The sequence below is a fragment of the Limanda limanda genome, chromosome 8 (genome assembly GCF_963576545.1).
Source record: "Limanda limanda chromosome 8, fLimLim1.1, whole genome shotgun sequence".
In the NCBI taxonomy this organism is placed as follows: Eukaryota; Metazoa; Chordata; class Actinopteri; order Pleuronectiformes; family Pleuronectidae; genus Limanda; species Limanda limanda.
The window spans coordinates 2,262,923-2,376,657 of NC_083643.1; the positions used below are offsets into that span (position 1 = coordinate 2,262,923).

The 113,735-nt window shown below is 44.0% G+C and overlaps 7 protein-coding genes and 1 pseudogene across 11 annotated transcripts in view; 3 read left to right on the plus strand and 5 right to left on the minus strand.

Annotated features, from left to right (window-relative positions):
• Nucleotides 1-4,792, minus strand: part of ndrg4 (NDRG family member 4) — a 27,291-nt gene extending 22,499 nt beyond the window's left edge. For all 3 annotated transcript variants that reach the window (XM_061076437.1, XM_061076439.1, XM_061076438.1), the window contains exon 1: nucleotides 4,716-4,792. In XM_061076437.1, coding sequence (XP_060932420.1) covers nucleotides 4,716-4,792 — 77 coding nt within the window. The remainder of the gene's footprint in view (nucleotides 1-4,715) is intronic.
• Nucleotides 4,793-16,604: 11,812 nt separating this feature from the next.
• Nucleotides 16,605-21,827, minus strand: gins3 (GINS complex subunit 3). Its single transcript, XM_061077061.1, has 3 exons — nucleotides 21,602-21,827; nucleotides 19,692-19,925; nucleotides 16,605-17,245 (listed from the first exon to the last, which is right to left on the minus strand). Exons 1-3 carry the CDS (start codon nucleotides 21,770-21,772, stop codon nucleotides 17,015-17,017), a joined length of 636 nt encoding a protein of 211 aa, XP_060933044.1. The 5' UTR covers nucleotides 21,773-21,827; the 3' UTR covers nucleotides 16,605-17,014.
• Nucleotides 21,828-27,976: 6,149 nt separating this feature from the next.
• Nucleotides 27,977-60,485, minus strand: znrf1 (zinc and ring finger 1). Its single transcript, XM_061077389.1, has 4 exons — nucleotides 60,086-60,485; nucleotides 36,373-36,468; nucleotides 28,854-28,959; nucleotides 27,977-28,034 (listed from the first exon to the last, which is right to left on the minus strand). Exons 1-4 carry the CDS (start codon nucleotides 60,483-60,485, stop codon nucleotides 27,977-27,979), a joined length of 660 nt encoding a protein of 219 aa, XP_060933372.1.
• Nucleotides 60,486-63,313: 2,828 nt separating this feature from the next.
• Nucleotides 63,314-64,384, plus strand: LOC133008659 (uncharacterized protein DDB_G0271670-like; the record flags this gene model as incomplete). The annotated part of the gene is made up of 1 exon (XM_061075914.1): nucleotides 63,314-64,384. A coding segment is annotated over one exon (1,071 nt), but the record flags the coding sequence as incomplete, so codon positions are not given.
• Nucleotides 64,385-69,134: 4,750 nt separating this feature from the next.
• ldhd (lactate dehydrogenase D) lies at nucleotides 69,135-81,709 on the minus strand. Its single transcript, XM_061076140.1, has 11 exons — nucleotides 81,610-81,709; nucleotides 77,490-77,602; nucleotides 77,078-77,219; nucleotides 76,845-76,986; nucleotides 75,097-75,256; nucleotides 74,772-74,971; nucleotides 74,129-74,257; nucleotides 73,552-73,679; nucleotides 72,322-72,412; nucleotides 72,079-72,190; nucleotides 69,135-70,718 (listed from the first exon to the last, which is right to left on the minus strand). Exons 1-11 carry the CDS (start codon nucleotides 81,697-81,699, stop codon nucleotides 70,538-70,540), a joined length of 1,488 nt encoding a protein of 495 aa, XP_060932123.1. The 5' UTR covers nucleotides 81,700-81,709; the 3' UTR covers nucleotides 69,135-70,537.
• Nucleotides 81,710-82,155: 446 nt separating this feature from the next.
• fam169b (family with sequence similarity 169 member B) lies at nucleotides 82,156-89,774 on the plus strand. Of its 3 annotated transcripts, none has more exons than XM_061076693.1 (8): nucleotides 82,172-82,201; nucleotides 82,340-82,386; nucleotides 83,887-84,033; nucleotides 84,204-84,306; nucleotides 84,952-85,037; nucleotides 85,519-85,681; nucleotides 87,121-87,303; nucleotides 89,455-89,774. In XM_061076693.1, the coding sequence occupies exons 3-8, from the start codon at nucleotides 83,908-83,910 to the stop codon at nucleotides 89,595-89,597; spliced, it is 804 nt and encodes a 267-aa protein (XP_060932676.1). In that variant the 5' UTR covers nucleotides 82,172-82,201; nucleotides 82,340-82,386; nucleotides 83,887-83,907; the 3' UTR covers nucleotides 89,598-89,774. The 3 variants fall into 3 exon arrangements, with proteins under 3 accessions (XP_060932678.1, XP_060932676.1, XP_060932677.1); XM_061076694.1 differs by having other exon boundaries at nucleotides 82,176-82,201; nucleotides 82,337-82,386; XM_061076695.1 differs by lacking the exon at nucleotides 82,340-82,386 and having other exon boundaries at nucleotides 82,156-82,283.
• Nucleotides 89,775-90,843: 1,069 nt separating this feature from the next.
• On the plus strand, nucleotides 90,844-95,185 carry arpin (actin related protein 2/3 complex inhibitor). The gene is made up of 6 exons (XM_061076672.1): nucleotides 90,844-90,993; nucleotides 92,065-92,140; nucleotides 92,439-92,571; nucleotides 94,080-94,286; nucleotides 94,408-94,568; nucleotides 94,861-95,185. Exons 1-6 carry the CDS (start codon nucleotides 90,902-90,904, stop codon nucleotides 94,867-94,869), a joined length of 678 nt encoding a protein of 225 aa, XP_060932655.1. The 5' UTR covers nucleotides 90,844-90,901; the 3' UTR covers nucleotides 94,870-95,185.
• Nucleotides 95,186-96,470: 1,285 nt separating this feature from the next.
• Nucleotides 96,471-112,066, minus strand: LOC133009411 (aminopeptidase Ey-like; annotated as a pseudogene).
• Nucleotides 112,067-113,735: the final 1,669 nt, after the last annotated feature.

Consider the following 113,735-nt stretch of genomic DNA (forward strand, 5'->3'; position numbering starts at 1 on the left):
ATGTAAAGATTATATTCTACACGTTTTGCTTCTAACGTCCAAACATGGTGGATCCTTCCTGCTCGGCTGCCGACGCCCATCAGCCAATGAGCTGCCGGCCTGAGGTCATGTGGTCATCACAGTGGACACGACCTCAAAGCTTCTCTTCATCCCTCAACCAACTGTGGCCCGGCAGCTGAAGAGTCAGTGGGTGAGGAGTTATTTACAGGTCTGTTCTCTCCATCTCCTCTTTAACCAGAGAACCCCCCCCTCTCCCCCTCTTCCCCTCTCTCCCCCTCTCTCTCCCTCTCTCACCCTCTCTCCCCTCTTCGGGTGTTGTTTGTCTCGTTCGGGGGGGGGGGGGAAACCCTCTTTTCGCAGCAGTTTGTTGAGGAGAACAAAACGGACCTGTCCTCTTTTTAGTTCCGCTCCCTCCTTCGCTCCTTTTTTAAGTCTGCCTAGACAGCGTTGCTATGACAACCAGTCTCAGTCCCGTCGGGTCTGGCTCACCTTCTCCTTCCCTGCTTTATATATATATATATATATATTTATATATATATGTTTTCCCACCATCTTATAAGACTCTGAATTAAACATCTTTTCTCTCACGTTGTTTTCCTCTTTCTGCTTTGTTCTTCACGTTGGGTTTATTCCTGATGAGATGTGTGAAGATGTTTTTTTCTACATCATCGTTACAGTTAGTGATGGAAGAAGAAGCGCTGCTGCTCTCCTGCTTTAAAAGACATGTGATCTCACAGTCGCACCCCAGTAACCTGTTCTCTTTTTCTCCTCCAGTTCACGTTGGGTTGTTTTGTTCTGTCGCTGATTAATACTGTTTTCGTCTCTGCAGGACAAAGTAAAGGTGGGAGAGTCTGAATCAAAAAGGACCAGAGATCTCATTCAGCATCGTGTCAGATGAGAACCTATCAGTAGTTTGTCTTCTCCATTATCCGAGCGACTCATCTGACGAGTACGAGGTCATCATGACCGACAGGAGCCGGGTTTTAGCTCTTTAAGAGAACACAGGGACATCGGAGCGAAACTTCCTGTCAGAGCAGAAATCAATTACAGAGCCACGTGGATGATCTAATGTACGTCCACCGGATCGATACTTGGAAAGTGGGACGGCTCAGAGAGACGACAGGACGACCGAGGGTCAGAGACAGAGAGAGAGAACTGCGAACGAGAAACTGGACGAGAAACGAATCGTAGAAAACACGTCAACAAGCTGAAACACTGGATTTACTTCTTCCTCATGTTTCTATAGTTTAAAGTGTAAAATTTTACTGAGTGAAATATCTTAACACCTTAAAATGTCTGATTTCTTTAATATCAATATGAGATGTTATGTAAATGTTTTTACTTATAAGTCACTAATTAATGTATTTAAATAAAATGAAAGAAAAGGTCAGTTGACTTTTTTTATAATTAAATCAAACAGATTTTATTTTACAACAATAACCTGTCTCACTGTTTAAGTTGAGAAACACCTGAACACACATAAATTAAATATATTTTTTGTTGAACTCGTACTGTACTTAACAATAAAAGATATTCTATTCTATTCTATTCTGGACTTAAATAAAATAGCTACCGTGTCTCTTCTGTCTGTGTCAGGTCAACGTGAACCAAACACACATGAAGCTGTTACATCGCTGACAAGAAAACCAGATTCTCTCCAAACAGACAAACGAGCAGAGAGAGAAGCAGCGTGAAAAACCATTAGAGCTGGAAACATGAAGCTGAAGAGGACATGATGCTCGTGGACAAAGTGAATGCTCCTCATTCACGTCTGTGTCCAACAATCGAGCTGATGACTAAGAATCTGAAACCTCTTTCAGGAGGAGATTCTGTGAAGGAGTCTGTTTGTTTGTGGCTCAAACGTTTAAAGATCTGTTTCTCGTCTCCACACCTGAGTCACGAGTGTCGTTGAGAGAAGTGCAAGTTGTAATCTTTGTTTCATGTTAAGAGCAGGAACCACGGTGTGAATAATTTAGTTTACAGAAGATTAGAATATGAGTTCTGGAGCTTCATGTTATGATATCCTGCAGGAAACATGGGTTTGTTTTGGCTGTGGAGCGCAGATCAAAGTGTGTCTGGGTTTATGAATTCAAAATTTAAGATGTTATATCATCACATTCGTTGAACAAATAAAATCGTGTGACCAACAAACAGGGAATTTAATCACATGAGCTCATAGAACTGTAAATATACGTTTAAATTCCCTGGTTTTCAGTGAATCACCTGCGAACATGTGACATTAACCACGGATCCAAACGCCGCAGGTCGGGACTTGTGTTTATTTGGCACGAGCTGAATGGCGCGGTGGGATTCTCCGGCAGTCGAAACTGAAGAGGAGAAAATATTTGTAACCAAGCGTCCAGTGTGGTGGTCGTGTTTGTGAGGATCTCCCACCGAGCGGCCGGGCCGACGCCAGCGAAGGCAGACGGAGCGACAGTGTGTGGCGAGCAGAGGGGGGGGGGGTTGTTCGCTGGACTCCTTCCTGCCCCGGCCGGAGAACCAGATGTCGAGGGACCGAGCCCAGTGGAGCTCACATGATGGGATGAATGGTTCACTGAAGAGACTCGGGGCTTAAAAACAGTGTCCAGTGAAAACAGGGACTGGAGGTGGAGAGAGTTCAGTGGATCAGAAAAAGGAAAAACTATTGGCTACAACCTTTAATAGAATAGAACAGAAATTAGCCTTATACATTTTCATTATTATCATATTATAATGCAAATGTTATTTTGCAAACTTCTTAATTTATAACGTAAAAAACACAATTTTTTCCCATCAGGTATTTCTGATATGGAGAATTAAGTCGACTCCTCTTCATTAAGCGACTGTGTCGGTTTGACCGTTAATATCTTTGGATTTGTTTACATGAATTTAGACATATTTTCTTAAACGTTCGACTTTAATCTTGAAATTTAAAATTTGCTTTCAACATTTATACTTTTTTCTTGATTTGCAAAAAGTTTAGTTTAGATTTAGTTTGATTTTATTCTTAATTTATTTTCTGGAAATGCATTCTATTATTCCTTTTTTCATGTCTGGCCCAATGCTCATTGGTAGAATAGAATCATGTGACCAAACTGAATGAGGGCGACTGCATCATCGTTTCCAAACGACTCCATTTGTGTTCGTCCGCACAACAACACAGACCCAGAGTTTCCACACTTCTCTGTTTTAGGTTCCTGAGAACGTTCTCGTGTGGATGGAGCCCGACTCTTAGGGTCTGACCTGCTGCATAGAAACTAGATTATTGATATTGTCTCTGCAAAATGGAGAAAAAACGAGCAAGTCGTGCAGAATCATGATGATAATGAAGGCGAACAATCAGAATAAATGGAGAAATAACAGCATAAAGAAATGCAACAAAGGTGCAGGGAATGAAACAACATTGATTCTAAAACCCAGTTTTTGGGGTTAGGATGAATTCACCTAGATTACGTGTAGGATTTATAGTTTTTTTAGTTTTCATATTCATGTTTCCTGGAACGTTTCAGCAGGTTTTGCATCGTTTCCCGTTTCAGTCGCTGCTCAGTTTCCTGCGGCTGCTCTTATCGCTCAGGACGCCGAGCTGAGCGGAATTTGAGGAGGTGATATGGAAATTCACCACACGTGTTATTTTTAGCTCCATGGATCATGAAGGCAGGCGTCTATTTTCGTTCTGGACAAATGAGCCAATAATTAAAGCACATTGTCTCTGTTTCAGAACGAATCTCCGTCCAGAAACATTTTAAATCTCTGCTGCTGAGCCGAGCGAGAAGTGGATTCAGTGTTTCTGTCTTCAATCTGCTGCCAAGCTTTTCAACACACACACGGTGAGATTGAGACAGGAAGGTAGAAGGTGTCTTCCAAGCACAGAGGGAGGAAGGAGGAGGAGCTTGTTCCAGTGGGCGGCGTCACCCTGAGGTTACAATCAGAAGATTTGATGAACCTGGGTTCACGTCCAGAAGAGACTTCAAAAGTCAATAAGATCTCAAACTCAGTTCTAAAATTGACCAGAAGACAAAGAAGAGAAGAGACGATGGAAAAGTTTTAAACTTAACGAGGACTCTTTACCAAACCTTTACTGTACGGCTCAATGTTTTCAAGCTGAAGATCCATTGGAGTCAAAATAACATCCACAAACCAAACAGCATAATACCTCAGCATGTATCTCAGATGATCGTCTGATGGTCCTGAGCTGGTGGATGAAGAGCTGCAGGTTTTTCCTCCTCTGCATCTGACAAGTGTCACAAGTTCCTGAACATGCACATGTGATGGGATGGAAATGGTTACGCCTGATTTCTTGTTGTGGTGGAAACTAACTGATCCTTCAGCGACTGGGTCACGTTTGATCTGAAGAGCGATCAGCCCCCCCGGCAGCGTGTGTCACCTGGAGCAGGTCGTCTGGTTTTCTGAGGGAAATTATCAGTTTCAAGCTCTGGCTCCACTCCCAGTTTAATTCCCAGTATCTCTTCCAGTATCTGTTGTGGTTTTTAAAATGATTATTTTCTCACATGACAGATGGACGACGCCTTTCCCGAGCATATTTAACAGTCATTAAATATGATGGATTGTCTTTGCAGTTGTGGGTGTGAGCCCGCTGCTGCAGGATGAGCATGGGACACACTGGACGGACTGGAGTGACAGAATGGAACGGATGGACGGGAAGATGCCATAGACACACCCACACAGGAGAGACCTGGCGTGGCACGGTGGGTGGGGGGGCGGGTGATCCTACGTACATGGTCTGCAGGAGGCTCTGTGGAACCGTGCAGCCAGCCGCCTTGGGAGGGAAGTTCCAAAACAATCCAGGCCCCATCTAGCAGCAGGTATAGAAATACAAGAGACAAGATCCACTGTACTGGTGCATTGCAGATGCAAAGGCAGAAACAACATTCACAGAATCACAGGAGGAGACTTCATGCAATAAAAGAGCACAGGAGGTTACATAAGGCAGGAGTCACAGATTCATAAGATCCTGCTGTGGAAATTAATAATTATATCGTATTTGTCGACATAAAAGAACCAGTGTCTCGTCCCTGCAGGACCTAGAAGAGTCAGGATGAGGTCATCAAAGCTGCATAACTTGTTTTCAGCCTCTAGCAGCGACTCTGACACCACCGGCTGGGATTCACACAAAATAAAACTCAGTTCCCAACGGACACGAGGAACTTTACTAATCAGAGCTCAGCTCCAACAGAGAGGTCCGGCCCAGGGAGCGAGCATCAGCATGCAGGACGAGTAACGACGACAACAACACTGCTCCTCGCCCGCGGTGCCAACCTCCTTTCTGTGGCCGCTGAGAGGCCAGGGGGGGGAGAGGGGGGGTCGGGGGGGTGAGGGAGATTTGTGGGACGCCCGAGGAGAACGGAGAGTCGTTCCAGAGCAGAGAGCGAGAAACACAGCGAGTCTGTGTGAACCAGAAAGCCTGACGATAATTATTATAATGAACTTTATTCATATAAAAGCTGATAGAAAAGATCAGGATCATTTTCCCGTTGAGGAAACTCACAACTTGGTATTTGTGCAATACCTCGGCCGTCTGTATGATTAAGAATTTACGATCATGTCATTGGTCCTAGAAGCTTCAGGTGTTTTATTAATCTACTCAGTAAAACATGGATTGTGTTGATTTACATGAATATGAACCATGCGCCTGTTTCTTTTACGCATTTCCTCTCGTGGGGAATTTAAACTTTCTCTCCAAAGTGAACATAGCGGAGTCATCAGAAACATGAACACTTGAACAAACATCAAAGTGATAAAACCTACATAAAATAACTTATTTTGACGTTTAAGCTTGGTCCATGTCCCATCTGCTAACATGGAGGAGGCATATACTGCAGCCAGCCACCAGGGGGGGCATTTGAGCTGTCATGTCGTCCATCTTTATTCACAGTCTTTGGTGCAAAGATTGTGTGACAATGTGTTTTATAAAAGTCTAAACTAATCGACCCCATCGTTTCCCGTCTGGCTCCTCCTCTTCTCTCCTCCACACGAGCTAAACTGATTTTCTAATTGAATTGTAAATAACAGAGAAGCTTGTTTAATCCTAACGAGCTTAACGAATCACGTCCTAATTAAACATCTTCGTCAGCTCACATCTGTTTGAAGAGCTCGGTGCAGCAGCTACTCCTGTAACCTCAGCACAGCCCACAAGTTACAGCCGTACGATGATTATTTAGGATTCATCTGATTTCACTCGGTGCTTCTCACAGCGGCTCGTGTGACTCGAGTGAATTCGCTCTTTGTGAATCTATTTATAAACCTGGTGCTGAGAATGTGAGCCGCTCCCAGAGGAAAGGCTGGCTCGGCTTCAGTGGCTGATTCATGCCCGCGACAGGGGAATGAAAAATATAAAAGCCAATATAAATTTAAAAGCTTTAAAACACAATGTGGAAAACGCAACGATACGATAAGAGCAGAGGAGCCTATAGATTATACGTTACATAACAGGAACACACACAATGGGATCTGCATCGACTGGGTTGTTATTGGAAAGTTGTTTTTACATGAGACACAAAAATCTGTTCGATGCTCATATTTCGACTGATGTTCTGGTTCTAGTTGAAGAGTTGAAGCTGCTGAAATTGTGATTTTTGTTGTAATTTAAATGAACAACATTTGATACAGATTATAGAAGATTTCACACAACATCACACAACCAACTTGACCTTAGAGCAATTAAAATAAAATATCTAACGCTCTGTCAACACCAGTGAGAACCTGTCAGGTCACACTAACGTTATCATGTGTTGTTTCTCTGGCTTCACACAAAAAATACCTGAATATTCTGACAACCCTAAATTAAAAAAGTAATTATTAATCTTAAAGGGACTTGAAGGGATTTAACCCGAAACCATGACTAGAAGATACGACTCCAGATACTACAACAGAGTGTTAGGGTCATTTAAAAAAAATATTTATTGTTCAGATTTCAATTAAGTCTTAATACGGTTACTTAATAACCGCAATATTACAACTTTTTGTTGGTAGAATTTCTCCAAATCGCAGAATTGTCTCCTTCGAGTCGACCTCACACTCCTGCAAAAGGAGTTCAACATCTTTCATCGCCCTCTTGGGTCTTTTCTCCTAAATCTAGAATCCAAACAGCATCGTTTCCTCTGTCGCTCGCTCGTCTATTTCCGTCTTCCAGGTGTGATCAGCAGAATTCAGCGCTCGCAGGTCGAAGGCGCCACGGACACGAACCTGCACCAAACTCAATCAAGCTTTATGACTTCCACCCCCGGAGGAGTCATCGTCCACTCACTCCTCTCTGCAGCGACACCACTTTACACCCAGAGCTGTGGTGCTGACCGACTTCAACACATCGAACCAAACTTTATTAATACAATAAAAGATAAATACGCTGCCTTGCAGGCAGGATCTGGTGTAATCTCCTTCCTGTGTGAGTCAGCAGGATTACACAAAAACTACACAACTGGTTCTATTGAAACGTGGGATTTGGGCCGAGGAAGAAACTCGTTAACATTTGGAGCAGATTCAATTAAGGGGGCGGATCCAGGAATGTCTTTTCTCTTTCTTTAACACTGTGAGAGATGAAGCGTTTTTTCAAAATTTTGGGGAATTTTTCAAAAAATATGCATATAGTTGATGTCAGGGGCGGGGCCGGGGGGGGACCAGGGGGGCACAGGCCCCAGCTGGAATCTGATTGGCTCCTATTTCTGAAAAATAAATGAGTCACTAACTAAAAACAAATATGATAATTTGTTGTTTTTTTATTAGCTTTTTTGAAGTACACAATGTTCAATTCTGTAACACTATAATATGTGTATACATTGTATTTGTATATTGTATTTTATATGTGATATTGTATTATTACCTTTACTTAGTGCGTGTTTCCCTCTGATACAGTAAATTTCCTCATAATGGGACAAATACAGGATTCTCTCATTCTCTTATATCTTTTCTTAACACTTTTTTAAAACATATTCACTGATTTGGGGCTTTGCACAAATCTAAGAGCTCCAGTAAACATTAGAGAATTAAATAAATCTGCACCAGCATCAGGACTCGTTCATGGAATGTAAAATATAATCTGCCCCCTTATGGCCCCTGAATTATCCTGGATCGGCCACTGAGTCGTATGAAGAGAGATAATATCTGTAAACACATTAAATTATTAAACATTTCTGTGTCCACTGTTTATGCAGCGGATCTAAATACATGGTGACGACGAGGAGGACATCAGGCTGGACGTGGTTATGTGCTGAGTGACCTACTTTCTTTTGGGGTTTAATAAATTGAACCTGTCGAGAGGGGATGGGAGGTGTGTGTGTGTGTGTGTGTGTGTGTGTGTGTGTGTGTGTGTGTGTGTGTGTGTGTGTGTGTGTGTGTGTGTGTGTGTGTGTGTGGTGGAGGGTGGGTGGGGTGCTAAGTAAAGTACACAAAGAGTACAACAGCCTCAGCAGCAGAATTCCGACACGGTGCCAAAACAATCCTCTTGATTTGAACCTCCTCCTCCACCTCCTGTCCTCCTCCAGCACCAAACAGCTCCGGCTGCTGAGAAGCTTCTCTCTCTCTCTCTCTCTCTCTCTCTCTCCACAACAGATAAAGTTTAAAATATTAAGATCGAGACAGTTTTAGCTTCGATTCTGGTCCAAAAAACCCCCTGAAGGACAGTTTCATACACATTCTCAGACAGAAGCAGCTCAAAGACATGAGAAGGATGGAGCGTTGCTGTACCTGTGGAGTGGTTGAGCTGCTCCGGTCACTTCAGTCTGCTCGGATGTGTCCCTGTGTGCGTCCCTCAGGATGATCAGGTCTGGACGAGGGCACAAAGCTCAGTTTGTGTGTCCGTCTGTGGGTGCACCAGACAAAATGAGAGAGAGAGAGAGAGAGAGAGAGGCACAGACTTCATCTCTCTCTCTCCCCCTCCATCTCTCCCTCCCCTTCCTGATGATAAACAGAGAGCACGTGGCCTCACCAGTGATGCAGCACAGAGAGGAAGAGGGGGGGAGACAAGGGGTGACGAGGAGAGGAGGAGGAGGAGAGGAGGAAGAGGAGGAGGGGAGGAAGAAAGGTGGAGAGAAGACAGGAGAGGAGGCAGCGAGAGGAAAGAGGAGAAGAAAGCGTTGGAGATGAGTCTGGTGGAGAGACGGATGTGTGTGTGTGTTTGTGTGTGTGTGTGTGTGTGTGTGTGTGTGTGTGTGTGTGTGTGTGTTTTGAAACCAGGACACTGCAGCTGTGTGTTGTCGCCCACCAGTTTCAGAATTACTCATGCTTTTTTAAAAACCCTCTGTGGCAACACGGCAAAACAAATATGAAAGAAAATCTTCTCCTCTGAACATCAGAGCCGGAACACAAGATGACATCACATCAGCTCGCAGACACACACACACATACACACACAAACACACACACACACACACACAGACGTTTTTTTGTGGATTAAGATTCTGTCAGGACGGATTTGTCCATGTTTAGAAACGTCTGACTCATCCCTGTATCTCTTGTAAATCACTGGTTTCAGGAATCCATGATAAATCTCATCGTTAGACAGAACTCAGTGTTGATTTCAGAAGCAGAGATTTGTTTAGATCTTGAAACGTGTCCACTTGTTTGTGACATTAGTTCCCTGAACCAGATGTTTGGTTGACCGTGTGAATGTGGGTGTGGTTTATTCCCCAGATGTGTCGTGTGCTCGTCATCTCATCAGGTGCTGATGCTGGTTCCAGTTCAGCTAGAGGCAGTGATGAATGATTTCAACCAGTAAACCCTTTAAAAAAAGATTGTTACATTACTGAAGTTCAGACAGAGAATTCCTTTATATCAACCGAACTTCCATCTTGTGTAGGGGGCGCTCACGAGTCAGGACAGAATGAATGGGGCGTCATTCACTTACACTTTATTAATGTTGTCAATATAATGGGTAGAAATATCTTTGTGATATCAGATCTGCACCTGTGAACAAAATCTCTCTCCCTATAAGAAAATGCAGGAACATTAGTATTTTAAATTTTAATTTCGATATATAAGCATTACAATATCAATCCTATATTATACACTGCACAAATATATATCAATAAGTGGACAGGATCTGAGTAGGGTCATTTGCTGACAACTTCTTTGTGTGCTTTTAATAAATGGACTTTTAAAGGTATTACATTTTGCATGTAAATGTTTTTCAAAGCATCTTTTCTAACATTTGGACCAGAACTCTTTACTTCCCTTCCATGTCTTTTCTCTCATGGACAGTTCGACCTACTTCTCCCACCGCAGTCCGGCCGATAGAAGCTTCCCACGGAGGAGCTGCTGCACAACTCGTCTTGATCGAGTCGAATCTATTTACAAAACGATAGATGTTACGGAAACAACACCGGAAATGTTTCCAGGGGAACCAGACGAGTGACGAACCTGCTGTTGTAAAGTCATTGAAGTCTGCTTCTCTTCAGTGGTGATGGAACTTCAATTTGCATGTGTTGAGCTCAATAACTTGTTTTCTTAATTTGCAGTGCGTTGAAAAGATAAATTCCAAAACCTGAAATTAGTTCTTTACCCTTGTGTGTGGTAGCATCAATAGAACTGAGTTCACTTCTCCCCTCGTGGTCCCGACTCAGGGTCGGACTCCAGCCTCCATGACCCAGTGATCCGCCCTCGAGTGAGGCCAGAGACTGGCGCTGGTCTGCAGCTCCACAGCCTCAATCTCTGCAATCTCAGCTCACGTCCATCAACAGTCACGTATCCTCCGAAATCACCTGGGGCAAGAAAACTAAACAAGACCCAACTAGTTCCCTGCAAACACCAGACGGCAATGTCAGCTGAACGCATGAATTAAAGAGTAAGGGTGTATATTTAGAGTAAAGGCTTCGTACTGTGAAGGATGAGTGTTGAAACGTGACAAGTCTGAAGGAAGCGAGAGATGAGATCCCTCCAAAAACACCCGGACGGCCGGAGGCAGCTTCTCGGTGACATGTTTGTGTCGTGTGGAATCTTCTGAGATGAGTTGACTTGTCACGAAGCTTTAGGATCAAACTCTTAAAGGACCAGGCTGCAGGTTCTAGGCAGGAGGTGAATTCTCTTATTAGATCTGGACCTTCTGTCATCGGCTCCTTTAACCACACGACCAACATGAGCAGCTTCTCCTCTTCAGTCATCTCAGTTACTAAATGTGACGGTTATATAACGTGAAGACAGCAGCACATTAGCAGAACTGTGGTTATTCCTAAAGAGAAGGTCAACTTTGTGTGTATTGAGTTGGAACATCAATACTATTGTTGTTAAAGCAACAACTTTCTTACATTTATATATTTTTAAAGAGGGCGCTGTTGCTCCGTAAAAGTTACATAGTGTTGTTTTAAAGGAACGTGAAATTCTTAATGGTCACTTTTGCTCAAGTCAACACAAATCTTTACTGTGTCAGTAGCTGGATTCATTAAAACTGTATGTAATCTCCAATATACATGAAAAAAACACTTTTACTTTGAGACAAACAATTAACAACCTGTCCCTTTATATGTTGTTGTGTAAAAATCTCTCTAATCCTCGACACCATCAGCAAAAAGAATAGTTTACATTGTTTTCCTCACACTTACGTCAAAGCACTGATTGCTTCAAAATGTCACATTCAAATCCACCTGTGGAATTTGGACAAACAGAACATGAATCGCATCTTAATGAACTTGTGTAAAACTGAATTGTTTAACCTTTGCTGAAACCTCCGTGTCCCACTCAGGCTCACCCGGGGCACCACAGGGGGGAGGGGCTTCCAGTAACTCATGTAAACTGTTCCCAGCAAAGCTCCGTTTAAACTGTTGCATTTCCTCTCAGCTGCTTGTGAGATGTCACCTGAACAACTTCCTCTCTTGTTATCGAAATCTGAATGTTGTGGAGTAAAAGTAAATATACTTACCGAAAGGTAAAAGGTACTGACACTAGATCTAATTTAAAAAATACCTGAAAAAGATCACTTAAGGACAGTAAAAGTACTTCCCACCTCTATAGACCTGAAATACGTGTTTTACTACTGATACGGAGAAAAACTGAAAATAAGGTTTATAAATTACAAGTTTAAACATTAGAAATATTGAGTTCTCAGGGATTTAAAGAATTGTCAGGAACTTTGATTTCTATAAATCGCACATGATGTGTTTCTTTCCCATTATAGATATCTCCTCCAATCTAAACCCTGCCCACCCGCCCCGCCCACCCCATGTAGATGTGATCATGCCCCAGAAGAGAAAGAGGAGAACGAGGAGCAGGAAGAGGACGAGTGTCGTGAAAGAAGAGCAGAATAAGGAAGAGAAAGAAAGAAAAAGCAGAGAGGACGGCAGCAGCCACGTCCCAGCGCTGAGGTGTGAGGATTATCTGTATCTGAAGCCACGCCCCTGCTATGCTCTCCAAATCAGTATTATCTCTCCCCCCCTTCCACCCCCCTCCCCAAGCCCCCCCTCCGCGTTGGCACAAGAGTACCATGTTGTTGGGGGGGGGGGGGGTCCGATGAGCATTATGTGAAGCAGGTGGCAGCAGCCGGGGGGAGAAAATAGGCAGCTAGCTATTTGGTGAAGGGTGAGTTGTGTGTCGGACTATGCAGCAGTGACACAAGTGTTTGGATCAGATTGTGGGGTTGTTGTGGTCATGGCTATTCTTCTGTGTTGAAATACATATGACTGATTATGACCAGATGTGTTGTCCATGATCCCTAAAGCTGGGACAATTAATAACTGATACGTTATGAATGCGACAGCGGGCAAAGAGATCCGCACATTGTCCTGAGATTATATGAGAGGACGCAAATGTCCGAGTCAGTTGTTCTGGAAACTTTGTGGAGCTTTGCCTGTCGGCCGAATGGTGAAACATCCGGATGAGCCCATTGGAGAAATTCACAGCGAGAGAGTTGACGCGTCGAAACTGGAAGATAAGAAATATGTCAGGAGGAAAAAGAGGAGTTAGAAGACGAAGACGTAAAGATGGAAAAACAAGGAGATCTGTTTTTATCTCACTGGAACCAACGCTTCCTGTTTCCTGTCCATGCTGATATGGATCTATAGAGTCAGTGTGAACCCCAAGGCTTAGTGCTGGGTCCTCCTCTCTTTGCAATATATTTATATATGTATATATTTTTGTTGTTTTATATTTATATATTTTTTATTGTACTTTCCACTCCAGCAGCACAAGAAAACTTCCCTACTGGACACTGACACAATCACATCATTGCATCCCATTCCTGTATCTGTAAATATGTTCTCTGTATGTGATTTATGTATTAATGTCAGTGAGGTGTTTAAGTGTTTAAGCTCCTGGATGATCTAAATTTTCCTCGGGATTAATAAAGTATCCATCTATCTATCTATCTATCTATCTATCTATCTATCTATCTATCTATCTATCTATCTATCTATCTATCTATCTATCTATCTATCTATCTATCTATCTATCTATCTATCTATCTATCTATACTTCGCTTGATGTGATTATTTGCTCGTCTGGATTCTTATATCACTTTAATGCAACAAAAACAAACATATGACGCCAGTTTCAGTGCAGATTTCTGCTTCTGTCAGACACACACATCACGGAACGCCACCTTCAACTGACCCTTTAACATCCCGATCAATCATCCTCTTCATCACAGTATCTCCTTTGTCTCCCCCCCAAACCCCCCCCCCGTGTGTGATCCATCCATCGCCCAAAAGCCCTCACTCCCCTTCCAACATTCCCATTCTGAGATTAAGCCATAAATTTTCTCTCGTTAATGTGGAGTCAGTTTCCTGCGTCTGGTTTCCTCTGTTGACGGCCACAAACACAGTAAATCATTGTATTTAGAAGTTGACATCATCGAAAGTTCCCATGATGCAACGCAAAGACAGTTTACAGTGTCGGGCTCTGTCTGTCTCCAGACCCGAGCTGAGCTGTCCAGAACAGACTTTTTGAGAGGAAACTTTTTTTCTTATAACTTGTGTTTTCACTCTTCCTTTGTTAGTTTCACATAATACACTGAATGGATTTGCACAAAACTTTCAGGAAATTACTTAATCATTCTTACACATTGTGAGCTAATGTTTCTCTGGGAATAATTCATGGATCCTGATGAAAACAATCAGGCATATTCACAGGACTGATATCTATGTGTGTGTGAAATGTGTTGCTGTTCCTTGAGGACTGGATTCCATTCTCCACGGTGGTTGTTTCCTGTCACTTGTCCTCAGAAAACACAGAAGAGCTCTGATCTCACAGATCATTGCTTTTTGCAGTGAAAACCACTAATTTTAAATCAACAGTGCATTAATGAAATTCACAGAAAGCAACAATATCAATAACAATGCAGCGGTGTACTTTAAAGGGACTCTTACCTTTGTTGCATTTGAGAATTACAGCACATTCAAATCATCCCGCCTTCCTCCAATGCCCCACCCCCTCGTTCCCATCCGCGGTGTTTTTTTGAAGAAACTTTATTTACAAGCAGACTTACAACCTACTGCCTCCGCGCACGCACGTGAGTTTTTGTTTACCAAAGCAATGGATTCGGTAAGTTATATACATTTACATTCACATATGATGACGCGGCCCGAATGCACCACAAGAAGCAGACGGAAAACCTGCATGTCCATGCAGCAAACAGACAGGTCTGTCGGCCAATAAGGTCCTTCGGTCCGAAGAATTGTATTGGTTGAAGTTTTCACTAAATATTATGAGAGTGAAATAATTGTTTGTTTTTACTCCTGGTGGGTCTGTCTTGCATTTTAGAGTGTCATTACCTTATTAATACCAATTTAACCTTATCCACAAAAAGTGTAAAAATGCAACAAAGGTAAGAGTCCCTTTAATACATTAGCAATGAGGAGCCTAATTACTTAACAAGCTCAACTACTTCGAGGTTAATTGGTGAACTGATGGTTCTGCTCAGAATAGAAGTTCTGTCTCCACAGGGAAAATGATAGAATAAATAATAGAAAAATATCATTTAAATGTCCTTACAATCCAGATACTTACATGTAGAAAGTGAGACACAGAGAGAGAGAGAGAGGGAGACAGAGGAAGCCTTCGGCCCCCGTGTACACAAACGCTTTCCCAACAAATACCAAATGTCAGTGGCCCTTAAAGGAGACAAAAGCCAGAGGCAGCATTAGTGTCTTGTGTGTCAGCCCCCCCCCCCCCCCCTCCGTCTGCCCTTTGCTGGAGCTGGAAGCAGCCACTGTTCACCAGGAGCTGCAGACAGGTGTAATGAAAGAGCTGTAATGTATCTGCCTGTGGAGCCAGGTAACCACACAGTCATGTTTCAGATCCAGACACAAACAATTCACACCGTTCAGATTCCTCACGGAGCATCAGTCCTCTGGATGGGACTGATTGTGTGTGTGTGTGTGTGTGTCCCCGGGGAAATAATAATAACAACAACTTCATATAAAACAGTTACACAAGAGTCAAAAGGTGAAAACAAAGTTGTGAAATCCAACTGATTTAATTTCACAAATATCACCAGGTTGCAAAAAATGCCAGGATTTACAAGAGGAGGCTAAAAACAGCTAAACATCTAGATCATGGACATAGAAGACTTATGGCATTTTATTTATTTTAACCTTCTAGGACAGATTGTGTCTCCTGTGTGAGATTGACCAACAGAATGATTGACAGCTGACAGCGCTAAGAATGAAATGTAAACGTGACAAAACAGAGAAGGGAGGAGTTTTAGGCTTTGTTTACATTCTGGTCCCTGACAGTTGGTCACAAGCACTTTCCGTGGATTTATTCTGGATACGAGTCTCACAAGCTGCCGCACAACCCACATGTGGTCGCACAACAGGACATCAACACAAGGTGGTGGGGGGGGGGACAGGTCCAACAGTCTTAACGACATCGAGCCTGAAGATTCAAGAGACAGAAAATCTTCATAGCAGTAAAACAAATGTTGGAACTCTTTGTGTGGTTCTCCCTTTTAGAACAATCCCATATCAGGATCAATAGTTTCAGCCCCCCCCCCCCGAGGCAACATCGATATCTTCATCAGCAGTGACCCGTCCCCCCCACTGTGCATCGTCTGACCCACATTTAACACTTCAGCAAGCAGCTGGGCCACCTCACATGTGTCTAAACACGCCTTTACTAACTAATCCATGTTGTGTTGTTTGGCTGTAAACACAACAACAGCAAACACGCTTTTCCTGACTTGTTGTGTTGTTGTCTGCATTTAGCCTCAGTTCATCTGTGACAATGTGCTGTTATCAAGTCAACAACATTTCTAGGAAACGGAAACAAAATGGATGTCAACATGTTTCTGTGTTATCACAAATCGCAAATTCAGACTCTGGAAAACCAAGATAACTGCGATAAGCTGCGTCACCACCAGGATACACAACCTGGAATTCAGCTGGATTTATAGGAAAATGAGGGATACATTAATAAAAACAAATACATTTGCTTCAATATAAATTCCTATGAAATGAAATGAAGAGTTGAGTCGTCAACTAAATGTTCTATTTCTGTCTAATTAAAAATACCATCTGGAAACTTTCACACGTTGGCTCTTGAGAATCACGTCAGGAAGCTGGTGATATCAGCAGCTAAAGGCCAAACACAATCTCACACACACAGTACACTTACAGTACACCCCCCACCCCGTGACACTCAAAGGATTAACACTATAGATAACGGATAGACAGATAATTGGCATCTAAACATTTGGTGTTTGTTGAATAAAAAGTCCACTCTGAAGGGTTTTTGATTTTGAACATTTTAAGAATAAAGAGTCTTGAAGAAGTAGGTTCTGTACAGTTGGTAACTTGTAACATGGAAGTCAACTCACACAAGGTCAGAGTGCATTTAGGATCCTGGTTAATGAAACACTCCACTTCATCATAACATGAACTTACCCGTTAGTTAACACTCATCAGTGGAAGCAAAGTGACAACACAAGTAGGAAACACACTTATAATATGTCCATCTTGTAATCCTTGGGCAAAGAAATCTCACAGTATCCTGTTGCTGTCGTGCTCCAAAGTACTGACTGAAGTACTGACTGAAGTACTGACTGTAGTACTGACGAGAGTTTGACATCTTTCCACTGCAGGTCGGGGGTCAGAGGTCAGTGTTGTCCGTCGGCCATCTTCCTCTTGCGGTAGTTGAGGACCAGGCTGGAGGCGGTGAGCTGCCCGGCCTGACCCTTCTCCCAGCTCTGGAAGCCGTTGAGGCCGCTCTGCCCGGACCTGAACAGACCTTTCTCCAGAGAGTCCAGTCGCTCCACCAGGGCGGACGTGTCCTCGTTGTAGGCGTTCTGGGACGAGTCCATGGTCCGCCGGAACCGGCCGATGAACGTCTGCGAGGAAAGACAATATAAAGAGATTCACACACACACATCGTAACAAGAGAAACTGATGAGGTTTTCAAAAGATATTGAGCGGTTTTCAGAAATGTAAACTGAAGCTCTCGACTCTCGTTGTCTTCCCAAAATGTGAAACTCCTCTTTTTCATCCTGAATCGTCCGTTACGTGTTGGAATCACTCGCTGGGAATTCACTGGACATTAGTGGTGAGGGGAAAAATCGATTCTGTTCAGTATCGCGATATTTTGCGCCAGCGATACTATCGATACTGTAGCACAAAGTATTGCAATATTTTTTTTTTTTTTTTTTAATACTTTATTTACAATTATATATGTAAAGGCCCCTCCCTTGGCTGGCAAAGCATGACAAGGAGAGTTTCAGAGTTTAAAAGATACCTAGTGTGTATGAGGAAAGGATGTTCTCCACTGCAGGAGATATAGTAACGTTCCAGAGGAACTTTAACATCTGAGCATGTTGACCAACTCCTTTTTCTGAACAAATGCCAATATTCCCAAATGAATTTAACATTTTGGGTCATGACCTTGCAGCCAACTGGACTGGACTCTAGTAGTACACAATTTTTTTATTTTTCTCAATTTGATTGAAGCTCTAGGTTACTCTTATTTATATGATTATTCTCAGGTTTATGTTACTCTATTATGTCTGCTTGATGTTACTGTATTGTATTTAAATAATTGTAAGTTATGTGCTGGGAGCTCAGTGTTCATGTGAGAGGTCTCCTATTCAGAAAATAATTACAAAGGTCCTGTGTCCTGAATGTTCAAGGACTAAGTTTTTGCACTTTAGTTAATGTGTAGAATGTTGTTCACAGTATTTAATGTGACATTTGAAGTGAGGTGAGCAGTCTTATTTTCCTCATTTTTGTAATGCCTTTGAATAATATGGGGGACATGAATCGCAATATATCGCAGAATCGAATCGCAATACTTGCAGCATCGCAATATATCACAGAATCGCAATACTACTGAATCGTGGCCCAAGTATCGCAATACTATTGAATTGTCACATTTTTTGCCAATTCCCACCCCTACTGGAGATGTTCCTGCTGCTTTCTCACGTGGGCTCACTCAGATAGTTTTGGGACATCTAACAAAGAGGGCTGCAGGAAAAGGTTTTTTTTAAGTCCACTGAAACAGATGCTGACATTTGTGTTGTCACATACACTCATTTCAGTGAAGGTATGAAAGCAGCTTCAGCAAAATGCTGAGTTTCACTTCATTCCAACGTAAAATCTATGAAGCTGCAATCAACTGATATTCCTAGTTTCCACCTTGATGAGTAACTGTCTCGAGTCTCAACAGTTTGTCGTCATTACGAGAAGTTTTCAGTCACTCTTTAATTTTTTTTTGAGGAAATGGAGATTATATTTGAAACAATGGATTTTCTAAAGAAGCCATATGCAAATCTTGGGATGTTTGTAGCTATGATGCGACTCAGTCTGCCTGGTAACAGCTGCACCACACAACATGTGTGCTCACATGTTTCCTGATCTGATTACGCCCCCTAGCTGTGATGTATGAAATAACTATGTCTACGTCTGATTATTCCATACTTTTGGTTTGGATTATCTATTGCAGAGTATTCAGGATTTAACAAAGATGGAGCTTCCTCTGTGGTTCCCTGAGGGTCTCTTCTCCTCTATGAATGATCAGCTCTCTTTTATATTCTCCTTGCACTGTGTACCCTGTACAACACTCCGCTCCATATACACTTACTTCACATCATATGTGATATGTGTTAATATAAACCATATTGATATTTTATATCATTTTATACAATAATATTGTCTTTTGCACACTCTGTCTACATATTCTTACACTCATAGTATATTATATTATCTATTGTATAGTCAAATACTTATATTTATACCTCTATTATATATCATATATTATATCATACTCTCTGTATATTCTTTGTATATATAAGTCTATATACACATATTTATACATGTGTACATGTTATAATTATTATATTTACTATTATTATTATATATACTGTTGCTGCCATTATTACTATATACTGCTATTATATTGGTATAATTACTATCATATATAAATATATATTATGTTATATTATATACTATATATACTGTACTATTTTTATATACTGTTTAACAATAACATTACCATCATATCATCAGTACTATTACCATCATCTTGCCACTGCACCTTATCTACCTATTTATCTTGTGTTTCTGTTTTTATTCTTTCTACCTCAATATTTTTTATTTCATTCTATTGTATTGTATTTTATTGTATTCAAATATACCGGCTGCTATGACGACTTAATTTCCCTTCGGGGATGTATAAAGTACTCTATCTATCTATCTATCTATCTATCTATCTATCTATCTATCTATCTATCTATCTATCTATCTATCTATCTATCTATATGAATTATTGATGTGCAGAATCTTCACCTGCAGCAGCGTCTGTGCAATATCTGGGTTCTCTGGGCTTTCAAAGTGCAGCATCTGGGACCCCAGGCTGTAGTAGTAGGGCCCCCTCTTGTGCAGGTCCACCACGTTGGGGTCTGCGTTGAACACGGTCCTCCAGCCCTCTCGGTAGACCTTCGGCAGCTCCACGGACAGAACCCTCCTCTTCTTCTCATACAGACCCTTGGACAACCACAGAGGAAGCTCCATCTTTGTTCCCTGAGAGGAAGGACATCAGGTTTTAAAAGGTGAGACAATCAATTCCACACATGCTGACCATCTCAGATTTGCTTTCTACTTTGTGTTAAATTATATTTGAACTAGAAAAACACTTCAGCTCACATCTTCTTTCTTTCTGAGATATGTAACCTTAAAAAAAAAAGCAGTCACTCACAACAACCGAGTCTAGAAATGATAAAGTTTACTGGTTGTTTCTTTCTAACTCTTCTTGCCAAACACTTGATGTTTTCAGATCGTTTCACATTATTAAATGTCTTGAACTTTTAAATGAGTTGGCCTACAGCTGCATACTCAAGTTATTGCTTGCTGAATATTCAAGTCAAGAATTCCATTCATGCTTTGGAGCTGGACAGATTTCTGAGGCATTAAAAATGAACAAAAAGAGATTTCAAACACATCTATATGACAAATTCTACCATAAAAACAATCAATTACCAATTAATTGATGGGTGATTGAAATACGACGGTGGTTCCTTAAACCAAACTATTTTTTAAACATGATTGTTATGGATCTGGTTGTTTTCTTCAATAGTTATGACTTTTACTAATTTTACAGTTATATTTATGTAGTCATGTGCTTCTACATGTGAAGACACGTGTGTAACTGTCCTGTGTTTTACACTATTACGTACAGTTTATTCAATTCAATAACAATACTTGAGTTTCTAAACTGTGACAGATTGGGACAAGTGTATTCTGTAAATAGATAGATAGATAAATGGATGGATAGATTACTTTATTCATCCCCAAAGGGAAATTAAGTCGTCATAGCAGCCGGTATATTTGAATACAATAAAATACAATAAAATAGAATAAAAAATATTGAGGTAGAAAGAATAAAAACAGAAACACAAGATAAATAGGTAGATAAGGTGCAGTGGCAAGATGATGGTAATAGTACTGATGATATGATGGTAATGTTATTGTTAGACAGCATATAAAAATAGTACAGTATATGTAGTATATAACAGAATATATATTTATATATGATAGTAATTATACCAATATAATAGCAGTATATAGTAATAATGGCAGCAACAGTATATATAATAATAATAGTAAATATAATAATAATATGTACACATGTATAAATATGTGTGTATATATAGACTTATATATACAAAGAATATACAGAGAGTATGATATAATATGATATATAGTAGAGGTATAAATATAAGTATTTGACTAAACAATAGATAACATAATATACTATGAGTGTAAGAATATGTAGACCGAGTGTGCAAAAGACAATATTATTGTATAAAATGATATATAATATCAATATGATTTATATGAACACATATCACATATGATGTGAAGTAAGTGTATATGGAGCGGAGTGTTGTACAGTTTAGTTACCGAACAGAAATCTGCTGCATTTATTTGTATGTTTAATGTCTTTTACTGGCACGAGTATTTATTGGTTGATTATAAATAATATAAAGTGAGAAGTGTTTATTCTTTAATATTGTTTGTATCAAGACTTTCCTCAGTTAGACACCTTTACCAAAGCGAGGAGGGAAACAGAGATATCTGAAGTTTCTTCACACATTAAAAACACAGCTCAGTTAGACACCTGCGTTTCTTCAACATTTAACCCGGGTTAGGAACATTTAACCCGGGTTAGGAACATTTAACCCGGGTTATCTCTCTACCTCCGCGATGTCCTGCGTGTCGCTGGACTTCTCCAGGAAGCCGAGCCGGGGGAAGGTGCACTCGATCCGGACCGGAAGTCTCTCGCTGGACAGCAGGATGTCGTCCAGGGACAAGAAGTTCTCCTCCATGCCGACCCCGGCCTGGACCGGGAAGTACGGCTGAGCGTCCATCTGTGTGCGAGGGGGACAAGTGGAGCCACCGGACTCGAACCTGGAGCTGCCTCTGTTGTGTTCGTCTCACTTCCGGTTTGAGGCTTTGGCGCCAGGACCTGCGGACCAATCAGAGCGCCGCTAAGAGGTCTAGGCCAGAGCAAACGATTCATGGACCAATCAGCGCGCTGCTGGGAGGTCTAGTGTAGAGCAATCGATCCAAAGTGATTGACCTGAGAATAAACAGATCTTTACGTGTAGACAGACCTTCACACCAAGGCCTGTCCTGGAGACAAACACCATGTTAGCTGATTTAGTGGAGGAGCTGAAGAAGACTGGACTCCAAGCTGCTCCTGCTGATCACTGCTCTGCTGGACCTGAAGATGTGGCCTGTGATGTCTGCACTGGGAGAAAACTGAAAGCTCTCAAGTCCTGTTTGAATTGTTTGGCCTCTTATTGTGAAAAACACCTCCAGCATCATCTTCAGTCAGCTGCATTGAAGAAGCACAAGCTGGTGGAGCCCTCGGAGAAGCTCCAGGAGAACATCTGCTCTCGTCACGACGAGGTGATGAAGATGTTCTGCCTCACTGATCAGCAGTGTATCTGTTATCTCTGCTCTGTGGAGGAACATAAAGACCACGACACAGTTTCAGCTGCAGCAGAAAGGACTGAGAGGCAGAGAGAGCTCGGGTTGAGGAGACAAACAATCCAGAAGAGAGTCCAGGACACAGAGAAAGACGTGAAGCTGCTTCACCCGGAGGAGGAGGCCATCAATGGCTCTGCTGATAAAGCAGTGGAGGACAGTGAGGAGATCTTCACTGAGATGATCCGTCTGCTGGAGAAAAGAAGCTCTGATGTGGAGCAGCAGATCAGATCCCAGCAGGAAACTGAAGTGAGTCGAGTCAGAGAGCTTCAGGAGAGACTGGAGCAGGAGATCACTGAGCTGCAGAGGAAAGACCATGAACTGAAGCAGCTCTCAGACACAGAGGATCACAACCAGTTTCTACACAACTACCCCTCACTGTCACCACTCAGTGCATCTACACACTCATCCAGCATCAGGTTCCGTCCTCTGAGGGACTTTGAGGACCTGATAGCAGCTGTGTCACAGGTCAGACGTCGACTACAGGACATTCTGAGTGAGACACAGATTTTACAGATTGTGTCTCAAGTGGATGTTTTACTGCGACAACCAGAGCCAGAGACCAGAGCTGACTTCTTAAAATATTCACAGGAAATCACACTGGATCCAAACACAGCAAACAGACATCTGTTATTATCTGAGGGAAACAGAAAAGTAACATGTATGAGTGAAGTTCAGTCTTATTCTGATCACCCAGACAGATTCACTGTTTGGTCTCAGGTCCTGAGTAGAGAGAGTCTGACTGGACGTTGTTACTGGGAGGTGGAGGTGAAGGTGGGGGGGGGAGGAACAGTTCGTGTAGCAGTCACATACAAGAATATCAGCAGAGACGGACTCTCAGATAAATGTAGATTTGGATTCAATGAGAAATCTTGGTTATTAGTTTGTTATGGATACAGTTATTACTTTTATTACAACAGCATCAAGACTCCAGTGTCAGGTCCTCGGCCCTCCAGAGTAGGAGTGTACCTGGATCACAGAGCAGGTGTTCTGTCCTTCTACAGCGTCTCTGACACCATGACTCTCCTCCACAGAGTCCAGACCACATTCACTCAGCCTCTCTATGCTGGAGTTAGGGTTGGTGATGATGAATCCACAGCTGAGTTGTGTAAAGTTGTGTAAGTTGTGCTCGCTATATTTATTTCTGCTTCATATTGTAAGTAGTGATTGGTTATTAAAATACTTTAAAATACTTTCATTTGGTTGTTTTTTGTTATCTAGAAAAATTAAAACACATGCCGCATTAGGGAAATATAATAAACCAATAAATGTGATAGTGAACTTACTTTACTACAGTAGTTTTAAATATACTCAAAATAAATTAAGATTTCCCCCCTGATATACAAAGTCTGGTGCAATTACGAATTTAGCCTCTAGAGGTCAGAATATTACCATTTAATTTCTGAAGTCCCCTGTTTGAAAGAATGTTGAGCAGAGATGATAATAATAATATGATAATACTACTAGTTATACAAATAGTTATATTAATAATGGTAATAATATTAATAATAATATGTGTGGGTCATGATACACTCATCAGTACATGGATCCTTGTGGAGCGTCCCTGGAAACACTGGCCATAAGGAACAGGGAAGATCTGAGCACTAAAGGATTGTAACACTGTATTTGAAGTGGTGCCCAGAGGTATCAGAACCACATTATGATCAGAAATGCTTTAATATCAACTGTAACGAGGAATGAAACACAAGTGGGATTGAAAACTTTCTGCAGAAACCGGTTTCATACCACATTCAAACGCCATCGGACATCGTCACATGACCGGCTGCTCAAGATGCTTCTGTTAACGGTTGTTTTAAGATGCTAAACGCAGCAGATGATTGATCACATCATACACTAACTGATTTGTTGGCGTATTAATTTAAAGTGCATTAATTCCTTTCTGGCCACATGAGGGCAATGGAACAACTCATCCTACTCGGTCTGTGGTCAATACGAATCCTTTATGAGACGTTATATGACGTTATACTGAAAAAATGCTGATATTCACCACTGTTTGCTCTAAAATTTGTCTTGTAATAAATTAAGTCATTCCTGAATTTACTTTAAAATTTACATTTTCAAACAAGGTTAAGAACGAATTTCATTAAGAAATTTAACCTGCAAGTTGCTTTAAGGGATTTAAAGTGTTCTGACTTCTATCTAAAATATAAACCATGACTGGTGCAGGCGAAGGACAGAGCAGCACATATTGTGTGAACGGTGAATTCATCAGTGCACTGAAGAGGCTCATCTGAAACTCAATCCATTCAGTTGTGTTAAATGTCAAATGTTGTGGTTGAACCACATTTAAAGTTCACTTCAGCGCGATGTTCTCTGGGGATAAGAGGCGATGACTTCACCACCAGTCACCGCTAAGAGCAAAGTATTACCACACATGTTTGAATAAACGATAGATATTGATTGTTCGCCCCCTTTTCTCTGGATTGTGATGTTTGATGCCCGGCTCTCGTTCTGTTGTGTGATGCATGTGTCACAAAATCAAAGTTCAATATAGAGTCTGTCATCTAGCACAATTTATTCCACCATTTGTTTACAGTAGCTTTTTGTAAATGCAGTTTGTTTGTATGATTTGGTTTGTAGTAGTCTTCATTGATCAGCTCTGGCATTCTGAAGAGTGAGTAACACCCCACACGACTGTAATATTAAACAAATATTGTTAAATATGAACAAATGAATAAATAAGCCCCGTTCAGTGGGACTGCAACGTCCTCCTTCAGGTCTGAGTGGCTCACGTATCCAGTCGCAGTAACCAGACCTACTCTAGCAGAAACACGATGTGGGGACCGACAGTAGCATGAATGTCACGCTCACACACACATGCACAAACAGTCATATGCACGGAATCACACACACACACACACACACACACACACACACTCTCACACTCAAGGCTCTCACTAGAAAATGACGAGTCATGATCACATGAAAAAATCTGGCAGACTTAAAAAAGAAAGAACCAAGAGGTTACATGTATAATTTACAATATGTCACGTCGCGTCTCTGCAGCTGTAAACATCAGCAAAGTAAAGGGAGGGCTGCCAGTCGCACACACAGGGAACATGGACACTACACTGTAAACATTTCAATACATAGACACACACACACACACACACACACACGGCACTGTCCCAGTCGGCCCTCTACACTGACCTTTCATGCTTTCACACACACACTCACACACACACACTCATACACTCAGTCACTGGGCTTCAGCAAAAGCTATTTTGTCACCGTTCCAAATTCTCTCAAACACACACACACACACACACACACACACACACACACACACACACACACACACACACACACACACACACACACACACACACACACACACACACACCACATAGTGTACATACACATACGGGATGAAGACTGACACCGGAGCATCCCAAACGTACATGTTACACAACAGGAGCGTAAACAACATTGCTGGCCCCGCCCCCCCTCCCCAAGTCCTTCAACCGACATCCCACACTGTGTGTTATGTCCTTGTCACCCTCCCCCCCCCCCCCCCCCCCCTGTCTGCCCTGGTGTGCACAAACCAGAGCAGAACGGTTTCATGTCATTTCTATGAGTCAAAACAAAGGAAAGGGAAGAAGCAGCACACCGGAGCCGAGTCTGTTTCATGAGGACGTCCCCAAGTCCGAGTCCTGGAGTGAAATGAGAGGCCCACAGAATATTGTACAAGACTTGTTTGTCAGAGTTCTCAATCCTCCATGTGGCGCTGCCTTCCAACCTTCTCCTCCTCCTCTCCTTCTCCTCCTTCTCCTCCTCTCCTCCTTCTCCTCCTCCCCTGCTCTGCTTCCTCTCCCCTCCCCAGTTAAGGCCATGGGAGGGTTGGACACAGATGATCTGGATCCAGGTTCCAGATGGAAGGCCGGCTGCTGGGAACCTGTGAGGACCTGAGCACCTCAGAGAGTCCATGGCTGAGTGGAGTGGAGTGGGGGGGGTGGTTAAGGCCTGATGAAGCCCTTCGAGGGACTCGTCTCGTTTGTCTGGACGTGGGGAGGAGGGGAGGGGGGAACGGATGTAAGATGGTGGGCTCGGGAGGGGCTGCCCTTTAATGTACAATGGTGTGATAGTCACATTTTTTTTTTTTTTGGTTCACGAGGAAATAATTGATCTTGGTTAGGACGATGGATTCTGTCAGTGTGTCATTGTTTTCATTGGATTTGGTTGCGTCTGTGTCCGAGGGTCCGAGGGTCCGAGGGTCCAAGTGTCCACGGCTCGACCACGAGATGTTCTGGAGACAGAGAGGAGGACCGTGGGGTGGGTGGGGGGGGCAGACAGACAGAGAGACAGTGAGACATCTGAATTCAATCTAGCACGGTCATCAGCATTGAACAGCATTAAGAGTGTGTGCGTTCTCACATTGAACAGCATTCAGAGTGTGTGCGTTCTGAGAGTGTGTGCGTTCTCACATTGAACAGCATTCAGAGTGTGTGCGTTCTGAGAGTGTGTGCGTTCTCAGATTGAACAGCATTCAGAGTGTGTGCGTTCTGAGAGTTTGTGCGTTCTCACCTAGGACAGTATTCAGAGTGTGTGCGTTCTCAGAGTGTGTGCGTTCTCACCTAGGACAGCATTCAGAGTATGTGCGTTCTCAGAGTGTGTGCGTTCTCACCTAGGACAGTATTTAGAGTGTGTGCGTTCAGAGAGTGGGTGCGTTCTGAGAGTGTGTGCGTTCTCACCTAGGACAGCATTCAGAGTATGTGCGTTCTCAGAGTGTGTGCGTTCTCACCTAGGACAGTATTTAGAGTGTGTGCGTTCTGAGAGTGTGTGCGTTCTGAGAGTGTGTACGTTCTCACCTAGGACAGTATTCAGAGTGTGTGTGTTCTGAGAGTGTGTGCGTTCCCACATTGAACCGCATTCAGAGTGTGTGCGTTCTGAGATTGTGTACGTTCTCACCTAGGACAGTATTCAGAGTGTGTGTGTTCTGAGAGTGTGTGCGTTCTCACATTGAACAGCATTCAGAGTGTATGCGTTCTGGGAGTGTGTGTGTTCTCACATTGAACAGCTTTCAGAGTGTGTGCATTCTGAGAGTGTGTGGGTTCTGAGAGTGCGTGCGTTCTCACATTGAACAGCATTCAGAGTGTATGCGTTCTGGGAGTGTGTGTGTTCTCACATTGAACAGCTTTCAGAGTGTGTGCATTCTGAGAGTGTGTGCGTTCTGGGAGTGTGTGCGTTCTGGGAGTGTGTGCATTCTCACCTTGCACATTGTTCAGAGTGTGTGCGTTCTGAGAGTGTGTGCGTTCTCAGAGTGTGTGCGTTCTCAGAGTGTGTGCGTTCTGAGAGTGTGTCCATTCTGAGAGTGTGTGCGTTCTCAGAGTGTGTGCGTTCTCACCTTGGACAGTATTCAGAGTGTGTGCGTTCTCACCTTGGACAGTATTCAGAGTGTGTGCGTTCTCAGAGTGTGTGCGTTCTCAGAGTGTGTGCGTTCTGAGAGTGTGTCCATTCTGAGAGTGTGTGCGTTCTCAGAGTGTGTGCGTTCTCACCTTGGACAGTATTCAGAGTGTGTGCGTTCTCACCTTGGACAGTATTCAGAGTGGCCCGGTGCTCAGTCAGTCAGACGGATGTTCGGGGCAGGACCGATTGATCTCAAACCACGAGTCTATACAGCTACAGACACACAAACACACACACACACACATGTTTATTTTCTATAACCACACATCTTTACAAAACAGCTGCAATTACAGAACAATCGCAGAGGAACAATCGACATTAGCGTAATGTTTAAGGAGCCAAGAAATATAAGATTAAACATAATCAATAAAGTAAATATCAACTGAATGGTCCTGCAGTCGTAAATAGATTCAGAGTCGTTCAGAGGTTTGTTGAATAACATGTTGGACGGGTTCCACATGCAGAACTCCCACAGAAACAGAACATACACAATGTGCGTTTTTTGTAACATGCTGAATAAAGAGAGCCAGGACAATGTTACATCGTATATGAATTATTATAAGTTTCCCTTCTTATATACGGTAGATGAAGACAGTTTATTTGAATTTAAGCAGTAAAGCACAACGTAGAGACAGATATATCAGAGTTTATGTTTGATATGAAAACCTTTGTCAGATCCAGTCAGTGCTGAGGCCTGAACACAATCGATTCTGACCACGTTCTGCTGTTGTGTGTCAAATACAACATGTTCTGCTGTTGTGTGTTAAATACAACATGTTCATATCGTCCTGTTCTTTCTTTGTTGAGCTCTAATGCTGCGATTATTATCCTAACACATGATGTGACAGTGATGCATCGTTACAACAGAACCTTTAATATCCACTGAGTCAATGTGTATGAAACCAAAGAAATCTTATCTCATCTTATTCAGTAAGTGGATTTAATTAGAGGAAGTGCGAGATTATAAAACAGGCAGGGCGTCAAAGTGTGTGTGTGTGTGTGTGTGTGTATCTGTGTGTGTGTGTGTGTCACCTCTTGTGGTAGATGCAGAGGCACGGCAGTCTGGCTATGGTGTCCCCTTGCTGCAGCTCCTCTAGACAGATCACACACTCACCAGCATCCCTCGACAACACGTCATCTGAGGTGGCAGACACACACACACACACAAACACACAAACAACAAAGCACATATTAGTATGGACAATGGCAGGTTGGTGCATTACACACTGTAGATCAGTGATACCTGAACTTTTCAGCTCCTGACCCTGAAAATAACGCTGCCAGAAACTTAACACAATTCTTAAGCCACACGTACAATGTACTGATTTAATAATGGATGTCAAAAAAGAACTGCTCAGTGAATTCAAGGACACAAAACTGTTTTTGGTGCAGTTACTAAATCCCATTAAGCTCCATTGAGTTATTGTGAGTAGTCACTGAAGTGATGGGTCCTTTGGTTTGTGTGTGCGCCCCTGATGTAGAAGTTGTAATACATGATCAGACCTGTGTCGTCTCCGCTTTATTCTTAAAAAACATGTAACTTCTGAATCAGCAATAAAAAAGAAGTGTATTTGTGTGCTTGGATTTATTGGTGATCGTGCTGAGGCAGCAGTCACAGCGGAGTTTTCCTTTCTCAGTCTTTTCTGCAACTTAACAACTGTTTATTTCAACCATTAAAATGTTCAGTGGCTCGACTCGGCCCATTTGTCAGCGAGTGCTGCAGAGCGTATTAAATCCAAAGTCAACATCTGTTCCAAGTTTTAATAATCAAGTGAAGACTCTCGTAAAAATGTTTAAAAAATGAGGTCATCGGAGTAAAGTCCTCACGTCAGAGAGAGGGAAACTCATCTTCTAACCAACCTCCATCCACTTCCACTGCAATTCACAGCTGTAGGATTTTATTCTTACTTTAAAACGTCTTTTGTGAACCAGCGTGTGACCTGAAATCCAGTTGGCAGAAGCTGAAACGAGGTCAATGCAGAATATAAGTTGAAACATAATGTGCTTCACTGAATGTTTAACAAGAACTGCACTCAGAGAGCCGCTGGATGCACTCCTCAATATTCCAACATCACTATGTGCTGCACTCTAAAATGTTTAAGTATCACAAGTTAAAGGTATAAAATGGACAAAATTAAGACATAATGTATTTGTTCTTATTCTATTTATATTTTCAATACTGCATTGTTTTGAATAATTATTAATACAACCTTTATCTGAAGTAAAGATGATTCTAGTGTATAAATATGAGCTTTAAATGTGTTATGCATTAGAAAAAACGTCGGTGTCATGCAGTGACCTTGACCTTTAACCCCTTACAATGCAAATTCTATTAAAACCGTCCGAGTTATTGCTGCGACAACGGCTCAGACCTGCAGGTGTCGTCAACAGGATGAAATATGTATTTGAAAATGAAGCAAATTAACAATCAGGTTTCCATGGAGTCCAGACTGTTCAAGATCCAGGACCAGGACCAGATCCAGGACCAGGATCCTGGATCTGCTCTTCGATTCAGATCTGCACCAGAATTCAGTGGATTCTTCCCTGAGCCTCAACTTCCACCCAGTGTATTGGTTGTTTGCTTTAATCCTGGTTACAAACAAACCAACAGTCCCATTAAAGCTGCACCACACCTCCAGTCCTCTAAGTGACTCGACGTGAGGCCGGTGATTCCCAACATGAGGATCTGAGATGGAAGATGAGTGACTCTGCTCAGGTCTCTGAATCATGAGCTCTCTTCTCACCTGGCCCCGTGTCCCTTGTGACTTTCAGGCGTCTCTCTCGACTGCCGACTTGCCAACAGACATTTGGCATCGGGCTCCTTCTCATCGGTTATGAGCTGGAAGTGTCGCTGTGTGCGTCTCTGAATCACAACACTTTCTCTCTTTGTGTCCTGGAGTGACCCGAGGACTCGAGGACACAAAGATGCACAAAATGCCTCATTCTTCGATTTTCTGTCTCTAATTCCAGCCTCCTGACTTCTGTGTGTGTGTGTGTCTCAGCCAGCCCCCCCCCGCCCCCCCTCCTTCCTTGTGTGCAGGTCTATATTTAGCAGGGGGGGCATTAAAATATCATCATGCAAAGTCAAAGCCCAGAAAAGATCCAGTGGTCAGATCATGTGCTGCTACCTGCACCCGTCCCACAGTGCGTGCACACAGGACAGGAAAGTACACACAAGCTCAGACACACAAACAGCACTTTGGGGATTCTGTGTTTTCATTTGATTTGCCACATTTTGATTTATGCACGAAATTAAAGCTGCAATCTGTAACTTGTGCTCATTCAGGGCTGCAGAGTCCGGAGACTTTCAGCCTCTTCAACCTCACTGAACTGAACATGCTGGTTTGAGTTTTTAACCTTAAAGATGCAAGTTTAGTTTAAATATGCTTCATAACACATCTTGATGTAGAGAGGTTCTGCAAAATGTGATTTAAATGACCAGCAGGGGGCGACTCCACTGGTAGTTTCTATAGAAGTCTATGAGAATCTATCAGTCAACTTTTTCCAAAGGAGTTTATGTCTCAATCTCTAGTTTCAAGGCTTCTTCAAAACAGCTGATGTTCATTAAGTAAATTATGAGTAAAATAGACCATAAAGCACCAGATGTATTGGTGGGGGAGCTCTCAGTCAGGCTCCCCCCCCTGCTCCTCCAAATATGGTTTAAAAAAAAGAAGATGGTGCTGAAGCAGTTGTCAAACTGAGGCTTCATCCGACTCCGAGACAGTTCACACAGAGGATTTCTACAACCTGGATATTGAGGCTTTAAGAATTGATATGATGATAAAATATTACCAGTAGGTTTGGTGCAATGTGGACATGTGACGTACGAACACTGGGAAGTGACGTCATCGATCATAACGACTCTGTATCTGTATTTTCTGTTTATTTTCATGTACGCTGAGAAAACGACTCGTATAGTTGTTATTGTCTTTAAACCTTTTCAGTGACAAGTATAAAGTTCTTTGTTTGTTTGAGCTTTTCTCACAAAAACTGCAACTGACGACACCACAAGTTTTTCGGAGTCTCTCGTTGGCAAAAGTCTTCAGACCCGACTCTGTCTCTCCTTTGTCGTTGCCCCTTTGACAACAATTACAATCTTCTGGTATAAGTCTCACTGAGCTGTGCACATCAGGCCCATCCTCTTCCTCCCTGTCAGATAGGATGAGGAGCATCTGTGAATCTTCAAGTCTCCACAGATGTTCTAGAAGGTTTAAGTCTGGACTCTGGCTGTGGGGTCACTGGAGGACGCTCCAGCATCGTCTTCACGTCGGCTCGGTGCTGAGCTGGAAGCTGAACCACTGCCCCAGTTTCAGGCGATCACGTGGACTCTGCAGCAGATGACCTCTCCGTACTTAGCTGCATTCATTCATTACCTCGACTCGCTGCAGGGACGCCCTCCGCCAGCAGGTGGCGTCGCAGCAGGATCGTCAGAGCAGCCTGAGCTGGAATCCCACAAAGTCACTGCAGTCCTTTAAGTGTCTGATTACATTTTGTGCAGCTATTGTGTGTTAAACGCCGGGCGATGTGTCGATGTGCACCAGTCACTCGGCCCCAGGTGATCGACAATAGACGCATCCTGGGGAACGAGATAAGCTGCAGCCCGGCCTGGTTTGTGGGTCGCAAAAAAAAAAGAGAATCAGAGCAGAGAGAAGGAGGGAGAGGGAGAGGGAGAGGGAGAGGGAGAGGGAGAGGGAGAGGGAGAGGGAGAGGGAGAGGGAGAGGGAGAGGGAGAAGCTCCGGAGATTACACGGCGGGAACAGAGGCAGTCGGACATGCGGACCCCCGGAGGAACGAGGGACATGAAGGGAGGATGAAAGAGGAGTAATTTGCTGGAAATAAAGAGTGACAAGACAGACAGAGCAGGAGGGGGAGAGAGAGGCAAGAGGAATTATGGGAGTCGTTCTCCTTTCACCCTCTCTCTCCTCTCATCCATTATCAGCCATCGGGCCACTCCATCACTCGGGATCCCATCGTCCTGACGACAGCTTCACTCTCATCTCTCCGTCCGTCTTTCAATCTTCCTTCCACTCAGCATTCAGCTGCAGGCTTCAAAACTTACATTATTGTTTGAATGCATTGGCCTTGGTGGCCGAGAGGACAGAGGACAACCCCCCCGACCCTCTTTAGTGTGGTAACATTATCATAATCATCAGAAACACAACGCTACTGTCCCGAGTGCACACACAAACACACACACACATCCGCACAAACACAGACTACAAGGTGACCTTCAGGCTCCGGATCAGACGCACATGTCCCCGGTTGTGAGTGGAACTCGTAGCTGTCACTCATCGGGCTGCTGGGGGCAGTGAACAGACACGGCTGCTGTCAATCATGTGTTTCCACACAACACCGGGAGCGGCTGCACAGGCCATAATTAAAACATGCTGAAGGCAATGAATGGCAGCCCGGGAGGTGGAGAGTGTGTCTGCAGCAGGCAAACATCAGTGTGGACACAGGGGAACAATGAGAACACACACGTCAGCGACAACTCGCGATAACTACGCCACTAGACGAGCAATAGAAGGAAGGTTTTCACTCCACAGAGCTTAGACCAATGTTCTGAAACGCTCTGTGGGATACAGAGCCATGAAGTCATGGAACCTACTACCAACAGAAATTATAAACGTGTCACGTAAATGTATGTTCAAAAAGCAAATCATGAAACACTTGGGTACAGCATACTTGTGACTAGTGGTGGGGGATAAAATCGATTCTGTTCAGTATCGCGATATTTTGCGGCCGCGATTATATCGATACTGTAGCACAAAGTATTGCAATATTTTGAATATTTATTTACAATTATATATGTAACACCCCCTGGCTGGGAAAGCATGACGAGGAGAGTTTCAGAGTTTAAAAGATACTTAGTGTGTATGTGGAAAGGATGTTCTCCACTGCAGGAGATATAGTAACGGCCCAGAGGAGCTTTAACATCTGAGCATGTCGACCAACTCCTTTTTCTGAACAAAAATGCCAATATTCCCGTCTTGACCTTGCAGGTCTCAATTTGATTGAAGCTCTAGGTTACTCTTATTTATATGATTGAGCTCAGTGTTCATGTGAGAGGTCTCCTATTCAGAAAATAATTACAAAGGTCCTGTGTCCTGAATGTTCAAGGACAAAGTTTTTGCACTTCAGTTAATGTGTAGAAGACAATGTTGTTCACAGAATTAAATGTGACATTTGAAGTGAGTTGAGCAGTCTTATTTTCCTCATTTTTTGTAATGCCTTTGAATAATATGGGGGACATGAATCGCAATAAATCGCAGAATCGAATCGCAATACTTGCAGTATCGCAATATATCGCAGAATCGCAATACTATTGAATCGTGGCCCAAATATCGCAATACTATTGAATCACATTTTTGCCAATTCCCACCCTAGTTGTGACACTAGATGGTGATGTACTGTACATAAATGTGTAGTATTCTATTACATGGTTTGCAGTTTTCGCTTCTATGGAATTGGATATATCAGTGTTTTATATCATGACAAAGGTAAAATTGCATATTAACCACTAAGTACATTTTTGATATCTGTAATATAAAATTGTATGATCATTATTTTAATGTATTTTAACTTTTGATATTTGTAATTTAACGTATGTTTTAAATGTTTGATATTGGTATGTATGTCTTAAAAGCTCTGTCTTAGGGTAGAGCTAATGGAGATCCTTCTAAATAAACAAATAAACAAACTCGCAGCATCACCACACGTCCCGTCTGAGGCTCGACTGAACCGACAATAAAACCAGATGTAAATCGTACAAATTAAAGATAATATTAATATTATGAGGATTTCCTGACCTTCAGTTTGGTGATAAATGCAAAGCTCCACCCACAGTAAAGTCCTCATGATAATCTCACCCACTATAATTTGTGTCTCATTAACACAAAACCTTTTGCTCATAGGTTTTGTGACAAAGGCCTGTTGGATATTTTTTTTAGTAGATATTTTCTACAAGCCTGCCGATTCTGTAGGGGGCAATAAAGTCAACAATACATCAAATACCAGAGAAGAAGATCGCCAGCTCCTTATTTAGGCGGTTTACGGCCTTTAAGATGCTGTGGCTTCACTTGGAGGAGCTGTCATGTCGTCCATCTTTATTTAAAGTCATTGGCACAAACACAAGAAAAACAATGTGTTTGTTGCATATGATTCATTCACATCACAGCAAATAGTGCTCAACTGACCTGTAGGTGGCAGTAATGCAAGAAAAAGAGAACGCAAGTTTAAACTAACAGCACTTTAAGTTTGGAAAATATCAGGTTCAATTAATTCCTTCAAAAGGACAAAAACATAATCAGACTCTGCAGATGATGGGATTCAGTTCTCATGTGGGAGCAGAAGAACGACTTTAGCGTCCGACCTGAACCAGGAAATCCTGCGTCTGACTGTGTTTGGCAGCAGCTCCGTATCACAGACATTTCACTGATTGGATGAGCTTAGAGAGAGAGACACACTCGCCCAATGTAGATCCATTTTCTCCCGGTAAACCTGTTCTGGCTGCAAGTATGAGTTCAGGTGTTTGGCCTCAGTTGGTGTCTGTAGGAGCTTCACTGGACCTCCAGATGGACTGAGGTCCACAGGGAACAACACGGAGAGTCTGAAGCTTCATCTGATCCGTGAGTTCTGGTTGCGGAGTCTCCCTGTACTTGACTCTGATTGGTTTGTAGACGGCGTCTGACGTGGGCGTGTTTTCGAACCACACCCTCTTCCAACCTCGATGACATCATGAGGGGTCTGAGCACCAAACAGACTCTGATTTGGGCAAGATACTGAACCCCAAACTGCCCCTGGTGTGTGCAGTGTGTGTGTGTGTGTGTGTTTGTGTGTGTGAGAGAAAGTACCGCACATAGATACACTCTCTGAATGTGGGTGTAAATGGCTTTTTAGAGCTTTGAGTTGCTCATCAAGACTAGAAATTAAGGAACATTTAAAATTCAGTTTGATCTGGACCCAGAACTCTTTTGGTCGGACTCAGTTTTGGTCCATTGCTCTAGAACGTGGTCCGAGGAACCTTTCAAGTGAAAGTCTTTCCCTCCAGATGTAAAACAATGGATCCCAGCTCCTCGGACCTCTGCTCCAGTGGACGAGCTTCGACTCATGTGACACAGTCGAGACCTTCAGGACATGAATGTTATTTAGAATTTAAACCTCTTTCCTTCATGAACCAGGAGAATTCGTACTTCTGAGTCTGTTTTTAACCCTCAGACTTGACCTGCAGCTTCCTGCCTCACACGGAACCTCTAACATCTCATGAAACAACAGAAACGATGTTGGTTGTTACACCACCTGTTGATCGAGGTTGTGTTAACTCGTCACTCTCATTCATATTCATCATGTTTTGGGAGGAGCAGCTCAGCGCCACCGGCTCCTCATGAATATTCATCAGCACAGCAGCAGAAACAGGAGACTTGGCACAACAGGCTGGAGAGACCAATAAATATGACCAGAGCCAAAATCAATTCAGTATTTACAGCCTGGGTTTTCCTTCCAAAGACCAGGATCTGTCACATAAAGAAAAGGACCGGAGAGGAGTTCTTACCGTTATAGGAGAGGCGGGGCTTGCTTAGACACATGATGAAGTGAACTTCCATTTCATTGGATGCCACAGACTTGGAGCAGACAGGACACTTGAACCCTGGGAAGGAAACAAGAAAACACACAAAGTGATATAAAGACGAGTGTGAAAGAAACAGGAATCGACTCAAATCATCATCTGGGAAAGTTTCTGTGATGAGCCTCTCTCCATCCATCCATTCCTTCATCCATCCCTCTATCCATCCCTCCATCCATCCATCCATCCCTCTATCCATCCATCCATCCCTCCATCCCTCCATCCCTCCATCCCTCCCTCCAACCCTCTATCCATCCATCCATCCATCCCTCCATCCATCCCTCCAACCCTCTATCCATCCATCCATCCATCCCTCCATCCATCCATCCATCCCTCTATCCATCCCTCCCTTCATCCATCCCTCCATCTATCCATCCATCCATCCATCCCTCTATCCATCCATCCATCCCTCCATCCATCCCTCCAACCCTCTATCCATCCCTCCATCCATCCCTCCATCCATCCATCCATTCCTCCCTCCATCCATCCATCCATCCCTCCCTCCATCCATCCCTCCATCCCACCCTCCATCCCTCCATCCATGCCTCCAACCCTCCATCCATCCATCCCTCTATCCCTCCATCCATCCCTCTATCCATCCCTCTATCCATCCATCCATCCATCCCTCCATCCATCCATCCCTCTATCCATCCATCCGTCCATCCCTCCATCCATCCATCCCTCCATCCATCCATCCATCCATCCATCCATCCATCCATCCATCCATCCATCCATCCATCCATCCATCCATCCATCCATCCATCCATCCATCCATCCATTCTTCCATCCATCCCTCCATTCCTCCATCCCTCTATCCATCCCTCCATCCCTCTATCCATCCCTCTATCCATCCCTCTATCCATCCATCCCTCCATCCATCTCTCCCTCCATCCCTCCATCCCTCCATCCCTCTATCCATCTATCCATCCATCCATCCATCCCTCCATCTATCCATCCATCCATCCCTCCATCCCTCCATCCCTCTATCATCCATCCCTCCATCCATCTATCCCTCCCTCCATTCCTCCATCTATCCATCCATCCATCCATCCCTCCATCTATCCATCCATCATCCCTCCATCCATCCCTCCATCCATCTATCCCTCCCTCCATCCCTCCATCCATCCCTCCATCCCTCTATCCATCCCTCCATCCATCCATCCATCCATCCCTCTATCCATCCCTCCATCCATCCATGCCTCCCTCCATCCATCCATCCCTCCATCTATCCATCCCTCCATCCTCCATCCATCCATCCCTCCATCCATCCCTCCATCCATCCATCGCTCTACCTCTCCCTCCATCCATCCATCCATCCATCCATCCATCCATCCATCCATCCATCCATCCATCCATCCATCCATCCATCCATCCATCCATCCATCCATCCATCCATCCCTCCATTCCTCCCTCCATTCATCCCTCCATCTATCAATCCATCCATCCATCCCTCCATCCATCCATCCCTCCATCCATCCATCCATCCATCCATCCATCCATCCATCCCTCCATCCCTCCATCCCTGCGTCTGCATCATCGGTTGAAATGTTTAAGTTTTATCAAACAAGAGAAACAAAGCCACAGAATTGTGTTGCAGTTCATTCACAGTGATGAAGAGCGTTTGAATTCACGTGAGTTCTCTGTGACCCTGGTCCTCATCACTCACTCCACTAAAGTCCCTTCAGTGGAACCGGCCTCACAAACAGGAACACGTTTATTCAGACGTGCTCACAGAAAAGAGAAAGGTCAAAAGTGCCTCAGATCAGATGATGCTCATCCCCCCCCCCACGTCTCCTACCCAGATCAGTGTTTTAAAGGCTGAGCTACTTCATGTTCTGGATGTTTTACATTTCATTGACTTTAAAAGCAGGTCCGCTCTGACCTCAACAGATCCATTACACTCTAAATAAAAAGAAAACCTGTGTGTGATGTGGTTTGAGGCATCAAATCATGTTACACACCCCCCCCCCCTCTCGATTTCCCAGTATCCTGAGAAAGTTCCCGGAGCGTTAAGAAGTGTAACTGCTGCATTTCACACCAGCTGAAGATCGGCTGCCGAGGATCTGAGAGGAAGAAACAACGTCCACACAATAAAGAAAACGCTTCAACCGAGGAAGTAGTTTGAAATGGAAATCAGTGCACGTGTGTGTGCGTGTGTATGGGCTTGTAGATCCTTATGTTGTGTATTCAGTGGATTTGACGCGTGCATTCGTACAGTAATTACACTTTAACTCTGCTTCAGAACGGATGGAAAACACACATCCATATATTCAAAGGTCAGATTCGATTTTTCAAGTGGTTAAGTGGTCCGTCACGGCCGAGTGAAAACTCTCTGCGTGTGTTTCCACGGACGCTTTCCTCTCCGACTCCAGTGGAGACGTGAGCTGCTGATGACTCTGCTCCAGCTCCTCATCAGAAACGACTGTGAAGACGCAAACTTTAGAGAAATCCTGTTTTTATAAAGTTGTAACAAAGATTCACGTGGAAGACGGAAGATGTCAACATATTACATCAACAAAGCTTTTGACTTCTGTTTGTGCTGAACGCCGAGATTTAATTTAATTTACCTTTTTATAAGTTAATTTAATTCATGGACCAAACAAAACAATTTAAATGCAAACACAAAATCTAAAATCTTGAATAAAAAGGAGCAGAAGGAAGTAATATTATATAATTCTTTCACAAGACATTAACACTGCAAACAATTTAATAAAATTTAATTATTCAGAGATCAAAAAGGGCCAGTGTGTGTGTGTGTGTGTGTGTGTGTGTGTGTGTGTGTGAGTGAAGCCAACACATCTTGATGACTTCTTTCATCGCAGTAACTTCTCAGACAGACATTAAAGATATTTGCTCATTAACTAGACGCCTGTGGTTTGTTTCAGACCCTTGGTCCCTGCAGGTTTCACCACTCGTGACCTCTCTCTCTCTGTCTGTTGTTGTGTGTTCGCTGCGGTTGTGTCGCTCATCGCCTCATGTGCTGTTTGTGTGCACTCGATTAGACCGGATCGGTTTAACACATAACAGATAATCAGATCAACCGCTGGGTCGCATGAGGCCGGTTCGACCGCTGCTCCACTCAGAGAAGCTCCACTCGTCACAGATGTGATGGAGCAGGAGCTCGAGTTTACACAACTTACTTTGAGTTCCTGTCACACAAATCAAGATATGGCACAAACAGGGAAAAACATCAAACTCAAATAAGCCTCAGCTTTTCATATCTCGATCCACTGACGGCTTCATACAAACATCTTCTACCTGATGTGAAAATAATCCATGATTGATATAATAGACAGTAGTTGTCAGTAATTCTTAATTGAGGCTTGGAACTTCAAAGTTTAGCCATTAACTTTATTATAAATAACCATGATTTAAAAAAAAAAAAAAAAATGTATTCTGCAAAATTAAAGTTGTCATACTTGCAAACATAAATGCAGATAGTTACATGTCTATGAAATATATCTGTGGTGGTTAATTAATTTAAATGCACTTTAACTCATGACTGTGACACTGCAGCGATTTAGTTTCCCTCAAATTGCACGAAGCAGATTGCAGTGATGAATCTTACAGCTCCAATAATACAACACAACTATTACTGGATACGATGGAAACCATTGTATCAGACCTGATGAACATGTCATAACAATACAAATAATAATAGTTATAATAATAATAATAAAGACGTCATGTTTCAAGCACTTTAAAATGTGTTTGGCTGTAAACATGATCATCTGTCATGTTGCAATTTAACACAACACACACACACACACACACAGACACACACAGACCCCCTCCCCTCTGTGCACGTGGCAGCTGACCCACTTTTCCCTCGGCTGCTATTTACAGATGCTCCATAGGGACGAGCAGAGAGATGAAGGAAATGAGAGAGAAAGACGAGCACGAGGAAGGTGAGACAGTTCAGGCATTCGAGGAGAAACCAGAGTTTGTGATACACGGTCCAGCACGGAGATGTGTGTGTGTGTGTGTGTGTGTGTGTGTATGTGTGTGTGTGTGTGTGTGTGTGTGTGTCTGTGCGCGCGTTTGGCTTCAGCTTAGCCGAGCACCACAAATCCTTGAGGACATTTCATATTCCGGGAGCGCAGGAGGTCACATAGGGACAAAAGTAAATCATAGAACAAGATCTAGATGAATTATATTGCTGCCTGTATACGTGAGAGTGTGTATCTGGATGTATGTGTGTGTGTGTGTGTGTATTTGTGACAGTTGTTCCTGTGCACTACACCCTTGAGGTTGTGCTTTATGTCGAATTGGCACATTTCTCTCAAATCATTCTCTGGCCTGTCCCGGCCGTGGAGTGCAGGTGAGGTCAGTGAACGCCACGCAGCACTTTTCACTCTGGGACACTTTGGACCAGAAGACACCGATGAAGCTGCAATAACGTGTCAGCAGCATGGACATGTGTCTTCCCTTCTCCAAGTGAGTTGGACCTAATCTCACTAAGCACTAGGGGTGGGAATTGGCAAAAATGTGACGATTCAACAGTATTGCGTTATTTGGGCCACGATTCAATAGTATTGCGATTCTGCGATATATTGCGATACTGCAAGTATTGCGATTCGATTCTGCAATATATTGCGATTCATGTCCCCCATGTTATTCAAAGGCATTACAAAAAATGAGGAAAATCAGACTGCTCAACTCACTTCAAATGTCACATTTAATTCTGTGAACAACATTGTCTTCTACACATTAACTGAAGTGCAAAAACTTTGTCCTTGAACATTCAGGACACAGGACCTTTGTAATTATTTTCTGAATAGGAGACCTCTCACATGAACGCTGAGCTCCCAGCACATAACTTACAATTATTTAAATACAATACAGTAACATAAAGCAGACATACTAGAGTAACATAAACCTGAGAATAATCATATAAATAAGAGTAACCTAGAGCTTCAATCAAATTGAGAAAAATAAACAAATGTACTACTAGAGTCTAGTCCAGTTGGCTGCAAGGTCATGACACAAAATGTTAAATTCATTTGGGAATATTGGCATTTTTGTTCAGAAAAAGGAGTTGGTCAACATGCTCAGATGTTAAAGTTCCTCTGGAACGTTACTATATCTCCTGCAGTGGAGAACATCCTTTCCACAGACACACTAGGTATCTTTTAAACTCTGAAACTCTCCTCGTCATGCTTTGCCAGCCAGGGGCTCTTACTATATGATTAAATATTGCAAAAAATTGTAAATATTTTTTTTTTTTTAAAGTAAAAAAAATATTGCAATACTTTCTGCTCCTGTATCGATTTAATCGCGTACGCAAAATATCGCGATACTGAACAGAATCGATATTTTCCCCCACCATTACTAAGCAGAGTCGAAATGTTCTCTGGTATTTAATGGATCGCTGACGTGTAACACTCCAGCGTCCTGCAGCCCGACGATCAAACTCCCATCACGTCGACACACATGTAGCCCGAGCAGCAGCAGAGGCCTCAGTGTTTTGTCTGCGTCTAGACAAAATGCATCCAGGCACTCAGAAGGTCACCCGAGTTTTGGCAGCACTCAAACACTCCAAAGCTAAAAATACACGTCAGGTCGTGTTTACGCGTGTTCACCGGGAGGAAAACACGAGGATGTGTGGACAGCTGCAACAAGAGCAACTCTCCTCTGTCACATGTAGAAGAAGAACGTCTGAGACCTGGTTTCCTCCGACCAGTCATAACACAAGAGTTTATTAATGAGATAAACGCATCAGCTGACATCACACACACAAGCTGCTGCACACGATGATCTGTCGCTAAATATTCACAACCAGTAACTGTCATGTCAAATGTGTTATTACTGCAGAGCTGCAACTCATCTGGGAGACGCTGACATTTTGAAATTGCAATAAAGACTTGAAATAAGTGAAAATGTTGGTGAAGTTCACTTGGTTTTGTTGTGAACTGTATATATTAATCATATATTCATAAAAGAAAAAAGTTAAGAAAAAGGCAAATTTATGCATCGAACCCATTTGGTGACAGAGAAACTGCCTTCAGGTATGAGGGGGGGGGATTCATCCACATTATTTATGCATTTAAAATTTTCAAAATGCACGACTTAAAAAGCGCAGCTCATTTCATTGTGTTTGTCTTTTGTCGTGGATGCAGCTGCCAGAACTAAAGTGAGTGTTGTGTTATCCTGTTGTCGGTCAAACCTCTGTGATGTGTTAATCAGGGGAAACATCAGCGAATCAAAGTTTCACAGGAAAGCCAGCGAGCTGCTGGGCTGCAATAATTAACATTCAGTGAGTGTGTGTGTGTGTGTGTGTGTGTGTGTGTGTGTGTGTGTGTGTGTGTGTGTGTGTGTCTCAAATGCTAAATCAGTCGTCAGGGTTACCAAATGATGTTTTCTGTCAGGAGGACGACCACGTGGGCAGCGGCCACTTCTGATTGGTCACATTTTAATGAAGATTACTTTACAAACACTGTAGAAAAACAATTGTGATGTGTTTTAAATGAGAGGATTTGCATGAAATACCTCCAACAATATGCAGATATTCATGTGTCACCAATAGACGACTATTTCCAGCTTTGGCCGAAACAAATGTCAGTAAGAAAAGTATATTCTTTCCTGCATGTGATTTTTCTTTTTGTTAGTGTACGCCCTCATTTGAATGTTTTGGTTCTGAAGTCACTGAAGGAGATGAGCATGAATCACAGAATTTAAGGTAGAAACAAATATAACATTTACTTTGGCAGATCACCGTGATATATATTTGCTCTTGGATTTTTCCAGCAGCAGATTGGATTGTTGAAAATGTCTCTGTCAGTCGGCGGCTGTCAGGAGATTGGAAACTCTGGTGAATATCAACAGGAGGAAATCTGGTCCCTTCAATCACCACTGAGATGGAAAATACTCAGAAAGAACTCTGGTGTGGCAGGAGTAATAATAAACACACAGCTGTAGTTCCAATTTACAATAATCCAATTTTTTTTTAAATTGATGTCAAAATCCTGACATATTTTGGAGTAGTGGCCAAGTACAGGCTGCTTATACAGTTAAATATACTATCATAGCCTTAAATGTATTTATGTTTCACTAAATTGGGATTAAAATGAAAGAAAAATAAATATAATATAATAATGAAAGAGTTGTGCTGATCAGAGAGGCTTCAAAAGGTAAAGAGAGGCCCTGATAATAAACTAATGCTAATGAAGAATATCTGTTAGCTTGTTGTTGTTTGCTTAAAGAATATCATAACGTTCGTGGAAACTTATACAAGAAACGCTGAGTCATTCTCCTGTTTGTAAGTTGGTCTTTTCTTGCATGTTTGGTGACAACATGTTGGTATAAGGTATTAAATGACACAACATCTATTAAGAGCTTCACAACGGTTGCCATTTGTAGTTTGTGAAACTCTCCCAGTGAAACAAGTGTAAAAATAAACCATAACACAACATCTTGTTTGGTGAAATTAAATTATTCCGCCCACGAACGCAAACCTTGCATGACCAAGCGATAACAGTGATGGAGGCTGAATAGATGGAGCTGTCACACACCCGGAGACGAAAGTGCTATTAAATGGTCCCATGGAGACTTATTCTTGTCAACCCCTGCTCACAGACACACACACACAGACACGCACACACACACACGCACACACACACACTCTACAGGTGAGGTCAGTCAACTCAATCTCTGGCCGATGCATATTTCATCACGCCGTGGCAGCGCCGAGACCCTGACTCAGCGCGGCCAGATTACCTGTCCACCGATGAAGACCTGGGAATAACAGAGACACTCGGGCCCGGGCGACGCCATTAAGTGTCTGTCACGAGGAAGAGGAGGAAGAGGAGGAAGAGGAGGAAGAGGAGCCACAGACAAACAGCACCGGTTACATCAGCTATGAAATGTCGGCACATTGTGGCTCAGCCGGACGAGAGCGGCCAGAGAGGTTCAGTCTTACTGTTTCCTGTTGATATTAATTTAATCCTCAAGACAAACACATGTCGATGATTTGCACAAAAACAAGAGAAGAAGGAAAATTCACCTTCCAGTAAATCCAACTCTGTTCTTTATTTACATTTATTTGAATATCGTTATCAAACAACCTGCGACCGAACTAATCTATAACACATCCAGACAGAGTGAAAGGTGGAGAGAGAGAATGTGGAGACAACTTGATTTCTATTGATCCGGAGATGATTCACGAAAGATGTTGGTCTTTGCCTCTGGTAGTTTTTGTGGTAAAAAAGCAAGTAAGATGTGGTCTGTAATAAAAATCCCTTCAGGCTCTGGAGTCACCTTGTTCTGCAATAATCGCTGGTCATTACTTAACAACTCTTAATTACCTAAAGGTCGCTCGGCAGAGGGAACGGAGGCTGGAGACGATAAATCGGACGGTGATGCACACGATGAGGATTTTATTGTGTTTTGTCCAATCAAGTTCAAGCCCAGACATCGGTATTTATTTGGTAAAGAAACCAGTTTAATGTTAATGTTTGATCTAATGTTAGATTATGTTTTTATTTACAATGTCCAGCCCTTCGTGGACTCTTTGTGCCGGTTTAAGTTGAAACCTCAGATTATAAGAGGTATGGAGGATTTAGTGGCCTCTAGTGGTGAGGTTGCAGATTGCAATGAACTGAGTTAACCTCACCCCTTCGCTTCTGAGCTTCGATTCAGTAAATCAGTCAAAACAACTTGAAAGTCATTTAAAAAGCTGTGTTAGGTCACATTTTCACAATAAGGAGAATAAGCAGATGTTGGTGTTTTCTTTTCTTCGGCTCTCTCGTTTCAGGGAGCAGAGGATCATGGGTAAATTCCCCAGTTCAGTTTTATTGACAGATTGAAAGGTTTGAAACGTGAAAACAACTCAACAGAACAGAGTAACTGAGAACTTGTGGCTTCAGGAGCTGCTGCTCACACAATGTGTTGCTTTAAATCAGAGGGAAACACCGACTCATTCGTTAAGTCTCACGTTAGCTGATCCGTTATCTTCAGTCGTACGGAACAACACCTCCACTGGACTTTAGTAAAAGCACTTGTACGCAGTGAATGACTGTGTGAGACACAGCACTACTGCAGCAGACAGTGTAATTAAAACATGGATCCGCCTGTCTCGTAATGATGAATAATGTCCAGGAGGGGACGGCCGGACTGCAGATCGCCACCGTCATCAGGAGCAGCCGCTTTAAATCACACCGGAGCCCGGGAGCGTAATGGCTGCACAAACAACTCTCCCAGATCCAATCAATAGCACTGTGAAATCCTGACTGTACTCAAACCTCACATTAAATATCCGCAAGATTATTAATTACTGAGAAGACGACGGCTCGGGCCTGGTTTTCACTCCTGAACGTTATCTGTGTCAACAGTGGACACTCGGTGGATCGGCGTCAATATCTGCAGAGGACAGACAGACAGGAGGAGGAAGAGGAGGAGGAGGAGGAGGAGGAGGAGGAGGAGGAGGAGGAGGAGGAGGAGGAGGAGGAGGAGGAGGAGGAGGAAGAGGAGGAGGACGGGGGGGGGACCGGTGTAACTGTGCCGTAAAATGAGGATCACCAGAGTGCGGGGGCCGAGGGAGAGATGAATCATCGGGCCGTCGAACTTTACGGTGCAGAAGTGAGAAGGAGGAGAGGGCAGAGGGGGGGGGCAGTAAAGCAGAGAAAAGAGGAGGGCGAGACAGACAGTTGACGGTAAAACACAGAGTGCACAGGGGAGCGCTGGCGAAGGAAGAGAGAGAAGACTGAGGATAAACACAGGGAGGGAGTGCAGCTGAGTTATGGTTCCTCTTATCCAGGATCCAGCTGCTCTCGTCTCCCTGAGGTTCTCTGGAGACGTGACAACACAAGTGTCTGAGTCAGGAGGTTAAAGAACATGTGACTCCCAGAGCAGAGTTATCGTGGTGTCCTGCCTCCTGCCTCCTGCCTCTTGCCTCCTGCCTCCTGCCTCCTGCCTCTTGCCTCCTGCCTCCTGCCTCTTGCATCCTGCCTCTTGCCTCTTGCCTCCTGCCTCTTGCCTCTTGCCTCCTGCCTCTTGCCTCCTGCCTCTTGCCTCCTGCCTCTTGCCTCCTGCCTCTTGCCTCTTGCCTCCTGCCTCCTGCCTCTTGCCTCTTGCCTCCTGCCTCCTGCCTCTTGCCTCCTGCCTCTTGCCTCCTGCCTCCTGCCTCTTGCCTCCTGCCTCCTGCCTCCTGCCTCCTGCCTCCTGCCTCCTGCCTCTTGCCTCTTGCCTCCTGCCTCCTGCCTCCTGCCTCTTGCCTCTTGCCTCTTGCCTCCTGCCTCCTGCCTCCTGCCTCCTGCCTCTTGCCTCCAGCCTCCTGCCTCCTGCCTCCTGCCTCCTGCCTCTTGCCTCCTGCCTCCTGCCTCTTGCCTCCTGCCTCTTGCCTCCTGCCTCTTGCCTCTTGCCTCCTGCCTCCTGCCTCCTGCCTCTTGCCTCTTGCCTCTTGCCTCCTGCCTCTTGCCTCCTGCCCCCTGCCTCCTGCCTCTTGCCTCCTGCCTCCTGCCTCCTGCCTCTTGCCTCTTGCCTCCTGCCTCCTGCCTCTTGCCTCTTGCCTCCTGCCTCCTGCCTCCTGCCTCTTGCCTCCTGCCTCTTGCCTCTTGCCTCTTGCCTCCTGCCTCCTGCCTCCTGCCTCTTGCCTCTTGCCTCCTGCCTCTTGCCTCCTGCCTCCTGCCTCCTGCCTCCTGCCTCTTGCCTCCTGCCTCCTGCCTCCTGCCTCCTGCCTCCTGCCTCCTGCCTCTTGCCTCTTGCCTCCTGCCTCCTGCCTCCTGCCTCTTGCCTCTTGCCTCTTGTCTCCTGCCTCTTGCCTCTTGCCTCCTGCCTCCTGCCTCTTGCCTCCTGCCTCCTGCCTCCTGCCTCTTGCCTCTTGCCTCCTGCCTCTTGCCTCTTGCCTCTTGCCTCCTGCCTCTTGCCTCTTGCCTCCTGCCTCCTGCCTCCTGCCTCTTGCCTCTTGTCTCCTGCCTCTTGCCTCCTGCCTCCTGCCTCCTGCCTCCTGCCTCTTGCCTCCTGCCTCCTGCCTCCTGCCTCTTGCCTCCTGCCTCCTGCCTCCTGCCTCCTGCCTCCTGCCTCTTGCCTCCTGCCTCCTGCCTCCTGCCTCTTGCCTCCTGCCTCCTGCCTCCTGCCTCCTGCCTCCTGCCTCTTGTCTCCTGCCTCCTGCCTCCTGCCTCCTGCCTCTTGCCTCTTGCCTCCTGCCTCCTGCCTCTTGCCTCTTGCCTCCTGCCTCTTGCCTCCTGCCTCCTGCCTCCTGCCTCTTGCCTCCTGCCTCTTGCCTCTTGTCTCCTGCCTCTTGCCTCTTGCCTCCTGCCTCCTGCCTCTTGCCTCCTGCCTCCTGCCTCCTGCCTCCTGCCTCTTGCCTCTTGCCTCTTGCCTCCTGCCTCTTGCCTCTTGCCTCTTGCCTCTTGCCTCCTGCCTCCTGCCTCCTGCCTCCTGCTTCCTGCCTCTTGTCTCCTGCCTCTTGCCTCCTGCCTCCTGCCTCCTGCCTCCTGCCTCCTGCCTCCTGCCTCTTGCCTCCTGCCTCTTGCCTCTTGCCTCTTGCCTCCTGCCTCCTGCCTCCTGCCTCTTGCCTCTTGCCTCTTGCCTCCTGCCTCCTGCCTCCTGCCTCTTGCCTCTTGCCTCCTGCCTCCTGCCTCTCTCCCCTCACCTGAACTCCCTCTGGAGATCGTCCTGTTGTTGTGAGAAAGTTTCCGACCCTAACAAACCTCCTGCTGCATGAAAGCAAAACTCCAGAGAATATCCAGAGCCAATCGTCTGGACATTTTCCAGAGTTCATGTCCTGAAAAAGGCTCGAGTGTGGTTTTGGTTTTAGAATCAGAACCACAATCATTCTTAATGTAGAATATTCAGAATCTGCAGGTAAACAATCCGTGTGGAGAGAAGAAGAATCGGAACACACACACAAATACATCAGCTATGATCTTTTCAATTTATATGTATTCATAGCTGTTATTATCCAAAGTGTCTGCACCTCAAACACCTAGGTGCAGACACTAGTGTGTGTTTTATGTGAAGAAATGTTGGAGTTAAAGGTAAATTAAAGATGGAATCTTGGTCCCGGATATTAACTTTGAGGCCGATGTGTTTTCAGTCAACAGACGATGAGTTCAGCTTGGAAATGAAAAACCAGCGAGAGGTTGCAGGTTGAGTTCCGTATGTGAACTGGTCCGGTGATGCCAGGCTAGAGGTTTTCAACTCTGTGGAGAGGAAGCTGGAAACCGATCCAGTTGGAGATGTGCACACACACACACAGACACACGCAGACACACACAGACAGACACACAGACACACACACACACAGAGCTCCATGGCAGACAGGCTGAAGGCAGAGATTCGACTGCAGAAGCACAACAAAGCCACTCTGGGACTCGAGCTCCGTGGCGTGGCAGACTGAAGGCGGAGATTGAACACACAGAGACACCCCAGGCGGGTGGTGTCAGGCAGGCAGATCGTGGAGGAGGAGACGGAGAGAGGACACCATTAATGCTACAGATGGAGTCTGGGAGCAGCCGGGCGGGAGGACGGAGACGAGGTGAGAAGAGCGAGAGAATCTTTGTGTTCAGCAGTGAAACGGGTTTTCTAAGAATAACCAAAGACTGGATGAAGTGAATCATTTAGTGAGAAACAGAGACACCAGGACGAGACGTTACAAAACTGACTGAGTATCTGTAGATGAACAGATGAGAGGAGGACAAATATATCCTTAATTTTCAGCCCCATACATTTTTAATAACCATAATATGTTATTAAAAATGTATGGGACTGAAAATTAAGGATTATTTTCAGTCCCATACATTTTATATCGTTATGTAAAATGTGCTCGACCAATCACGAGCTTTCACACGGTTTTATATGAAGAAGATACTCAATCAAACCAAGCATAATGGGCCTGACACACTTTTTAACAGAACATTTTATTTTGAAAAATAAAGCTGCCCTGTTTAATTTAATGATGAGATAAAACATAACATATGCACATTTCATAACCAGATGCAGCCTTTTATTTTGTTTCAATAAGACTCATGCACTCCTTGAGGTCTGTGTGATAATTACACTTTTTAATAACATATTATGGTTAATCATTTTTTGTGTATTGTGCCCCATACATTTTTAATAACCATAATATGTTATTAAAAATGTATGGGACTGAAAATTAAGGATATATTTGTTCTCTTCTCATCTGTTCATCTACAGATACTCAGTCAGTATTGTAATATCTCGTCCTGGTGTCTCTGTTTCTCACTAAATGATTAACCATGATATGTTATTTAAAAGTGTAATTATCACACAGACCTCAAGGAGTGCATGAGTCTTATTGAAACAAAATAAGAGGCTGCATCTGGTTATGAAATGTGCATACGTTGTGTTTTATCTCATCATTAAATTAAACAGGGCAGCTTTATTTTTCAAAATAAAATATGCTGTTAAAAACTGTGTCAGGCCCATTATGCTTGGTTTGATTGAGTATCTTCTTCATATAAAGCCGTGTGAAAGCTCGTGATTGGTCGAGCACTTGTGGCCCTTGACGCCGCGGCTCCACCCCGAGAACGCAAAATGGCGGCAACAATATTTAAGATATTATAGCTTCAATTTTGTAAATCAGAAGGGAAAGTAGAGACTTCATCATCGTCGGCCATCCATCTTTTTAAAATTTTTATCTACAGTCTTTGCTTTTCACTACCAACAGCTTCCTCCATGTTGTTTCCGCCACCTGGATAATGTGGCAGCAGGAGTTGCACAAGCTCCACAAATAAAGCGATACCTCAACAGCCATTGCACTATTTGTATTACACACACAGACACACACAGACACACACAGACACACACACCTTCCTGTGCCAGACAGGAGGAAGCCTGACCGGCAGCAGCCCACCACTGTCATGACCATAACCAGCGGCTCGGGGAACTGTCGGCTCGATTACATCACAGCTTACAACGACTAAGGCAACGCTCGCCAACAGTCGCTCCTCACCTTCCCGGAAAGACCAGAAGTTTCCATGGGAACAGGAAAGAACAAGAGAGAGAACAGACGAGGGAGATGGAGAGACGGAGGAGAGGATGGATGTCGGGGGAGTAGAGAGGATCTTGTCAGGAGGACCCTCAGAGAGGTTTCCTCCTGACATCGGTTACACAACACGACGAGAACAACTGTGAACAACTTCAACACACACATGGAGATAATTGTGGGTCATTTTCAAACATAATCCAGGGCTACATTCATGATAGAGTGATCAGATCTGTTCAGAAGCTTGTGCTCGTCTCTGTTGATCGGTTCATGGTGTTGTATATTTAACTAAGAGATCTTTTGAACATGGTTATAAAACAAACGTTAATATCCTCAGAGCTTTGATTCTAATGCCCAGACTTTTAAATACTGTTAAGTTTCCTCCCTTTTCTTTGAATAATATTATTTGACCCGCTTATGGATGAGTAACAGAAGGGATGCTCTTCAACAGGATTTTCAATTTGAGGTACAACGCATGGCCAAGTGTAATCAGAAACCCTGTGGGTGACGTCATTTCATCTCTAGGTTTATAGTGAACAATTCCCCTATATAGTCCAGGCAAAGTAACCCATTTTGGAGCCAAAAATAGAAGTAATTGTAAAAGAATTTTTTTCAGCATAGATTATTTCTATGAGGTGTCCAGAACAACATACTAAAAGTCCTAAGAAATCCTAGTTGAGGAAATATGTTTAATTCTCATCAATGTGCCAATAAGGCAACAATACACCCCAAAAAGACTCTTTTTTTCCTTTACTCCAATCAAAATGAAACTTTACACAATGAAAGTAGCCATGAAACTGAACATTTTTTGTATTACAAGTTTCTTTGAAAATGAATTTATGTATGTATTTGTAATACATATGAATGGTGTTTGCCTATGCAAATTAGGACATATTCAATAAGTGCGGAGCTCATGTGCTTGTCAAATTCATTTCAAAAGAAACTTGTAATACAAAAAATGTTACGTTTCATGGCTACTTTCATTGTGTAAAGTTTTATTTTGATTGGAGTAAAGGAAAAAAATAGTCTTTTTGGGGTGTATTGTTGCCGGGCCTTATTGGCTCATTGATGAGAATTAAACATACTTCCTCAACTAGGATTTCTTAGGACTTTTAGTATGTTGTTCTGGACACCTCATAGAAATGATCTATGCTGAAAAAAATTATTTTACAATTAGTCGGTCGTAAAACGCTACTTTGCCTGGACTATATAAGACATTTTCACTATTTGGCTGTGTGATGTCTCCGAGTCTCTGGAGCTCGTCCTGACCTGTAATACTCTTGTGTAATAAACATTATACTTGTGAGTACTGGGTCCACGGTGTCAACTTCTACAAGCATCAACTTCGACAAGACAAGACACTGCTGCTTGAAAGACACGACAATGGAAACGCAGGAAACTCTCTGAAGTGGAAAGACCAACTAGAGTTCATGGAGCATTTCACTGCAAGACTCAGGTGCTTGTGACTGGAAGGTCACTGGTTCGATACCCAGACTGGCAAAGTTAGACCTGGTTGATAAATGTGAAGCCACACCCCTCAGGATGTGTAGACAGCTGCAACAAGAGCAACTCTCCTCTGTCACATGAAGAACGGCTGAGACCTGGTTTCCTCCGACCAGTCATAACACACGTGTTTATTAATGAGATAAACCGCATCAGCTGGAATCACACACACAAGCTGCTGCACACGATGATCTGTCGCTAAATGTTTACAACCAGTAACTGTCGTGTGTTATTACTGCACAGCTGCAACTCATCTGGGAGACGCTGACACTTTGAAATTGCAATAAGTGAAAAAGTTGGTGAAGTTCACTTGGTTTTGTTGTGAACTGTTTATATTAATCATATATTCATAAAAGGAAAAAGTTAAGAAAAAGGCAACCCTCTGCCCAGGCCCTGCTCCCAGTCACATGTTGCTCCTCTTCACTTCGCCCTGACGACATCCAGACGCCGACCATAGCAACGGTCGCCATGACCACCGACGGCTGCTCCTAATTGGCCGGTCCGTTGCAATTACAGTGCATATGGTGTTGACATTTAGCCGCAGCAGTGATGCAACCTTTGATAGCTTTCAGATGACTGAACGCTCTCCAGGGGGCGCTCCAGATAAAGCTAACACCCCCCCCCCACCCCCCGAAAAGCTCTGTTATCCAGACTCGTCTGTCACACCTCTAATCGTTTCCTCTCTCTCTCCCTGTCACTGTCTGTCCTGACCCCGAGCCCCCCCCCCCCCTGTGAATAGTTCTCGTCTGTCGGGAGGGAACAGTGCGGCTGAGGCAACAATCGCCAAGGTGAGGGGAAGTGTGCACGTGAGAGCGTGCACGTGGAGACACACAGCAGCGACAGGCAGCTATGTGGTTGTCACAGCAACAAAAGCTCATCTCCCATCATCTCATTCTGCCCTCGTATGTATGCAGAGTGAGGATGTGCGTGTCCTCGTATGCCTCCTCTGTGTGTGTGTGTGTGTGTGTGTCTGTGTGTGTGTGTGTGTGTGTGTGTGTGTGAGTGTGTGTCAGGGAGATAGAGGCAGAGGAAACAGAAATAAATTGCAGTGCTGACCTATATTCACGAATCCTGCAACCAGACAGTTCAGCGGCACAGATGTTCCCCCCCGCCCCCCACCCCCCTAATCACCCACCCCCCCCCCCCCCCCCGATCCGTGTGTTCCTGAAACCCTCGGCTGTGAAACAAAGCCACGACGCCGAGCGCGTGGACGAGACTCGTTCTAATTACGCCTGCGTGTCCCCGTGTGGCCCCGTGCGCTCGCTGTGCATCAGGATTTGTTTTTGTACTTGTTTACTTTGTGTGTGTGTGTGTGTGTGTTGTTGCAGTGCACGTGTGAGGATGTGTGCTGATTTATTTCAGCGCTCAGAGAAACACAGATTTCCGTCCTCAACGAGTACGGACGCCATCACTTGTCAATAATCTGTATCTGGTGGAAAGGCTCTTTTTTTTTTAAATCGACCCAAATCCTAAATCTGATGATGCAAGCGGAAGCCGAGCAGGAGACTGATTCCATTCTCTCCACTGAAGGGAACTGAGGCTCAGTTTATCTGTACGTCCGCTCGTTTCCACGGCTACGATGAAATAAAAGCTTGAAATCAACTGATCCAATGTTATAAAGTCTGATTATGAGCATGTGTGATATTGTTCATCAGGTTAAACACACAGGGACATTAAGGGAGCTTCAACAAAAGAGAATTAATCAGATTAAGCTCTTGTTTTTTTTAGGCATTTGGATCAGTTCCTCTCAGTAACTCATCTACATCTGTATGCTGTGTTTTAAAACTGTTTCTGTTCACACATGTGTTCTGGTTCTGGATCAGTTTGAATCCCAACACTAACGTACACAGGGATTCCTCCGGAGCTCTGGATTATATCGTGTGAGAACGCAAACGTCTGAGTGATGTCAGCGCTCCTCCTGCCAGCCCGGAGGGAAAACTCTGATGAGTCGATTTGAGGAGGACGCAGCCGGAGATTCAACGCCAGCGAGTGAATCTCCAGTGACAGGATGAGAAAGTAGAGCCGGACACACAGAAGACAAAAAACGTATCCTTCCACCAGGTTCTGTGAGTCGGTCCTGATCCTGCTGATGGAGCTCTGTGTTTGCTAAGAGGTTTTATATGAGATGATAAAAGCTCTGTAGTTATATAGAGCTTCTCGAGTCTTGATGACCACTCAAAGTGTTTTTCATTCACAAACACGGTTCATCTTTGGGCGGCACCTTTTCTATAAGAACCTATTTGTTCATGTGGGGAAAACTGGGAATCAAACCACCGGCCCGGTCAGCGAACAACCCGCTCTCTCCCCCTGTGTTCTGCTGCTCCAGAGTGACCAAATAGAAACTAATGAATAAAGGTTGAAGTAAAAACTCCTGTGTTATCGGATTTCTCTTCCACTGAAAGGAAACATATTTTATTGATGGATATAATTTCTAGTGAATTAAATCAACATGAAGTGTTTTACTTTGACCCAAAAGGAGAAGAATCTTCAGGTTTGTACAGATTTGGATTCAAATTTAAATTCTTCGTCACATTTTACATCCAATTATCTTCTCACTCATCTGGAATAACACGTTGAAACCTACGTCTTTTTTAACAGTTTAAATGTATTAATCCGATTATCAGAGTTGCAGCAATGATTCAAATCCGTCCATCAGTCAACCTGTGCTGCTTGTTTTCTGTCACACAACCTGCCGACACGACACTGTGTTCGACAACACTCCCCCCCCCCCCCCCCCCGAGGTCTGACACACTCAGACACACTCAGCGTTGTGTTCTGTCAGCAGCGGTGAAGTGACGCCATGCAAAACGAAGCTGCTGCAGGAACCCGGAGGAACGTTAAACACTCGCACGCGTTCATGTTCCTGAATCGAGCTGCAGCCGATAATCCCCCCCCCCCCAGACAGGCTCATTCGACCCCCACGACCTTTAGGATGAGAGAAGGGGGCCACTCGGCTTCTACTGCTGTCTGTGTGTGTGGGGGGGGGGGTTGAGAGGATGCAATCTCAAGGCATTTGTAAAAGCTCTTACTGGTTCATGTCATGATTAATATTAGCCTGGTAAATGCATCTCTTCACGTCTAAATGGATGTTCAACAACACACACACACACACACACACACACACATACAAACACACACACACACACACACACACACACTTCTGCGTCACCAATGCACTTTGTCTTTAAAAGGGCAAACAGTGGGAGGGGCACCTGTAGTTTGTCTGATTAACACACATCAACATCCAGAAGGTGTTTCAGTGTGTGAAGGAACCTCTTCTGAGTGTGTGTGTGTGTTTGTGTGTTTGTGTGTGTGTGTGTGTGTGTGTGTGTGTGTGTGTGTGTGCGTGAAGACGAGTCCTTCCCTACATCAACATCCACTCTGCCATGGAGCTCATGCTTTCATGCAGGATTACGCAAAATCTATAGAATGGATTTCCATCAGGTTTGTGGAGGAGTGAGTGTGAGGGTGATGAAGATCCCACCGGAGAGGAACCAGTATGGGATCAAACAGGAAGCAGATTACAGAGCCCTCACACGATGGTCATGTCTGACGCTTGGTGGTGACACGTTCATCATAACAACAACCAACAACCTATCAATGTGATTCGATTGGCTGCTGTAGAAAAAGAACCACAAATCAACATGTGACTAGGGATGGGGGAAAAAATCGATTCAGTTACAAATCGCGATTCTTGTGAATGACGATTTTAAATTTTTTAAACATATATTTATTGTTTTTTTACGGGGGGGGGACATATGGGGGGAGCAACATCTCCCCAGAGCATGTTGACCAGCTCTTGTTTTTGCACAAGAATCTAAACAAACCCAAGCACTAGCTTTGTATCGCCTACATGCAAACAACAATGAAGCATAGCCTACTTTTTGTTTATTTCAAAGTTCATATTTTAAGTAAACCTTTATTCATTCTATTTAATTTAAGTTTTATTTATTGTTTAAATTAATATTGTTTAGCATTTCTTAATCTGTCAGTTTGTGTGCAGTTGACACGGGCTATACAATAATAGGGCACATTTTTTTTTTTTTTCTCTGCCCGGCAGTCATTAAGTTAATGTTAATATTTGAAATAAAACTTGTAAAGCTCTAAGTGAATTTGACTGTGTTGTATTTGAAGGTATGATTCAACTTTTTTCCATGGTCCAGTATTTAAAAAAACAAATAACCAAAGGAAATCGTTATATCGAATCGCAATACTTACGGAATCGCAATACATATCGTATCGCATCCTAAGTATCGTGATAGTATCGTATCGGTAGGTCACTGCCGATTCCCGTCCCTACATGTGACTGCTCCTTTAAAACCCGTCACTTGATGAATTTGTCTTTTAAAAGGTAAAACATCAGACTGAGTAACTCTCCCAACACCCGAATCTCCCTGAATGCAGAAGTAAACATCTCAAACTCAATGGAACAGTCAGAGAGTCTCATGTGTTTCTGCAGCAGACTTGGTTCCACATCAGGAGCGTGAGAGAACCGTCATTACACATGTTCTCTTTGACCTTTGACCTGGTCTCCGATGTACATTTCACAAACCGCTTGACACGATCACGTGAACCCATCGGGACAGAGGGACAGTCAGAGACACGCCCACAGTTTCCTGTGAAAGGCGTGTGAGACGGAACTGAATTCCCAGATGACGAAGCTCTTCACTGCAGCTTCCACCAGGATGAACTCAACAGACTGCTTGTGCTTTCATGCAGCCGCCCCCCCGCTGAGCCACAGCAGAGCTCTCACAGAAATAAATGGGGACTCTGAGTTTGTGTGTTTTTCTCCCGACTCAGTGCTGTTGTCAACGCAGTTTCCAGCAGAATCTCATTCACCGACAAGAAAACCCATTTTCAGCTGGAACGACACAAACCTCCAACGAGACCCGACAAGCCGACACACGAGTGAGTGCTTATAGAGATAAAGAAGAGCTCTGATCAGCTGAATGATTTATTACCTTCACCAATGTTATGTTTTTATTGTTGTTTGTCTGTTTTTCTGTCCGACAACAAGATCACACACAAACTAACTGATTTTCTAAGAACTTGGTGGAACATGGACCAAGGAGGAGCCGGTTCGATCCAGGATTTCTTCACATTTTGTTGAATTTCTCAAGATCTTGATTAAATTTGATAAAGCTTTAAACGTAGAAAATCCAACTCCAGCCACCAGGGGTCTCTGGATCAAAACAACAGCAAAGGACCTGGTTTGTTGACATCATAGACATATATAAAGACTAGATGTCTCGCTCGACGGAGCCGGACGTCACCACATGGCGGCCATCTTGCTACGGGGCAGCTCGCTCACCCATAACATTGTGTTGGTAGTGGTAAATAACCATAACTTGCTCAATTTTAAACCGATTTTTAAACGATCTGGTTTGTTATAAACGTCAGAGATGTTGTTATGACACTGCATAAATTATAAAAAAAATTTAGAAAATAACATAATTATTCATAAGTAAGCAGTGTCATATCTACATCTCTGACTTTTATAACAAACCAGACTGTTTCAAAATCGGTTGAAAATTTAGCAAGTTATAGTTATTTACCACGACCAACACAATGTTATGGGTGAGCAAGCTGCCCTGTAGCAAGATGGCCGCCATGTGGTGACGTCCGGCTCCGTTGGCCGGCAACGCAGACGAGACATCTAGCCTTTATATATGATATCTATGGTTGACATCGTAAAGCAGCGAAGGATCATGGGAGTTCCACCCAAATTTGGTGGAAACCTGTAATTTTGCATATTTAAAACAAACAAACTAGAAGAGCACTGTCAGCGTGTTACAGAGAAATGTGTTCAGATCAGAAACATCCAGATCTCTGTATTTGTTCATGTGGGGAAAACTGGGAATCGAACCGCCGGCCCGGTTAGCGAACAACCCGCTCTCTCCCCCTGTGATGTGCTTATAGATTGTTCTGCTGCTCCAGAGTGACCAAATAAAAACTAATGAATAAAAGTTGAAGTAAAAACTCCTGTGTGCGATCGAAAGGAAACATATTTAATTGATGGATGTAATTTGTAGTGAATTAAATCAACAGGAAGTGTTTTACTTTGACCCAGAAGAAGAAGAATCTTCAGGTTTGTACATATGACGAATTAATCTGCACACGATCTTTTCCCTGGAGCGTTGAAGCTGTGACATGTCGGAGAGAGAGAGATCCTCAGTGTCTCTCTGGCTCCGCCTCCTCCACTCGTCTGCATCCCGTCACCCAGAGAAATAAAGTGATATAACAGGTTGAAGCTGTGGTCGGCCCCGCCCCTTTCCTTTCCCTCCGCTCAGACTGTCACCTGATGGGCTGTCACGTCTCCCTTCTTTTCTACCCTGGTGTTATTGTTGCTGTGACCTCTGCAACATGGCCGCCGCCGCCAGCTTCTCCCTTTCTGCTGACCACACCCTGATGATGATCACTGTGGGAGAGGATTGAGACTTGGACGTTAATATCTCTGAGACCATCGTCGATCATCTGACAACAAATTGACCCTCTGGGCGCCGAGGCCGATACGAACTGTTCACCAGCGCCGCCAAAGACTTATTGAAACGAGATTGAGTCAAAACTCGAAATGAAAACCAGATCTGCAAAACCTCCTCAGATTATAGATAATATAGAATGTGTTCGTGGAGATTCTGAACATCGTGGCGTTTCCTCTCCTGTACTTTCACCATTTCCCTCCAAGGCCCAAAATCTGCAGCTTCTGTTTCTGACGTGTGCATCTTCCTCGGTTTCCCTCTGCAGACGCGACGCCCCCCCCCGACCCAGCCCTGTTAGCTCCTCCCACTGATATGAACGCACAGCGGAGTCGCTAGGCAATGTGGGCAAGAAGAAAAACAGCCGAGATGTTGATATCCAACTTGCTGTTCTCCTGCTGTGAGCCGGGCAGGGCTTTAGTAATGAGAGCCTGGGGAGCTGTGCACGTGCGTGTGCATGTGTGTGAGAGTGAGAGTGTGTGAGTGTGTGTGTGTGTGTGTGTGAGTGTGAGAGAGAGAGAGGAGTGTGTCTAATCTTCCTCAAGGACTTGTTTGCCCGAGTGTCTGTGTGTGTTTCTGTGGAGCGAAGCAGCTGTGGCCATGTGGTGACGGGTTTGTTTACGTGTGTGTCAACATGTGTGTGCGTGTGTCGACATGTGTGTGCGTGTGTCAACATGTGTGTGCGTGTGTCAACATGTGTGTGTGTCCACGGTTTCCCTGCAGCGACAGCAAAGTGCATCATATCTCATCGGTTCAGCCACAGAATCGTCATCATCCATCACAGACAAACCTCGAAACCCTTTCTCCCCCCGTCTTCCCTCCCTCCCTCCCTCTCTCTCTCTCTCCCTCTCTCTCTCTCTCTCTCTCTCTCTCCCTCCCCCCCTCTCTCCTCACTAATCGCAGGGCTAATTGACTCAGACCCAGATTTGGCAACAGGCTTATAACTGTCATTTCACACAACATGGAACGACCTGTGCAGACGCTGCAGCGGCCACAGTCACCACCAAGCAACACCCTGCCCCCCCCCCCCCCACACACACACGTAGAGCAACAACACTGCTCCCAGTCGTCGGGGGGGCGTTTGACCAAATGGATGTTATCTAAAGAACCTTTTTGTCTTTTAGCCGAAGCTGTAGGAGTCAATGTTTTCAATTTCAGGCGTTTAGCTGCAGAATGATGTGTCAAGTGTTACATGTGGGAGAGCTGCTCTCAGTGTGTGTGTGTGTGTGTGTGTGTGTGTGTGTGTGTGTGTGTGTGTGTGTGTGTGTGTGTGTGGGTGTGTTTGTTATCCTGTGATGATTAATCCTCCAGTGTCAACAAAATCAGCCTGAAGGGCGTGTGCATGTGTGTGTGTGCATGTGTGTGTGTGTGCAGATGTGTGTTAAGGTGCTTGTGTGTGTGCGTGTGTGTGTGTGTGTGTATGTGTGTTTGTGTGCATGTGTGTGTGCATGTTCAGATGTGTGTTATTGTGTGTGTGTGTGTGTGTGTGTGTGTGTGTGTGTGCATGTGTGTTTGTGTGCATGTGTGTGTGCATGTTCAGATGTGTGTTATTGTGCATGTGTGTGTGTGTGTGTGTGTGTGTGTGTGTGTGTGTGTGTGTGCATGTGTGTTTGTGTGCATGTGTGTGTGCATGTTCAGATGTGTGTTATTGTGCATGTGTGTGTGCATGTGTGTGTGTCTGTGTGTGTGTGTGTGTGTGTGTGTGTGTCCTTACCGCTGTGCGCGCTGAACCAGCGGGGGGCGATGTGCAGGGGCAAGGTGTCCGCCAGCGACCCCCGAGACCCCCGGGACCCCAGGTAGAGAACCCCGCCCCCCCCAGAGTCCTGGTACCCGGTGCCGTGGTGGGGGGGGGCGGCCGTGGTGCCCCCCGACCCCCCCCCGGGGCCGGCCCGGTCCGGGTCCGGCCCTCTGGGGGTGTAGAAGCCGAAGGGCACCGCGGCGCTGTGGTCGATGCCCATCCCGGCCACGGAGCTCACCGAGCGGCTGCGCAGGCCCATGGTGCCGCTCGGCCGGTAGTGGCCGAAGTGAGCCGAGGGCGGCACCGCGCTGTCATCCGTGGACACGCCGGGGAAAGCGCCCCGGGGCCGGCCCGCCGTGCTCTGCTTTCCCCCCATCCGAACCGCGGCCGACCGGGTGCAGTCCGCTGCGGGTCCGGAGAGAACCGAGCCCCGCCGCCTGTCTGTCGCTCGGCCTCCTGCCTGTCTGTCGCTCCGCGTCGCTCCGCGGGCTCGTCAACTCTCCGCAGCCGCAGCAGCAGCTCGTGGCCCGGCGGAGCGGAGCATGAGCCCGCGCTGCTCGGCCGGTTCTCCCGCAGGGGAGCGGAGCCTCGGCCGGGGCGAGGGCGGTGGGCCGGTCGGAGGAATGTCACCGGGCTCTTCCACCGGGCTTCACCGGGCTGTTCCACCGGGCTGTTCCACTGGGCTGTTCCACCACAGGGCTTCACCACCGGGCTGTTCCACCGGGAGGTTCCACCGGGCTGTACCACCGGGCTGTTCCGCTGTTCCACCGGGCTGTTCCACCGGGCTGTTCCACCGGGAGGTTCCACCGGGCTGTACCACCGGGCTGTTCCGCTGTTCCACCGGGCTGTTCCACCGGGCTGTTCCACCGGGCTGTTCCACCGGGCTGTTCCACCGGGCTCCCTTCCCGTCCCCCGGGCTGTTAGGCACGCAGCGGGCTCATGGCAGCCGGGCCCGGAGCTCCACAGCCCCGCAGTGATCGCTCCGCGGCTCCGGCCTCATTGTGACAACTGTTGCTCGGTGCGAGCGACGCAGGAACCCGGTCCGAGTCCTCGGAGCCGCGACGAGATTTAAAAACAAAACAAAAATAAACGCCCTGGTGACGGAACAGAATCAGCGGCGGTTCCGCTCCGGGGCTCCCCGAGCAGCGGTGGCCTCCTCCCGGGGATCGGGTCGCAGTGATGCCGCTCCGCCGCTCCGCTGCTGCCGCTGCTGCTCAGACAATGAGCCGCTCAGCGAGGAGGGGAGGATCATCACACCGGGGAGGAGGAGGAGAGGAGGAGAGGAGGAGAGGAGGGGAGGATCATCACACCGGGGAGGAGAGGAGGAGAGGAGGAGAGGAGGAGGAGAGGAGGAGAGGAGGAGAGGAGGAGAGGAGGAGAGGAGGTGGAGAGGAGAGGAGAGGAGAGGAGAGGAGAGGAGGAGGAGAGGAGGAGGAGGAGAGGAGGAGAGGAGGAGAGGAGGAGAGGAGGAGAGGAGGAGGAGAGGAGGAGAGGAGGAGAGGAGAAGAGGAGAGGAGGAGGAGGAGAGAGGAGGAGAGAGGAGGAGAGGAGAAGAGAGGAAAGGAGGAGAGGAGGAGAGGAGAGGAGGAGAGGAGGAGAGGAGGTGAGGAGGAGGAGGGGAGGAGAGGAGGAGAGCTGGGAGGAGGAGAGGAGGAGGGGAGGAGAGGAGGAGAGGAGGAGAGGAGGAGGGGAGGAGAGGAGGAGAGGGGGGAGGAGGAGAGGACGAGGAGAGGACAAGAGGAGGAGAGGAGGGGAGGTTAGGAGGAGAGGAGGAGGGGAGAAGAGGAGGAGGAGAGCTGGGAGGAGGAGAGGAGGAGGAGAGCTGGGAGAAGACCAGCCCCCCCATGAGACCCCCAGACCCCGGAGACCCGAGCCCCACTTCACTATGGAGGACCATACATGACTTAAGTATAAATAAATAAATAAATAAATGTATAAATAAATACAGACATAAATAAATAAATAAATAAAAAAGGAAATACATAAATTAATTCAGAAATAAATACATTAATAACAACATAAATGTCTAAATAAATGTCTAAAATATATTTCCACATTTATTTATTTATTTATACATTTATTTATTTATTTATACATTTATTTATTCATACTTAAGTCATGTATGCTCCTCCATACTTCACATGCAGTGTTCCACCTAGAGCAAACATCTTATCATTCAGAACTAAACAAAGACCTTCAGATCACAACCTGTGGTTTATAACTCACACCTGGAAGAGGTGCATTCATGTTTAATAACTCCAACATAATAATCAGAATCAGAATCAAAATCAGAAGGTATTTATTGCCAAGTAGGTTTACACATACCTGGAATGTGCTCTGGTTATTGGTGCAAACAATGAACATAGAAACATAAAAACACAATAAATACACCACACATAAGAAAAACAAAAAAAAACAATATATATTTACTCACTATTTACTTCTTATTTACTCACTTTTTCTAATATTTATACAAGGTAGCATTTATTTAGACATAAACATATCTATATAAAAATATATAAAAGATAAAAGTGAAGTAAAAAGTGAAATGCAAAATGTAAGACATAATAATATACAACTAGTATTATTAGACTGTGCAATCTGACGTTATAATAAAGATTAGTAGATTCAAAATGATAAAAATTCAGCTCCTTATCTTTTGAATCCTAAACATACATTTTGATAGTTTTATCCCTCGAGTTCTGATCTTATTCTGTTTTAATCATTTTTACTGTTTCATTTTTACTCTTTAATCATCTGTTTTATTTTGGTATTTGTGCTTTAATCCTGTGTGATCTTCAAATTAATTTTAATTGTGTCCCATTGTGACATTGTTAAGCACCTTGTATCCGTTGAAAGAAGCATAACGTTTATTATTATAATTATTTAAATATCATAGTCACAGTGAGGAGGTTCCCTGTTTGAATTCCATGTCCTCCTGCGTCCTCCCACAGTCCAGAGACATGTTGAGTTGTCTGTGTGTCTCTGGATGTTGGACCCCTGGTGCTTTTAAACTGAAAAGGCAGCATGTCAGTGCTTCTCTTAAACTCCTAACTTCCCCTGATTCATGAGTCATGACCTCTGTGACCTCAGCTGGACGCCTCAGACTCTTCCTCCTCAGCCTCTTCTTCCTCAGCCTCTTCCTCCTCAGCCTCTTCCTCCTCAGCATCTTCCTCCTCAGCCTCTTCTTCCTCAGCCTCTTCCTCCTCAGCCTCTTCCTCCTCAGTCTCTTCCTCCTCAGCCTCTTCTTCCTCAGCATCTTCCTCCTCAGCCTCTTCTTCCTCAGCCGCTTCCTCCTCAGCCTCTTCCTCCTCAGCCTCTTCCTCCTCAGCCTCTTCCTCCTCATCCTCTTCATCCTCAGCCTCTTCATCCTCAGTCTCTTCCTCCTCAGCATCTTCCTCCTCAGTCTCTTCCTCCTCAGCCTATTCCTCCTCAGCCTCTTCCTCCTCAGCCTCTTCATCCTCAGTCTCTTCCTCCTCAGCCTCTTCTTCCTCAGCCTCTTCCCCCTCAGCATCTTCCTCCTCAGCCTCTTCCTCCTCAGCCTCTTCTTCCTCAGCCTTTTCTTCCTCAGCATCTTCCTCCTCAGCCTCTTCTTCCTCAGCCTCTTCCTCCTCAGCCTCTTCCTCCTCAGCCTCTTCCTCCTCAGCCTCTTCTTCCTCAGCCTCTTCCTCCTCAGCCTCTTCTTCCTCAGCCTCTTCCTCCTCAGCCTCTTCCTCCTCAGCCTCTTCCTCCTCAGCCTCTTCCTCTTCCTCCTCAGCCTCTTCCTCCTCAGCCTCTTCCTCTTCCTCCTCAGCCTCTTCCTCTTCCTCCTCAGCCTCTTCCTCCTCAGCCTCTTCCTCCTCAGTATCTTCCTCCTCAGCCTCTTCCTCCTCAGCCTCTTCCTCTTCCTCCTCAGCCTCTTCCTCCTCAGTCTCTTCCTCCTCAGCCTCTTCCTCCTCAGCCTCTTCCTCCTCAGCCTCTTCTTCCTCAGCCTCTTCCTCCTCAGTCTCTTCCTCCTCAGCCTCTTCCTCCTCAGCCTCTTCTTCCTCAGCCTTTTCCTTCTCAGCCTCTTCCTCCTCAGCCTCTTCCTCCTCAGCCTCTTCCTCCTCAGTCTCTTCTTCCTCAGTCTCTTCCTCCTCAGCCTCTTCCTCCTCAGCTTCTTCCTCCTCAGCCTCTTCCTCCTCAGCCTCTTCCTCCTCAGCATCTTCCTCCTCAGCCTCTTCCTCCTCAGCATCTTCCTCCTCAGCCTCTTCCTCCTCAGCCTTTTCTTCCTCAGCCTCTTCCTCCTCAGCCTCTTCTTCCTCAGCCTCTTCTTCCTCAGCCTCTTCATCCTCAGTCTCTTCCTCCTCAGCCTCTTCATCCTCAGCCTCTTCATCCTCAGTCTCTTCCTCCTCAGCCTCTTCTTCCTCAGTCTCTTCCTCCTCAGCCTCTTCCTCCTCAGCCTCTTCATCCTCAGCCTCTTCATCCTCAGTCTCTTCCTCCTCAGCCTCTTCATCCTCAGTCTCTTCCTCCTCAGCCTCTTCCTCCTCAGCATCTTCCTCCTCAGCCTCTTCCTCCTCACCCTCTTCTTCCTCAGCCTTTTCTTCCTCAGCATCTTCCTCCTCAGCCTCTTCTTCCTCAGTCTCTTCCTCCTCAGCCTCTTCCTCCTCAGCCTCTTCCTCCTCAGTCTCTTCCTCCTCAGCCTCTTCCTCCTCAGTCTCTTCCTCCTCAGCCTCTTCCTCCTCAGACTCTTCCTCCTCAGCCTCTTCCTCCTCAGCCTCTTCTTCCTCAGCCTCTTCCTCCTCAGCCTCTTCCTCCTCAGACTCTTCCTCCTCAGCCTCTTCCTCCTCAGTCTCTTCCTCCTCAGCCTCTTCTTCCTCAGCCTTTTCCTCCTCAGTCTCTTCCTCCTCAGCCTCTTCCTCCTCAGCCTCTTCCTCCTCAGCCTCTTCCTCCTCAGACTCTTCCTCCTCAGCCTCTTCCTCCTCAGCCTCTTCCTCCTCAGCCTTTTCCTCCTCAGTCTCTTCCTCCTCAGCCTCTTCCTCCTCAGACTCTTCCTCCTCAGCCTCTTCCTCCTCAGCCTCTTCCTCCTCAGCCTTTTCCTCCTCAGCCTCTTCCTCCTCAGCCTCTTCCTCAATCAGCCTCTTCCTCCTCAGCCTCTTCCTCCTCAGCCTTTTCCTCCTCAGCATCTTCCTCCTCAGCCTCTTCCTCCTCAGCCTCTTCTTCCTCAGCCTTTTCTTCCTCAGCCTCTTCTTCCTCAGCCTCTTCTTCCTCAGCATCTTCCTCCTCAGCCTCTTCCTCCTCAGCCTCTTCCTCCTCAGCCTCTTCCTTCTCAGCCTCTTCTTCCTCAGCCTCTTCTTCCTCAGCATCTTCCTCCTCAGCCTCTTTTTCCTCAGCCTCTTCCTCCTCAGCCTCTTCTTCCTCAGCCTCTTCTTCCTCAGCCTCTTCCTCCTCAGCATCTTCCTCCTCAGCCTCTTCCTCATCAGCCTCTTCCTCCTCAGCCTCTTCCTCCTCAGCATCTTCCTCCTCAGCCTCTTCCTCCTCAGTCTCTTCCTCCTCAGCCTCTTCCTCCTCAGCCTCTTCTTCCTCAGCCTCTTCCTCCTCAGCCTCTTCCTCCTCAGCCTCTTCCTCCTCAGCATCTTCCTCCTCAGCCTCTTCCTCCTCAGTCTCTTCCTCCTCAGCCTCTTCCTCCTCAGCCTCTTCCTCCTCAGCCTCTTCCTCCTCAGCCTCTTCCTCCTCAGCCTCTTCCTCCTCAGCATCTTCCTCCTCAGCCTCTTCCTCCTCAGCCTCTTCCTCCTCAGCCTCTTCCTCCTCAGCCTCTTCCTCCTCAGCATCTTCCTCCTCAGCCTCTTCCTCCTCAGCCTCTTCCTCCTCAGCATCTTCCTCCTCAGCCTCTTCCTCCTCAGCATCTTCCTCCTCAGCCTCTTCCTCCTCAGCCTCTTCCTCCTCAGCATCTTCTTCCTCAGCCTCTTCTTCCTCAGCCTCTTCCTCCTCAGCCTATTCCTCCTCAGCCTCTTCCTTCTCAGCCTCTTCCTCCTCAGCCTATTCCTCCTCAGCCTCTTCCTCCTCAGCCTCTTCCTTCTCAGCCTCCTCCTCCTCAGCCTCTTCCTCCTCAGCCTCTTCCTCCTCAGCCTCTTCCTCCTCAGCCTCTTCCTCCTCAGCCTCTTCTTCCTCAGCCTCTTCCTCACATACACTTCATGTATATGAGAAGAAGTCAGAATCAGGTTCAGAAAGGATTTATTGCCTGGAATTTTCTTTGGTAAATAGATGCATACATTGAAAATAAAGCATAAAAACACAATAAGTACTTCACATAAGAAAGAAATTACTGTATATAAAACAAAACAAAAATATATACAAGATATAAAAGGTTAAATTAAAAGTCAAATGCAGCAGAACAGGACAGAAATGTGGATGTGCAATATGCAATATACTGTTATGTGTGTTAATGTAACACAGAATTGTCCAGAGAATCTGATTAACAACACATTAGAGGATCACTCAATCAGTAAATATTATATTATAAATGTTTCCATTAATTCAATAAGGTACAGAAACCAAAACCCAGCTGCTCTGAACTGCAATAACTCCACCAAACCAGCACCCTGGAATATTTGCATATTTGCACCAGCACCATAATAATTATATTTGAATATTAGCACTACTGCACAAATTGAACATTCATCTGTAAAGATATATATTTAGATATATATATTTTATTTTCTATTTTAAATTTGTGATATTCTATTTTATTGGTATTCTATTGTATTCTTTTTTATTCTATTTTATGCTTAAACAGAGTGTGTGACACAAGTATTTCATTGACAGTAACTACTTCATGTTATCTCTGTTCATTTGACAATAAAAAATCTTGAATCTTGAATCTTGAATCACTATGGGCTGCAGATGTTGTTTATACAGACCAGCGTGTCAACAAGCACCTTCATCTGGAGCGAGAACATAAGGAGCCACATCAGCCCACATCGAGTATTTGTATTTAAATGAATATATATTTGGTTTCTCACTTTCTGGTTCTAGCATCTGGTTGTTGCCAAGATACAAAAAGAGAAGCAGGCAGCAGCCGGCCTCCGAGCAGCCGAGGCTCAGGCTGACTTCAGGTGTTCAAACTAGATCTGTTCATAACTTTGTTAAATTCAGCATCTGAACTGACAATTAGGATAAATTTCTGTCTGATCATTTACAACGAACACACATATTAAATGATGAGCTTTGCACATTGAACCGGCCGGTCACACGAAGGCTGGTGTTGCTTCCCAAGTGAGTCCTCTGGAGACGGACGTGCCAAAATCAATTAGTTTGACCCTGAAGGGCTCGTTGTGGTTAACCAGCGTTATATCATCTGAGAGAACCGCTCGATACGCTTCAGGAAGTCAGAGGGAACATTAGAGCTGGTTTCAGGTTCCACTGAGCAGAGTGCACGCTTCAACACATCAAGAGGAAATATTAAATGTTATTGGTGCATACAATGAACATAGAAACATAAAAACACAATAAATACACCACACATAAGAAAAACAATAATAATAATAAACAAAACAATATATATTTACTCACTATTTACTTCTTATTTACTTACTTTTTCGAATATTTATACAAGGTAGCATTTATTTAGACATAAACATATCTATATAAAAATATATACAAGATTAAAGATATACAAAGTGAAGTAAAAAGTGAAATGCAAAATGTAAAACATAATAATATACAACTAATGTTTTTAGACAATGTGCAATCTGACGTTATAATATAGATTAGTAGATTCAAAATGATAACAATTCAACTCCTTTTGAATCCTAAACATACATTTTCATAGTTTTATCCCTCGAGTTCTGATCTTATTCTGTTTTAATCATTTTTTCTCTGTTTCATTTTACTCTTTAATCATCTGTTTTATTTTGCTATTTGTGCTTTAACCCTGTGTGATCTTCAAACTACTTTTAATTGTGTCCCATTGTGACATTGTTAAGCACCTTGTTACAGTTGAAAGAACGCTTCAACACACCAAGAGGAAATATGTAAAGGTCGTTAAGTGTTAGAAGTGGATTAATTAGACCAGTTGACAGATTATTATCTCTTCAAAACATGGTACGATCCACGTCACTACAGCAGCTTCTGACTTGTTGCTGTGGGTTTCCATGGAAACGATACAACAGGTCTTAAAGTTAATTGTCTCATATTATTTGTCTCATATTCTGCAGTAAAATCAAAGGAGTTGCTTTTCAAAAGGGTTCATTGTACATTGCATATTGCAATTTGATACTGTTTTGCTTTTTGCATTTCACCTTTTACTTCACTTTTTATATCTTTTATCTTTTATATATTTTTATATAGATATGTTTATGTCTAAATAAATGCTACCTTGTATAAATATTAGAAAAAGTGAGTAAATAAGAAGTAAATAGTGAGTAAATATATATTGTTTTTTTATTATTACTATTGTTTTGTGTGGTGTATTTATTGTGTTTTTATGTTTCTATGTTCATTGTATGCACCAATAACCAGAGCAAATTCCAGGTAGGTGTAAACCTGCTTTGAAATAAATACTTTCTGATTCTGAATCTGATTTTAACTGTAACCTGCAGGGTTGTGGAATCGTGACCTTTTATTTTATTTTGTGTGCCAATTATTTTCTGACTTGTGTATAACCCCCCCCTCACTTCCAGGCATCCAGCCAGACCACCATATTGTCGTCATTAACGGGTTATGCGCTGATTTTTCCACCATATGCTAAATTATTGGGATTACAGGCTCACATGTTTTGTTTAGGATTACTCGCTCTAATCCTGCGCGTGCACGTGTGCGTGTAATTAGGTTGGTTTGATTCCGTCGGGCTCTTTTGTTTCTTCACAGTCTGCGGCTCTCGTACAGTCGCTCACTTCCCAATAAGGTGAAGTCCTCACTTCACCAGGTATTAATCTGTCCTGCTGGACGACAGCAGGTCCGTAAATGGTCTCGTCTCCTCACACGCAGGGAGACACGTCCTCGTACAGTTTATGGATAAATAAAAGACAACAGGCAGAAAACACAGAAGACCACAGGGCTGTGAATCTGTTGTCTGGTGATTTAATTCCTCCTCAAATAAACAGTGACTCTGAGGGTTGCACACACATTTTAAATAGACAATATTTCTACATTACAATCCAGAGCAGAAGTGTTTGGACAGGGAAGACATTTATTTTTTGTTCTTTCACATTCAATCTCAAATAAAATAAATACATTTGCATGAATATAGACAAAACTGTGCAGGAGATGAATCCAGTTGATTCGTTGGCAGTTTGTTTACAATCAAAGTTAAGCAGCAGAACTCACAGCCAAGCAGAATTTTATAAAGACTCCAACATTCAACCTGAAGAACTGGACTAGTCAATCTGAATAAATGATAAAACGTAATTAATAAATCATTTGGCGATAAGAATAATTCCTCTGGCAGAGGTTCATCCTCCAGCAGATTAATACGCAGACGTCTTTTCATCTCTTTAATCCGTCTGCTGCAGCGTTTCAGGGAAAACAAAGCTGTGGCCTCAGAATCCATTCACCAGCAACTGAAGCAAAACCAAGTCGTGAGAAACACCCAAATATTTACTCATGATCCACAGTTATATCTGAATAACTAACAAACAAAGAAACCACAATTTTTCACCTTTGCAACTCAAAGTTTGTTGTAATAGACGTTAACTAATCAATTATTGACCAAATATAAACTCTCCATAAAGAGCAGGGATTAGAAAAGTGGTATTTAGTAACACAGGTGTATTTAAGAAAGGCACAAACTTCACATTTATTCATTTGGTTGCTCAGGTTTTTTTTCTGTGAATTCTCTGAACACTTTGGTCTTAATTTGACCTCAAATCCATCGTCAGGGTGATAATTATAATGAAGACTGACAGTAAACAATCAAACAGATATTTATCATCTGACTCCGTGGACTACAGACGACCTGTGGAATGTTTCTGCTTCGTGCAGGAGGCTCCACCCTGGGTTTGGTCCCCGGGAGTCAACCTGTGTAACAGCTTGAACTTCTGACACGTCCTGGTTTTATCAAGTTTTCTGCTTTGTCCATTTTCTAAATGAGTATTAGACAGATTAGCTAATCCCTCACTGTCGTAATGTGTCATCTTACCGTATAATTAACAGTTTGATTATCCACGAAAAAGCGAAACATTCTTGATTTTCCATATTCAAATATATTTTTAGATCATCCCGTAAAAGCAAGTATAGACTGAAAATAAAGATGGACGACGCTTGACGCTCCACTTGTTTCACGTCGTCCATCTTTATTTACAGTCAACGGCGTGGAATCATCACAGATATTAAATAACAGCGTTGGTTGTGATCTTATCTTTCACATTTGATCGTTGGAAATAAGCAGCTTCATTGCGACATCAGTCTTTAAGCCATGCACGGTGAGCAGATCAGGAGATTCTCCATGTTCACTGACTAAAAAAACACAGTTCATATTTCTCGTGGCTGAAGAACTTTCCCAGGATTCATCAGGTTATCGGGGTCCAGGACGTCTTTGAGACCCTGCATGACCTGGATGGCCGAGGGTCCCATCTCCTCACGCAGCAGCGCTCTCTTCCCTAAGCCCACTCCGTGCTCCCCCGTGCAGGTTCCGTCCATGGCCAGAGCTCGCCTGCAGGAAACAAGCCTCATTACTCCACTGCACAATGAAACCTGGGTCTCCAGCCACGGCCTTCAACAGGTCAGTGATGTCACTATAGTTATCATTACACCAAAGAAAAAGGACTAAAGCTGAAGCTGTTATCAGACTTGGACTAAACCAGGTGATCCATACGACCAGCTTCGCTCTCCAGCTCCTCCTGGAGGATCCTGAGTCTCTCTCCCAGGACAGGTGGGATAAATACTCTCTGCAGTGACATGACTGCAGAGCCTCCAGAGGAAGGTGCCCCGGAGGATCCAGATCAGGTGTCTGAACCTGCTGAGCTGACTCCTTTTAAAGTGACGGAGCAGCAGGAGCTCCAGCTTCCTCCAGACGTCTGAACTCCTCACACTGACACTTCCTCTGAGGCTGAGCCCTGACCAGGAGGCTCCTTCTGGCTCCTTGTATCTGTGATTCAATTCAAGTCACTAACCTTGAAGATGGTAAACCTATCACCAAAACAATTTCAAAACTCAAATTTAATACCTAAACATATATAAATCTCTATTTTAATGGAAGAGTATGGACGGTCCTACAACTGCAATGTGGCGAAGGGAAATGGCTTCTTGCCTTGCCTTGGAGAAATTAACATATGTGGTCAGAGGGAAAAACAGTAAATTCAAGGAAATATGGGACCTTCATGCGATTTTTGGAAAGCGACCAAGTGGAAATTAATGAGTGAAACAGAATAAAATAGCATGGCCTTATAAAAAATATATTATTTGTAACTAACTAATATTATGAATAAGAACGTTATTTTATCTAGGCTTTTGATTTGATTGATTGGAATTTAATTTATTTGTATTTGTATAATTATGTCTTTATTTACTTCCATTTATTCTTATATTTTTATATATGTATTTTTTTTTTATTATTATTATTTTATTTAATCTTATTTTAAGTTATTTGATTTCTGCCTCTTTTTCTATACCCTGAGTGATTGATTGTGGGTGGGGGGTGTTCATAAACGTTTGTATGTCTTAAATGTTTGAATGTATGTTTCTAATATGTAAAACTCAATAAATATATTGTTAAAAAAAAAAAAATCTCTATTTTATAATCCCTGAGGACTGAAACCTGTTTGCCTCTGTGCCGGTGGTTTTCACTTTGTTCCGTATTATCCAACAACATTTGTAAAAGTCATGAACATTCACTGAAGCTTAGAACATGCACCTGAAGTTTTCATTAATAAATCCTGCTTTTTATCGATATTGTTTGTAAACATCTGACTTTCAACTACGGATGAGCTTCAGCAAAGGAGTCAAATTAAGATGATTCTTATGAAACTAGAACAGTTCACAAATCCGAAGCCTGAGTCTCAGAGACTTCTCACCTGGCCAGTCTCTCAGTGAACAGATGGACCCGGTGCAGCTCCTCGGGGTCGCTGGGGTCGACCACCACCAGGCAGTGGAAGTTACCGTCTCCTACGTGTCCCGCTATGGGACCTGGAGACAGACGCATTCATTCAACGGAGACATATCCTGCTCATTGATCATTTTATTGTAAATAATAAATAATCAGTGTAAGAAAACTGAAGAGGTTTTGTCTTTTGTTCAGTTTGCACATCACTGCTCACCTGTCAGTCTGTTTTCAATCAGGTCCTCTTTTGTCTCCACCAGGATTTGGGGCAGTCGAGAGAGAGGGACACACACATCGGTTGCGTAGGCCTGTACACACACACACACACACACACACACACACACACACACACACACACACACACACACACACACACACACACACACACACACAGCTAATTAGCTAATTGGTTGTAACAGTTATGTCTAAAACATGTCATTTCTAATAGTTTTTAAAATGTATTTGATTTCTGGAAGCCTCAGTGTCTTGTGTAGGGTTGCAAAATTCCGGGAATATTCAAAGTTGGAAACTTTCCATGGGAATTAACGGGAATATACGGGAATTAACGGGAATAAACGGGAATATACGGGAATAAACGGGAATATACGGGAATTAAGGGGAATAAACTGGAAATGTTGTGGGTAATTTATACTAACTGTATTTACTTTGTCATATACAGACATAAATATAAACATTTTGTTGTGTCATAGGCTGATTTGAGCCCTGAGGAAACTTTGGGCACTTGACTATATGCTTCTGCATCGTTGTGTCATTCTTAACATAGGTCTTTGCACAGTATTTGCAAATGTACACAGCCTTTCCTTCTACATTGGATGAGGTGAAATGTCTCCACACATGAGAGAGTGCACGTGGCATTGTTCTGTAGAATAAGATGAGAAAAAAGTTTGTAAAAAAACACTAATGCAATGCCAGAGATATAAATAGTTAGCCAAACAATTGGAATAGTCTGTAAACATATTTTACAATTGATGGATAAATGAATGGAAATAGGCTAGATGAACAGATGAACAATCCTCAATCAGCATGCTAATATATTTTCCCAGTAATATCATGGAAACTTACCTGACTAGTCCTTCACTCTACAGCAGGCCTCAGTAGCCCTGCTGTAGAGTGAAGCATGCTGGGAGTTATCTGTGCATGTGATGGAAGAATGCACAGTGGAGGGTTGAAACTCAACGTTCCATACATCTTTAAAATAGAGTTTTGAATGATGTTTTTATTGCTCAGCGTTTAATTTTGCCTAGTTTTTTTTTTTTTCAAAATTCCCAAAATTCCCGAGCTTAACTTCCCATGGAAACTTTCCGCCCCTTTGCAACCCTAGTCTCGTGGTCCTAAACCCTGGCTGAGGAACCTCCGGTCTGAGACCTTGTGTATTTCAGTGGCAGGTCCACGTCCCTCCGGTGAAGAGGCAGCGGAGGTTCTTTACCTTGCAGCCGGGCCTGAGAGCCAGAGCAGCGTACCAGGCGTCATGACGAGCTTTCCACAGACGCTCCCTCGTTTCTGCATCTTGAGCCCACTGGAAATCTGAGCCTCTGTTGCTCTGAGTGATTTCCTCTGAGACGACAGGAACACAGCAGACGAGTCACTGTTAAACTCCACGTCTGTAACATCTACTTTAAATAAAGATGGACGACATAAAGGCTCACAAATGTGAAGCCAAAGTGTCTTGATCGCCCCCTGGTGGCTGACTCTGTGTTAACAGAAGGGACATGGACTGAAAACTAAACTCAAAATCCAAGAACTCTTTGAATAGTTTTTTCTCAAAAGGTAATTTCTGTCATTTTAGGTTTTTCTTAACACACTGATGTTTGTTGGGTATTATTTTTCGGGTAAGTTTAATTTCAATTAGTTATTTGATGATATATAAATGGGCTGAAACATCATGATTGACAGTATCCAGGATATTTTTGCATCGGAGAGACATATTTTACCCATTTTCTGGTTTAAACTGATCTATTGACAATTAAATCCACAACACAATGCAGTTTGTGTCATTCACACACCAGTTGTGTTGACTTGTTCCTTCAGGCTTTGCTCAGAGCCGTGGAACTCCAGGAACAGCGTTGGCATCACAGGGTACGAGAGACGACTGAACCGGTTGCACGCGTCGATCATCACGTCATCCAGGAACTCTGGATAACACAAACACACACACACACACACAAACACACACACACACAACACACACACACACACACACACACACACACACACACACACACACACACACACAAGGAGAAACAACTGTTAGTGTGATGCATTTTAAATCTAAAACATACGAGTGTGCATGAGGCCTAAATAGGTCAATCTTCAGACTGTTGTTCAACATATTTCACATCTGCCAATAACTGATATCGATCTATTTTCACTGTGAGTTCTTTCAGCCGTTTCCCGCTGCAGGATTCTATTATCCACCTCCGGGGGGGGGTCGATAACGGTTCCTCTCTTCCTTCGCTCGCCCCAGCTGCTCCAGACTCAGCCTCCATCTCTCTGTGGCTGTTCTACCCGACAAATCAGCCTCTTGTTGGAATATTAGATTTAAAATTGAGCTTCATGTGTTTGCTAGACCAGGCCGAGTTAACCTGGGAATAAGACCGAGGTTCATTCCTACCCCGGCTGTATGAACCCTGGGCATCACCTCCTCACCAATGCGAGCGATGGGCACTCCGGCCTGTAGGACCTGCACGGTGCTGTCCACGGCGTCCTGGATGGAGGGAAACGAGCAGACGGCCGACGCCATGGACTCTGGGACGCCGTAGAGCCGCAGCGTGGTCTTGGTGATGATGCCCAGGGTTCCCTCCGAGCCCACAAACAGGTTGGTCAGGTTGTAGCCGGCTGACGTCTTCCTAAAGGAGGAAAGAGAAGCAGAAGGAGAATGAGGAGGTTTGATGCTGCATTCGACAATATATTCTTCTGTTTCCACGTGTTGTACCAGGAAGCCATGACATCAGTTAAAGGGTCAAGTTGTCACCTGGGGCGTCGGCCCTTCCCGGCTGTGTGTACCACGGTGCCGTCGGCGAGCACCACCTCCAGGTTCAGAACGTTTTCCCTCATGGTTCCGTATCGCACGGCGTTCGTCCCCGACGCGCTGGTAGCCGCCATTCCACACAGAGACGCGTCAGCACCAGGATCTGAGGGAGTAAACACCACCAGCAGATCAGTATAGGCAACTAAATAAAAATGTAGCCTCACATAACTACGCCACTAGACGAGCAATAGAAGGAAGGTTTTCACTCCCCAGAGCTAAAACCAATTTTCTGAAACGCACTGTGGGATACAGAGCCATGAAGTCATGGAACCTACGAGCAACAGAAATTATAAACGTGACACGTAAATGTATGTTCAAAAAGCAAATCATGAAACACTTGGGTACAGCATACCTGTGACACTAGATGGTGATGTACTGTACATAAATGTGTAGTATTCTCTTACATGGTTTGCAGTTTTCGCTTCTATGGAATTGGATATATCAGTGTTTTATATCATGACAAAGGTAAAATTGCATAACCACTAAGTTAATTTTTGATATCTGTAAAATTGTATGATCATTATTTTTATGTATTTTAATTAGGGCTGGGCAAGTTAACTCGTTTTACTCGAGTTAACTCAAGTGATGAGTTAACTCGATTAATTATTTTATCTCGCATTAACTCAGGTTTGATTATTTATTGTTTTATTGTGAAAGTCAGGCTTTTATTTTGTGAAAGTCTGTTGCTGACTGCTGCAGAACAGGAAAAAAGAAAATAATTGGCGGATAAACAATCGAGTTAACTCATCACTTGAGTTAACTCGATTAAAACGAGTTAACTTGCCCAGCCCTAATTTTAACTTTTGATATTTGTAATGTACGCATGTTTTAAATGTTTGATATTGGTTTTGTAATGTATGTTTTAAATGTTTGATATCTGTATGTATGTTTTAAATGTGGACCCCACTAAAAGTAGCTCTGTCTTAGGGTAGAGCTAATGGAGATCCTTCTAAATAAAAAAATAAAAAATAAACACATCACTAGTGTTTCTCACATTACTCCCTGAATCTTAAACAATCCTGGATAACTGACACTGAACTGATCAAAAATAATTAACTCTGTACTGTTTTAACATTACTAAATCCTCACTTTGTTTTCATTGTTATGCAACAAGGCCCAGGACCCCCACCTGACTTGGACTTTTATTCCGCCCCCACACCTCAAGGATGTGTTAAATTAACACATATATTATATTATATTATACTGCACTACATTGCATATTGCAATTTGACACTGTTTCGCATTTCACTTTTTACTTCACTTTTTATATCTTTTATCTTTTATATATTTTTATATAGATATGTTTATGTCTAAATAAATGCTACCTTGTATAAATACTAGAAAAGTGAGTAAATAAGAAGTACATAGTGAGTAAATATATATTGTTTTTTAATTATTATTATTGTTTTTCTTATGTGTGGTGTATTTATTGTGTTTTTATGTTTCTATGTTCATTGTATGCACCAATAACCAGAGCAAATTCCAGGTAGGTGTAAACCTAGTTGGAAATAAATACTTTCTGATTCTGATTCTGATTGAGATGAGAAATCACTTTGGAGCTTGTTATCTTGTCCAATATCGCCCTCTGCTGGAAGTATGCATTTAAACACCCTCAACACCCTCAGCTAGAAACTGATTTAAACAAAACAAAGAAGTGTAAACTGTTCTTCCTGAAGAACACGTCGACTGACCGACAGGAAACCACAGGCCGGTGTCTCTCAGGTAGGAGTTCAGAGCCTTCCGAGTCACACCCGGCTCCACCGTCACGTCGAAGTCCTCCTGGTGGAGATCCAGAACCTGGTCCATGTTCCTCAGACTGAAGCACACGCCGCCCTAGAGGATCGAACACGTGCACATACAGTCTAGTACATGAGTTGTGTACAAATACACATAATAGTCAACAACACACGCCTGTTCTCCTCACCTTCACTGCACTGACGCCTCCCTCCAGACCCGTCCCGGTGCCGAAGGGGACGATGGGCAGGCGGTGGCGGTGGCAGACCTGAGCCAGAGCGCTGACCTCCTCCACGCAAGCAGGAAACAGCACCACATCTGGAGGACAACACCTGGACAACAGCAACGAGACAACATATTCAGAGTCATCATAAAGAAATCATTTGTCTGTGTGCAAACATCATCACTTTCAAGATCGTGGTGTTTCCTTCGGTCTTTTGTTCAGTTATTTTTAAGCCAAGAATCATCTGCTGAAACTTTTATGTCTGTTCTCAAACCCCTGGAGTTGTAATGTCACACAACTCGACTTCGAATGGGATTTAATGTGTGGAAAAAGACACAACATGTGTGTGTGTCTGTGTCGTAGAGTGAAATCCACACACCTGTGCAAAGACTCATCTTTTCCATGCTGCTCTCTGACGGCTTCACCCAGTGAGACGCCGTCCTCACCACAGATCGACCTGAAGGCAGAGAGAGCACCGTCCAGAGACGCACACTGTGCACACACACAATACACAACACACACACACACACACACACACAGTGAAGAGCAGTGAGTCATGAGTGGGAGGATACAACGACAATACAAGATTGTGCACTTGAACTGAAAAGTGGTTCTGAAATAGTCTGTTTAGTTAATGCAGAGAAAACATGTGAGTCATCTAAACAGATTCTACATGTGAGTGTGTAGAATCTGGAGGACAGGGACAGGGACAGGGACAGGGACCGGGACAGGGACCGGGACAGGGACCGGGACCGGGACAGGGACCGGGACAGGGATGGGACAGGGACAGGGACCGGGACAGGGACAGGGACTGGGACAGGGGATGGGACAGGGACAGGGACCGGGACAGGGACAGGGACAGGGACAGGGACAGGGACAGGGACCGGGACAGGGACAGGGACATGGACCGGGACCGGGACCGGGACAGGGACCGGGACAGGGACAGGGACAGGGACCGGGACAGGGACAGGCACCGGGACCGGGACCGGGACAGGGACAGGGACAGGGACCGGGACAGGGACAGGGACAGGGACAGGGACAGGGAACGGGACAGGGACAGGGACAGGGACAGTGACAGGGACCGGGACAGGGACAGGGACAGGGACAGGGACAGGGACCGGGACCGGGACCGGGACAGGGACAGGGACAGGGACAGGGACAGGGACAGGGACAGGGACAGGGACCGGGACAGGGACAGGGACAGGAACAGGGACAGGGACAGGGACAAATGTATGTTCTAAAAGCAAAATCATGAGGGACAGGGACAGGGACCGGGACAGGGACAGGGACAGGGACTGGGACAGGGACAGGGACAGGGACAGGGACAGGGACAGGGACAGGGAGCGGGACAGGGACAGGGACAGGGACAGGGACCGGGACAGGGACAGGGACAGGATCCGGGACAGGGACAGGAACCGGGACAGGGACAGATCCCGGGACCGGGACAGGGACAGGGACAGGGACAGGGTCAGGGACAGGGACAGGGACCGGGACCGGGACAGGGATAGGGACCGGGACAGGGACAGGGACAGGGACAGGGACAGGGACCGGGACCGGGACCGGGACAGGGACAGGGACAGGGACAGGCACAGGGACCGGGACAGGGACAGGCACAGGCACAGGGACCGGGACAGGGACAGGGACCGGGACAGGGACAGGGACAGGGGCCGGGCCGGGCCGGGATCGGGACAGGGACAGGGACCGGGGACCTTTACGGGGACGGGGACGGGGACCTTTACGGGGACGGGGACGGGGACAGGGACCGGGACCGGGACCGGGACAGGGACCGGGACCGGGACAGGGACAGGGACCGGGACCGGGACAGGGACAGGGACAGGGACAGGCACAGGGACAGGGACCGGGACAGGGACAGGCACAGGGACAGGGACCGGGACAGGGACAGGCACAGGCACAGGGACCGGGACAGGGACAGGGACCGGGACAGGGACAGGGACAGGGACAGGGACAGGGACAGGGACAGGGACAGGGGCCGGGCCGGGATCGGGACAGGGACAGGGACAGGGACCGGGGACCTTTACGGGGACGGGGACGGGGACCTTTACGGGGACGGGGACGGGGACGGGGACGGGGACAGGGACCGGGACCGGGACCGGGACAGGGACCGGGACAGGGACCGGGACAGGGACAGGGACAGGGACAGGGACCGGGACAGGGACAGGGACCGGGACCGGGACCGGGACAGGGACAGGGACAGGGACAGGGACAGGGACCGGGACAGGGACAGGGACAGGGACAGGGACCGGGACAGGGACAGGGACAGTGACAGGGACCGGGACAGGGACAGGGACAGGGACAGGGACCGGGACAGGGACCGGGACCGGGACAGGGACAGGGACAGGGACAGGGACCGGGACAGGGACAGGAACCGGGACAGGGACAGGGACAGGGACAGGGACAGGGACAAATGTATGTTCTAAAAGCAAAATCATGAGGGACAGGGACAGGGACCGGGACAGGGACTGGGACAGGGACAGGGAGCGGGACAGGGACAGGGACAGGGACCGGGACAGGGACAGGGACAGGATCCGGGACAGGGACAGGGACAGGGACAGGGACAGGGACAGGGACAGGGACAGGGACAGGGACCGGGACAGGGACAGGCACAGGGACAGGGACCGGGACAGGGACAGGCACAGGCACAGGGACCGGGACAGGGACAGGGACCGGGACAGGGACAGGGACAGGGGCCGGGCCGGGATCGGGACAGGGACAGGGACCGGGGACCTTTACGGGGACGGGGACCTTTACGGGGACGGGGACGGGGACAGGGACCGGGACCGGGACCGGGACAGGGACCGGGACAGGGACCGGGACAGGGACAGGGACAGGGACAGGGACCGGGACAGGGACAGGGACCGGGACCGGGACCGGGACAGGGACAGGGACAGGGACAGGGACAGGGACCGGGACAGGGACAGGGACAGGGACAGGGACAGGGACCGGGACAGGGACAGGGACAGGGACAGGGACCGGGACAGGGACAGGGACAGTGACAGGGACCGGGACAGGGACAGGGACAGGGACAGGGACCGGGACAGGGACCGGGACCGGGACAGGGACAGGGACAGGGACAGGGACCGGGACAGGGACAGGAACCGGGACAGGGACAGGGACAGGGACAGGGACAGGGACAGGGACAAATGTATGTTCTAAAAGCAAAATCATGAGGGACAGGGACAGGGACCGGGACAGGGACTGGGACAGGGACAGGGACAGGGAGCGGGACAGGGACAGGGACAGGGACCGGGACAGGGACAGGGACAGGGACAGGGACAGGGACAGGATCCGGGACAGGGACAGGAACCGGGACAGATCCCGGGACCGGGACAGGGACAGGGACAGGGTCAGGGACAGGGACAGGGACCGGGACCGGGACCGGGACAGGGATAGGGATAGGGACCGGGACCGGGACAGGGACAGGGACCGGGACCGGGACAGGGACAGGGACAGGGACAGGGACAGGGACAGGGACAGGCACAGGGACAGGGACCGGGACAGGGACAGGCACAGGCACAGGGACCGGGACAGGGACAGGCACAGGCACAGGGACCGGGACAGGGACAGGGACCGGGACAGGGACAGGGACAGGGGCCGGGCCGGGATCGGGACAGGGACAGGGACCGGGGACCTTTACGGGGACGGGGACCTTTACGGGGACGGGGACGGGGACAGGGACAGGGACCGGGACAGGGACCGGGACAGGGACCAGGACCGGGACCGGGACAGGGACAGGGACCGGGACAGGGACAGGGACAGGGACAGGGACAGGGACCGGGACAGGGACAGGGACAGGGACCGGGACCGGGACCGGGACCTGGACAGGGACAGGGACCGGGACATTGACCGGGACCGGAACATTGTTATATGATAAGATATATAGTATAAATAAGTAATGAATAAATTAAGCTCAGATTGTGTTTCTATTATGATTAACTCATTAAATCACATTGGGTTTATCTAACATACATGATTAATGAGTTATTGTTCCTCATTGATATAAGAAATTGATTATTAATATTGTTTAAAAAAGTTGTGTTGAGCCACAGAGAGTTCAGGCTGCTTGACACACTGTCAACAGTTAGCTAACAGCTACAGTGAAGCTAACGTTAAGCTAACTTCAGCCTCTCTACTAAATTTACTACTACTCTACTTCATTGCTTGGTTAGTTGTGTTATCACTAGTATTACCAGTAGTATTACTCCTAGTACTACTACTGTTGTTGATACAGCAGCACTGGTTCACAGTTAGCTACTAGTAACACAGCTACTTCTGTATTAGCTCAGTTTGCTAATCAGCTAATTAACCTGTTGTTATCTTTGTTGATGCTAATTAAACAACAAAGATCGTCTATGAACACAGACAAACTTTGACCTTCTGCTGCTGCTGTTGGATTCTTCACGTTAACTCCTCTGATAAAAACAACCCGGACTTTAAACCTGGTAATAAAACACAAGGTTCAAAGTTTAGAGTGAACTTACTCTGGTGACGTTTCCAGAGTTAAAGTTAAAACTCTGCAGGAAACGATGGAGACAAGAAAAGTGGATCCGACGAGTCAGGAGAGAAACCATCGTTCACCTGCAGCTAGCGAGTGAAGCTAACTGCTAGCCACACCGGGAGATCCGGTGCAGGGACTTCACAATAAAACACAAGCTCATAACATAAAACACCCGACAAAAATATACAGACAAATAATATACAGGACAGTAAAGTAGTCTCGATGTGTTTACATAAGCATCACATCAATATCTGTTGTATTGTGTTGTATTTGCTATCTGTGAAAGTTGTGATATTTGTTGTTACTTGTGTTTCAGTAAAGTCTTAACGTTTCCAATAACATTTTATATATTTTATCTTGAAGTCCACATGACTGGCTTCCGGTCTCAGCTCGGGGTCTTGAGTTGAAGAAGGACAAAGTGACGTAGCTCTTCTTTCCCACCGGACGGTGGCGCTGCAGGTTAAAGCAGTTACAGGCACAGATATGAACACTATATATGTCTGTGGTTACAGGGGAAGTATGGGAAGTCACAGGTGGATTGTGGGAAGTCACAGGTGGATTGTGGGAAATTAAAGGTAAAAAGTTACAGGTGGATTATGGGACGTGACAAAAGTTTATTCTAACTTTTAAATGCAGTCTACGATTCTGACCTAAAAAGTACGTGAATTCGCCTTTTCTGCGTATTGTGTTTACACGTATATTCCTGCAAGCAGCTGAAAGGTCAAAGGTCACGGAGCAGCGGCGGAATCTGCAGATTCAGGTGTGTTTTCTGTGACTCGTGTTACCATGACAACCGGATCCACGTGAAATACGAGCCGATGTTTACATAAGGAAATTACACGTCACCCAGTGGTCTTTAATTATTTGAATAGTCTTTGGTTTGAGATTTCTCAAATGAGGAAACGTTAAATACTCAGATTTTTAAACGTATTTTGGTGAAAGACGCTGTTGCTCAGGCAACTTCACAAATCCTTCTTGTTGTTTCACTGCTGACAACAACACAGTGAAATTACTTTACCTCGAATTTAAAAAATGGTTTTAAAAACACATTATTATCATTATTGTTGTAGAAAAAAACAAGTAAAGTAAAAGGTAAAAAGAAAACACAGATCACACGAAAGCAGGTCTATACAAATAGGTTTTAAGAAGTGATTTAAAATAAGTCATGGCTCTCAAAGTCGTATCTCCTCATATACATAATTTCCATATAATATATTTGTATATATGTATAATAAATACATAAATAAATGTATAATAAATAAATATTTGTATATATGTATAATAAATACATAAATAAATGTATAATAAATACATATATACAAATATATTATATGGAAATTATGTATATGAGGAGATTCGACTTTGAGATTTATTTATATACATATATTATTTAAAATAAGTCATGGCTCTCAATACATATATACAAATATATTATATGGAAATGATGTATATGAGGAGATACGACTTTGAGAGCCATGACTTATTTTAAATAATATATGTATATAAATACATATATACAAATATATTATATGGAAATTATGTATATGAGGAGATACGACTTTTAGAGCCATGACTTATTTTAAATCACTTCTTAAAACCCATTTGTATAGACCTGCTTTCGTGTGATCTGTGTTTTCTTTTCACCTTTTACTTTACTTTACTTTACTTTACTTTAACTTATTTTTTTCTTGTCATGTTACTTATTTTTTGTGTTCAGGTTTTCATGTGATACAGCTCTTTATTTATTAATTTAATTTAAACACTAACCACTTAAAAAATATATATACATATATATATAATAAAATACAGGCAGGAAAGTAAAAGCAATATATTTATACATCTTCTGAACTTTTAATTATATCCATTTATTCTTAAATGTTAAATCTTACATAGAAAATAAACTTCTTTTATGACAATGAAATTCTTCAAAGTGCAAAATAAAATGCACACATCGCTGTAAGCAAAAAGGACATCAGAATACAAAATTCTTGTTTTCCCACTTCGTTAATGAAGTGGCTGAACCCCCAACCCTCGTGCACTGTCGTGGTGATTTCAGCTGAAGGTTTGAAATCATGTCGGAAAGGTCACGTTTCCTTTTTGTTTGTCTCTTACAAAACGGCACACAGGGAAAACCGGTCTCGAAGCTCCAGCACTTCATTGAAATCAGTACAAGTGTCTGATTTTGATCCTATATATATATAGTACATGATACAACGATGAGAAACCAATCAGATCTTCAGTGACCTGGTTTCCTCTCCAGCTGTGCTCCCTGCCAGACGCCATGTTCCCGGTCGACTCTCCAGATGTGAAGGACACTGACCTGACATCAGCTTCTGAACACTTCCTCTCTTCTCTGGAGTCCAGACCTTCTCACAACGACTGGTTTGAGTTGTCACCGACGTCAAAGGTGAGAGACGACTTCATTTTCATATAAACAACAATATCAAGAAACTCACCTTTTGAATCATCTCTTTATTTACTCTTGCGAAATAAGTTGTTTCTTATTTTTAGGCTCTAACGCTCTAATGGAAGCGTTGAGGTTCCTGAATGTGTTTCTTCTTCTTCGTCTCTTCTCAGGTGGAGATAACCTGGAGCAACGTGAGGCGGCTGCGGCTGTTTGAGGAGGACGGACCGGACGCTTCGCTGCCGGCGCTTCACCCCCCCGATGATCCAACACAAGGTTCAACACAGAAACACACAAACCACACGCACAGCAACACGCTCACTTTATTAGGAACACTTCCACCTGCTTCTCTAGTCATGTGGGTTATTTCTTAGTTCTCTATTAACACCTTGATTTGTGAGTGTGTTTGTGAGAAAATGTGTTTGCTACGTAAATATAATATAAACACAAGGTTATATAGAAAATACATTTTGCATTTCACTTTTTATTTCACTTTTTATATCTTATCTTTTATATATTTTTATATAGATATGTTTATGTCTAAATAAATGTTACTTTGTATAAATATTAGAAAAAGTGAGTAAATAAGAAGTAAATAGTGGGTAAATATATATTGTTTTTTTATTATTATTATTTGTTTTTCTTATGTGTGGTGTATTTATTGTGTTTTTATGTTTCTATGTTCATTGTATGCACCAATAACCAGAGCAAAATTCCAGGTAGGTGTAAACCTACTTGGCAATAAATACCTTCTGATTCTGATTCTGAAGTAACAGTGTAAACAGGACTGCAAAGAAGAAATGTCATTATTGTTGTTTGGCGAATATTGTGTCCACGTAAACATGTCTAATGGTCGGATGTACATGTGTGTGATATGTATGTTATGATTTAGACAGTAATGTTTCCTCTGTGATCTTCCAGTTGTGGCTTTGTACCTGCGTGAGAAGTGGTGGCGTGTGGAGGACATTCTACGGACGTCCAGTAAATCCAGATGTGGTTTGTTGCTGGTGAGTTTGTATGTTGGCATCAGGACAACACACAACAATTAGACATCAGAATAAAATGGATTTGTGTCGTCAATAGTCACAAATCACACTTTGCCTCATGAGGCTTAATCAGGTGCAACCTCCTCTGTCCTTGACCCTTGAGGAGACGAGGTGAGGAGACACGACCTTAACCTGTGTCCTCTCCACGATGTTCAAACTCTGTGTCCCTCATCCAGAGAAGACAGACAGAAGAACAACAAAGATCAGAATATTATTCATGAGGAGAAAAGACATATTTCATGGATCTTGAGGAGAAAAGACATATATAGGGATCTGGTTTCTAAGAGTGTGGATTTGTTGCAGCCTGATTTAAGGAATGTTGCCAGAGGAAGGTTTGTTCATTCATTGTTTAAATCTTCTCCAGAGTCACAACCATCCTTCCCTGTGCAGTTTGTTTTCATCTTTTTCTGTGGAGCTTCCTAAGTGCACGTGTTGTTCTCAGGTGCAGTCGCTCATGGAGAGGCTGGTGGTGTTCCTGCTGAGTCAGGTAGTGGAGAGGTCTTCCCAGGAGGGGGCGCTGTTCTCCCTGCATCCCCGCACCGAGAGCTGCAAACTGCTGTGGACGGACAGTCAGGCCGTCGGCTTCTACTCCGTCAAACACAAAGGTGCAAGGGACAAATCTCATTTAAATCTGGAGTAATTTAGTTTTAACTTAGTTATCGTCCTACTTAAATCACAATGAATTCACCACCTGATGATTTGCCTCCGTGTTCCACGACGACTCACAGAGCTCCGGGCTTCTCTCGGCTCGTGAGGTCACAGCAGAACACAAACAATGTCCGTAAACACGTCTCCAGGTGATTTACATCTGCAGCAGCCGGATCTGCAGATTCTCAAGATGTGGAGGCTGATGCTGCAAGAAGGAGAAGGAGTTGTGTAACGCATAATTAAAACCAGATGTATGTGAACACCAAGAAAACACGTTCACTCCCTCACGACGACATTCACGTTTTCCTCGTGAATCCATAACTGAAGCAGAAGCATCTCGATCTCAAAAACACCTTGAGGAAATGTCTTTAGATTTTACATAAACGTTCATTTGGATTCACGGATGATTTGATTACAATTTGGTGGTCAAAGGTCACGTGACCTCGGGGAAATCTTTGTTTGCTTTTTGAACACGTTATCTTATGAACTCATGAATGTTGTTATAGGTCAAGGTGATCATATATGAGTATGGAATAAAATATATGAAGACTGGAAATGCACTAGTTCATAGAAGCATAGAACTGCAGATGGTAATTTAATCCAATTACAGAATGCAAATCCTGAAGTATTATACGGTTGATGGTGCGCCCCCTAGTGGATCAATAACATAGGTCTGTGAAAAACTTCTTGTTGTCAACGAGTGGCTAAAAAGCAAGTTGTCTTAGTTATCAATTTTCCTCCATTTAGATAGATAGATAGATAGATAGATAGATAGATAGATAGATAGATAGATAGATAGATAGATAGATAGATAGATAGATAGATAGATAGATAGATAGATAGATAGATAGATAGATAGATAGATAGATAGATAGATAGATAGATAGATAGATAGATTACTTTATTCATCCCCGAAGGGAAATTAAGTTGTCATAGCAGCCGGTATATTTGAATACAATAAAATACAATACAATAGAATAAAATAAAAAATATTGAGGTAGAAAGAATAAAAAACAGAAGCACAAGATAAAATAAAATAGGTAGATAAGGTGCAGTGGCAAGATGATGGTAATAGTGCTGATGATATGATGGTAATGTTATTGTTAGACAGTATATAAAAATAGTACAGTATATATAGTATAGTATAGTAATTATACCAATATAAAAGCAGTATATAGTAATAATGGCAGCAACAGTATATATAATAATAATAGTAAGTTTCATCAAGTCCTAACTCTCGTGAAGCAGGATTTACTGCAGGACTGTTGCATGAGACAATGTTTGTTGAATCCAGCTGTTTCTAATAAACTACCATCTGGTTTAAATAGAAATACTTTGTTTTATATTAGTATATACGTGTTGCAGTAACTCCCCCCCCCCCCGGTGTTCCATCCAGGCAGCCTGTGCGACGGCCGCAGCGCTCGCTGTTACCTGCTGCCCGTCCTGGACACGGTGCTGGTGAGGAGGAGCTGCAGGAGGAGAGGCGCTGCTCTTCAGATGCTTCAGGACTTCTGCTCCTCCTTCGCCACGGAGGAGTTCCTGGGACTCAGCGCTCCGCTGTCCCTCAGCATGGCGGCAGGTCAGCGTCAGTTTGCTTCCTGTCCGTCAGCAGGGTCACTCCGAATGTTTAGCACAGATTCTGACAGAGCTTGGTGTCAGGATGGAACATGAGCCAAGACACAACTCGTTCCATCTGAGGCGGATCCAGGAGTTTTTCACCATCACTTTCTTTAGTGTTGTGTAAGAGAGCGTTTTTGACATGTTTTATGGGACCGATATTTACGAGTGTGTGAACTTTGGTGCTGATCCAATAAAAACCTGGATCTTGTGAATTTAAATGTGCTTTGGAAAGGGGGGATGTAGGGCGGAGCTACAGCCTGAGTCGCACTGAGGACCCCTGTAGTTTATTGATGCAGTTTATGGTCAAGAGAATACATTTAAATTCATCAACAGTTTTTGTTTTTGCACAATGGTTGGGTTGTGCCTCTTCTCGTCTCCAGAAGACTCAAGCGTGGTTGTTCTCTCCATTCAATATAAAGTAAAAAGACTTGACTCATCACATCATCTCTGCAACTCTTCAGAGAATTAGATCTTCAAAACATTCCCTCTTCATCACTTCTGGTTGGGAGGAGGAAATGAACGTTTCACTGATTAAAGGTCAAGATTAGATTAGATTATATTAGATTCAACTTTATTGTCATTGCACAGTACAAGTACATATACAACGAAATAACCAGAAGTGCAAAAAAAGGCAGTAAAAGTGCAGAGTATTGTGCATATTAAAGTGGATATGTAAATAAATAAGATCTGTACAGTAGAAATATATATGTAATATTGCAGTATTAACAGGAATTGTAAGATATAAGGACGATGAATACACTACGAGCAGGATAAAAAAATATAAATATATATAAATATGAATACACTATAGGTGGGGTTATACAGTAGTAAAAAAAAGTAACAGTAGTGCAAATGTTCCAATGATCAGTGGTTGGAGGAGGGTGTGTGGCAATAAGAAGTATATGAGTATTGTGCATAGGGTTGCAAAGGGGCGGAAAGTTTCCGGTAAATTTCCGGAAACTTTCCGGAAACTTTCCATGGGAAGTTTAGGTCGGGAATTTTGGGAATTTTGAAAAAAATAAAATACGCAAATTAAACACTGAGCAATAAGAACATCATTCCAAACTCTATTTTAAAGATGTATGTAACGTTGAGTTTCAACCCTCCACTGTGCATTCTTCCATCACATGCACAGATAACTCCCAGCATGCTTCACTCTACAGCAGGGCTATTGAGGCCTGCTGTAGAGTGAAGGACTAGTCAGGTAAGTTTCCATGATATTACTGGGAAAATATATTAGCATGCTGATTGAGGATTGTTCATCTGTTCATCTAGACTATTTCCATTCATTTATCCATCAATTGTAAAATATGTTTACAGATGATTCCAATTGTTTGGCTAACTATTTATATCTCTGGCATTATATTAGCGTTTTTTTACAAACTTTTTTCTCATCTTATTCTACAGAACAATGCCACGTGCACTCTCTCATGTGTGGAGACATTTCACCTCATCCAATGTAGAAGGAAAGGCTGTGTACATTTGCAAATACTGTGCAAAGACCTATGTTAAGAATGACACAACGATGCAGAAGCATATAGTCAAGTGCCCAAAGTTTCCTCAGGGCTCAAATCAGCCTATGACAAAGCAAAATGTTTATATTTATGTCTGTATATGACAAGGTAAATACAGTTAGTATAAATTACCCACAACATTTCCAGTTTATTCCCATTAATTCCCGTTTATTCCCGTTAATTCCCATTAATTCCCATGGAAAGTTTCCAACTTTGAATATTCCCGGAATTTTGCAACCCTAATTGTGCATATTAAAGTGAAAATGTAATAAATAGATCTGTACAGTAAGAAATATATATGGAGTATTACAGTATTAACAGGAATTGTAAGATATAGGGACGATGAATACACTATGAGCAGGATAAAAATATAAATATGAATACACTATAGGCGGGATAATACAGTAGTAATAAACAAAGTAACACTCAGTGCAAATGTACGAATGAACGTCTCTAGAAGACTCAGAGAAAACGTGTCCTCCTGCTCCTCCCAGTCCCCACAGACATCCCAGGTGGTGCTGAGCAGCGTTGTGTGAATCCCGTGCAGATGTGTGTTGCTCCTCTAACTGTGTGTGTGTGTCTCTCGTTGTGTTCAGTGTGTAGGAAGTTCCTGCTTCAGCACGAGGAACACCGGGAGCGTCTGTACGAGGTGGAGGCGCCGGGCGGCTGGGCTCAACGCCGAAACATCTGGCTCAACATCCAGCTCGGACGCTACGCCCTCAGTGCAGATGATGTTTAAATCTGTTGTGTTTAGATGTGTTTAAGGATTTCATCCTCATGCTACAAGACTCAAAACACTTCCTGGATTCCAGTGTGTTCTGTGCTTATCTACATTTAATTCAAAACACATATTTAATGTTGAGAGGAGCTGCCAGAGGATTCTGTATTCTCAATATCATGAATCTGAACACTGGCATCCTGGCACAATAAATATATGAATTCTATATTTATACATTTATATTTATATTAATTAGTGGGCTTCAGAGGTGCTGGCAGAGTGTTTACCTCTGTTTCCATTCTTCATGCTATGGACAGGTGTGAACGTTAATTAACACTTGGAAAGAAGGCAGCTGTACATTTGACCTGAAATATATTATAATAAAACAAAGTGTTTAATCAATATATGTGAAGATGCACATTTTTGCTTTGTGATGTGAAAGACAGTTTCTGCCTGGATGATAAGATGGAATATGAAAATACCTCGGTCCATAAATAAAGACATTACAATACATATCATGCAGCTTTTATCCAAAGCAACTTGTGGAGGAGAAAGGACTGAATTAAATGTGATTCTTTTTTAGGAAACATTCGATAACTAATAATTTACCTGTAATAATGTTATAAAATTAAACAAAAATAAATAGATATACACACACACATATATAAATCAATATTAAACAAACGCCTGAAGGTTAAATGAAGATCCCACATTTCAAACAAGTCTCAGAATGAGTGAAATAAAAACATTTAGGTTATCTAAGATAATTTTTAAACATGTTTCAAATGTAATTTCAGAATTACATGTACAGATATGAATAAAACAGGGATTTAAAAAGCAGATAATTAAAGACCTAAACACATTAAAACAAGAGACTGTACAATTTACACACAAACGGGTTGAAAGCATTAAATCAAATAACAGATAAAGTTATGTGTTGTTAACACTGTACACGGCTTTATGTTTCTCATGACAGGAAGTGATGATCCATCCAGAAATGTAAATAAATAACAATAATAACGTTTATATTGGCTTCTAGTGATGATTATTATGCAATAGTACTATTATTTAACACTCGTGTTAAACAACAACATGAATTTATAATGACATCAATTAATTAACATTGATTGAAATTGTTTAAATTGTCCTCTATTTAGTTATTTCAGTGTAGTTTCAGAACTAAGACCCGCACAGGTTCACTCACACGGCGGGACGAGCCGCTTCCACAAACGAGCGCTCCTCTCTGCAGAAACCGGAAGTCAGGGAACAGGAAGTCAGGAAACAGGAACAATCTCGGGAAGAAGTGACAGAAAAGTTCTTCAAACATGAGCCGAATTTACCACGACACGTCTCTGCAGAACAAACCGGTTCACAACGAGACCTTCACCGGGGTCTGGAACCCGACCGGGAGTGAGAGGTGAGAACCTGGAGAACCTGGAGAACCTGGAGAACCAGAGAACGTGACCTGGTGTGGTTCCTCTGTGGTTCCTCTGAGCTTCCACTGTGGTTCCTCTGTGGTTCCTCTGTGTTTCCTCTGTGGTTCCTCTGGGGTTGGTTCCTCTGGGGTTGGTTCCTCTGTGGTTCCACTGGGGTTCCTCTGTGTTTCCTCAATGGTTCCACTGTGTTTCCTTTGGGGTTCCTCTGTGGTTGGTTCCTCTGGGGTTCCACTGTGGTTCCTCTGTGGTTCTTCTGTGGTTCCTCTGTGGTTCTTCTATGGTTCCTCTGTGGTTCTTTTGTGGTTCCTCTGTGGTTCCACTGTGGTTCCTCTAAGGTTCCACTGTGGTTCTTCTGGGGTTCCACTGTGGTTTCTCTGTGTTTCCTTTATGGTTCCTTTATGGTTTCTCTATGGTTCCTCTGTGGTTTCTCTATGGTTCCTATATGGTTCCTCTATGGTTCCTCTATGGTTCCTCTGTGGTTCCTCTGGGGTTCCTCTGTGTTTCCTTAATGGTTCCTTTATGGTTTCTCTATGGTTCCTCTATGGTTCCTCTGTGTTTCCTCTGTGGTTCCTTTATGGTTCCTCTATGGTTCCTCTATGGTTCCTCTCTGGTTCCACTGTTGTTCCTCTGTGTTTCATCTGTGGTTCCTCTGTGGGTCCTCTCTGTGTTTCCTCTGTGGGTCCTCTATGGTTCCTCTGTGGTTCCTCTGTGTTTCCTCTGTGGTTCCACACACAGTTACACTTTAATTTACACAACATAACACAAGTAAATACTGTGTTGATGTTCCTACTTCCTGTTTGTTTAATGGTTGTTTGTTGGATCTAGCGGCCTCTAGTGGTGAGGGTGAAGATTGCATGAAATTGAATGTTTCATTTCTACTGTAGAGGATAAAAAGAAGGTTTTAGTTTCTCTGATGCTGGACAGTTTGGTTTGTGAATTTTCATGATACAGTTTTCCATGAAGAAGAACTTGTCGCACATACAAAAGCTTCGTGCAAAGTAAAAACTGACAAAGAATAATTTGAGACGTCTTATTGTTTTTCCCGTACACAGCGGCGGGGGGGTTCTTCTGGAGGGAAAGCTGCTGGATGTTTCCAGACATGCGATCAGCGACGTCAAAAATCAAAAGGTAAAGTTTCAAATTCCAACGTGTCTTTTTTAAATTAAATTAAATACAAAGCAATACTTAATAAGTCATTTGTTCAAAGTCGTCTTGCCGTGCCCTCTTCTTCTGTGGTGCTACATCGACACCTTACTGGGAAACTAGCGCCACCTACTGCTCACCTCTACAAACCAACCCCCTAATGTATTCTCTGAAGGTTTATGAAAATGCGTTTAAAGTTTACGACCCATTTGGACAGAAATCAGACGAGTGTTTGCATCTAAGACAAAAGAAAACAACATTACTTCCTGTTGTTTTCCGACAGGTGCGTTTCTACGTGCTGTACGTGAAACCCAGCCGCATCCACCGCAGGAAGTTCGATTCCAGAGGGAACGAAATGGAACCGAACTTCAGCGACACCAAGAAGGTCAACACGGGCTTCCTCCTGTCCTCCTACAGTGAGTCCTCGTCTCCACCACAGGAAACACTCGAGTAAATGTTTTCTTTGCGTCCCAGACATAATTCGGTCGGGCCTCTGTCTGTGTTTTGATGTTTTTTAACATTTACGCTGAGTCACCTGTTGCCTGTTTCCAGTCATGAGTCAGCAGTTAGTGAAATCATTATATTCAGGGTCTGTTGTTATGTCTCCAGGCCGGTGACACCCGGTGCTCAGAGGCTGTCTGTCTCCTGATCGTCCTTCTGTCTCAAGAAAACTCCTCCAGGGGTTTTCTTCAGATGTGGTGGGAATAGGGTTGCAAAGGGGTGGAAAGTTTCTGGCGGAAACTTTCCATGGGAAGTTAAGCTCAGGAATTTTGGGAATTTAAAAAAAAAAAAACTACGCAAATTAAACGATGAGCAATAAAAACATGATTCAAAACTCTATTTTAAAGATGTATGGAACATTGAGTTTCAACCCTCCACTGTGCATTCTTCCATCACATGCACAGATAATTCCCAGCATGCTTCACTCTACAGCAGGGCTACTGAGGCCTGCTGTAGAGTGAAGGACTAGTCAGGTAAGTTTCCATGATATTACTGGGAAAATATATTATCATGCTGATTGAGGATTGTTCATCTGTTCATCTAGACTATTTCCATTCATTTATCCATCAATTGTAAAATATGTTTACAGACGATTCCAATTGTTTGGCTAACTATTTATATCTCTGGCATTGCATTAGTGTTTTTTTACAAACTTTTTTCTCATCTTATTCTACAGAACAATGCCACGTGCACTCTCTCATGTGTGGAGACATTTCACCCCATCCAATGTAGAAGGAAAGGCTGTGTACATTTGCAAATACTGTGCAAAGACCTATGTTAAGAATGACACAACGATGCAGAAGCATATAGTCAAGTGCCCAAAGTTTCCTCAGGGCTCAAATCAGCCTATGACACAACAAAATGTTTATATTTATGTTTGTTTATGACAAGGTAAATACAGTTAGTATAAATTACCCACAACATTTCCCATTTATTCCCTTTAATTCCCGTTAATTCCTGTTAATTCCCATGGAAAGTTTCCAGCTTTGAATATTCCCGGAATTTTGCAACCCTAAGTGGGAAAGTTCAGCTTGACTTCGGGGGTCAAACGTTAAAGGTCAATTATCAGGACGCAACGTAGTGAATTTCATTACATCTGGCACAAACTGAGAGACTCACAGATTCACTGATTATATTTGTTTGTCCTCTGGGACGTGATATGACGAGTCCAACTTTAAAGAAGTTCCTCTAATCCTGATCAGTTGTCACTTGGACTCAAAGTTTAATTAGACCTTAGAGGTCAAAGGTCACAGTGACCTCATGAGTCCTCGTGGTGTTTCCAGTTTGTTTTTTAAATCTCTGATGTAGATCTGGACGTGAATTTATATGATGGACATTTTTCTGCAATAATTCTACGTCTGTATCCAATTTTTTCTGATTTGTGGCTGATAATGATTCAGATGCTCCTCTTGTGTCCTCACAGAAGTGGAAGCGAAAGGCGAGACGGACGTTCTGTCCCACGAGCAGCTGTCCACGATGGTGGACAAAGACGAGCTGATCAAAATAACCGACAAGCACCGGCCCGGCGGCACCTGGGCCTTCTGGCTCCCGGAGACCGAGATGGACAAGACCGAGCTGGAGACAGGACAGGACGTCCGACTGAAGACCAGAGGAGACAGTCCTTTCATATGTGAGTGAGCGGGACAGAGGACACGTCCACGACAGCCTCACGTCACTTTAACCATAAACAGAGAAGAGTCCTCCGCTGTTTCCTGTTTCTAATAAAGAGGATTTTGTTTTCTGCCTCAAAGTCTCTTTAGCCAAAGTGGACGGAGGCTCGGTGACCAAGTGTAACTTTGCCGGGGATGAAAACGCTGGAGCTTCGTGGACGGACAAGATCATGGCGAACAAATCAGAGACAGGCAACACAAAGACGTCTGGAGACGGAGAGGGAGCGGGGGAGGATGAGTGGGTGAGTCCATAACCATAAATATATATGACACTTGTGTGTGTGTAGATGATCTATACAAGTAATTAAAGAGCAAGTAAATCTGGAGTTTCCCTCCTTATCTCTCGTGTTTGACAAATGTCTTAAATTTAATTCATTATGGTCTTAAAAAGTCTTAAATCACATGTCAGCCGTCCAGATGTGTGATCATTAGCCGAAGCTCGTCCTCAGTCACTTGTGATTCAGATTCTAAATGTCAGTGAAGCCTCAGATAAACCGAGAGAGGCTGAATCGTCTGTGTGTGTTTCTCCTGCAGGACGAGTGAGTGAAGCTCGTCGTCCTCTGAACCCGAGGCCGAGCTCCGGCCTCCAGGTTCAGCTGCTTCCACCCGGTCCTGGTTATCTGTCTCCGGCCTGGACTCCCACATTCCACTGGGCCGTCGGAGCGGTTGCACAACCTGACTCGACTCCTCCAGCGGCTCGGAGAGGATCCAGCTGTTTGTGCTGATGCAGAAACCGAACCTTGTTTTTTTTTACTTTGGATCAAATCCCCACTTTTATAAGACTGTAAATACTCCTGTCGTCACCGACACTAAAACAACCCCCCCCGTGCCCTGCTATTAAATATTATATTGAAAATAACTTTTGCAGCATTCTTTGTCCTTCAGGTTAGTTCAACATTTTAGATGTTTTGTGTCTATGTCTGCGTTCATTTGTCCACAACTTTATATTAAAACTTGTGGACAAATTGTCACAAAACTCAGTGAAAGTATTTTTTTTTTGTGGTATAGAAAAGAACTCGTTAAATTTGGGAAGTCTGTTTTTAACCATCATTAACATTTTGAAATCGAGCGTTTCACAACATTTGTCTTGATTTCTCAGAGAATTATTCATGGACCTCAATGAAAGACGTTATTTATGAGTGTGTGCGGAGCGGGGGGGCGTGAGCTCCCCTGGCGACGCCTCTATTCATGAGAACAGCTGCAAAGTTTGGCTTCAAATTTTAAAGTTTTTTTTTCTTTAACAATTGAAAGAAGTGATCATCAAAGACATTTACTCATCATCATCAGTCGTCTGGTTTTCACATTTCAAAACTCATGTTAAACACAAAATTTATATTTTTATTATTGAAAAATACAAGAATAATTTGTCTTCTTGATTATAAAATATATATTACAAATATAGACACCAACAAACAGGGTTTCTGTCTTTTGGCTCCTACTCTGGAAATAAGCAGCATCAAATTTTTTACTGTTGCATTAAAATGATCAAACTCATATTTACAATGAAATGAATCAAACAAATGAGTTTCCATGAAATTTCTACGGTGAAATATTTCTGATAACGGACAAAAGCAACAAGAGAATAGTGAAACCAAGCAACTCGAATCACAGATGTCTGTTTCCATTAAAAATATACTATATAAATAATGCATACACGTATTCTGTACATAAACTAAAGTGTCTTCTACTTATCATTATTTGTTTTCTGATCTATACGTACAAAGGCCACATTTGCAAAACAAAATCTGAGATGTTTAGAAATTGGTGTCGGAATATTACAACGTTGTAATTGAAGAGAAAGTCGGACAATTAGTCGGATAATAATTTAAGAAAATAAGCAGCGAATAAAATGTAGAAACAATCCGAATTCAACATTTTAACAGGAGCTGATCTTCAGATACTTCCCCTAAAAATACATGTAGCCTGGAGTAATGATACTTTTAATATTACGCTTTTTCCCCCCCTTGTTATATCACAACTTTATTCTTGTAAATTTAGGCTATAATTTTCCCCCTCGGAGTGGCCCGTGATACTTTGTCGTTCGGATCAGTTCTTCAGACCAGAATCCGGATCTGGATCAGTTCTTGTTTCCTGATGATCATCAGAACTCAGTTTTCAGCTTCGGTCGAAAACGTTTTCCTTCAGTCGCTCTACGAAGCCGTTTCCATCTCGAACCACTGGAGGATCTTCTCCTGGTGCTCCTTCACCCACTGGATGTTCACGCTGATCTGCTCCACCGCCTGCTCCTCCTTCAGGTACGTCAGATCGTTGTCGGTCACAAACCGCACCAGCTGCACAAACACAGATGGAGGATGACGGTAGCGTTAGTCGCAGCTGAAGCACGATGTGGAAAAGTCATTTTATCATAATTAACAGAAAATATTCCTGATAATATAATACTCTCATACAGATGTGAGCTGTCAGTATCTCACTGGAAAATAAACCCTGCGTTCTGTGAAGCTCGAGACCAAAACCACAATCAGTCATATCTCAAAGTATTTCCTGTTGTGTTGCCAAAGCCTGATTTCTCTGATTAGTTCTTATTCGTCTGTGTCACTGAGTTTAACTCTCGTCCAAAAAACTCATCAGACGTGAATCGATCCTTCAGACGCTCGTCCACCATCGCTGAAGCTGGAAATACGAAACCCACACAAACGTAGCTTCAACCGTAGACTCTTTATAAAGATGGACGACGTGACAGCTCCCAAAATGAGCCCAAAACACCCTGATCGCCCCCTGGTGGCTGGCTGGTTGTAAACCCTGCCTCCTCCATGTTAGCAGATGGAGCACAGAGCAAACTAAAAAAACAAAATATACGTTAAATATGTGTTTTTCTCCAAATGACGTCTGTGGCGTGAGATGGAGACGCTTCTTTATTCTCGGTCTGTGATTCTGACGATCAGGGCGACTTTTTACCACGTTTAGATCCGTGTGTGTAACAGCATCATCCTCACAGGAGGTCACAGTTCACAGTTTGTCTACGTGTTGTGTTGTGTTGTGTTGCACTTTGGATCAGTCAGTATTTCAGGGTTAAAAACAACAAACAGCAGCACTAGTAGTGATGACAGAAAGACGTCAGATAAGATATCAGGGTGGAGCCAGTTACTCATTTGATTTAATAACGATGACTCTGCTGCGTGACTGGATCGTTTGACGTCACGGCGCCTTGGAGTTTATCACAATAAGGTAATAAATCCTCATGGTTACCTCCTCCAGTTCGAACTCTGTGGAGAACCTCCGGGCCACGGCCGCGATCAGAGCGTGTCCTCCGCTGCAGCAGAGACAGAGGCGACAGGGTGTTAGACAAACTCACAACACAACACAACACACACAGTTGAGTCTCTGAGATCCTGTTTGCTCCTGAAATGAAAACCTGTCTGTTGTGTAAATGTAAACCTCGATACTGACCCTGCAGCGTCCTGTCACCGTGCAAACACCGAGACTTTATGAAGGAAAGCTTGTGATAAGCACAGATTGAATAAGACGACCTTTGTAACTGATAAATCACTTTAAGTCGTTTATGGCTCTGGTTGTTTATTCGAGTGTTTGGACTCCAGGTTGATCTGCTGTCGCTCTGGAGTTTGTGTAGTTGTAGTTTGTGTAGTTGTTCCTCACTGAAGTCGAGGAGTGAGGACAGAGGATGTGACTCCTTAAGCCCGGTGAGGCAAATGGTGATTTATGAATATGGGCTATATTACTAAAATGATTCTTCATCACCATGTTGAAGAAAAACTTTACGATTTTGAGAATAAATTCGTACTTTACAAGAATAAAGCGATAATGTCGTGTGTCACGAGAGGATCAACCTGTTCTCTGTGTAAAGTGATGAATGTAGAATATCTTCTGAAGTTAAACTTTAGTAAAAGTTCCCCTTGCAACTTATTTTCAAAAGAAATTCTCTTTTTCTTTATTCTTGCGGCATTAAACCTTTATTCTCACGTTAATCTTACTCTGTCGTAGGGATTTAAAGTTGTGTAACAAACCTGGAAGTTTTGAAACCAGGTTTAAACACAATGTCTGAGATTAACTCCTCGTGAAGGTTTTCAGGCAAACAGCTGCTTATTTGCAGTGGTGTATAAAGTACTTGAAAGCCATACTTGAGTAAAAGTACAGATATCTTACCTGAAAGTGACTTCGGTAAAAGTAGAAGTCACCCGTCAGAAAATGACTTGAGAAAAAGTCTTATAGTAGCTCATATTAAAAGTACTTAAGTATCAAAAGTATCTGGTGTTGAAATGTACTTAAGTATCAAAAGTAAAAGTACAAGTACCAAAATTAAAAATGCAAAGTGCTTTTTATAGTAGGTCTATACAGACACAAAACAACCCAAAATGTTTCTCCTCAAGATTTATCTCAACTGACTGAAAAATTCTAACAACAATATGAATATAATGTATATAATGTAAAAAATTTGAACCCTAGATGAGAGAGAGAGAGAGAGAGAGAGAGAGAACCAACCTCCGATGCTCAAGTAACGAGCCAGTTTGAGAATGTCAGAAGTAGAAAGTACACATATTTTTGTTCAAATGTAACGAGTAAAAGTAAAAAGTCGTCAGGAAAAGAAACACTCGAGTAAAGTACAGATATGTGAAAAATCTACTTGAGTACAGAAACAAAGTATTTCTACCTCGTTACTTCCCACCACTGCTTATTTGCACATTTCATCAGACTTCGTGGTGAAAGCATCTTGTCTTCCAGTTCAAGTCTGTATCGGTAAAACCACATTCTCAGATTCCTGTTCAGGACCCACGAGGACTCCTGAGACACAGTCCAGATAGAAACTCACCGTTCACTGAGAAACTCCCAGTTTGCTCTGATGAAGTTCCAGGCCAGCGCGTGCCCGGCAGGATTCAGGGCGATGAGGCCAATAACGGTTGAAACGTCCATGAATCGGATCTTCTCCGGGTCCAAGGTGTACTGCAGGTATCTGTTGAGCAGCCAGGTCTCTCGGCTGCAGGACAGAGCCGCCCGGAGCTGCTCCCTCTCCGAGGTGTCGTTGGAGCTCTGGAGCTTGTTCCAGGCGAAGTCCCACTGAGCCTTCCCCCCCGAGGCCACAGCCTGGCAGTAGATGGTGGCGCGCAGGTTGGGATGGATGCTGAATCAGACACAAACACACAGATGCTTTCTTCCTGGTCCTGAGATGGTGACCGGACGCCAGGAAATCGTTCTTCCCAACCGCAATAAGACTGTATAATGCATCTCCCTCTGTCAGAGCCACCATCACAGAACTGCACTAAATATACACTTACTTCACATCATATGTGATATGTGTTCATATAAACCATATTGATATTATATATCATTTTATACAATAATATTGTCTTTTGCACACTCTGTCTTCATATTCTTACACTCATAGTATATTATATTATCTATTGTATAGTCAAATACTTATATTTATACCTCTACTATATATCATATATTATATCATACTCTCTGTATATTCTTTGTATATATAAGTCTATATACACATATTTACACATGTGTACATGTTATTATTATTATTATTATATATACTATTATTATTTTATATACTGTTGCTGCCATTATTACTATATACTGCTATTATATTGGTATAATTACTATCATATATAAATATATATTATGTTATATTATATACTATATATACTGCACTATTTTTATATACTGTCTAACAATAACATTACCATCATATCATCAGTACTATTACCATCATCTTGCCACTGCACCTTATCTACCTAATTATCTTGTGTTTCTGTTTTTATTCTTTCTACCTCAATATTTTTTTATTTTTTTTTATTTTATTCTATTGTATTGTATTTTATTGTATTCAAATTTACCGGCTGCTATGACGACTTAATTTCTTTTCGGGGATGAATAAAGTAATCTATCTATCTATCTATCTATCTATCTATCTATCTATCTATCTATCTATCTATCTATCTATCTATCTATCTATCTATCTATCTATCTATCTATCTATCTATCTATCTATCTATCTATCTATCTATCTATCTATCTATCTATCTATCTATCTATCTATCTATCTATCTATCTATCTATCTATCTATCTATCTATCTATCTATCTATCTATCTATCTATCTATCTATCTATCTATCTATCTATCTATCCATCTATCTATCTGTTCTACAGCCATGGATTTTTCTTCAAACATTACAGATATCTATGTGGATATCGTCTAAACACTGTTAGAGATGTCTGTACTTTTATGACTAAGGGCTTCATTGACCTCATTTTCACATTTGGAAAAACAGCAGGATTACACAAAACTTGGTTTCTACTTGGGTCTGGTTCTAACTCGACTGGAGAAGATCTAGTTGAGTCTTGGAACCTGAACGTAAAACTGGAACCCTGCGTCGAGCACGATGCAAGAATCTAAATAAGCAAGAGTTTAAATAAGAGACTAAGTAGGAATCTTATGAACCATGCACCTGGTGCCATGACCCTCTATTCCAACGTCATACTAACCAAAGTGGTTTTAGATACGACTGAAATAAACCAGGAGCTTGAGAATCAGGAGCTCAGATCTTTAAAATACAGCTAACGATATATCTCAGATATCGACTTTGCCTCAAGCTCCACATTCCATGCAGCAGCATCGTCTATCCCTGAGCTGGATACTGTACGTGACACATCCACATACAAAAGTAAAGTGCAAATGCATGAACACACATTAACACATGTCCATACGTACAGAACATGCATGTGTGTTGAGGTGATGAGCAAATACAAGACAATGAAAAGTCAGTGTCTCTCATTTAAAGTTGCACTCGGACAAATGATTTCAAATTCAGTGTAAAAGCAACAGAATCTGTGTTTCTTTTATTCTCAGGAAACAAAAACGGGGTCGTGACCTTGACGAGTGCAGCTTTAAAGATAAACAACGACATCATCACACGACAAAGAGACCGGATTAAACCACACCTACCTTCACTGAGTCGCTGCTGGAAAGCAAAGCTACAGAATATAATGACAACTATTAAAATTAGACCATTTACACCAGTCACAGGTGGATTCAAATATATACTTATCCAGAAATGTTTATACATGTTGGTGTTGTTTTTCATCCAGAAGGCAAACATCCTTGTAGCCATGGTAACACATTCTGGCAGTCCAACGAAACAGGCCACCTTCACGGCCAGGATCTGGCTGTGTCTTGGGAGGAAGCACAATCGTGTCATCGTTATATTCATGCGTACAGATATTAAATAAAAAATAACAAATGGGCTCTTTAACTTTGCAGAACTTTTACATTCACAGCAAATCTTTACAGTCGAGGAGAGAAATACTGAAGAGGTACGCTGAGGCTAGAGCTTAATCTGAGTCTATCAGTATCCTTACTGGGAGGAGTGGTCCCTGGGGACCCGGGAATGGTCCGTGTGGTTCCTGTAGAAGTTGTACAGCCCGGTGACCTGTTCCCGGAAGTACAGCTGCAGGAGGAGACAGCGTCACTGCACAGGTCCAGGAGAACATCCAACATCGCGGTTTCAGAGACACGTACCTGCATGGGTCCGTAGACCTCGGAGCGGTCGAACATCAGGACAAAGTACTCCAGGTTGGTCATGGCCGACCTCCAGGGGATGAACTCCGTCTCATTGCGGAGGAATCGGGTCAGATTCAGAGCCAGGGTCACGTCGACCAGTTTGGCCCTGAGGAAAACAAAACACCTGAGTGGACGATGTCATATTCCAGACGTATTCTCTCAAGATACAGTAGAAGAGCCTCTGACACTCCAGTACTTCAGTGTATCACCGTCACATCACTCACAACTTCCTTTCTAAGTACATGTTATTATCAAAGCTCTTTCTGGCAAACGTCCCGGTGCCTCGAGGTTGCCTTGGTCCTCGGGAATCATTGTGTGTCAGCCCTCCAGTATGTTATTATTACTTTTATATACTGCTTTATAAATACCCTTTTAAAGTATTTATATACTTGTTAATATTGCCGAACGCTTATGTGTTGAGACTTTGTTTTTGTTGGATTACTGATTCACGTACAATTTCAAGGTTCCTCTCGGGGTCTTTCCCCTGTTTAGATAAAGGTTTAAATTACTTTAAAACTCCAGGCACATGTATTTATATGATTTATGATTATGGGAACTGCACATTATGAACCAGGGAGCTGTGTGACTCGTGGACATGGTTTTGTGATTTACTTTATGCAGTGATTGCCTGAGATGATTATGTTCCACGGTCTGGTTTCTGTTCCATCGTGTCATGTTTATTTGCTCAGCTTGTGCAGGGAGCAGAACAGTGGAGGAGGGAGAGAGAGAGAAGGAGAGAGAGAGAAAGAGAGAGAGAGAAAGAGAGAGAGAGAGAGAGCTGCCAATCAGAAGGACGAGGACGGAGTCAGTACCTTGCCAAGTTGAACGCATCATCGATGAGCTGCCCTCGGTTTATCAGTGGAATCCGCTGGAAGAATTACATCGAACATGAGGCAGAAACCAAAAGGACCAAAGAATAATTTACTGACGGTTATATTTCATTTATTTGATCGTAGCTGTCATGAGGCTCATTAGTTGTTGTGGGTTTGTTCACCACTCTGGTTCCAGATCTCGGTCTAAACAACTATTTGATGGATTTGTTCAGACATTCATGTTCCCCAGAGGATTCACAAAGACTCACATTCAAACTACTCCAGGGATCCCTGTAAGATTTGGTTCAGACGTTCATAACTTTGGTAATGAGACCATATGAATCTCGCTAATGGCCTAACATGATGACCTTTGACCTGCTGCTTGCACAAGGGGAAGAGTCATTGGATTCATCTTCTGGGGAACACGAAATCGGACCAAGGCGACAGAGCAACCAGCCCGGAGCTGCTGACTCACCTCTTGGTCTTGTTCCATCTGACTCGAGAGGAGATCCCAGTTCTCCGGGTTGTAGTTGACTCGGTAGTATCCGGCGCAGTTCACGTTCGCCAGGATCCACTCTCCGTTCTTGGAAATGAATTCGTCTTTCGTATCTGTTCAAAAGAGAAATAACCAGATGACACTTAACTCACTGTAAATTGCGTCACATCCGTTTGTGTCTGACTCGATGTGTTTGTTCCAAATTGTCGTATATTGCATGTTACCTGTTACAGTCTTCATCAAGAATAGAGGAAATGCCGATTTACTTGACCTGTATCTGATCGGGACTTGCCACGAAAGACTGAACGGACAGAAAGAAAAACAGGGTATAGAAACAACATATATTTATATATATTATAATAGGATACAGATAGTTATAGTATAGACATTGTGTCTCCAGATGTTCTCGTCTGCGTGTAACCGAGGACGTTTTCAGCCAGGTTACTGTCAGTTGAATCATTTTGTTGTGCAACCCGACAGTGTTGTGCAGCTTTTAGTTACAAACCATTTCTCTATAACACTCCACATGTCAACAGTTTAATCTGGGACAACAATGTGTTTGTTGTACATGACTAATATCTGTGACTCAGCGTCATCACCTCCCCGACAACCTGCCGTTTCCAGCTAAAGGCAAATGAACAGTTTCCGCGTTGTTTCAAATGCTAATTGTTCCCGTCTGCTCTCAGAGGCGTCATCGAGAAGCGGACTGACATCCCCCTCACTGACCCCTCCCCCTTGTGGTGGGCTTTCCTCGCCACAGCTGTCTGAATGTAATTGTCTTGACCTGTTCCGTGACTGTTTCTCAGCACAAAGTCTTTTCTCTCTTTCTCAGGACATTCCAAATTGTTATTCTGGCTACGACCAAACATTGTGCAATGGCTCAGATCAATTGTCTTTCTTTTCTCTGCTTCTCGCTCTTCTCCCGCAGACTCTTTGGTCGACATGTTGGTTTACAGATTCAGTCGCCACAGTCAGAAAACCAAAAGTACACATTGAGAGCAGTATCTAGGCCGGGGGGTTTAAACTCTGAACTCTTATCTCATTGTCTTCAGCGTTCAAGAGGAACTGGAGGCGAATATTCTCACAGCGTTGTAAAGTGATGACATCACCTGACGACAGATTAACGTTTCAACTTTGGTCTGAGGAGAGATAAACTAAACTGTACCTGCATAAACAGTTTCTATGTGTGTTTTATCTAGTCGCTGTAGTCACAGGCTAGTTGCTGACTTTGTGTGTCTGCTGTTTGGTGCTTGGCAGGTGGTGTGTAGTGGTTTTATTTGGAGTTTTTCTCCATTGAAAACAGCTGTTCACTTTCTCTGAAAATTCAGTGGGACTGAGCATAACAGCAAATAAAAACAATTCGCAGTTTTCATGCAGCTCTACTTTATCAAATGCAAACTGTGGGGCCCAGCACTAAACCTTGTGGGACTCCACATTTAGAGTTACCACCAGCAAACTGTATGAAATATTTAACCTTGTATAAACCATCATTCCGACTATATGACTGTAATAAAGATAATACTTTTTTTTGCTGTGGAAGATACAACGTCTATAAACTGTGACGTGATTTGCTTAAAGGAATCAGCAGATCATCGCCGTGACTTCAGCTCAAACCTGGAATCGGCAGAGTCGTTGAACAGGAAGTGCTTCTGGTCGACCTCTCCGCTCGTCGTGTTGATGGTGATGACGGGATATCCGATCTGATTGGTCCACTTGTGCATCACCGACGCAACGTTGGTGTGACCATGATCGGCGTCCACGGCCTGGAAACAAGCCACGTGTCAATTTATATTTTACCACTTAAATACTGCAGTAGAAATAAGAATTACTCAGAGAATAGTATGAACATATTCATCATCTGAAACAAGGGATGCTGAAACTTGTCTAAATTGAGGATCTAACCTTTTGAATGTAATCCCACAGGTTCTTCTGGTCGGTGTTTCTGTACCTGAAGTCCGAGAGGTACATCTGCAACACACACACACACACAGAAGGAATGAGAGACGCAGTTTCCTCCTGCATTCAAAACAACGATTCCACAGAGGAGAGTTTGTATCGGGAGTTTATTGGTTTCATATTTCTGCACCTGCCTGTTCTGTTAGAAACCCCGATCGTGTTTTACTCTCTGCAGGAAACAAACAGAACGCTCTCACTGAGGACTGTGAACTGTGTCTTTGTGTTTTCCCTTTGCCACAGATTAAACCCAGATGTTGGAATGTTTGACCTCGGAGACACAGTAATGCCATGTTATTGTCAACAAATTACAATTTTGATATATGATGAAATATTTGTCCACTGACGCTGGGATAGAGTTGTGTAACTGAGGGCACAACCATTCCGATCTGGGAGAGGGCTTTTGTTGGATTACCGGGGAATTGAGTGCCGTGCTGGGCTGAGGGTTCCCGTCTGAACGCTGGAGGCTCGCTCACCACAACCACAACCACGCAACCACAACCACGCAACCACAACCAAGCAACCACACAGGAACCACACCAAATGCATCCGCTGCACTGGGTGAAATCTGCAGTGCATGCAAGAGGCTTGATGACGTGAGGACGACTCACAGTAAAACAAACACAGCAACAAGCATCAACACGCTGCAGCAATCAGAACACTTCCTGTGTCGTGACACCACCTGTTCCTGGAGAAGAGAAAAACCAAAGAGTCGGCAAATCAATCTGCTGCTTTTCCATCCAGCTGAGGGAAAGTGACGGAGCTTCTTGGATTCAGAAACTCTCTGGTTGGATCCAGGGTTTCACGATATTACAGGGTGCTCGTGTGATTTCTGAAGCGGAAATTCTTTTTGACTTTTCTCACTGCCAAAATTAAAGCGTCTAATTATAAAAACTTTGGTGTGGTGGTTTGGTTCCCCACCCATGTCGTATAAGTCCTACTTTCTGGTGAGCCAGAGGAGAGGCTTTGCCAGGACTCTGTGCAGCGTGTTAACGTCCATTAAGACGACTTTATATAGAGATGGATAACATGGAAAGTGAAGCCAAATCATCTCGATAGCCCCCTGGTGGCTGGTTGCAGTATCGGACATAGATATGGTTTAAGGAGAATCGTGTGTCTTCAAGTAAGATTACAGAAAAACATCTGGACGGATTTCCGGGAACGATGCCGTGTGGGTCAGGGGAGAAGCTGTTACATTCCGGTGCAGATCCATGAATCTTTGTTCTCCTTCCCAGGGAATAAGTCGTGGATCTTGATTTTAAAACATCCGACACATTAAGGGGACTGATATCTATGAGTGTGGGTAACTTGGTTCAGCTCGATGGAACTTAAGGGCCTTGTCGGAGGTACGCGCTGAACTGAGTGACCATTCTACAGATGTATTTGATATAGAAGAGAGATCCTCTCCACTGACAGGATCAGCTGATGATGATCTGCTCTGTGAATTCTCTCTAGAGACGTTTCTGAAGAAGTCGGCTCAACCTCAGCCGATCTGAGAAGACGAGTTAAGTTATTTCTTACATTGACTCCTCGGTCGAACACCTTTTGCTCCACGATGTCTGCCAGCATTCTCAGCACCATCGCCCCCTGCAGGGTAAACAAACACAAAAAGCACGTGGACATCAGCATCCATCGCCAAATATATATAGAGAAAGAAACCTATCTGGTGTAAAATGCTGATTCCGCGGCGAGTTGACTCTGTACCTTACTGTAGGTGATTGAATCGAACATGCCGAGGATCTCAGCGGTGGTCTGGATGTCTCCCTGTGGAACAGTGAGCGGGTGGGAAGCTTCCAGAGCGTCCTCCTCGAACGCCGTGTGGAGGTCAGACACCACACACGCGTCTCTCTGCAGAAAACAAACGCACGGGGTTTGGATTTGTATTGTTTGACTTCGCCCGCTGCGAAACGTCCCTCCACCTCTCAACTCACCATTCTGAAGGACGGCTCCGCGGCATCCACGGCAAAGTAGGCCATGTAGGTGGCAAAGCCCTCGTTCAGCCAAACTTCATTCCACCATTTCATCGTCACCAGATTTCCAAACCACTGTCAAAGAAATGGGAATAAAAACCATAGACACTATCGTCAAATTCCAACCCACAAACACAGATCGGAGTCCGGTCCGTGATCCAGAAGGATCTCATATCATTTTAGTTTTGGTCACGGTTGAAAACACGACGTTCTTCTCGCTCTAACCTGATGAGCGAGTTCATGTGCAATGAGAGTAGCGATGAGTTCCTTGTGCAACAGCGAGGACACGCCCTCCTCGAAGAGCAGAGCTCCCTGCTGGTACGTGACCAGTCCCCAGTTCTCCATCCCAGTTGGGTTCAAGTCGGGCAGAGCGATTTGGTCTATTCACAGAGAAGAGGACGAGAGGTTTCAATCAGAAAAACTCATCGATCAACTCAAACTGCTCCTCCTACGGTGAAGGAGGAAACACATTCAATAGAGAAAGAGACGACATGAAGGGAAACACACTTTAAATCAGGAATTCAGAAGATACAAGAACAAACACACGGAAAAAGATCTGCTACTTTTCTAAGAAGGCAACCGAGGAGGCCGGAACCCTTTAGATGTGAGACACTGTGTGTGTAGGTGTGAGTTTAATCCTGTGTCGGGTTAGGGTTGCAAAATTCCGGGAATATTCAAAGTTGGAAACTTTCCATGGGAATATACGGGAATTAACGGGAATAAACGGGAATATACGGGAATTACCGGGAATAAACAGGAAATGTTGTGGGTATTTTATACTAACTGTATTGACCTTGTCATATACAGACATAAATATAAACATTTTGTTTTGTCATAGGCTGATTTGAGCCCTGAGGAAACTTTGGGCACTTGACTATATGCTTCTGCATCGTTGTGTCATTCTTAACATAGGTCTTTGCACAGTATTTGCAAATGTACACAGCCTTTCCTTCTACATTGGATGAGGTGAAATGTCTCCACACATGAGAGAGTGCACGTGGCATTGTTCTGTAGAATAAGATGAGAAAAAGTTTGTAAAAAAACACTAATGCAATGCCAGAGATATAAATAGTTAGCCAAACAATTGGAATCGTCTGTAAACATATTTTACAATTGATGGATAAATGAATGGAAATAGTCTAGATGAACAGATGAACAATCCTCAATCAGCATGCTAATATATTTTCCCAGTAATATCATAGAAACTTACCTGACTAGTCCTGCACTCTACAGCAGGCCTCAATAGCCCTGCTGTAGAGTGAAGCATGCTGGGAGTTATCTGTGCATGTGATGGAAGAATGCACAGTGGAGGGTTGGAACTCAACGTTCCATACATCTTTAAAATAGAGTTTTGAATGATGTTTTTATTGCTCAGCGTTTAATTTGCGTATATTTTTTTTTTTTTTAAATTCCCAAAATTCCCGAGCTAAACTTCCCATGGAAACTTTCTGGAAACTTTCCGCCCCTTTGCAACCCTAGTCGGGTCAGATGTTAACGGGTCCTGGCAGGTTCAGATTTGACTTGGAGATAATCATAGGTAACGGGTCTGCTGCGGAGCTTTGAGAAAACATGGACCCGTGCACGTTGTTTTAGAAACAAGTCTAACATCTGCTGCTGTCGGAGAACTTTAGTGGACGAGCTCCTGAAGCCCGGAGCGAACACCAGGCTTTTCTCAAAGTCTTACAGAGCTTCTTCATCGAGTAATCGATTCCAAACTTCTTCTCGTAGAACTGGAGGATCTTTCCGGTGATGTTGGCGGCGTACTGGGCGTGTCCTGCTGCGATGGCCTCGGGACGAGCAAACGTCTGCACAGAAGAAACGTGAAGCACACAAGGTTATTTTAATATAATTCAAACATATTTTTATTGAAAACTACATTTTATTAACTCTGACTTTATGGAAATCTGTAGGAGCGACACATGAAATATTAAATTCTTTGAACTGGTTCAGGAAACATGAATACAGGTTAATGATTTCTGTTTAAGAATAAGTTTATTCAGCGAACCTCAATTTCCAAATGTTTGTAGAAGAAAATTGAAAGTTTATTGGTAAAAATCCAAACAGGCCATTGTGGACACGATATAAACATTGAAATTGAATTCACCTCGAATAATAATAAAGACATATATATATATATATATACATACTTGAATGTCCACACGTTCATGTGGGGATTTAACTGATTTGAAATCTGAAACCGTGAAGGCGAACAGGTACGTTGACATCCTCGGTGTCGGGTTGAAACTAGTGAACTCCCACTCATCGTCTATGATGCTGGAGTCTGAGCCGGTGGAAAGAAGAAGGAAGGACGTGTTTTATTCTGTGTTCACGTTCATCCTGAGCTTCGATGTGACCAGAGGAGTTACTGTACGTGAGTTTTCGTGTTTTTTTCACCTAGTTCCATTGCGTTACTCAGAGCCGTGGTGTGTCGTCTGTGGATGATGGTGACGTGAAACACAGCCTTCATCTCCGGCTCGTCGAAACAAGGAAACACTGTCCTGGCGAAGGTTGGCTCCAGATTGGTGGCGGCCAGGAATCTAAGAATCAGAGATAAGGACGGTCAGCAGTCCATCGGGTTCATGTGCTGAAGGAACACAAGATGAAGAGGGCGGGATTCACACTTGTGGTATATCACTTCTAAATGATGAGCACTGATAATGTGGTGGTCACCGTTTGTCTGTAACACGCACAGGAAGTCACATGCACGGTTCTGGACCAACAACAGCTGGAACCACTGAGCAACATCACAGCTACAGATTCCACCGTTTGAGAATATGAATTTCAATGAATGTAGAGAAAAGGGGAAAGAACAGACCCCCAGCGAGAGGGGACTGAGGGAATATCTTGTTTCCTGGAACTGAATAGAGAATAAATCAACCCACACGAGCACAATGTGTGGGCTGTCGTCACAAAGGGATCAGTTACCTCACGAGACACTGATAGAGTTTGATTGTTCTGCATGAATTCATTTCAAATCCAGAATCCTGGATTTCCCAGGCAGACAAATGAACAAGACTCCTTAAACAAAAGCCAATGTGTACTGTTTTAAGAACATAGAAATAATACAAATGATAATAATAACAAAATATAATAAACATGTCAAAACACAGTCACACAGTGCTTTACACGTCAAAAAGGAAAAATTGGAGCTAAACAATAAGAAACAGTTAAAAAGCAAAAGATAAGAAACTATTCAAAAGCAAGATAACCAAAGATAAACCTGAAATAATAAGTCATTATATTATATGATTAAAATAGAGGTAACAAGGTTTCAGGTCACGACCCGACACCGATGTTTGTTCAAGTTCTGATGTTTCTGTGAAGTCTGGTTTTAATTTGTTATTTGAAGATATAGAAAGCTTGATTTCGTCCAATGGGAAGCGGAGAAATGTCGTCCATCTTTATTTACAGTCTGTGGTTGTTGTGGCAAGTTGGCAAACAAACAGAAAGTCCCACAAGTCGAGTAAAGAAAGAAGAAGCGACACGAGCGACCACGGAGTTGGACAAAAGCACCGGAATAGACAGAGACTGAATTACAGGGCGGGGCCGACAATCACACAATCAGGGAACACAACACGACAAAGACGGGAAGAGAAACAAGGAAGACACACACAAGGTGATAAACTGGGCGTCGGAAGATAAGCTGAAAAATGTGATTCCAACTGGGTCAAGGAGTCGGAGCCACAACTGGAAAGTCGGCGAACAAGTTGGTACATGAAACCAATTAACATCATTTTACACTCAGCTCTTCACAGAAGCTTCTAATGTGAACTTGTCAAATGTTAATGTCATTTGCAAACATAGTAGATAATAGAGATTTTTTTAATGGGACGTTGAGAGGAGCAGTTGAGTTCGGATTTCTGGGGAAATACTGAAGCCAAATCTAGATATGACATATATATTTATCTGTTTTATACCTTTCCACTTCTTTTTATATTCAATTCTATTTTGGCACCAAACAGCATTAAACATCTTTACCAATGATTAATGCTCTCGGAGTAATTAATCACATTATTTTAAAGTAGAACAGTCAAACTTTTTATTTTGGAAACTGCACGAAATTGTACGCACTCATAAATATAAATTATCCTCTGAGAAATCAGCAAAATGTCAAAAAATCACCTGAAGTCCCAATGTTAAAGAACAAAATCCTTGATCTGCCCCCTGAGCTGTTTTCACACCAATATTTAACGAGTTCTTTCCTGACGCAGACGACTTCCAAGTTTCACGATAATCTGACAGATAGTTATTACACAAACAGACTAAACTGACAGAGTTGTTTCTCTAGATTCCACCAGGACACGCAACAACAAGCAATGATCACAAATTCTGCACAGAGAAATTCAAAAGCTTTAAACTTTACCTCACCGGGTCCATGTCCCCTTCATATTCAGAGACACCTTCTAAATACATGCTGAGGAACAGTCCATCCATACTCCATAACTGTCCCTCAAACTTCAGAAACAAGCTGTAGTTTCCTCCTGCCTCCAACGCCACGTCCAGCTTGATCTCCAAAAAATCAGCTTCCCCAGGAATGACCACGGAGGAACCTATCTCCTCATTCAGGTCGTCTCTGTTCTTCACCACCGGGTCAGAGACGTCCAGCCCTCTGCTGTGGAGGTAGATGCTGCTCGTCGTCCGGACGCACTTCAGGTAAACGGTGGAGTTTCCAGTGAAGAGGGTGGTCTGGTTGGGAGAGGTGACGTTCACCACCTCGATGATCCGGTGGTAGAAGTGAGGCTGCAGGAACACCTCGTAGCTCTCGGGGATCAGGTTCTTCGGCAGCCGCTTCTCAGGCGGCGGCTGCTCGGTGGTGGTCACGTAGGGGGGGAGGTCTGTCGGGTTCATGGTAGCGATCTGGGTCTTGTAGAAAATGATCATGGTGATGATGCCGGTGATGACAGAGATGGTCAGGAAGATACAGGCCCCGGCGATGAGCTTGGACTTGCAGGAGTTCTTGGCCATGGTGGCTGCTCCCTTCACTCAGTCCTGGAGGTCTGCTTGCTCCTCTGGTGGAGACGAGTCCCTGAGCCTGTGTGACTCAACATCAAGATCTGGTCCGTGCACATCTAAGTAACCTTCCTCCCATAAACAGGGCTTGGCCTCAGCTATTAATGGTCTGCACCAAGATTAAGCATTAACTTGGGCATTGACAAAGGAGCAAAGATTAGGGCTCATGCTGCGAAGAGGGCGATGTTCATTGGTCTCGTTGTAAATAATCAGTCAGATTGCGCGCTCCCACATCTGGAGGTGGTTACTGTGTCTTCCCACTAATGCCGGGGTTACGTAAACCTGGAGGAACACTTGATCCACACACTGCGCTCTGCAGCCCATCACACACATCCCGCTCCCTCTCTGCGAACACAGCACAGCCTGATCCCCGGCACATCTCCACTGGACACCAGAGCTCCAGGGGAGGACATCATCTGCGACTGTAGGAGACTCCAGAGTCCAGAGTCCTGTCCTCAGAGCCTCCTCCTCCTCCTCCTCCACGGGCCGGGGCTCACAGGGGTCAGAGGAGTGGCGTCCCAGCATCAATGGGAACACGGGTCCTGTGAGACTGACAAGCTCCCAACAAACCAGAAGCATATGAGGAGAGGAGAGTGCTGAGTGGGCTGGTAAAGACCGGGGGGGGGGAAGAGAGGTGGAGAATAGAACGCGGAGAGATTTGGGAAATCACTGAATTAGCTGGAAAGCCCCAAACCTCAGGAAACCGTGGCCACCACACACACACACGCACACATTCCTCACCTCAGGAGAGGAAACAACAGCACAACGGCGTCCGTGTAAGAGCACAGGGCGCAGCGCCAGGGGCTTCTACTGGGAACAGATGTTCCTGGTGAAGGGTCAAGGAGAACAAACCAACCCCAGCAGGTCCAAGAACCCAGATCGCTCGACGGCGGCGACGGCAGATCGTCACCACAGCGAGGCCGGGGGGGCAGGTGGTCGGGGTTACACTTCATCCCTGGTCAACGGGGATGAAACGACTTTTACGACACTTGTGTGGAAACATTCTGGTGTAACTTGAGAAATACGCACACCATCATAAACCCGCTTGCATTTAGTCGAGAGGTTTTAAGAGCGAAGGGAAAGCAAATAAAAAAAAACATGAAACAATCCTCTGGTGAGCGTTTAAAGAAATGCTCCGTGGATTCCGGTAAATTCTAAAAGGGCTGAAGGACCAGATGTTACAACATCTGTCACAAGGTTCTACTGACAGAGCCGTCGCCAGGTGAACTATCCATGTTCCCTGTGTATAAAACACACACACACACACACACACACACACACACACACACACACACACTCACACACACTTCTAACCTGAACATGTCACCTTAAAAAGAAATGATTTAATTTTTTGTCCCCATAAAACAGAGAGGTCCCCGTAATGATGGTGTGTAAACAGGTGTATGTCCCCACAAGGTGAATGACAAACCTCCAGAGGTTCAGAGGACCGGAGAGAATTCTGTTCTAAAAGTTTTAAAAGGTGCAAAAGCAGGTGAGGAGGGAAGGGATGAAGTGCGGTGAACAGGTTTGTGTGGTAAAGGTCTTTCAACACACACACAGACACACACAGACACACACCTGTAGGGTCCTAATCATAACAACACCACACCCCAGCACAGAAAGT

Excerpts from the sequence above, each read along its gene's own strand:
- gins3 (XM_061077061.1), bottom strand. The coding sequence starts at position 21,772 with ATGGACGCTCAGCCGTACTTCCCGGTCCAGGCCGGGGTCGGCATGGAG. Across the intron at positions 19,926-21,601 it reads ACACGCAGGACATCGCGGAG|GGAACAAAGATGGAGCTTCC; the intron begins GTAGAGAGATAA and ends CCTTCCTCTCAG. Across the intron at positions 17,246-19,691 it reads TTGCACAGACGCTGCTGCAG|ACGTTCATCGGCCGGTTCCG; the intron begins GTGAAGATTCTG and ends CTTTCCTCGCAG.
- znrf1 (XM_061077389.1), bottom strand. The coding sequence starts at position 60,485 with ATGGGGGGAAAGCAGAGCACGGCGGGCCGGCCCCGGGGCGCTTTCCCC. Across the intron at positions 36,469-60,085 it reads CTGGTTCAGCGCGCACAGCG|GGTTCAAGTGTCCTGTCTGC; the intron begins GTAAGGACACAC and ends TTTCCTTCCCAG. Across the intron at positions 28,035-28,853 it reads CTCTGCATCTACCACAAGAG|CTGTATAGACTCGTGGTTTG; the intron begins GTGACACACACA and ends GTGTGTCTGTAG.
- ldhd (XM_061076140.1), bottom strand. The coding sequence starts at position 81,699 with ATGGTTTCTCTCCTGACTCGTCGGATCCACTTTTCTTGTCTCCATCGT. Across the intron at positions 74,258-74,771 it reads AGTGCCCATCGCTCGCATTG|AGTTCCTGGATGACGTGATG; the intron begins GTGAGGAGGTGA and ends TGTGTTATCCAG. Across the intron at positions 73,680-74,128 it reads GGAACAAGTCAACACAACTG|AGGAAATCACTCAGAGCAAC; the intron begins GTGTGTGAATGA and ends CTGTCGTCTCAG.
- fam169b (XM_061076695.1), top strand. The coding sequence starts at position 83,908 with ATGTTCCCGGTCGACTCTCCAGATGTGAAGGACACTGACCTGACATCA. Across the intron at positions 84,034-84,203 it reads AGTTGTCACCGACGTCAAAG|GTGGAGATAACCTGGAGCAA; the intron begins GTGAGAGACGAC and ends GTCTCTTCTCAG. Across the intron at positions 84,307-84,951 it reads CCCCGATGATCCAACACAAG|TTGTGGCTTTGTACCTGCGT; the intron begins GTTCAACACAGA and ends GTGATCTTCCAG.
- arpin (XM_061076672.1), top strand. The coding sequence starts at position 90,902 with ATGAGCCGAATTTACCACGACACGTCTCTGCAGAACAAACCGGTTCAC. Across the intron at positions 90,994-92,064 it reads AACCCGACCGGGAGTGAGAG|CGGCGGGGGGGTTCTTCTGG; the intron begins GTGAGAACCTGG and ends TCCCGTACACAG. Across the intron at positions 94,287-94,407 it reads AGGAGACAGTCCTTTCATAT|TCTCTTTAGCCAAAGTGGAC; the intron begins GTGAGTGAGCGG and ends TCTGCCTCAAAG.